The sequence below is a fragment of the Malus domestica genome, chromosome 14 (genome assembly GCF_042453785.1).
Source record: "Malus domestica chromosome 14, GDT2T_hap1".
NCBI classification, from domain to species: domain Eukaryota; kingdom Viridiplantae; phylum Streptophyta; class Magnoliopsida; order Rosales; family Rosaceae; genus Malus; species Malus domestica.
The window spans coordinates 22325066-22452500 of record NC_091674.1 but is presented as its reverse complement, the minus strand read 5'-3'; the positions used below and the strand labels follow the sequence as shown (position 1 = coordinate 22452500).

The 127435-nt window shown below is 39.3% G+C and overlaps 9 protein-coding genes, 2 long non-coding RNA genes, 1 other non-coding gene and 1 pseudogene across 21 annotated transcripts; 7 read left to right on the top strand and 6 right to left on the bottom strand.

The window, feature by feature from the left end:
• The first annotated feature begins 2289 nt into the window (after positions 1-2289).
• LOC103454842 (protein DMR6-LIKE OXYGENASE 2-like) lies at positions 2290-4395 on the top strand. The gene is made up of 4 exons (XM_008394437.4): positions 2290-2550; positions 2785-3032; positions 3437-3758; positions 4071-4395. Exons 1-4 carry the CDS (start codon positions 2326-2328, stop codon positions 4314-4316), a joined length of 1041 nt encoding a protein of 346 aa, XP_008392659.2. The 5' UTR covers positions 2290-2325; the 3' UTR covers positions 4317-4395.
• A 13768-nt stretch (positions 4396-18163) lies between these two features.
• On the bottom strand, positions 18164-34433 carry LOC114820922 (metal tolerance protein 1-like; annotated as a pseudogene).
• LOC139191384 (uncharacterized) lies at positions 28724-31570 on the bottom strand. Its single transcript, XR_011575425.1, has 2 exons — positions 29357-31570; positions 28724-29183 (listed from the first exon to the last, which is right to left on the bottom strand). It is a non-coding gene; the product is annotated as an uncharacterized lncRNA (long non-coding RNA).
• Positions 34434-38006: 3573 nt separating the features above from the next.
• On the top strand, positions 38007-39683 carry LOC114821158 (protein DMR6-LIKE OXYGENASE 2-like). The gene is made up of 3 exons (XM_070812331.1): positions 38007-38237; positions 38642-38963; positions 39414-39683. Exons 1-3 carry the CDS (start codon positions 38029-38031, stop codon positions 39657-39659), a joined length of 777 nt encoding a protein of 258 aa, XP_070668432.1. The 5' UTR covers positions 38007-38028; the 3' UTR covers positions 39660-39683.
• A 10145-nt stretch (positions 39684-49828) lies between these two features.
• On the top strand, positions 49829-49900 carry TRNAD-GUC (transfer RNA aspartic acid (anticodon GUC)). Its single transcript has one exon. It is a non-coding gene; the product is annotated as a tRNA-Asp (tRNA).
• Positions 49901-67689: 17789 nt separating this feature from the next.
• Positions 67690-69955, top strand: LOC103454924 (protein DMR6-LIKE OXYGENASE 2-like). Its single transcript, XM_029093217.2, has 4 exons — positions 67690-67943; positions 68210-68457; positions 68784-69105; positions 69536-69955. Exons 1-4 carry the CDS (start codon positions 67719-67721, stop codon positions 69749-69751), a joined length of 1011 nt encoding a protein of 336 aa, XP_028949050.1. The 5' UTR covers positions 67690-67718; the 3' UTR covers positions 69752-69955.
• Positions 69956-70629: 674 nt separating this feature from the next.
• LOC103431087 (caffeic acid 3-O-methyltransferase-like) lies at positions 70630-76418 on the top strand. Its single transcript, XM_070811801.1, has 4 exons — positions 70630-70877; positions 75485-75792; positions 75889-75953; positions 76170-76418. The coding sequence occupies exons 1-4, from the start codon at positions 70630-70632 to the stop codon at positions 76416-76418; spliced, it is 870 nt and encodes a 289-aa protein (XP_070667902.1).
• Positions 76419-76522: 104 nt separating this feature from the next.
• On the bottom strand, positions 76523-79403 carry LOC103431074 (metal tolerance protein 1-like). The gene is made up of 2 exons (XM_008369223.4): positions 79181-79403; positions 76523-78019 (listed from the first exon to the last, which is right to left on the bottom strand). The coding sequence occupies exon 2, from the start codon at positions 78017-78019 to the stop codon at positions 76682-76684; it is 1338 nt and encodes a 445-aa protein (XP_008367445.1). The 5' UTR covers positions 79181-79403; the 3' UTR covers positions 76523-76681.
• Positions 79404-80473: 1070 nt separating this feature from the next.
• On the top strand, positions 80474-81283 carry LOC139191418 (uncharacterized). The gene is made up of 2 exons (XR_011575468.1): positions 80474-80666; positions 80759-81283. It is a non-coding gene; the product is annotated as an uncharacterized lncRNA (long non-coding RNA).
• A 518-nt stretch (positions 81284-81801) lies between these two features.
• LOC108172921 (large ribosomal subunit protein uL11c-like) lies at positions 81802-83834 on the bottom strand. The gene is made up of 4 exons (XM_017331138.3): positions 83430-83834; positions 83183-83355; positions 83026-83089; positions 81802-82183 (listed from the first exon to the last, which is right to left on the bottom strand). The coding sequence occupies exons 1-4, from the start codon at positions 83665-83667 to the stop codon at positions 81972-81974; spliced, it is 687 nt and encodes a 228-aa protein (XP_017186627.1). The 5' UTR covers positions 83668-83834; the 3' UTR covers positions 81802-81971.
• A 3094-nt stretch (positions 83835-86928) lies between these two features.
• On the bottom strand, positions 86929-91211 carry LOC103430155 (uncharacterized). Of its 10 annotated transcripts, none has more exons than XM_070812171.1 (11): positions 90751-91152; positions 90386-90480; positions 89950-90046; positions 89823-89864; positions 89616-89723; positions 88839-89117; positions 88353-88591; positions 88003-88221; positions 87790-87888; positions 87622-87702; positions 86929-87520 (listed from the first exon to the last, which is right to left on the bottom strand). In XM_070812171.1, the coding sequence occupies exons 6-11, from the start codon at positions 89110-89112 to the stop codon at positions 87044-87046; spliced, it is 1389 nt and encodes a 462-aa protein (XP_070668272.1). In that variant the 5' UTR covers positions 89113-89117; positions 89616-89723; positions 89823-89864; positions 89950-90046; positions 90386-90480; positions 90751-91152; the 3' UTR covers positions 86929-87043. The 10 variants fall into 10 exon arrangements, with proteins under 10 accessions (XP_070668272.1, XP_070668271.1, XP_070668268.1 ...); XM_070812170.1 differs by having other exon boundaries at positions 88839-89112; XM_070812167.1 differs by lacking the exon at positions 89950-90046 and having other exon boundaries at positions 88839-89112; positions 90751-91211.
• A 19197-nt stretch (positions 91212-110408) lies between these two features.
• On the top strand, positions 110409-110855 carry LOC103454922 (brassinosteroid-responsive RING protein 1-like). The gene has a single exon (XM_008394517.4). The coding sequence runs from the start codon at positions 110409-110411 to the stop codon at positions 110853-110855; it is 447 nt and encodes a 148-aa protein (XP_008392739.3).
• A 965-nt stretch (positions 110856-111820) lies between these two features.
• LOC103454839 (histone H4) lies at positions 111821-112431 on the bottom strand. Its single transcript, XM_008394433.4, has one exon. It carries the CDS (start codon positions 112264-112266, stop codon positions 111955-111957), a length of 312 nt encoding a protein of 103 aa, XP_008392655.1. The 5' UTR covers positions 112267-112431; the 3' UTR covers positions 111821-111954.
• Positions 112432-127435: the final 15004 nt, after the last annotated feature.

Genomic DNA, 127435 nt, shown 5'->3' with positions numbered 1-127435 from the left:
ATGTCACTTTGATTGCATCATTGAATATTTCATATTAGCTGTCGACACAGCTGATCAGCTTCTTATGGTAATTTACTTCTGACTAAGACTAAGTGAGGGGCAGCCCAATTATTTTCTTGCCTAGTTGCCCAGCTCGTTTTCCATTGTCTATCTCCTCGTGGTGCACTATAACTCACCGGGGGTGTTGCCAGCACATTGACATGCACATCAGTCAAGACTACTCATTTTTCTGATATTTATTCTTCCGTCAATTCTATACACCCGCCCATTATTATCGATTTATGAATATTCATTCAACTACAATGTGATTGATCTCTGGATTCATTATATAAGGAAACGTGTAATTAATGATTATATTGATATTTTTCATCGAAAAATCAATATACGTTTTAAATTCAAATTTCTCTACTCACAAAATATAACAATAATTTAATTAAATTATTAACTTGTTACAGTTTTCATGTCACAATGCATACTACAATTGGGGTGAAAGAAAAATTGAGAAGACGAGAAAAACGCATCTCTCTAGCTATGCACACTTCGGCTTTATTCAAAATTTTCTTAAGCTTTTGAAATAAAAAAACAAAACTATGTTAAATTAAATTAAATATTTTCAGCCGTAAGTTTTCTCATTTCAGAACAAAACTCCCCAATATGACATCTGATTAAATCTTATATATAAAACCAACAACTCCTTTTGGGGTCATGGGTTTCACAAAAAAAAAAAAAAAAGTGGATAGAAATGCTCCCCAAAGAAAAAAATATTCAAAAGCAATCCAAAATAATGTAGGAGTATTTTCGTCATATAAACAATGTTTTTTAATAATTAATTCTTTTTGTATATTTTTTTTCTCATAATTAGTACCTCACAATAGACTTGTAATAATGTGATTTAATAAGTTGTTTATTAAATATTATTTTCTCTATTTTTAAATACGTTCAAAACATCTTAAGATGCGCATAGTGCTGGTTATAAAAAAGGTCTTTCGCACGCGCATAATAATGTGATTCAATTAATTGTCATATGATTTTTTTTTCTAACAAATGATATTATCTACATTAAGGATAAGAGGGTGGGCTTAGCCTCACAATGAGCTAGCAATAATGTGATTCAATCAGTTGTTTATTAAATATAATTTTTTCTATTTTTAAACACGTTCAAAACATCTTAAGAGGCGCGTCGTGCAAGTTATAAAAAATGTCTTTTGCACGCGCATAATAATGTGATTCGATTAGTTGTCAAATGATTTTTATTTTTGAACAAACGATATTATCTACACTAAGGGGAAGGGGGTGGGCTTAGTCTCACAATGAGTTACCAATAATGTGATTCAATCAGTTGTTTATTAAACATCTTAAGAGCCGCGTATTGCCGGTGATAAAAAAGGTCTGTCACACACGCACAATAATGTGATTCAATCAGTTGTATTATTTTCTCTATTTTTAAACACTTAAGAGGCACATAGTGGCAGTTATAAAAATGGTATTTCGCACGCGCATAATAACGTGATTCAATTAGTTGTCAAATGACCTTTTTTTTTTGAACAAACGATGTTTTCTACACTAAGGGGAGGGGGATGTGTTTAGCCTCACAATGAGTTAACAATAATGTAATTTAATGAATTATTTATTAAATATTATTTTCTCTATTCTTAATGTAAATTCAATAAAATGTAGATGAAAATTGAAAGATCGATTTTATTATGTGGATTCAACTGCTTTGATTGGTTTATGAGAGATTTCTTGTAGTATAGTCGAATATTATTCGTTTACTTCAAATATTTGACTTTCTTTTTGTCAAAAAAAAAAAAATTATTGAAACAATTCATGCATATAAATACATTTAAAATGTGTAAGTCGTGCGTAGCACACCTTGATTCAAAAAATGCCTTCTATACAAGCGTGAGCGTGTCCATAAAGGCTAGTATTCCTTGAAACTAACAAATTGCATTAGAGAATGACATAGCAGAAGGACGTCATTTGCTTCCTTCAGACAAATCTGTCTGCAGTCCATAGTGAGGAGAGATTTTTAGTGTGACCGGCACACGAGGTGGTACATCACGGTTCACTATATAAATAGTGAGATATGTAAGTTAAAAAGTTAATAACTTAAAAAATAAAATTTCTCATCACTTACATAAAAACACGTAATGTACCACTCGTATTAATTTCTCAGTGAGAATGTGGGGGGCATGCCGATCTGACAACTAGAACAGCCAAACCCCCAACTCATATTCTATAAATAGGGATAGGGATCCAAAGTCCCATTCACCAAACCTACAAATTTCATTAGTTTTGCAACTTTTCTCTTCAGTCGTAAGCAAAATGGCCACCACAACAAACCTACTGCTTACAGACCTCATGTCTGGTGTGAACCATATCCCTTCAAACTACATCAGACCCATCTCCGATCGTCCAAATTTCACTGATTTTCAGGTATCAGATGCCTCCTCCATTCCTCTCATTGATCTCAAGGACCTCCATGGCCCAACGCACTCGGATATTATCAAACAGATTGGTCTAGCATGCCAGACTGATGGTTTCTTTGAGGTAACAATTAACACACACACACACACACATATATATATATATGTATAAACTTGGCAAATGATTAGCACATCTCTTTTCTCCATTTGCATACCCTATTGATTAGTGCCTTTGTTTCTCCTTATATACATATTATCCCATTACTTTATACTTAATTATACTTAATTACATGTGTAGTATGAATATGAGTACTACTATATATTACTACTAAATTATGCACCAACCTTTTTATATTAGGTGAAAAATCATGGAGTTCCAGAGATAATGATAAAAGACATGTTGAATATAGCAAGAGAGTTTTTCCAATTACCAGAGAGCGAGAGGTTGAAGATGTACTCAGATGACCCTTCTAAGACAACCAGGCTCTCCACCAGTTTTAACGTCAGGACTGAAAAACTGTCCAATTGGAGGGACTTCCTTAGGCTCCATTGCTACCCTCTTCAAGACTATGTCCAAGAATGGCCTAACAATCCCCCATTGTTCAGGTAAATAACGATGCCTTCTTTTTCATCATCTTATGCTAGTACTTAATATTCAAACCAACTAGCGTTTTCTAACCAGACTTATTATATTGTTAAGATGTGAATCTGAGCACACATACACAGTCTAACAAGAGAATATTGTCCAATTAAATTTATTAATTTAGTTAAATAAGGGCACATTTTTGTCATCATCTCAACTAACGTTCTTTAGTCAGGCTTACGTTGCTAAACAAATGCTCATCTTGTTGAACTTTGAATATGAACTATATATAAATCTTGTCAAATATCAAACTGACCAATGATCTAAGTTCCAGTCTAACAGGAGAGCATCGTCATAGACAAGTTCATTTGTTTCTAATTAATTACATCTAAGTCACACAACTGAATGAGCTGTACTTTGTTCACAGGGAGCAAGTGGGTGAGTACTGCACAAATGTGAGAGGATTGGTGCTGAGATTGCTTGAGGCCATATCAGAGAGTTTGGGCTTGGAAAAGAACTGTATTGTTAAGGCATTGGGGAAGCAAGGGCAGCATATGGCTTTGAATTACTATCCACCTTGTCCTCAACCAGAGCTGACTTATGGATTGCCTGGACATACTGATGCCAACCTAATCACCGTCCTTCTCCAAGATGAAGTGCCTGGATTGCAGGTCCTTAGAAATGGCAAGTGGGTTGCTGTCAACCCTATTCCCAACACTTTCATTGTCAATATTGGGGATATGATGCAGGTAAACTCTATATCCTGCATTTATTATGTTTCGGTGTATGTTATCAAACAAAAGATCATCTGGGGAATACAAATTCTAGGAGCATATTGGAAAATACCCCCACGGCGTGAAATCTTGACTTCTTTGTCTTTTTTCTCACCTGATTAGTTACATGAGACGTGAAATAATAGATGATGACATCACTCTCGAGATAATTAAGCTCATTTCTCCCTAGCAAGGGGGACTTGTCCAAGTAGAGGGACAAAGTTTTGTAACACAGGAGTAAAATTTGTAATTGATTTTTAACCTTTTTACCATTTTATTTGGTATCAGGTAATTAGCAACAATCGGTACAAGAGTGTACTCCATAGAGCTGTGGTAAATTGTAACTCAGAGAGAATATCGATCCCAACTTTCTATTGTCCATCACCAGATGCAGTAATTGGGCCTGCCAAGGAGCTCATCAACTATGACCACCCAGCCATGTACAGAAACTTCACATATGCCGAGTACTATGAGAAATTCTGGAATAAAGGACTTGCAACTGAGTGCTGCTTAGACTTGTTTAAACCCATTTGAACATGTGCGTGCAATTTCATGTCACTAGCTTTGGACAAGTACACAAATGACCTCAAAAAATGGTCTACTTTAGTTTGAGTGTTTCAGTAGTATGTCTATTTATCTGAAATAGATATTGAAACTATTTTTATTTTTCATTTCATTTTTAAGTTTAAGAATAAATACGAAAATAAAAGGTATGTAATTTACATTAGAATCAATAAAGTATCACAATGATGTCGATATTGTTGATGTCCATTTGAATTTGCTACAATAATAAAGTTATTTGAGAATTGTACAATACTTGGCTTAATTAATGTCATGGTGTCGGATTCTCTCTCATCTTTTTCCATCCCTTCTCTTCCATACTCTCATAAATTGTTTTTATCTTCTTCTAGTTATTAAAAAATTAACACAACACATAGTCTAACCATAATCGTTCAAATATGATGGGAGGGAAGGGAAACTAAGAGGGGAGAGAATCCTACTTCCAATGCCATAACTTTAGGAGCTCCTTACTCCATCCACTAACACATTGCCTTGTGTTATGATTTCGTCTCCTTGAAGAAAACCAACTTTAAATATAAAATGGTGCAATCAAATGAGTGTTTATCATTAATAGCCAAAATTTGTCTTAATTTAAAAAATGTCAGTTTTTATATAAACTTTCAAATATAACAAAATGTTCACTTGAATAGACACAAACACCCTTTTAATTTAAACCAATCACCCCCAAAATTGAAACCCTTTCGATGTTCTGCAACCTTCATGGAGAGGAAAATTGTAGAGCCGCATCCTAAATGCCGAGCAAACTTCCAAATTCAAAAGTCACTTTTGCAATTTATGAAACTACCATGGATACAATTTTATCAAGCGATGCTTCGTCCACATTTCTTGAATTGCCTTCCACCTCTCTCTCTCTCTCTCTCTTTCTCTCTCTCTCTCTCTCTCTCTCTCTCTCTCTCAAAATTCTTACCTTTTTCTTCGGTTGTATTTTTTATACTAATAATATATGCAATTTTGATTAGTCTCATGCACAATTTCTTCATCTAGCAACCAAACAAATTCAGAATCGTGATGAATTTGAAAACCCTTTTCACCTCTCATGCCTATTTAACATTTCACAACAATATAAACAAGCATTCCAAACAAAAAAAAAAATCACAACAATATACACAAGCATTCGAAACAAAAAATAAGAACTCCAAAACAAGGAAAAAAACTGCTGAAAATGTCCACCATTAATAGAGAAAAGGAAGTTGACTCCCAATATGCTATGCAATTGGCAAACGTATCAGCATTGCCTATGGTGCTTAAAGCAGCCACAGGGCTTGGTGTGCTTGACATTATCCACAGAGCTGGCGCCGGAGCCCTTTTTTTGCCTTCCCAAATAGCGTCTCAGCTTTTAACTCTCCACAATCTGGATGCCACGTCGGTTCTTGATGGCATGCTTCGCCTTCTTTCCGCTTACTCTGTTCTCACTTGCTCGACAATCCAAGCTAATGGGAAGGTTATTAGGGTTTATGGGTTGGCACCTGTCTCCAAGTACTTTATTAAGAACTAGGATGGTGTGTCTCTGGCACTATTGCTCAATTTTTGCCATGACAAGGTCATCTTAGATAGCTGGTACTATTACAACCTTTTACAAAACCTTGTTAATTTAATCATTTTTGTTTTAACTTACAGTCTGACACGTGTGCAAAAACTTTTCATGTTGTGTTATAAACGAGTAATTTATCTATACGCATCAAACAATGATTTATTTGCAAGTAAAGAATCGAACAAAGTTCATTTCTTTTGCATCAGTGCAGTCATCTTCATATGTCATCGTTTATGCAGGTACCATTTGAAAGATGCAGTTTTGGAAGGAGGACTCCCATTTAGCAAGGCCTATGGTATGAATGTGGTGGATTACATTGGTAGGGATGACAGACTTGGTGGTGTGTTCAAGGACTCAATGAAAGTGTTTAACCTCATTTTTAAGAAGGAGATTCTGGAGATTTATACGGGTTTTGAAGGTCTACGTACACTGGTAGATGTGGGTGGTGGCGACGGTACTATTCTTAACAGGATAATCCCCAAGCACCCTGCCATCAAGGGCATCAACTATGATTTGCCTTTGGTTGTCAAAAAGTCTCCCTTCTATCCTGGTATGATATAAATTTTTTGCTTACCATTGGTCAATTTCATGTAGCTTTTTGTAGTTTGCTTTGCTTTGCTAACTTACAGAGGAGTTTTGCTACATGTATAGAGCACATTGCAGGAGATATGTTTATAAGGATTCCGTAAGGTGATGCCATTTTCATGAAGGTAAGGCTTCTAAGAATTATTCAACTGCTTATTTACAAAGCATGTTCAAAAGCAAACATCGACTTTGGCTGAATTAAAAATTTCAATAAAAGTGTGGGCACTCTAGCTTGTTTACCCCTACACTTAAGCTTCGTGTTCAAATTGATCGAACCCAATATCATTTGACTAGTTACACTTTCGACAACTTTCAACTAATGTAAATGATTTTATTAACAATGGATACTACACAGTTGGGATGGCGATTGATGCTTGATGATATTGAAGAATTGCTATAAGGCCTTGCTAGACAACGGAAAAGTTATAGTGGTGGATATGGTGATACAAGAAGCCCCTAAAACAAGTCTTTCTGCTAAAAGTTTGTCTCTGTTTGATGTGTATCGAATGAATACCAATGTGTCGGGAAATGAGAGAATAGAGAGAGAATTACAAAGTTTGGCAAAAGCAGCAAGATTTTCAGAAATTCGGGTAGCTTGTATAAGTTTTACCTTTTCTGTCGTGAAACTGTTAAAGAATATGTAGTTTCCAATTGGATATGTTTTGTTACTATAATCTTTTGAGTTTCAAAGACATTATATTGAACTTTCGTTCATTCACGAGATAAGTAGATTTAACAAGAAAGGAACATATAAGAGCAAAACAATCGTGTTAGGGCTAGATCTGTCCCTCGCATAATTCCCCTGGCTCTTGCCTGTCGGGCAAGGTTTGTTGCTTGGTGTATTGCAATATGAGTTTGTTATTAGTTTGAATGGTGCCTTTGTGGGGCATTTCTTAGGCCTTGAGGTTTACAATCAAAACTAATATGGGTCTGAGCATGCCACCGTTATCTTTGTATAACAAATTGTTCTTTTTTGGTTATTAAATGGGTTAATTACTTGCGCCACAAGTTATTTAGACTTTGTACAAAGTTCTTTTTCTTGCCTTGTAAATAAGGACTTTTACTCATAATATCATATGTCCAATTAAAGAGAGTTTAGGGCCCTTCAAATTATTTCTTTGGTTACGGTTAACACTAAAGAAGCAAGATTAATTAGTTTAGGAAGATTAATCATAGATGAAATTTTGAACAAAAACCAGTCGAAAATGATATAGGATACAATGAAAGATGCATAAAACAACATATCTACTTTATGTAAGTACAAACAAAAGAGACTCGGGCAAGATTATGACCCTGTCAGGCAAGATTTGTCTTCTTGCAACCACTTATCTTTGTGTTTTACAGGGGTTGTAATCTTTGGAGAATGAAATATAAATCGGGTTTACTAGAACACAGGGGAAAGGTAGCAGAGCTTCTAAAACTTGACAAAAGATGGCTTTCTATGGTGGACTTGCGACTAAAAGGGTAAAGTTTGAACAAACTAAAGCTTTTTCGTTTCGTGCTTGTTGGAGTGCAAAGTTGGATGTCTTTTGATTGATTAGTTGAGTGTCCTTCTTCCTTATGTCTTTCATTGCTTTTATAGACTCTCTAGCCTGACTGTCTAAGCCTCCCATTTTTGGTGATGGCCTCCAGAACATGGTGAGTCATCGTTTATTTACCTATCCATGCCCTTGAAAAGTGCTTTTTGCTATCGAATTCAACAATGGCTCCTAAATCATACCCTACATGTTGGAGAAAGAATTGTCATTCTTTCTTGTCAGCTCAATGACCTTCATGGTCCTCGGGTTAGACTTCCAGAGTTCTTGTTGTTGTGGAAAGCAACATGCTCGTTGCCAACTGGTTCACTCCCAATCCTTACACTGCTGAGGTAGAAATCTCTGCTTCAAAGTGGTCTCGGGGTTTCCCCTTAATGAAGGATGAAGCCTAGTCCAAGTGGGTGGATGAATAAGAGCCTATATGGAAGAAGAAATGGATGGCAAATGACATCTATGAGCTTATCATGATGTCCAAGACTACTATGCCCAACAAGCATGAGCTTCTCTCAACAGCTCTCATTTTCTGGAACACAGGGACCAATACTTTTGATTTCAGAGTGGGTCCCATGTATTCCACCATCATAGATATGGCTTAGGTCTTTGGTTTCAGGTCATTGGGCAGGTGTGTAGACATTACACACGATTGGTCATCACCCTTACATCCTTCTGCTAAAGGCTTAGAAGCTTCTCAGTCTATCACCAGCTTAGAGTATAACTCTACCACCTTTAAGAGTTATGAGACCTCTTTCGTGAGCTTCATCCCTTTTCCCAAGAATATGTTCAACCCGTATTCCCCCACTGCTGACCTAGCTGAGAAGCACATGTACTTTATCTTATATTGGTTGAACAAACATGTGTTCCCCAACAAATTCAAATAAGTGAAGTTGGAATAGATCCCTTTGGTGGAGGCGCTGCATTCCTTCGACAATGTCGCCACCGGTCCCTTTGTTTTGGTACATCTCTATCATCTGCTTTATGAGATGACAAGGCACTAGCCCTTCGAGACGAACGTCAATAAAGTTATCTGGATGGTGCAGCTCTGGCTTCAATGGTATTTCCCAGAATTACGAGATTCCAACTTGGAGTTTCTACAAAGTTCCATGTAGCATATGACCTATCACAAATGGATAAGTCATCAATGACATGTGGCACAAATCAAGCAAAGGAAGAATAAAACTTCCCTAAAACTCGGCAAAAAGGGGAAGAAATCCTTTAAAATCGGCAAGGGGCCCAAATTGCTCCCAAAACCGGAAAGAAAGTTAAAACATCTTCACAAAACAAGCAAGAATTGAAGATTGCTCACAAAATAGGCAAGAAAACCCTATAATTAGGCCAAGCAAGGGAAAGTGGCTGAAATTAAGACACAAAACATGCCTAAATTCTCCCATGGACAAATTTAGACACAAATCAGAGCCAAATCCATCCAAAGGCATGGCTTTGGAAGTCTATAAATACAAGGTCCCAAGACAAGCATAAGGTTGACAATTTCTACATTAAAGGGTTGAAATTTTCAGAAAGGGAGAATTTCTGCCAAATCTTTGAAGACTAATATGCTGCTAAAGCTCTCTTCGAAGAACGCACAACCAAAGGCGAAGCTTTTTTTTGACCAAAGCCGAAACATTCCCTTGAAGAATCAACAAGTACTTGCGCCGATTCCTTCAAGACTTTGTTGCAAGCTCAAAACTTGTAACAAACGTTCGATTCAAAATCAATTCGCCAAGACCCTTGAATTAATGAAATCTCACATCTACACTACCTTTGTCGCAGCTTTAAGGTGAAGACCATCCAAGCGTTGTTTCAAGCTCAAAACTTGAAGCAATCGTTCAATCATTCGTCCGAGATCAAGTCATCGCGACCCTTAGATCAACAACCTACGCCATTTACATCAAATTTAAAGACTGAATAAGAGGAAAGTTGTAAACAGAGATTGTAACCCTATAAAGTCATCAATACAAATCTACTTTGTACACGTGTTCTTGTTTCATTCGATACATAATTTTCATGTTTACAGATTTGGCACGCCTGGTGGGACATCTCCGCCTCTCATCTCTGTCTTCAAATCCACAAGAAGCACAAATGGCAAGAACATCCTTGCCGCAACCAATGCGAAGAACAAGAACATCCTTACCACAAGTGGTGGCATTTTAGGCTTTAAAACCCAAAGCAAGGCAAGTGCTCTCTCTGCCGTGCCTTCCACCCCTACACCAAACCTGTCGAATGAGCAAAAACACCTGAGGCACCAATGTGTGATCACCTTGGCCTTGCTAAGGGCGCCAAAGGAAGAAAGCCTGAGGAGGTACTCCGAGTCATTGACTTTTGATGCCGACTCAAGCAGCACCTCGTATCCCATAGCTATGCAAGTTATGACTACTGGTGTGACTTCCATCGAGGAGCAGCTAGCTCAAATGAATGAAGCAATTGCAATGCTAACAAGGATCGTGGAGGAAAATAACTTGTTAATTGCCGCGTTCGTCAACCGATTGGAGGCGTAGCACGACAAAAAAGCTAACTGCGAACTAAAGGTTGATATACAAAAGAAGGAAACCAACGAGGATGAAAAGCTTCTGATGGAAAAAAGTTGAGGAGAAGTGGACCAAGCAACAACGTTCATGGGATCTCTCTCTATCCAGCAACTACAGAAGATGGTCACCAGCACGATCAAGGCGCAGTACGAAGGAAGCTCACACGACTCCGTGTTGTAATCAAAGTCATACTCCAAGAAGATTGACGCTTTGAGGATGCCAAGGGGTTATCAGCTGCTAAAATTCATGCAATTTGATGGAAAGGGCAATCCTAAACAACATATTGCCCATTACATCGAAACTTGCAGTAATGCTAGAAGGTAATGCCTTTGACTAGTACACCGACCTCAAGCCCAAGTCTATCAACAGTTAGGACCAGCTTGAAAGGGAATTCCTCAACTGCTTTTACAGCAGCCACCTCACAGTAAGCATGCTGGAGTTGACAAGTAAGAAGCAGCGGAAGGATGAACTTGTGATCGACTACATCAATAGATGGTGTTCATTAAGTTTGGATTGGAAAGATCAATTTTCTGAAACCTTCGCCATTGAGATGTGTGTTCAAGGCATGTACTTGGGGTTATATTACATCATCCAAGGCATAAAACCGAGAACGTTTGAGGAGTTGGCAACTTGATCCCACGATAGGGAGCTGAGTATCGCCAATCATGGGGAAAATGAGCCAATCATCAACTTCAAGAAGAACAGGGTGTTTGCTCCGAAGATGGACAAGACTGAGAAGAAGCCCGCCAAGGAAGCTTTTACCGTCAACACTACCCCTATCAAGACCTCATATGCACTCATCAAGATCTCATCCAAGACCAAAATGAAAGAGATGAAGAGAGGTGAGCCTTATCGTACCCAAGACAGGTACAAAAACACCTTGAGGGAACTGGAGCAGAAGACGTACCTTTTTCCTGACTCTGACATGGCTGGAATGGTAGGTGACTTACTGGAAAAGAAGGTGATCGAGCTACCCAAATGCAAGCCCCCCGAAGAGACGAATTGTGTTAACGATCTTAGGTACTGCAAATACTATCGTATCGTTAGTCATCCTGTTGGTAAGTGCTTCATTCTCAAGGAGCTCATCATGAAGCCAGCATAACACGGGCGAATTGAACTCGACCAGGGAGACACGACCGCAACACACACTAATACGATCAGGTTTGGATCTTTCAATCCCGTGCCTCTCCAAGTGACACATGACCACTCATGTCCATGCTCAAGCTACACAACACCTTCTACACAACTATCGTTAGGGGTAAGCGACCAAGATGCACCTACCGACAATGAAGAATGATGAACCTTGGTGACCTACAAAAAGACAAGGAAGCCAAAACCATAAGCCACACGACCAAATGTGGGACAAGGGAGAAATCATCGTCCCCGCAAAAATAGGAAGCCCAAAAGGAGCTTAAGAGCTGCCAAGCCAACATACGTTAGGGAACCTATGGAGCAAGAGCCACGTTCCTATCTCCTTGCACGAGTACTTTCTAAAGGATTTCTTCCAACAGTACACTACCATTGCCTGTCACATGGTTGAAATAGAGAGAGAAGAGCCCTCAAAAGGCAAAGTTATCATCGTCGAGGAAGAGAAGACCCTTACGCCCAAAGAAAGTCTGTTGGCACACTTCGATTTCCCAAAGAGATGCGAAAAGCACTAGCAGCGGTCTTGGCGAGTCTCGATGACCATGAAGTGCAAGAAAGCAAGGTTGAAAACTTGAAGCTTCAGCCATATGAATATGCCATATGATGCGTTGCCCATAACGCAATCAACTTTACTGACGAAGACTTGCTACTAGGGTCAAAGCTCACAACCATTATCTCTTCATATCTGGGTACGTGAGAGAGAACAAAATCAACCGCATGCTTGTGGATGGTGGGTCAGCCAAAAGAATCATGGCAAAGTCAACAATGACCACAATCGACATCAAGGTGGATGAACTATCATGAAGCTGCCTCTTAATCCAAGCTTTTAACCAAGGAGGATAAAAAGCAATAGGCATGATCCGAGTCCAGATGACCATTGGTGAACTCAAATCAAGCAATTTATTCCACGTGATCGATACAAGAACTTCCTACAGCTTGCTCTTAGGAAGACCTTGGATCCATAAAAATGGAGTAGTGCCTTCCACCCTTCACCAATGCCTAAAGTTCTACCGAGAAGGAGTGAATGTGATACAAGGCGACACCAAGCCATTCACCAAAGCCGAATCACATTTCGCGGATGCCAAGTTCTCTATAAATGAAGACATGGTACCCGAAGCTCTTCCAAAGGAGATCAAATCCACAGGCAAAGTCGCACACAAAAAGCAGAAGTGGCAAACCGTGCCCAATAAATAAGAAAGGTAAGTCGTGCCATCTTCAAGCAAAGACGACGATGAGCCTACTAAGCCCACAATAACCAAATAGAGTGTGACGCCCTTAAAAGGACCAAACACACCCGTCTTCCAAAACATCTCAATGTCGAGAAGAAGAATGGGCAATCCCTATTCGAAACTGGAACAAGCAAAACCGACACATAGTTGCACAAGGACAATGAAAAGCTGCTCAAGACAAATGCAGTTTTACCTCTAACACAGCTAAGCAACATTAAAGTTTCAAAACCACTGTAAGGTTTCGTAAAGCCCCTGCCAAAGAGGGCGGAACCAAGCTCTCTTCCAACCAAGATGACCGAAGAAGGTTTCGACCATGACACTTACAAACTCATGTTAAATGCTACGTACGATTTTGCCTCTTCTTCAAATCTTGGAAAAAGGAATGCAAACATCAACAATAAAGAATGTGACCTCACCAAGACTCAAAAGAAGTTGAAAGAGCATGGTTATGGAGTTGATAATAATAAAGCTGGACTTGGCTTTACACCAAATACACTCGCGAAGATTTCAAGTAAAGTGAAAAACGTTAGTACTCAACATATCAACGTGAGTGTTTAACAAAATCAAGAGCAGCCTAAACCCACCCCTGAATGTCAGTCTTTGATCGCACTTGAATCATTCACTGCTACACCACCACAGCTCGAGGATGGGGGCAAGCCATGGTTGATGATCTCAAGGAGCTCAACTTAGGCACAAAAGAAGAGCTGAAGTCTATCTTCGTAAGTGCGCTGCTAAGAGCGGACGAGATTGAAAAGTATTACCAATTGCTAATAGAGTACAAAGACGTCTTTGCTTGGACCTACAAAGAAATACCCAGCCTTGACCTTACCATTGTCGTGCATTGTCTTGTAGTCAAGCCTGGAATGCGATCGATAAAGCAAACTCAAAGACGCTATCGATCTGAGCTCATCCCACAAATTGAGGCCGAGATTGACAAACTTATCAAAGCGGGCTTCATTCAAGAGATGCAATACCCTAAATGGACATCCAACATCGTCATTGTCCTTAAGAAATCTGGACAAATACATGTTTATGTAGACTTCCTTGACCTCAATGATGTTTGCTCGAAGGATGACTTTCCCTTGCCAATCATCGAAATCATGGTGGATGCGACTGCTAGCCACGAGGTGCTATCATTCATGGATGGCTCATCTGGATATAACTAAATTTGTATGGCTCTCGAATACGAGGAACTAACAGCCTTCCGCACTCCAAAAGGTATTTACTGTTACAAGGTAATGCCCTTTGGTCAGAAGAACGCTAGAGTTACATATCAACGCGCAATGTAGAAAATCTTTAATGACATGCTACATAAAAACATAGAATGTTACGTAGATGACATAGTTGTCAAGACCAAGAAGAGATCCGATCACTTGAAGGATTTACAAATGGTGTTCGATAAACTACGGCACTACAACCTCAAGATGAACCCGTTAAAGTGTGCATTTGGTGACACCTTTAGGAAGTTCCTTAGCTTCATTGTCAAGCACCGTGGCATTGAAGTGGACCAATCGATGATTAAGGGCATTCAAAGTATACCCGAGCCAAAAAATCTGCACGAGCTGAAAAGTTTACAAGGACGGCTAGCCTTCATTAGGCGTTTCATCTTTAACCTTGCTGGATGCTGTCAACCTTTCAGTCGACTCATGAAGAAGGATGCTCCATTCATATGGGATGACGCCTGTCGCAATGCCTTCAAAAGCATCAAAAGGTACTTGGCAAGCCCACCTATGTTAGGAGTTCTCATGCCTGGAAAGTTGCTCATCCTATACATTGCCACACAAAAGGGTTCCATTGGAGCTATTTTGCAACTCGAAAGTCATATCTCCTCATTAAGGATGGATATACAAGAAGGCTTGATTGAAGAGGAAAATGCAAAGCTATAACTTTAAGAGTTGGAAGCACTCGACGAAAGGAAGCTCGAAGCTTAACAACACTTAGAATGCTACCAAGCACAGATATTCAAGGCATTCAACAAGAAGATCCGCACAAGGTCTTTCTAAACTGGAGATCTTGTCTTTGCATTATGAAGGCGCAGCATCACAACTCACAAAACAAAAAGCAAGTTCACATCAAAGTGGGATGGACCTTACGTAATACAAGAGGTCTACACCAACGACACTTACTTAATCGGCCCCATCAATGGTTGACTCTTAAAACGTTATTACCCCTAAAACAAGAAAGCAATGCTCCTCACCTGTATGAGCCTAAATTGCACACGGCAACAATGCTTTTTGTTCGCATGAGCTTAAAAGGCGACAGCTAATGCAGCCTGTATGAGCCTAAACTGCAGATGGCATAAAGCACATCGCCTGCATGAGCCTAAATTGCACATGGCAACAATGCTCCTTATTCGCACGAGCTTAAAAGGCGACACCCAACGCGCCTGGCCTGCAAGACCATAAACTGTGTACGGCAAAACAAAACAAAAAGCAATTTCAAAATCACCATCAAAACTGTCAAAACCACCACAAAAACAATCCATTACTCATTTGAACTACGTCATGATTTGATCCCTCCTCAACCAAGGGTACGTAGGCAACTTGAAACTTTAAAACTTCAAGTACAGTCACAACATCAACAAAAACACAAATACTTCGAAGAATAAAGAGCAAATTCAAGAATGTGAATACTTTATTTCTTTAAAGGAAGAATTGGCTACAAAGCCGTATTACAAAATGAGCAAAAACAAAGAATGGAAGACATTACTTGAAAGCTATGTCTTTAAAACTAAGACGATGATCTTCAAGCAAGCCTTCCAAAGTCTTCAAAGTCTCTACGTCAGTAGAAGACAAGGTGGGCAACTCCATGGTCATGCTTTTCTCTTTGTTTAAGAGTGAAATCTTCTCTTGTTCCTGAGAAAGTGTAGCTTCTTAGTTCGACAGAACACCTTGAAGTTGTGATGCTTCCACTTCAAACTGCTCTTATTGTCCCAGCAACGCTTTTAAACATGCTTGGACAGAAGCTAAAGAAGTCTTTATGGCTTGATAACCTTCTGAAGCGGCTTGCTGTGAAGACTGAACTTGGGCAATTGATAAGTCTATTGCCACAAGTTGCTAAGCTCGAACCTCTGGATTCAACTTCTTCGAGGATATGGCATGCAAAGAAGAATGCTCAATTGAGGTAGCCATAAGCTCGGCAATCTTGGCTCTCAAGAGTGAGGAATCAACGTTAAGGTTATCGATCGCAGAAACAAGCTTCGATAAGTCTTCTTTTAGCAATGGAAGGTCCTCCAATGGGCATTTTGAAATCCTCTTCTCAATATCCATGGCCGCGTGAAGGTTGATGTGATGGATAAGATGCTTAGTGCCACTAAGGTTTGGTTCTTTCATAGAGATCTCAGAGCTAGCTGGCAAAGGTGTTGGACGCATGACGGGCACTTGTATACCTTCACCTATACACGGCAAAATTGGGTAACTTGGCAGATTTGGAACAAGCTTTGCGCCGGGCGGATCCCCAATCTCCTCGTTTGTAGGTAGATTGTCTCCAAATGGCATCTCCGTAACGGAATGAACGCCCACGTTCGCTAAGTCAAAAGAACAAGAGGGCCCAGCCTAAAGAAGACAAAGAAAGGTGTTAGAAACAAAAGCTAAACCAATGAAAGCATAAGAAATCATAAGAAAAAAGGAAATACATACATTTTTCTCAAATGACACACAACCATCAAACTGAGGATGTTACCACAAAACAAGTTCATCTTCGTGCAAATCAACTTCGTCACCAGCCTTTTCAGAAGCATCAAAATGTTGAGAAGACAAGCATAGGCGTTGATAAGCTAAAATTGCAGGTCCATCTTGCAAATGAGGTGTACTCGCACAATCAAAAGGTGTCAGCTGCGTAAGAACTGTAGAACAACCCTCTCTTAGCACATCATTGTGTGAATAAGAAGAATTGGCATCGCTTGCCGTCCCTAAGTCTTCACGATGTACCTTTGACCATCAGTCTACGTAGGCACGGGTCATTGGATTACTCTTGAACTCGTCCTTGGCTGACAGGGTGATAGAGCCATTTGTACATCCACATGTACAAGACTCCAATGCATATACATAGCTTTCAAGGATTCCGACTATGCGTTTTCCTTCAGCTTGCCTGGCACATGTTGGACCAAACCAAACTGCCTGCTGAAATGGTGAGGACTATATGACTGAACAATACATTGATCTCCTTATCGCAAAGAAATGTACCCCGAGCGAAAACTTATGACATAAGACAAGTCTGAAAAACGAAAATGTGAATCATCTATAAGGCCTCGTTGCATTGAGCCAACTCTCGCCAGATGGTCCATCCTCAAACCTTCACAGCCTCAAATAATGTATACGCCTGCAAATCATCAAGGTTCTTTGCAGAAAGCACATCATAGTACTTTGTCATCAAAGGCACCAGCTGAACTGAATTTCATGAAGATTGCCTCAACTTGTCTAATTTCGATGAAGAAAAATGAGTGCCAAAGTACTCACCCAACCAACCGTACACATAGTGGTAGGGAAGTACTGCAACACGATCTTCAGTGCTTGCAGAGTTCGAAACAACACTCAAGCCATCATAAATATTAGCTAAGACCTGAATAGCTAGGTTGAAAGATTCACATGTAGCCATCTTGCTAGCCACTTTGAAGACTCCGGTGTGGATAAAGTTAACGTCGTCTTTGGGGAAAACAAACTTACAAAGCCAACAAGCTAAGAAAACGGCTAGCTACGATTTTTCCACATGCTTTGATGCTATGCGAAGATCCTCAAACGCTTTTAATTCAGCAAGGGTATAGCACTTGGCTGAACCAATGGCACCTGACGGGTCTGAGTCTCCCTTTGGCTTAGTGGTCTTGTTGCGGCCACTTTTCTTCAAAGGCTTCGTGTACTTCATGGCATCCCAACACCAAAATAAGAAGAAATCTTCACGCCTGACTTACCTTGAGCCTCTTGGGAAAGTTTGTGATACGCCCAAAACAAGTAGCGACAACTCGCAGGCAATCATCGGCTGTTGCGATGAGAAAATTCCTCCATGTTAGGAACCACCTCATTGTAAAACTTACCTTGGATTGACAGCCTCTTATCTTGTGGAGATCCCAAAGTGAAATTGGCATCTTCCCTTGTGACGTGTGAAGTCTGTTGGTCACTGAACACCAATGCTCAAAGAATGCATGAAGGACAGAATGATGGTGTTCATAACTAAACAAAGATGTATACATAGCGTGATAAAGGCCTACATTAGTAAGCAAATCTTTGGATCGGCTCAAGACATCTTCAAGCCATTCTTAGTAAAATTCAGCAAAGACGACTTTTCCAGTAGTCGACAAGATGCCATTCCAAGTCACATCTCTGTTAATGATGCGATTGCCAATAAGCTCAAACGAAGCCAATGAATCTTCATAAACATGGTGCGAAGGGTTCAAGATAAGAATTCTCGACATACACGCCTTATTAATATTCAAACGACCAAAATCTTTCACCTCCCAAGATACTTCAGAAGACCATGACTTGATATACATCAAGTTGTCTTTTGCAAGAAGAACAAACGCCTTAGGGTCAGTCAATGGTGCACAAATCTTCAACGTCATTTCCTTATCTTGCGAGTTGCCTTCCTTCACAAGAATAGTGATGGTATTGCTCTTAAAGCACTTGAAAAATACCATGGCTGCAACGAAAATAAAAAAAACAAACAAACAAGGCAACATAAGCATAAGAGTGGGGCAACAAGAAAAAGAAAAGAAAAGAAGATTGCTTCACTAAAGCAAAAGACATGCGAGATAAACCTCGTAAGCGTTGAAGATTGATGACGACAAAGTCACAACAACGAGAATAAATCAACGACAAAAAGCTTGAACGACATGACAAAGAAGGCAGCTAGAAGACGAAGCTTCAAAGCACACTATAGTAGCAAAGAAAACCAAAATGCTACCCAATTGCACTACGCAACCCCGCAGTGATTACGAAAACAATTTCTTGCACTGCACGACAACGTCACTACTGAGGGAAAACTTTGACCAAAAGGCACTACACAGTAAAACCCTGCTACAGTCTTTTGCACAGCACCACATGGTAAAAAGTGATGCCTTGCAACAAGCTCCAAAGACCAAAACTCACGGTAGCAGCAAAAAAAAAAATCCCACAGCAGGAAGCATATAGGCAGTGCATGGCAAGACTTGTTATGCCAAAAACTCACTCCTAATTGTCCTATAAATAAGGGTCAATTGCTTCCTAATGCTATAGGAAGAAATACATACCAAATAGTAAAAGGAAAATCAAAAGAAGGAAACACATTCCTACCAAAAGAAGGAAACAAATTCCAAGCAAAAAAGGCAATTGTGAAAATCGGCAAACAAGGGGAAACATCTTGTTTTTCCTACAACAAAAATAAAATAAATCAGCAAAGGAAAAGAAAAGGAACAAAAAAAAAATAGAAAGGGCTTCAAAATTTCTAAAACAACAAAGGAAAGCCCATTTCCTTGCCAAAATACAAAAAGGAATCCCTCCAAAGCAAGGGCAAGCCTTCAAGTTTCCCAAATCAAGAGGGAATAACATCCCCTTGGCTGGAAAGAAAAAAGAAAAAAGAAAAAAGAAAAAAAAAAGGAAAGGAAAAATGCAAATCCTACTTGCCCAAGGATAAGCATTAAATCTTTCCAAAACCTTAAAGGAAATCACTAAAGCTTTCCAACACTTTGAAGGAAATCACCCTCATTACCAAAATTGAAGGAGATTCCTACAACCACAAGGAAAAAAAATTCAAACTACACCAAATGTATTTTGTCAAAATTATGGAAAATCAATACATACAATAAGTATGTGCCGATTTATCTATTTCTAAAAATTTCTTTCAAGATCACGCCCCTACGGCCCTTGAAGAAAAAAAAAATTAATTTCTTTCAAGTTTAAGGCTCTATGGCCCTTGAAGAAAAATTTCATTTTCACTAAAGATCATGCCTTTACTGCCCTTGAAGACAATTTGCATTTAATTCAAGATCAAGCATCTACGGCTCTTGAAGAAAATTTCCATTTCATTCAAGATTAAGCCTCTGCGGCCCTTGAAGAAATGTTTTGTCCAAGAAATACACCTCAACAACTCTTGACGGAATTCATCACTTCAATTCAAGATTAAGCCTCTACGGCCCTTGAAGAAATGTTTCATCCAAGAAATACGCCTTAACGGCTTTTGACGAAATTCATCAAGACCAAGCCTCAACGGCCCTTGAAGAAATGTTTCGTTCAAGAAATACAATTCAACGGCTCTTGACGAAATTCATCACTTCAATTCAAGACCAAGCCTCAACGGCCCTTGAAGAAATGTTTCATTCAAGAAATACGCCTCTACGGCCCTTGAAGAAGCAAACTAGTTCAAGATCAAGTCTCGACAATCCTTGAGTTAGAACATTCACATTGCAAGACTTCAAAATACGTTTCCTACATGTGACAAGCACATGCCAACAATGCACCTTGAAGTGGGGGCATTTGTAGACATGTAAATTTCATTGCATGCAAAAGATCCATCATAAAGCTCCACATAGCATAGACCCACCATCAATGACATGTGGCATAAATTAAGCAAAGGAAGAATAAAACTTCCCCAAAATCGGCAAAAGGGGGAAGAAATTCTTTAAAATTGGCAAAGGGCCCAAATTGCTCCTAAAACTAGAAAGAAAGTTAAAGCATCTTCACAAAACAAGCAAGAATTGAAGATTGCTCGCAAAATAGGCAAGAAAGCCTTATAATTCAGCCAAGCAAGGGAAAGTGGTTGAAAAAAAGACAAAAAACATGCCTAAATTCTCCATTGGACGAATCAAGACATAAATAGAAGCCGAATCCATCCAAAGGCATGGCTTTGGTAGTCTATAAATACAAGGTCCTAAGACAAGCACAAGGTCGACAATTTCTACATTGAAGGGCTGAAATTCTCAAAAAGGGAGAACATCTACCAACTCTTTGAAGACTAATATGTTGCCAAAGCTCTCTTCAAAGAACACATAACCAAAGCCGAGCTTTATTTTGACCAAAGCCGAAGCTTTCTTTCAACCAAAGCTGAAGCATTCCCATGAATAATCAACAAGCACTTGCGATGATTCCTTCAAGACTTGGTTGCATGCTCAAAACTTGTAATAAATGTTCGATTCAAGATTAAGTCGCCAAGACCCTTGAATCAACAAAATCTCACATCTACACTACCTTTGCCACAACTTTGAGGTAAAGATCATCCAAGCATTTTTTCAAGCTCAAAACTTGAAGCAATCATTCAATCGTTCATTCAAGATCAAGTCATCACGACCCTTGGATCAACAACCTACTCCATCTACATCAAATTTTACAATTGAATAAAAGGAAAGTTGAAAACAGAGATTGTAACCCTACAAATTCATCAATACAAATCTAATTTGTACACGCGTTCTCGTTTCATTTGATATAGAATTTTCATGTTTACAATGATCGAGCGGGCTATCAACGCGGGCTGGAGGTCTACCCCCCCATCCAACTTTTATGGTAGGCAACTGGGGTTTAGACAGGCAATCCCAGTCCCTTTCTTCGATTCAGTCCAGTATGGAACTTCCTATCACCTCCATTCTCCTTCAGAGGCTACGTTTTGAGCAAGCAAGCGTAGCTTGAAGGTAATGACCAAGATTGCTCATAAGCATGCGGCTCTTAATTTTGAGTGCACATCTCTGTTCAGCACTTGATGGGAAGCCAAGTGGTCTGGGAAATATGATGAAGATATAAGAGAAGCCCTGAAGATATGTAAGTTTCATTGCATACAAATGATGCATCACAAAGCTCCACATGGCATATGATTCATCACAAATGGACAAGTCATCAATGACACGTGGCATAAATCAAGCAAAGGAAGGAGAAAACTTCCCCAAAAACTAGGAAAACAAGGGAGAATCCCTTTTAAATTCGGCAAAGGATCAAAATACTCTCAAAACCGGAAAAAAAGTTAAGGCATCTTCATAAAACAAGCAATAATTGAAGATTGCTCACAAAATAGGCAACAAGGCCTCATAATTTCATCCAAGGGAGTAAAGTGGCTGAGACTAAGACAAAAAAACATCCCTAAATTCTCCCATGAATGAATTAGGACATAAATTAAAGCCAAATCCATCCAAAGGCAAGCCTTGAGAAGCTTATAAATCTAAGGTCCTCCCACAAGCATAAGGCTTTCTCCTCTTTCATCCAGAGTAACTTTTTCTTTCCCCTTCTCAACCTAATTAAGATTTATCATGTTGATTGAGGCTTCAGAGAATGAATCTATGTTAATCATCATGTTGGCTTAGGGTTTTTCCAACAACAATTCCCTTTAACTATAAGGTCTTAGATCCAATCTCTGAATTGCACACAATTATCAATGGAGTGGTTGAAGGTGTAGTGGACCTTGCAATACTTTTTCCCTCTGAATTTTTCAGATTTAGGCATTTCTTAGTGATGTCGGGCAAGATTACTCGAGCCCTTACTAGTTCTTCATAGATGTCTGCAGCCTTAGTTAAGTCAATGGAATATGATTGATACTTTGGAGGTTTCATGGGTACAAACCCTCCATCATTTGTCACAATCTTCTGGTCTTTGATAGGTTGAACCAATCTTTTCACCATCAAAGGTTTGAAATGAGTGGTTATCTCTGCCACATATAGCTTTATCTCTTCTCCCAAGTAACATTTCTCCTACCTCTAGGTCTTCAAACTCCAATTGATGTATTGTTGCTTTATTTTTATAAAAATGAGGTACTTTAGCTAAATGCTCCACCTGCTGTTCTTCTATCAGTAGCTTCTCAAACTTAGTGGCCGCAATCACCAGCTTCCGAAGCTCGTTAAACTGCACATCATAGAACTTCTTCCTCAAAGGTAGTCTCATAGCCTTCTGGGCAATGGCTATGTGTTGAGCATGGTTGATTGGAAACTGGCATCTCATCCTAGTCTCCCTAAACCTAATCATAAAATCCTCTATAGATTCATGTTCATATTACTTCACTTCTACCAGATCATTAATGGTCATCTTAGGTTCCACCCTATAGAACTGCTCATGAAAGGCCATCTCCATTTGCCCCCAGTTAGCAATGGAATTAAGGGGTAACAGAGAGTACCATTGGGAAACCAAGCCCACCAGTGAGTTCTCAAACAATCTCAGTTTGTAGGTGGGGTTGTCCTCGAATGCCACACAATCATTCAAAAATTTGAAAATATGATCTTTAGATGATACATTACAGTCTTCCCCGCTGCAAGTTGGGAACATGAGCATTTTGAAATTGAGAGGGAAAGGATTATGCTTATTAACATACTCAAGATAAGGCTTTTGATATGTTATCCTAAACATCAGTTAGGCTTGAGGTTGAGCATTATATACCACCATCATTCTCAATTCTGCCAACTTATTCCTGAGTTGTTAATTGGCCATATTATTGTATGGAGGATAAGAAGTCCCCCACTTCAGGCCATGATCAATGCCTAAGAAAGCTTATCTTTATACGTCGACTGCCTCCATCTAGCTTCTCCTCATTCCTTATTAACCAATGGTTTTGGCTTGTAAGGAAGAGGCTTGCCCCTAGTTGTGAATAAGCCATTTCCACTTATTTCTCCCGCTAAGTTAGATGCACCAATCTTTATTCATTCCTACCAGATTTGCCTTCTAACATTTGGTGGTGGCGGCAGAGAATCGGGCAAGCCTGCCTTTTGAAACTCTTCTTTATGGTCTTCTTGCCAACTGGTTTCAGCCTTTTCCTTCCTTTTCCCTTTGTTCTTCTTTTCTTCAAGGGAAACTGAGGAATTACTAGTTCCTTTTCTGGGCATGTCTCCACGACTCTTTCACTGGCCTAACCATCTTTCGGTGTGGAGTATTCTAATTCCAACTTTCTTTGTAGTGTTCCTATTAAGGAACACAACTTGTTAACCTCTCCTCTGGTTTTCAAAGAAATATTCTCCATACTTCTCAATACTTACATCATGGTGGCTTGCAAATCTTCATTAGTGACATTTCCACCCATCTTCTCAGAAGATTTCGGGCTTTCTAAGATCCTGGGGTTGTGGGGTGAAGGAAAGTCCTTTGGGTGATATGTCATGCCTGTTACTGTTGGACAAAGAGGTTGCCCAAATTCCACCTTCCACCTGAACGTTCGATCCTTCCTTCATCTTGGCATATAATATTACAAAATAGGTCCCACCGGGTGTGCCAAAATTATGTTCGGGCTAGATTTGTCCCTCGCACAACTCCCCTGGATCTTGCCTGTCGAGCAAGGTTTGCCGCTTGGTGTACTACAATATGAGTTTGTTATTAGTTTGAATGGTGCCTTTGTGGGGCCATTGTTAGGCCTTAAGGCTCACAATCAAAACTAATATGGGTCTAAGTGTGCCACCGTTATATTTGTATAACAGATTGTTCTTGTTTGGTTATTAAATAGGTTGATTACTTGGGCCACAAGTTATTTAGACTTCTTTTTCTTGCCTTGTAAACAAGAACTTTTACTCATAATATCATATGTCCAATTAAAGAGAGTTCATGGCCCTTCAAATTATTTCTTTGGTTACGGTTAACACTAAAGAAGCAAGGCTAATTAGTCTAGCAAGATTAATCATAGATGAAACTTTGAATGAAAAGCAGTTGAAAATGATATAGGATACAATGAAAGCTGCATAAAATAACGTATCTACTTTATGTAAGTACAAACAAAAGAAACTCGGGCAAGATTATGACCTTGTCAAGCAAGGTTCGTCTTATTGCAACCACTTTTCTTTGTGTTTTACAGGGGTTGTAATCTTTGGAGAATGAAATATAAATCGGGTTTAATAAAGGGATTCGATACTACAACACAAGGAAAAGGTAGTAGAGCTTCTAAAACTTGACAAAAGATAGCTTTCTATGGTGGATTTGTGACTAAAAGGGTAAAGTTTGAACAAACTAAAGCTTTATGGTTTCTTACTTGTTGGAGTGCAAAGTTGGATGTCTTTTGATTGATTGGTTGAGTGTCCTTCTTCCTTGTGTCCTTCGTTGCTTTTATAAACTCTCTAGCCTGACTGTCCAAGCCTCCATTTTTTGGTGATGGCCTCCAGAATATGGTGAGTCACCATTTGTTTACCTATCCATGCCCTTGAAAAGTACTTTTTACTAGGGGTGAGTTGTCCTCTATATGTCACCTCTCACATAGGCTTGTTGCCTATTTCTTGGTAAAAATGATTTTCAATTCTTACTGGGCTGCCAACTATCCTAGCCCAATCCTCTTCTACTTTTTTGTGTTCTTGGGCCTCCAATCGCACTATGCCCAACATTAAATATCCACTCAAACAAATCGGATGATATATTACAATCTTTCAAGTCTTAAAAACTTTGAACTGGCCTAATTATAACAGTCGGGCATTGACATATTGTCTCTCTCCATCTCTAATGACGTTTCATGTCTCTATTGACGTTCTATTTGAATCTTACATGACTAATATTATATTCTCTCTTGGTTTAGTCTACAACCTTTTCCAGCACCATATCAGCATTAGCATCCGGCTTAACGATAACGTGACAAGCCATTAACACCTTCCCAATAGTTATCGCCCAAGCTCGTGAATGGCAACTACCTCGTCCATCTTGCAGAGACCTTTCTCAATCTTTGTGGTATCAATCTCTCTGGGAGTGCTCTCCATCAAAACCTCTAAAATGTTCCTCAACATCCGGATTGTTGTTGCCAACGCAATTATTGAAAATACAAGTGTACATATCAGATCAACAATCTTCCACTCAGGCTTGTACTAGATAAGCCCTCCGCCAATCATCACTCCAATACTCTGAATGGAATCGCCAAGTACATGAAGATAAGCCCCCTGCACATTGATGTTTCGTTGCTTCTTCTTCTTACCTTCTGGTTTCTTATCACCTTCAGAGCTATGATTGAACAAAGGTTCTGTGATGTTAACTACCTCGGTATGATGGTGCTTGTCGTCATCATTCGAGTGCACCTCTTGGTGATGAGAGTTCTTAACAGAAGCATTAGAATTGCAGAAAATAAAGAGAAAGGAAGAACTCAAGAGAAGAATTAAAAGAAGATAGAGGAATTGTATTGATTAAAAGAATTCTCAGTACACAAGATAGACCGAGAACTACCTTTTTATACATCTTATATCCTAACTAACTTCCTACTCTTGTAAGCCACATATAACCATCCTAACTAACTCTCAACTGCATTATTGATGACATGGCACATTACATGGCAGATTATGTGGCATTTCTAAGTCAATATAGGTCAACATCCCCCCCGCAATCTCAACTAAGGTAACCGAGTTTGAGATTGAAACAATGTTGAGTGAAAATTGGACTATGGAGGCCCTTTGTTAGAATATCAGCTATCTGTTCAGCAGTATAGAGATATTCAACGTTGAGATCACCTTGATGCACCCTCTCCCGGACAAAATGGTAATCCGTATCAAGATGTTTTATCCGGGAATGATAGACAAGATTTGCACTAAGGGCAATTGCTGACATATTATCACAATAGATTGTAGGTTAAACAGGTAGAACAATTCCCAAATCTTTTAAAATGAGCCGAATCCACGCGACATTAGCTGCAGTATGAGCTAGGGCCTTGTATTCTGCTTCTGTAGAGCTTCTAGAAATGGATGGTTGCTTCTTTGATTGCCAAGAGATCGGATTGCCTCCAAGATAAACTACATATCCTGTCACGGACCTTCTTGTATTTAAACCAGCAGCCCAATCAGCATTTGAAAATGCTGTTAAATTCATGACAGAATCAACTGAATATGTAATTCGACAGTCTATAGTACCTTAAAGATACCTAATGATCCGTTTGACAGAGATTAGATGGACATCTGTTGGAGCAGTCATGAATTGACAAACTGAATTCATAGCATAAGCTATGTCGGGACGTGTGAAGGTAAGATACTACAGTGAGCCAACCAAGCTTCGATACAATGTAGAGTCCGGTAATGGTGTGCCTTCATTCAAGAGCATCTGACTATGTGGTTTGCATGGAGTATTGGCAGGTTTGCACGACTCCATTCCAGCTTTGTTAATCAAATCTTTAACATACTTTGATTGATTCACAAAGATATCCCCATTCTCTTTGTACTGAATTTGGAGACCCAAGAAATATGTAAGTCTGCCCATATCCTTCAAGTCAAACACACCGGCCAAATCTACAATAACTTGTTGGACTTTAGTAACATTTGATCCTGTTAGAATAATGTCATCCACGTATAGTAATAGAATGATCACATCCTTATCATCATTTTTCATAAAAATACTAGTGTTAGATGCAGAAGCAACAAACCCCAAGGCTGGTAAATAGCTTGTGAACTTTGAATTCCAAGCTCGAGGAGCTTGTTTCAACCCATACAACGATTTGACCAATTTACAAACATAATTGGGGTTGGTTTGATCAACAAACCCCTGAGGCTATTTCATGTACACCTCTTGTTGTAACTCACCATGTAGAAATGCATTTTTGATGTCTAACTGTCTCAATTCCCATTTGTGTATTGCTGCTAAGGACAAAATCATCCGCATAGTAGTGTGTCTTACTACTGGACTAAAAGTTTCTGAATAGTCCAGACCTTGTTCTTGTGAGAATCCCTGAGCCACAAGTCTTGCTTTATATCGAGCTACACTCCCATCAGAGTTTTTCTTAATCTTGTAAACCCACTTGCTTCCAATAACCATTCTGTTTTGTGGAGGAGGAACCAATTCCCATGTACCTTGAGCTTTTAGTGCATTGAACTCTTCTTGCATGGCATTTTGCCATTGAGGAATTGGAGAAGCTTTTCAGAATGTAGAGGGCTCATCCATATCTTTAATTACAGCAACAAAGGAGAAACCACCATTAAAGTCACTCTCATCAGCGATCTGTAATGTTTGTAACTCTGGAGATGAAGCAATGAATCCTGTGTATGATCTCCGTGAAATTGTACCTGACTTCAATCTTGTGACCATAGAATGAACCGCTTGGTCAGTAGAATGAACCAAAGGAGAAGAGATGGGTGGTAGTACCTCTAATTGTGACGGACTATGGACAGGCAATAGTGACATTGTACTTTGATTTGAAGGTGATAGAGTAGAGTGAGAAGAGCTGTGACTATGATGACCGAGATCCTGCGAGTCTTGAGTAGATGAACTTAGATTCTGCAAACTGTCTCGTGATCAGTCTTCAACAATTACAGGATTTACATATGAATCTTCATGAATCAGAGAAGCTGTATGATCTGCCCTTGTACCAAAAGAGGACAATTGAACAATGATTGGAGGCAGTTGTGGACCTTGTGAATTGTTTGACTTAACCGAAGACAACTGTTTTGGACTCTTGAAAGGGAACGTATTCTCATCATCAATGACATGTCTGGACAACACAAGCTTATTACTAGATATATCATAACATACCACTCCCTTGTATCCAGCAGCAAAACCAAGAAAAACACACTGTTTAGATCTAGGTTGCAGTTTGTTCTGATTGTATGGCCTTAGAAATGGATAAACTACAGAACCAAATATTTTCAAAGTATGCAGCATTGGTTCTTGATGAAACAGTAACTGATATGGAGACTTTATTCCCAAAATCTTACATGGCATTCTGTTTATAAGAAATGCAGCATGATTGCAAGCATAATTCCAAAACTGTAATGGGATCCCAGCTTCACTAAGACGTGTAATTGCAATCTTTACTAGGTGTCTATGCTTCCTCTCAGTAAGACCATTTTGTTGAGGGGTATATGGACATGAAATAGAATGTACAATCCCTTTAGCTGCCAAAAATGACTGAAACTTATGACTCTTATATTCAGAACCACCATCTGTTTGTAAACACTTGATTGTAGTATGAAACTGATTTGTAACAAATGCAGAGAAATTGATGAAGATTTGGAAAATATCTGATTTATTGATAAGTGGGAAGATCCATACAAATCTACTAAACTCATCAATAAAACTCACATAGTACCTAAAGCCTTCTAAAGACTTAGTTGGAGCAGGTCCCCATATATCCGAGTGTATCTTTTCAAAAATAGAACTAACCCTAGTGTCTTTTACAGAGAAAGGTTGCCTACACATTTTTCCAGAAAAACAGGAAGAACAAACTGAAGGTGATGAATCCTCACTAGGTGATTGTCCTGCATTTTGAAGCATAATAGCAAGGACTTCTTCAGATGGGTGTCCAAGTCTCTTATGCCAAATTGAACTCTTCACAGCCTTCCCAAGCAACGCCACAGCTTTATTGAAAACAGTACCCATTCTTCTTGAAAATACACTCACAGGAATCTCATATAGCTCTTCTCTACTCTTGCCTTGGTACAATCTCCGTCCTGTTGCCTTGTCCTGTATAACAAACACATTCTCATCACATGTGAACCAACAACTATTATCTTTACAAAATTTCTTGACAGACAAAAGATTAATAGTAATTGTCGGAACATGTAATATATTTTTTAGAGACAACGAATGGTATGGAGTTGTAAGGAATGCAGAACCAATGTGTTTAATAATCAAACCTTCCCCATTACCAATGGTGATTTTCTCATCACCATTGTATTGTACCGGTTGATTCAAATTTGCAAGATTAGGTGTCATATGGTGTGATGCCCCTGTGTCCAACACCCACGTATCAGCAGCATTAAATCCTTGAGCATTCTGACCAAATTCTGTTGCAGACATATGAGATGGAGCTTGAGCAGAAAATGCAATGAGAGAAGGGGGTGGAGGTGCACCTTGATATGCATAATTGTTTCTGTGCCTACACTCAAGAGCATTATGCCCTTTCTTCCCACAAATTTGACATGTAGTAATCTGAAATCCATTTGAATAAGAACCTGTATCACTTCTATTCAGACAATTTGGAGCAGTATGCCCCCTTCGAGAGCATATTTGACATTCAACCACAACACCATATCTGAAATTAGTATTAGCATTCCAAGAATTTCCATTCCAAGAGTTCTGTGAACCATTATAATTGTTTCCTCCTCTCTGTCGATATCCCTAATAAGGCCTTGAGTTATTGAATGAACCATATCCCCCATAACTATTCGTGTTATAATTCTGTGAAGAACTATAACCATTTCTGTTATTGTAAGACCTGTTATTTCCTTAATACGCTTGACCATCAACAGCCTTGGAACCAGTACTTGAACTCTCTCCTTGTGAATAACTATCAGTTTGACTCCCATTCTTAGACTGACTCCCTTGAACATACATCGCAGCCATGCCACTTGTCAATATGTTGATTCTTGCTTCTATAGTCAACTCAGCACCAATCAATTGTGCCCTGAAATCTTTCAAAGGAATCGAAGTTTCCCTTGCTAGAATCACTGTCTTAACTACATCAAACTCAGATGGCAAACCAGACAGTGCAGCAATCACCAAATCATTATCTGTCACTCTCTCTCCTGCAGCAATAAGCTGATCTCGAATCGCCTTCAATTTGAGCAGATATTTGTCGATAGAATCACCACCCTTTTAAATCGTATGAAATTTAGTCTTAAGTTGATTTATCCTAGCTCGAGACACGGAAGCATATCTGTCTTGTAAGTTTGTCCAAGCTTCATGAGAAGTTTTACACCCAATCACATATTCCATTGCATCATCAGAAAAAGTGGCAATTATCAAACTCAATAGCGCCATATCTTTTTGAACCCAAGATTTATACACCTCAGTAATTTCTTTAGTTACTCCAGCTTCAGTATCAATCACAAATTTTGGTGGACAAGAAGACTCACCAGTAAAGAAATCCAAGAACTCATACCCTCTTAAAACTGACCGAAACTGATAATCCCACTTCACAAAGTTATCATCGTGCAACTTAACAGTTAACAATCCCAGTAAATTCTCAATTCTTACGGACTTATCAGACATGTTGATGACTGAACATTTTCAAGAAAGTCTACAACACACTATAAAGCAACAACCTCAATAAAGCCACAACTTCAACTTAATATGCTTGACAAATTTACCAACCTTCTGGTTTCAATCTTCTGCAAATTTCAACTTTAATGACAACTCTATACCAAAACAGTCTTGACATAAATCTTTTTCTCAACATACAATTTGCAAACTTAAATATTATCAAACACACTTGGCATCGGCCTTAACAATTTTACTTCAGCAAACTCATAAACTTCAACAATTGACAATACTCTGAACAATTCTTGGCATCGGCCTTAATCATGTACAAAAAGAACCCAGATACAAACAACCAAGCAAACACCCAAAATCGCCATAATTCTTCACTGATGCAAAAACACAAACACTTGGTGTGCAGAAGATAAGAGAGAAAAGTAGCCAACCTGATACTTTGCGTAACAACCCAAGACTCGAAGAAAAATCCAATCAACAAGCCTGTACGAACAGCAACAACCCACCAAAAACTTCAACGAACTCATCAGCGGAAAACGTAGCACCAAATACCGTCATGGCTTTTGATACCATCTTAACAGAAGAATTAGAATTGCAGAAAATAAAGAGAAAGGAAGAACTCAAGAGAAGAATTAAAAGAAGATAGAGGAATTGTATTGATTAAAAGAATTCTCAGTACACAAGATAGACCGAGAACTACCTTTTTATACATCTTATATCCTAACTAACTTCCTTCTCTTGTAAGCCACATACAACCATCCTAACTAACTCTCAACTGCATTATTGATGACATGGCACATTACATGGCAGATTATGTGGCATTTCTAAGTCAATATAGGTCAACAAGAGTGATGTGTTGTAAGAATAATCCCATGGTTATGGGTCTCGTCATGACCCTCATAACTATGATTGTGATCACCATGTCCATGACCATGCCCACCATGGCCATGTCCATGTCCGTGATCGTGCCTATGATCATGACCCAATAAGAGTACCATGGCTATATTAACCAGTAAACCAAACGCAGAAATAAGAAACATGAGGAAGCCCATAACTTCACCAGTGTCATTGATAAGTCTTGCAATGGCTTCATAAACAAGGATCCAGCAAGCAGCCAAATCATCTGAATGGAAACAAGAGCACCTAGTATTTCAATCTGGAAGAAGCCGTAAGACTGACGATGAGTTCCCTCCCATCCTGATGGCCAGAGCGAGAACAAAGAAATTGCAAATGCGACAACATCTGACAATAAATGAGCCGTATCGGTGAGAATTGCTTGGCTGTGAGCTTTGATACCCCCAACAACCTCTACACTCATGAAAATGACACAGAGGACAACTGCTATCAAAAGCTTCCGCATGGATGCTGACGGTTCCTGTTCATCTTTGGAACTGGTTTTAGCATCTGAAAATACGCATGGTCCATCCTCACAAACTTGGTCCCAACAATGGTGGAATCAAGAGATATTGAGCTTACGGACACGAGAGCAAGGAGTAGAGAGAGAGAGGGAGAGAGAGAGAAAGAGAGAGAGAGAGAGAGAGAGAGCTGAATTACTTTTCATTCATTGATTGTATTATAATTACATCTCTGAGAGAGAGGGAGAGAGCTGAATTACTTTTCATTCATTGATTGTATTATAATTACATCTCTAAGACCTACTCCAACCTTTGGAGTAAAACTCAAAGTTTAGATTTAAGTAAATTGTATCAATGGTCCCTTAACTTTAACTCAATTGAAGCAATGATCCCCCAACTAAAAATTCATTACCATTGGTCCCTCAACTCGTCAAAACGTGCAAATATGATCCTTCAACTAAAAATTCATTATCATTGATCCCTCAACTTTAATCCAACTAGAGCAATGATCTCTCAACTTTAACTCAATTGGAGCAATGGTCCCTCAACTTTAATCATATTATAGTAATGGTCCCTCAACTTTAATCATATTGTAGCAATGGTCCCTCAACTTTAATCATATTGTAGCAATGGTCATTTAAACATAACTTATTTGACAAAATTCTGACGAAATTGATGAAAATGACCATAGCTACAGCTTTTCATGAGTTCAGAGACCCCAATTGTAGCAATGGTTCTTCCAACATAACTTATTTTCATAAAATTCTAACGAAGTTGACGAAAAAGACTATAGCTACATATTTTGATGAGTTAAGGGATCAATAGTAATGGATTTTTAGTTGAGGGATCATTGCTCCAATTTGATTAAAGTTGAGGGACTATTGCTACAATGTACTCTTTAGGTTTTAAACTCACCCCAACTTACTCCAAACCTTAGGACAAATATGAGTTTTAACCAAAAACTCATTTCTTAGACAAATTTAGGCCAGGATTTCCCTAGGTTAGTGGGGTTGGGCCACCATATATGTGTATTTTTTTAACTTTATATTTATAAATTCATTGAATCCAACAACTAAGATTTAGTATGATCAAAACCAAAGGTAAAAGAAGAAAAAAAAAACCTAACAATCAAAATTTAAACCCAACGGCTAGAGTAATTAAAAAAAATCTTTTATATATTTCACAATGTTCCATGAGTTTCATGGTGTCGATTTAGTGATTTTTTAATATTTATCGGAATCTAAACATTTTTAGGTTAAAATGTTCGTAAAATTAAATTAGGATAGTCTACATACTGTTTTTTTTTAAAGTTACTTTAAGAAAAAAATCATCGTAAATTCATTCTTTAATAATCTTGAACTAAAAATTTAACCCATAAGGTTCTGGGTTAAGACCTAAATATTCTGGATTAAAAATTTTAGGTTTTAATTCAAGGGTTGAAGATGGTATCTATAGGTTATACCTTCCTATTCACACTTGTAACTTGCAGTCAACAAACAATACTATGACACATGTCTCAATCCTAGACCAATCTAACCATACAATAAGCACATATACAATCTATCAATCTCCACCTACTTCAATAATATGCGAAAGACCAAAATTTTGAGCATCCATCTGAAAGGCCACAAGAAATTGTAAGAGATGAAGCCTTAGTAAATTCTGGTAAATCTTTTTGTCAGATATGACCATATGAATTATATAGTAATTAATAAAAGCTGGAAAACAGTAACAGCTGAAAAAAGACAACATAGAGCTAACTCAAAAAATACAAGGCTGCAAACAACAACGATGTAGAGAACACAAGCACCTCCTGAAAATCAACAGAAGCAAATGAAATATGTGCTCCCTTATGTCACATCCCTAACTAGTTTATTTGAATGACAGACACTGAACAGAACACTCCATACATACACAACGAATGTAATGTACTCTGCCCAATCCGATATATACCACACCATCCTCCAGATATCCAAAACCAACCTACTTAGGTTACATTTGTCTATCCAAAACAGCGTCTGTGGTGTAATCTCAACATTGTTCATAGTAACAGAGTCAAGTTAATTAACGTGTGTGTTAACGCTCAAAACTGGTGAGACTAACAAATGTTGAATGGATCAAGTGTTTGTCCTGGATGGATTTGGGCTTTGCAAACAAATGATAATAGACAAAGGATTAATGTGGTTCATCCTTCAAAACTTGGCTACGTTTACTAGTTTTTTGTATAAAATGAAAACAAGGTTACAAGTAGTGCTTGGCTAGAATAGTATGATTGTCTCTCAATTCGTCTGACCTTTTCTAAGAAGTACTCGTTGTACTTACATAAGCCTTCCTCTAAACCTTCAGCGTCTTGGTTTGAATCCATCACTTTCTTTGCATTTAATGCGCCAAATCCAAAAAGTAGACCTACTAGTTGTCCCTACGTAATTTGGCCACAAGTGGCAACAAGGGGCCACTAGAATAGGTTCACTTGTGTCCTTTTTTGAGCTGATGCGACCGAGTGCTTTGTTCGACCTTGGTGTTGGTGGAACTCGTAACCGAGCACTCTACCTATCAGCCTTTATGTTTTTTCGTAGGCCTTTGTTCCCTTGCCTAGCCACCACATGGCTTGGAGTTGACATCTGAATAGGCCTGCCCTTTTTGTGGGACCTCGTGCCTTAAAGCTGTTAGTGGCCAACTTGCCCTCTAGTGCTCAGAAGGCCTTTTATGAGGAAGCACTCAGCTTGATTGCTGGTAGGACACTCGGAAAGAACTTTGCATTAATAGTGTGAAACTCAATGGCCACACATGCTCCACATCACCTAATTCTTATGTCCTCGTGTTTGGCTTGAAAATTCGTCACACATAAGGGAGCATGTGAGAATGTGAAGGTAAATGAATTTCACATTGGTGAAGGGATAAATCTTACAAGAGTTTATAAAATGTTAGGTATTCCACATATTGCCAATTAATTTAATAGTAAAACCTCAACCTTTCTTCATCCGTAACAATCAATACCCACAGGGGGCCTCCCTTGTTCCCTCTATAAAATGCATACTTCATCCCACAGAAGAAGAAAAATGGCACAAATTTATGAGGTTTTTGGTTCATGTGTGTGTTGGTGATAGTGCTATGGAGTTGGAGGAGAGTGAGGTAGGACAAAGAAACCGCAGAGAGAGATTTACACTTGTGATGAACATGTCACCAAGGTTATAAAAGACCCTAAGCGGTAGTCGGACGGCAGGTTGGGGCCTAGTGCCTAGGCAGCTGGGTAGGGCTTAGGCTGGTGTCTAGACGGACTAGGCGGATTTAAGTAATTGCATTATATTTCGTGTAAATAAGTGTCTATTTATACTTTAAATATATATAATTTCATTATAAACTGCAAAATAGAATGACATATATATTATGAAGTATTGGAACCTAATGAAAAAATGGGGAACAAGCATATAATGTGTGTTCATTAAAATATTCAATAAGTTTCTTACAATTTATTGAGAAAAATAAAATGCAAAAAGAAAGTTATCTATTTTCTATCTAAGTGAGTCACAACTTAGACGGGTGTCTAAGCGGGTCTGGACGGACTAGGCGGGTGCCTAAATGGTCTAGGTGGGTGCCTTAGCAGGTCTAGTCACCATTTCTTAATTTTCAAGCGCATAGGCATTAATCGGAACGGTGACTAGTCGCCTAACGCCTAGGTGGGACCTAAGCGTCGTTAGGTGAGAATTTTTAGAACAGTGCATATCACAAGTTTGGGTGACCGGTTGACCTTTTTTTTATTATTAAATCGTTGAACACTGGTAGCCTCTGATTTTTTTTCAGTCTCTTTTCTTTGTCTTTGTTTTTATTCTGGATCGGATGCAGACTAGGGTTACCTCATGGAGATCGTAGGGAATGACGATATTGTGATGTCACTTTGATTACATCATTGAAAATAAAATCTGTGACTTTATTTCAGCTGATCAGCTTCTAATTTGCTTCTGAGTAAGACTAAGTGTGGGGCAGCCCAATTATTTTCTTGCCTAGTTGCCTTACTCGTTTTCCATTTTCTATCTCCTCGTGGTGCACTAGATAAGTCACCGGGGGTGTTGCCAACACATTGACATGCGAATCAGCCAAAACTACTCATTTTTCTGATTTTTATTCTTCGTTTCTCTTCTGTCAATTCTGTACACCCAGCGGATATTATTGATGTATGGATATTCATTCAACTACAATTTGATTGAATTCTAGATTCATTATATTATAAAACGTGTAACTAAGGATTCTATTGATATTGTTCTTTGAAAAAAATCAGTAAACGTTTTAAATTCAAATTTCTCTACTCACAAAAACAATAATTATGTAATTAAATTATTATAACTTGTCATAGTTTTACATGTCACAATGCATACTACAATTCGTGTGAAAGAAAAATTGAGAGCAGGAGAAAGACACATCTCTCTCGCTATAATCAATCCGGCTTTATTTAACTTTTTCTTAATCTTTTGAAAAAAAAAACAAAAACAAAACTATTATGAATTAAATTAAATATTTTCCGCCATAAGCACTGTTTTAAAAATTTATGCCTAGCGCCGCCTAGATCTCGCCTAGGTGATAGGCGGCTAGCCACCGTCCCGATTAATGTCTAGGCGTTTGAAAATTAAGAAATGACCCCTAGACCTGCTGAGGCGCCCGCCTAGACCGCCTAAGCACCCGTCTAGGTTGTAACTCATTTAGCCAGAAAATAAATAGCTCTCATTTTACATTTTTAATATCAATACTAAAATGAACAAGCATTATTTATTTGTGTCCCCATGTTTTCATTTTGTTCAAATACTTCATAATATATATTAACTCGTTTGGATGTGTTTTTAAAATGACTAAAAGCGCTTTTGATGAACATGTTTTTAGAATTAATTCTTAGTAAAAATGCAAATAAATCTTAAAAAAACACCTAAAGTGCTTCCTGAAAGAAACACATAATTGGTACTTCTAACAGAAAGCACTTTAAGTGGTTTTAGAATCCAAAAACATTTTTTTCTAAAAGCACACTTTTAGTCATTTTAAAAGTACACCCAAACGAGCGTCATTCTATTTTGTAGTTTATGATGAAATTATATATATTTTAAGTATAAGCATACACTTATTTACACAAAATATAATAGATTTACTTAAATTAGCATAGTCCGCCTAGGCGCCCGTCCAAACCCTGCTAGCCGCCTAAGCACTAGGCCTCAACCCGTCGCCCAACTAGCGTCTAACGCCTTTTATAACCTTGGCCGGAAGTTATCTCATTTCAAAACAAAACTCCCCAATATGACATAGCAGAAGGACGTTATTTGCTTACCTCAGACAAATCTGTCAGCAGTTCATAGTGAGAAGGTGGTGGGCATGCCGATCTGACAACTAGAACAGCCAAACCCAACTCATATTCTATAAATAGGGATAGGGATCCAATTCCAAAGCTCCATTCACCAAACCTACAAATTTCATTAGTTTTCCAACTTTTCTCTTCAGTCGTAAACAAAATGGCCCCCACAACAAACCTACTGCTAACAGACCTCATGTCTGGTGTGAACCATATCCCTTCAAACTACATCCGACCCATCTCCGACCGTCCAAATCTCACTGCTTTTCAGGTATCAGATGCCTCCTCCATTCCTCTCATTGATCTCAAGGACCTCCATGGCCCAACGAACTCTGATATTATCAAACAGATTGGTCTAGCATGCCAGACTGATGGTTTCTTTCAGGTAACAATTAAAACACGCACGTATGTATATACTAGGGCAAATGATTTCAACACAGCCCTTTACTCCATCTGCATACCCTGTTGATTAGTGCCTTTGTTTCTTCTTACACACACACACACACACACACACACACACACACATCCCATTACTCTATACTTAATTACACGTTATTACGACTAAATGATGCACCAACCTTTTTATATCAGGTGAAAAATCATGGTGTTCTAGAGAAAATGATAAAAAAACATGTTGCATATAGCAAGAGAGTTTTTCCAATTATCAGAGAGCGAGAGGTTGAAGATGTACTCAGATGACCCTTCTAAGACAACCAGACTCTCCACCAGTTTCAACGTCAGGACTGAAAAACTATCCAACTGGAGGGACTTCCTTAGGCTCCATTGCTACCCTCTTCAAGACCATGTCCAAGAATGGCCTAACAATCCCCCATTGTTCAGGTAAATAGGGATGCCTTCTTTTTCATCATCTTATGCTAGTACTTAAATATTCAAACCAACTAATGTTTTCTAACCAGACTTATTATATTGTTAAGATGTGAATCTGAGCACACATACACAATCTAACAAGAGAATATTGTCCAATTGAATTTATTAGTTTAGTTAAATAAGGGCACTTTTTGTCATCATCTCAAGTAACGTTCTTTAGTCAGGCTTACATTGCTAAACAAATGCTCATCTTGTCGAACTTTGAATATGAACTATATATACATCTTGTCAAATATCAAACTGACCAATAATCTAAGTTCCAGTCTAACAGGAGAGCATCGTCGTAGATGAGTTCATTTGTTTCTAATTAATTACATTTAAGTCACACAACCGCATGAGCTGTACTTTGTTCACAGGGAGCAAGTGGGTGAGTACTGCACAAATGTGAGAGGATTGGTGCTGAGATTGCTTGAGGCCATATCAGAGAGTTTGGGCTTGGAAAAGAACTGTATTGTTAAGGCACTGGGGAGGCAAGGGCAGCATATGGCTTTGAATTACTATCCACCTTGTCCTCAGCCAGAGCTAACTTATGGATTGCCTGGACATACTGATGCCAACCTAATCACTGTCCTTCTCCAAGATGAACTGCCTGGATTGCAGGTCCTTAGAAATGGCAAGTGGGTTGCTGTCAACCCTATTCCCAACACTTTCATTGTCAATATTGGTGATATGATGCAGGTAAACTCTATATCCTACATTTATTACGTTTCGGTGTATGTTATCAAACAAAATTTCGTCATTAGATATTGGTCAATAGATCTTGCATGAAAGATCTTATGACTAATAACTATTACTACTATGCTTCAGTGTATTATATCTTAATTAATTTTTGGTTATTGGATTGTTTACCAAGGATCTAATGGCCAAAAGATCATCTGGGGTATACAAATTCCAAGAGCATATTGGAAAATGCCCCCATGGCGTGAAATCTTGATTTCTTTGTCTTTTTTCTCACCTGTTTAGTTACATGAGGCATGAAATAATAGATGATGGCATTACTCCTGAGATAGTTAAGCTCATTTCTCCCTAGCAAGGGGGACTTGTCCAAGTAGAGGGACAAAGTTTTGTAACACAGGAGTAAAATTTGTAATTGATTTTTAACCTTTTTACCATTTTATTTGGTATCAGGTAATTAGCAACAATCGGTACAAGAGTGTACTCCATAGAGCTGTGATAAACTGTAACTCGGAGAGAATATCGATCCCAACTTTCTATTGTCCATCACCAGATGCAGTAATTGGGCCTGCCAAGGAGCTCGTCAACTATGACCACCCAGCCATGTACAGGAACTTCACATATGCCGAGTACTATGAGAAATTCTGGAATAAAGGACTTGCAACTGAATGCTGCTTAGACTTGTTTAAACCCATTTGAACTTGTGCGGGCAATTTCATGTCACTAGCTAAGCACAAGTACACAAATGACCTCAAAAAATGGTCTACTTTAGTTTGAGTGTTTCAGTAGTATGTCTATTTATCTGAAATAGATATTGACACTATTTTTATTTTTATTTCATTTTTAAGTTTATGAATAAATACGAAAATAAAAAGTATGTAATTTACATTAGAATCAATAAAGTATCACTATGATGTGGATATTGTTGATGTCCATTTGAATTTGCTATAGTAATAAATTTATTTGAGAATTGTACAGTACTTTGCTTAATTAATGTCATAGAGTATGATTCTCTCTCCTCCTAGTTTCATCGCATTTTCTCCCCTCCTCTCATAGATCGCCTTTTGTCTTCTTCTGGCTATTAAAAAGTTAGAGTAAAAGACTGTTTACTAGCCTCATGTTTCGTGATTTTCAACATTTAGTACATCAAGTTTTTTTCGTCTTAGAGTCATACCTAAAGTGTAAATTTTGGGACAGTCTCATACATCCGTTAGTCAAATTGTTAAGTCTCCCGTTAACTGTGACATGGCGCCCATGTAGACACTGACTGGGCGCCACGTGTCATCCATGTGGAAATTAAAAATAAATTATTTATAAAATAAATAAATAATTATATATATATATATATTAAAATAAAAAATAAAAAAAATAAAAAAACCTTCATCTTCCCCAGATTCGGAGGAAGAAGAAGAAGAAGAAGAAGGAGAAGGAAGAAGGAGAAGAAGGAGAAGAAGGAGGAAGGAAGAAGGAGGAAGAAAAAAAAAAAGTTGCAGTCGGAGGAAGAAGAAGAAGAAGAAGGAAGAAGGAGGAAGAAGAAAAAAAATAATAAAAAATCTTCCCCAGATTCGGAGGAAGAAGAAGAAGAAGAAGAAAAAGGAAGGAGGAGGAAGGAAGGAGGAGAAGAAGGAGGAAGAAAAAAAAATCTTCCCCAGATTTGGAGGAAGAAGAAGAAGAAGAAGAAAGAAAGAGGAAGAAGAAAAAATAAGAAAAAAAAAAAAAAAACCGAATCTGCAACCCTGATTCGGAGGAAGAAGAAGAAGAAGAGGAAGAAAGAAGGAGGAAGGAGAAGGAAGGAGGAAGAAGAAAAAAAAAATCTTCCCCAGATTCGGAAGAAGAAGGAAGAAGGAAGAAGAATGAAGAAGAAGGAAGAAGGAGGAAGAAAAAAAAAAGTTGCAGTCGTAGGAAGAATGAGGAAAAGGAGGAAAAAGAAAAAAGAAACAAGAAAAAAAAAACCGAATCTGGGTAAGAAGAAGAAGAAGAAGAAAAGGAAAGAAGAAGGAGGAAGGAGAAGGAAGTAGGAGGAAGAAGGAAAAAAAAAATCTTCCCCAAATTCAGAAGAAGAAGAAGAAGAAGAAGAAGAAGAAGAAGAAGAAGAAGAAGAAGAAGAAGAAGAAGAAGAAGAAGAAGAAGAAGAAGAAGACGAAGAAGAAGAAGAAGAAGAAGAAGAAGGAAGGAGAAGGAAGAAGGAGAAGGAGGAAGAAAAAAAAAGTTACAGTCGGAAGAAGAAGATGAAGAAGAAGAAGAAGAAAGAAAAAAAAGAAAAAAAAACGTGGATGACACTTGGCGTCTAGTCAGTGTCCATATAGGGGCCACGTCACAGTTAACGGGAGACTTAACAATTTGATTAACGGATGTATGAGACTGTCCCAAAATTTACACTTTAGGTACAACTCTGAGACGAAAAAAACTTGATGTATTAAATGTTGAATACCACGAAACATAAGGGTAGTAAACAGTCTTTTACCCAAAAAATGAATACAAAACATTGACGTGACTTAACTGTAATCGTTCAAATAGGAGAAGAAGGAAGGGAAACTAAGAGGGAGAGAATCCTACTCCCAATGCCATAACTTGAGGAGCTCCTTACTCTGTCCACTAACGCATTGCCATATGTTATGATTTCGTCTCCTAGAAGAAGACCACCTTTAAATATAAAATGGTGCAATCAAGCAAGTTTTTATCATTAATAGCCAAAATTTCTCTTAATTTCAAAAATGTTAGTTTTTATATAAACTTTCAAATATAACAAAATGTTCACTTGAATAGACATAAACGCCCTTATTGTTAGCCAGGAACTTGTTCAGAAATGCTGTAATAGGAGTTTGTCGCTAGGTATTTGACCAAATAAGATCGTCTAGTTCCTATAGAACCTATCACTAAAATACCCCTAGAGAGGGATAGGGCTAAGCGGAGCGAAAAAGGTTTTCCATGAGATGGGAAATGAAAACTATTAGCCCCACAAGAGGTTTGTGAATAAGTGATTGTCTGATAATGAGCAAGGAATATCTGTCTTTCTGCTAAACAAGATGTATTGAACTCATAATTCATTAGATACTTTTTATGAATGTCAACTAAGTATCGTAAGCAAATTGCTCCCAGTTGTTCAATCATTTGATAACCAGAATCATTTAACCTAATTTTTGACAGCTCATCCTGGAATTTACGAAACGAAATGGTATTTTTGTAATTTCACTAAGTTTTGGGTTTTTATTTAAAAATTATTTTTGGATCTTAATTGGTGAGCCCAAGGTGCCCACCCCCTGATTTGTGTCCCTGGTTCTCCTATTCCTCGTGAACTCATCCACTCTTTCTCTCCCTCACTTTCCCTTAGCTCTCACTCTCTTTTATGTGCTTCCTCTCTCGGATTCCCTCTTCCCCGAGGACCAGTACACACCCATATACACCACACCTCAACAAAGCACCCCAACACATTCACCACCACCACCATCATCTAAACCTTCCCTCTCCCTCGTCCCTGTGAAGCATCAAGACACCCACAACACCCACTTTGGTATCTAAATCATAAGCTTAGGAATTGTTTGGTCGGCAACCGAAGCTCGGGAGGCTCCAGCCTTCTTCCCCGGTGAAGAACAAAAAACTCATGGCCTTTGGGCCTAAACCCCCGAGCCCAACCCTTGTGTAACCCAAAGAACCGGCCTTGAGGCCGAGTGAAACTTGGGCCTTAGGCCTCGCTACCTCTAAAACCTAACCCAAAATCCAATTGAACTCAAGCCCTTGGGCCAAGGAAACCGGCCCAGCCTCTTGGTCCAGCCTTTCAACCCAAACCCACTAGGCCAGATCCGGTTGAAATATTCCCGTGTTGACTTTTTTGAAATTTACCCAGGACCCTTCTTAGGGTAATTCGACGTCCTAAATCTATTTTTGATGACCATTTTCCCAAATTCAATCTTTTGAATAAAGTTTTATTAATTGGACCCCTTATGTGCTTAGGTGCATTTATTGTGGTGATTCCCTCTTCGCTAATTTGCATGGCTTTTCGACGATGAATTATCTGTGAGTGGACCCCTTCTAAAATACATGTTTTAATAGTAGAAATGTATACATGAAAAGCATGATTTAATGATTATGTTTTGTGAAACGTTTTATGAGATATTACGCCTACTGAGAATATTTTGAATTACCATATTTTATTAAACTCATGTTCTTTTTAGTATAGATGATGGATGACTTTATACTGCTTATGAACATGTTTTTGCACACTTCTTTATAGTATAGATGATGAATGACTTTATACTATGAAGATGTTTTTTAGATATATATACCTATGTTTGTAAAGTCTATGTTCAATGGTTTTGTGCTTATCTAGTGGTCACTATACCACCATGGGCGAGGATTATGGTTGTTGGCTGCGGGTCAGGGGAAATAATCTCTGGCTTCGGGCCAAAAGACATGGAGCTGGCAATGGGTCAGGAGAAATAATCTCTAGCTACAAGCGTAGAGACATAAAAGCTAGCATTGGGCCAGGAGATATTATCATTGGATACCACTATTTATCACACTATATACGAGATATGATTTATGAAAGATTTTATGGCATATTAGGGTTTCGGAAACCTATTACAAATTACGCTATTGATGTTTTCATTAAACTTTGGGGGTTAGTATGTTGATAACTATTTTAGTATTATATATATTAACTTGGTCCAATCATGTTTGTTTTGCACCCCCTCAAGACTTAGAATCGAGGCGTATAATCCTGGCGTTAAGGCACTTCCGCATCGGCATCCTCGAGTCTTCTTAGTGTAGGACTCATTCCCTTGCTCATTCAATTTTATATTATTTCCTTTCTAGAGTCAATAAATTAGTTGTATGCTCTGAACACGTTCCTCATTTGCATATTAATTATATTTAATTTATAAGTCTTATTTAATATTTGTTCTCATGCATCCTAATATGGCTTCGTCACCTTCGAGTGTCGGCCAGCACGTACCTACCCTAGTGTTTGAGGAATATCAGGGTCGGGCGTGTCACAATTACCCCCAAAATCAAACCCTTTTGATGTTCTGGAACCTTCATTAAGGAGAAAATTGTAGAGACGTATCCCAAATGCCGAGCAGACTTCCAAATTCAAAAGTCACTTTAGCGATTTATGAAACTACCATGGATACAATTTTATCAAGCGATGCTTTGCCCACATTTCTTGAATTGCCTTCCACTTCTCTATTTCTCTCTTTCTCTCTCTCTCTCTCTCTCTCTCTCTCAAAATTCTTACTTTTTTCTTCAGTTGTAATTTTTTATACTTATAATATATGCAACTTTGATTAGTCTCATGCACAATTACTTCCTCTAGCAACCAAACAAATTTAGAGTCATAATGAATTTGAAAACACTTTTCACCTCTCATGCCTATTTAACATTCACAACAATATAAACAAGCATTCCAAACAAAAAAAATCAGAACAACAAAACAAGGGAAAAACAGTTGAAAATGTCCACCATTAATGGAGAAGAGGAAGCTGACTCCCAATATGCTATGCAATTGGCAAACATATCAATATTGCCTATGGTGCTTAAAGCAGCCATAGAGCTTGGTGTGCTTGACATTATCCACAGAGATGGCGCCGGAGTCCTGCTTTCGCCTTCCCAAATAACGTCTCAGCTTTGATCTCTACACAATTTGGATGCCCCTTCAATTCTTGATCACATGCTTCGCCTTTTTTCCGCTTACTTTGTTCTCACTTGCTCGACAATCCAAGCTAATGGGAATGTTATTAGGATTTGTGGGTTTGCACCTGTCTCCAAGTACTTTATTAAGAACCAGGGTGGGGTGTCTTTGGCACCATTGCTCAATTTATGCCATGACAAGGTTATCCTAGATAACTGGTTCTACTACAACCTTTTACAAAACCTTGTTAATTCAATCATTTTGGTTTTAACTTACAGTCTAACACGTGTGCAAAAACTTTTCATGTTCTGTTATAAACGAGTAATTTATGTATACGCATCAAACTATGATTGATTTGCAAGTAAAGAACTAAACAAAGTTCATTTCTTTTTCATCAGTGCAGTCATCTTTATATGTCACAATTTCTACAGGTACCATTTGAAATATGCAGTTTTGGAATGAGGACTCCCATTTATCAAGGCCTATGGTATGAATGTGGTGGATTACATTGATAGGGATGAAAGACTTGGTAATGTGTTCAAGGACTCAATGAAAGAGTTTAACCTCATTTTTAAGAAGGAGATTATGGAGATTTATACGAGTCTCGAAGGTTTACGTGCACTGGTAGATGTGGGTGGTGGCGATGGTACTATTCCTAACTATGATTTGCCTTCGGTTGTTGAAAAGTCTCCCTCCCATCCCGGTATGATATAAATTTTTTGCTTACCATTGGACAATTTCATGTAGCTTTTTGTAGTTCATTTTGCTTTGCTAACTTACAGAAGAGTTTTGCTACAGGTATAGAGCACATTGCAGGAGATATGTTTGTAAGGATTCCGAAAGGCGATGCCATTTTCATGAAGGTGAGGGTTTTAAGAATTATTTAACTACTGATTTACAAAGCATGTTCAAAAGCAAACATCTACTTTGGCTGAATCAAAAATTTCAGTAAAAGTGTGGGCAATCTAGCTTGTTTACCCCTACACTTAAGCTTCGTGTTCAAATCGATCTAACCCAATATCCTTCGACTAGTTACACTTTCGACAGCTTTCAACTAATGCAAATGATTTTATTAACAATGTATACTACACAGTTGGGATGACGATCTATGCTTGATGATACTGAAGAATTGCTATGAGGCCTTGCCAGACAATGGAAAAGTGATAGTGGTGGATATGGTGATACAATAAGGCCCTGAAACAAGTCTTTCTACTAAAAGTTTGTTTCTGTTTGATGTGTACCTAAGGAATACCAATGTGTTGGGAAAAGAGAGAATAAAGAGAGAATTACAAAGTTTGGCAAAAGCAGCAAGATTTTCAGACATTCGAGTTGCTTGTTCCACTTTTACCTTTTCCGTCGTGGAACTGTTAAAAATATGTAGTTTCTAGTTGGGTATGTTATGTCACTATAATCTTTTGAGCTTCAAAGAAATTATAATAAACTTTCATTCATTCACTAGATAGGTAGATTAAACAAGAAATGAACATATAAGAGCAAAACAATCGTGTTCGAGCTAGATATGTCCCTCACACAACTCCCCTAGGTCTTGTCTGTTGGACAAGGTTTGCTTCTTGGTGTATTGCAATATGAGTTTGTTATTAGTTTTTATGGTGCCTTTGTGGGGCCTTTGTTAGGCCTTGAGGCTTACAATCAAAACTAATATGTGTCCGAGCGTGCCAACGTTATCTTTGTATATCAAATTGTTGTTTTTTTTTGTTATTAAATGGGTTGATTACTTGGGCCACAAGTTATTTAGACTTCTTAGTTCAATTGGATTGTTTACGGATGGGTTAAGTCTGTATAAAGTTCTTTTTCTTGCCTTATAAACAAGGAGTTTTACTCATAATATCATATGCTCAATTGAAAGGAGTTCATGGCCTTCAAATTATTTCTTTGATTACGGTTAACACTAAAGAAACAAGATTAATTAGTTTAGGAAGATTAATCATAGATGAAACTTTGAACGAAAAGTAGTAAAAAAATGATATAGGATACAATGAAATATGCATAAAACAACAAATCTACTTTATGTAAGTACAAACAAAAAAGATTCGAGCAAGATTATGACCTTGTCAGGCAAGGTTCGTCTTTTTGCAACCAATTCTCCTTGTGTTTTACAGGGGTTGTAATCTTTGGAGAATGAAAGATAAATTGGGTTTAGTAAAGGTATTCAATACTACAACATAGGGGAAAGGTAGCAGAGCTTCTAAAACTTGACAAAAGATGGCTTTTTATTGTGGACTTGCGACTAAAAGGGTAAAGTTTGAACAAACTAAAGTTTTCTGGTTTCTTGTTTGTTGGAGTGTAAAGTTGAATGTCTTTTGATTGATTGGTTAAGTGTCATTCTTCCTTGTGTCCTTCATTGCTTTTATAGACTCTGTAGCCTGACTATCTAAGCCTTCCCCTTTTGGTGATGGCCTCCAAAACATGGTGAGTCATCATTTATTTACCTATCCATGCCCTTGAAAAGTAATTTTTCCTGGGGGTGAGCTGCCCTCATAATGCCACCTCTCACATAGGCTTGTTTCTTGTTGCCTATTTATTGGCAAAAAATGATTTTCAATTCTTCCTGGGCTGCCAACTGTCCTAGCCCAATCCTCCTTCTACTTTTTGCACTCTTAGACCTCCAATATCACTAAGCCCAACATTAAATATTGATGCGAAAAATTACTTGACACACAAATTAAACCCTCTTTTTGACAATTGTAGTATAGATGTAAGTAGGGTATCGTTCTAGGCCGGGGATTAGGAGGGATTGCTAATCTATTCTAAATTAATTTAAAAATATTAAATAAGACTCAAGGACACAAAACTAGGCGAAAAACTCTAATAACTCGAAACACACTTAAAATGACTCAAAATAATGAAAACAATTAAATTAAACACTAGGAACTGAAATGGACGGAAATTAAATTAAAAGACTAACAATAAAGAAAACTAACTAAATAATATAATTTAATAATGGATGGGTGTTTGGTTTTGATGAAAAGTAAATTAAACTTAATTAAATTACAGAATTGACAAAAACATAAAATTAAGGTAAAATGATAAATGACGGACTAGCTAGAGGGTTCTTCTCCACACATGTTATACTTGCATACAAAATGATTTCCAGTTGCTTTTCGATAAGCTATGAATACTCAACGCCCCAAATTAACCATGAATTGCACTAATTAACCCTCAGTTTTTCCACAAGTTATTGGGTTGGATGATTGCATACGACAACCCAAAACATTCCCTACAAGTTCCCTACATGAGTTGCATAATAGAGATACAAGCAAGAATCATTAAGTTCTATGAAAAACATAAGCATTGACGAGACACTCGTTACTATGAAAAGCATGATACTCTTGCCAAGAATTTACTTAACGTGATTGTGACTAGCAACCTTTACTACTTGTGAAAATAAGTTCATAACGATTAGGTGAAATTCACTTATATTCTAGCATCAAATTCATGCATGTGAATTAAGCGTGCACTCTCAACCAACATACACAAATCAGTTTTTATACGAACGGATAAGTAAATTGAAATCACAACTTATGAAATCACAACCGAAGGTAATCAATTCATATTACAAATATAAATCATGGCTTTGAATTAACCTCTAGCCAACATAAATTTAATTACACATTATTAAAACAGAAATAAAAGAGAAGTTTGGAAAAATTAAACCGAAAGAGGATCTGCTGCGTTCGTGCCCATGCTTGCCCTCTCCCTCGCTGACTTGCTTTCTGTTTATCACCTGGACTGCACTGCCTCACTTCTCTCACTACCGCTGCCCAATGGCAGCCCTTGTGTTCTCTGTCCGTGCTCACAGCTGCCAAATGGCAGCTGTTCCTCTTCAGCCTTATTTCCTCGCCTCTCACTCCCGCGTCTTTTCTGCGCCTCCTGCGCTCTCTGCGAGCTGCCCAAAGGGCAGCCACTCTCTCCACCTCCAAGACCCCCCCCTTCTATCCCCCCTGTTCGTAGCTGTCTCTCTATCTCTCTTACATGCTTTTCAGCTGCCAAAGCCGCGCCTCTCTCCACATTATTCTTTTCTTCGTGCTCCACTCATTCTTTTGTGAAAACCGAGAAGGCGAGCTGCCTTGCGGACTCAGACTGGCGAGCAGCGTGAGCCTCGGGGAGGAGAAAAACAGAAGCAGCAAGCTGCCTTCTCTTTCGGTTAAATCTTTCCAAACTTATATTTTATTTCTGTTTTTAATAATGTGTAACTAAATTTATTTTGGCTAGAGGTTAATTCAAAGCCATGTATATATTTGTAATATGAATTGATTACCTTCAGTTGTGATTTCTGAGTTGTGATTTAATTTGTTTAACTGCTTGATTGATAACTTATTTTTGCATGTCGATTAAGGATGCATACTTAATTTACATGCATGAATTTGATGCTAGAATATAAGTGAATTTCACCTAATCGTTATGAACTTATATTCACAAGTAGTGAAGGTTGTTATCCACAATCGTGTTAAGTGAATTCTTGGCAAGAGTATCATGCTTTTCATAGTTACGAATGCCTCGTCAATGCTTATAGTTTTCACAAAGTTTAATGATCTTTGATTGTATCTCTATTGTGCTTTTCACGTAGGGGACTTTTGAAGAATGTTTTGAATTGTTGTATGCGTTTTTCCGTCCAATTCAATAACTTAAGGAAAACTTGAAGATTAAAAAAGTGTTGTTCACGGTTAATCTGGAGTATTGAGATTCACAACTTATTGAAAGAACAACTGAAAATTAATTTAGGTTGCATATGTGTCATGTGTGGAGAAGAACCCTCTAGCTAGTCCGTCATTTATCATTTTACCTTAATTTTATGTTTTTATCAATTCTGTAATTTAATTAAGTTTAATTTACTTTTCATCAAAACCAAACACCCATCCATTATTAAATTATATTATTTCGTTAGTTTCATTGTTGTTAGTCTTTTAATTCAATTTCCGTCCATTTCAGTTCCTAGTGTCTAAATTTGATTGTTTTCATTATTTTGAGTCATTCTAAGTGTGTTTCGAGTTATTAGAGTTTTTAGCCTAGTTTTGTGTCCTTGAGTCTTGTTTAATATTTTTAAATTAATTTAGAATAGATTAGCAATCCCTCCTAATCCCCGGCCTAGAACGATACCCTACTTACATCTTTACTACAATTGTCAAAAAGAGGGTTTAATTTGTGTGTCAAGTAATTTTTCGCATCAAATTTTGGCGCCTTCCCCCAAATTACTTGACACACAAATTAAACCCTCTTTTTGACAGTTGTAGTATAGTGGTAAGTATTCCCGCCTGTCACGCGGGTGACCCGGGTTCGATCCCCGGCAACGGCGCCAAAATTTGATGTGAAAATTACTTGACACACAAATTAAACCCTCTTTTTGACAATTGTAGTATAGATGTAAGTAGGGTATCGTTCTAGGCCGGGGATTAGGAGGGATTGCTAATCTATTCTAAATTAATTTAAAAATATTAAACAAGACTCAATGATACAAAACTAGGCTAAAAACTCTAATAACTCGAAACACACTTAGGATGACTCAAAATAATGAAAATGATCTGATTAAACACTAAGAACTGAAATGGACGGAAATTGAATTAAAAGACTAACAATAATGAAAACTAATTAAATAATATAATTTAATAATGGATGGGTGTTTGGTTTTGATGAAAAGTAAATTAAACTTAATTAAATTACAGAATTGACAAAAACATAAAATTAAGGTAAAATGATAAATGACGGACTAGCTAGAGGGTTCTTCTCCACACATGTTATACTTGCATACAAAATGATTTCCAGTTGTTCTTTTAATAAATTGTGAATTTCAATACTCCAGATTAACCGTGAACAGCACTTTTTTAATCTTCAAGTTTTCCTTAAGTTATTGAATTGGACGGGAAAACGCATACAACAATTCAAAACATTCTTCAAAAGTCCCCTACGTGAAAAGCACAATAGAGATACAATCAAAGATCATTAAACTTTGTGAAAACTATAAGCATTGACGAGGCATTCATAACTATGAAAAGCATGATACTCTTGCCAAGAATTTACTTAACGTGATTGTGACTAGCAACCTTTACTACTTGTGAAAATAAGTTCATAACGATTAGGTGAAATTCACTTATATTCTAGCATCAAATTCATGCATGTGAATTAAGCGTGCACTCTCAACCAACATACACAAATCAGTTTTTATACGAACGGATAAGTAAATTGAAATCACAACTTATGAAATCACAACCGAAGGTAATCAATTCATATTACAAATATAAATCACGGCTTTGAATTAACCTCTAGCCAACATAAATTTAATTACACATTATTAAAACAGAAATAAAAGAGAAGTTTGGAAAAATTAAACCGAAAGAGGATCTGCTGCGTTCGTGCTCATGCTTGCCCTCTCCCTCGCTGACTTGCTTTCTGTTTATCACCTGGACTGCACTGCCTCACTTCTCTCACTACCGCTGCCCAATGGCAGCCCTCGTGTTCTCTGTCCGTGCTCATAGCTGCCAAATGGCAGCTGTTCCTCTTCAGCCTTATTTCCTCGCCTCTCACTCCCGCGTCTTTTATGCGCCTCCTGCGCTCTCTGCGAGCTGCCCAAAGGGCAGCCACTCTCTCCACCTCCAAGACCCCCCCCTTCTATCCCCCCCCTGTTCGTAGCTGTCTCTCTATCTCTCTTACATGCTTTTCAGCTGCCAAAGCCGCGCCTCTCTCCACATTATTCTTTTCTTCGTGCTCCACTCATTCTTTTGTTTTCTTTTGTTCCACCCAGGCAGCCAAGTGCTGCTTTTCCTCTTTTATTTTATTCTTCTTTTTGGCAGCCTTGCTGCTTCTTTTCTTTGTGCGTTACTCACCATTCCACCTGAAACATAAGTTTAATAAAAACCCCAGTGCAAACTCTGATTCCAACCTGACAAAATTTAGTGAGTAAATAACAAGTTTGTGCCATTTTTATTTTCTTTGCATAACAAATTCTATAAACACAAAAATAACGTAAATAGCTCAAAAATATAAGGAACTAACTAAGAAAAGACGAGTGAATTTGAAGTAAAAATATATATAAATATGATCCGATCAAATATCCATTCAAATAGTGCCCCCTTTAATCATTGTTAAGTCTACTAATCAAGATATTGATAATGATTAAAATCAATTGCATGCCGAAACTGGGTATTAGTGCCTATAAATTAGCCGTTTTAAATAAACCTTTGTACTAACCCACAATTTTCAACGTTAACTGCCTGTCCGTTAAATAACTTCAATTTCACTCTTTTTGGACATCTCCTTCAACAAACTTTATTCTCTGAATTCCCAACTTTCTTGAATTTTCAACCCTTTCTTGCCTTATTTTCTAACCATTGTTTCACTATTTTCTATCGAATTCAACAATGGCGCCTAAATTGCGCCCTGCATACAAGTCTGGAGAAGGGATTGTAACTCTTCTCTGTTGACTCAACGGCCTTCATCGTCCTCGGGCTGGTCTTAATCTGTCCATTTTCTTCTAGGAAGGGGGAGTGCATTCACTAGGGTCTGCCTGGACTTCTGAAGTTCATGTTGCTATGGATAACAACATGCCCGATGCCAACTGGTTCTCTTTCAATCCTTACATTGCTAAGGCAAGAATATCTCACTTCAAGAGGGGTTTCCCTTTAATGAAGGATGAAGGATGAAGCATGGTCTAAGTGGGTGGATAAATTATGGCCCATCTGGAAGAAGAAATGGATGGCAAATGACATCTATGAGCTTATCATGATGTCCAAGACTATTATCCCCATCAAGCATGAGTTTCTCTCAACAGCTCTCCTTTTCTAGAACACAGGGACCAATACTTTTGATTTCAGAGTGAGTCCAATGTCTTCCACCATCCTAGATATGGCTCAGGTTTTTGGTTTAAGGCCATCGGGCAAATCTGTAGACATTACACACGATTGGTTATCACCCTCACATTCTGCTGCTAAAGGCTTAGAGGCTTCTTGGTCTATCACCAGATTGGAGTATAACTCTACCACCTTTAAGAGTTATAGGACCTCTTTCGCATGCTTCATCTCTTTTGCCAAGAAAATGTTCAGCCCGCCTTCCCCCATTGCTGACCCTGCTTAGAAGCACATGTACTTTCTTTTATATTGGTTGAATAAACATGTGTTCCCCAACAAATCCAAATGAGTGAAGCTATAATAGATCCCTTTGGTAGAGGCGCTGCATTCCTTTGATAATGTCACCATTGGCCCCTTCATTCTGGCACATCTCTATCATCTGTTTTATGAGATGACAATGGATCATCCTTCGAGACCAACGTTAATAGAGCTACCTGGATGGTGTAGCTTTGGCTTCAATGGTACTTCCCAAAATTTTGGGCTTCCAACTTGGAGTTTCCAAAATGAGCAACTTCCGCCTACATTCTAGCAAAGGCTCCCACAATCAACCACTTGACTTTAGCTTGCCTCTATTTCTTCAAAATCTGTAGGACTAGGGTTGATCTTGAGTGGCCTCAGTGCTCAGGAGGTACCTTGGATTTTCGGACAACCTTTTCCAGCATTCATTTGGGGATGATGCTAAGCATAAGGATTTGGCATGGGGAGTAAGGACTGATCAAGTGGGCTATGAATGCGAGCTGGAGGTCTACCGCCCCAATTTATGTGGTACGCAACGGGGTTTAGACAGCCAATCCTAATCCTCTTCTTCGATTCAGTCCAGTGTGGAACATCATTTCGCCTTATTTCTCTCTCAGAGGCTACGTTTTAGGCAAGCAAGCGCAACTTGAAGGTAATGACCAAGATAGCTCATAAGCATGCGGCCCTTAATTTTGAGTGCACATCTCGGTACACCACTTGGTGGAAGGCAAGTCGTTTAGGAAATATGATGGAGATGTTAGAGAAGCCCATAATATGATACTCAGGCAAGTTTTCTTCAAGTCCCTTCCCAAAAAAGAAGAGTTTGAAAGTTTGAAGGATGTCATCAATCAAAAAAACCAACTTTTTCTGATAGGTAACCTACATTGTTGCCTCTTTCCTTTACTTCATATTTTCATAGTTTGTGATTGCCAACTTTTTCCTTGATCTTGCAAACCAAGGTAACTCTGATGAATGGATGTCGAGCCAGAAAAAGATGTCGTTGAATCTTTGGTTCTTAAGAGGCTGCTGTATAGGCAGCTAGGCAAGAAGCAGGCTCTAGCCATGTTCCTGAGGATGCTGGGAACATCTCTGAAATGTTCAGTGAATTAGAGACAGAAGTTGGGCCCAAAGTAGAGACCAGGGCTTCTCGTTGAGCAAGATCTTCTGTTGTAGAATCTTCTGATTTTGGGCCCGAGGAGAGGCCCTAAGCTAGACCTGATCACCCTGCTCTAAGAGCCACTCTAACCAAAAAAAAAAAAAAAACAAGTCTCAAACCTCTCAAGCCTCTAAATTTCTTTCTGCCCTCTCAATTGAAGCAGGCAGGAAAAAAACAGAAGTCTGCTAGTAAGTGATTCAAACTTGATTTATTTAATTTCATCTCCTTCAGCTTTTAACTGATCATGTTCTTTCTTGTGATTAGGACCTACTATTAGCAAGAATCTTGATTTTACCCCCAAAGAGAGGAAGACAGGTGTGGAGAGGCAGCTACCGCAACACTTCCTTATCCCAAAGCACAAGGCCCTTTTCAGGTACAAACATGCTCACAACCTTGTCTTTTCTTAATTCGAGTCAACATCGTTCCATTAATTTGTCTTCTCTGTGTTATAACAGGCCTCTGGTGAGGGCTCGGGCAGGTCTTCTCAGCCTGTTGTGAGTAGAGTGGGTCCTCCTCAACCTTTTGGAGCTACTGAAGTTTCAGAAATTCGATTATCTCGACCTAAAAAGGTTGCTGCTGCTGAATCCTCTCCTTCTGTTCCTGCTAAAGTTGTCATTGCTGCTGCTTCTGGTGATGATGGCGTGTTGCCTCCTCCTCTAGCTTCTTTTCCAGCCATGACCTTTTTGCCCGAACTAGTTAGAGAGTTCAGGCAAATTAGGACGAAGCAGTGATCCCCAAGGCGCCCTTCTGAGCCTCAACATCTTCAAGATTAGTGCAGGATCTTTAAAGAATGGATGCAGAAAGACTTTTTTGCCTCCTCTAGCCTTAAGGCTCTTCAAGATGCTAAGAGAGCTCTCACTCAATAATACCAAGCCCAGTAGATGACTAAGATGCAATATAAGTCTTTCATTTCCTTCTTTGAAAATCTAAGGGCTTTGAAAGATCAGCATCTTAAGGCCAAGTGGCAAGCCAATAGTGTGAAGTGCTACAAAGATAAGCACACTTGGACCTCTACTACTCTACAACAACAGGTGGAAGATGGCTCAACCATGGATGATTGGATAATGGTGGTAGCTGCCGAGATCCAGAAACTGGATAAACAATTTCCTGCTATGAAGGCTGAGCATATGACCCTCTCGAGCAAGCTATACAAGAAAATCGAGGATGGGAAAAAAGTAAACCATGAAGTGGAGGAGTCTGAAGCCCAACTAGCCAACAGTAATACAGCTTTAGAATAGCCAGGTCTCATTTTAACCATCATGCAGACTTATCATTCTAGGATAGCTACCTTGGCTAAAGATTTAAACTTTTTAATTTAGGGCTTCTATACTTTCCTAATTATTGAATGAAAAGATCTCTCACTGCTTCACTATTTTACTTACTTATTTACACTTTTCTAATAGAAACAACTGCTTTAGACATACAAAAGGGCCATCACCCTTTCTCTAAGTATTATACTTCATTAATATAACAGTCTCTAACATCCCAAAGAGTTGAGTGGTACTTCTTTAGAAATTTAGCATTGATTGGATGTTTCTGTAAGTCTTCCTCTAAATCTACCAAGTAATATACCCATCTGTCTAATTCTTTGGTAATTGTAAAAGGGTTTTCCTAATTGGGACTCCATTTCCTAAAACTTCTAACTTGAGCTCCTAAGGGCAAAACTACTTTCCATACCAATTATCCTTCTTTAAAAGTTTTCAGTGTCACTCTCTTATTGTAAGCTCGGCAACAACCTTTTTCCTTTCTTGGATCTTGTTTAGAGCTTCAATTCAGGAAACATCCAAATCCTCAATTCCTTGACACATGGCTTAAATAAATTCATCACTATGTAGACCAAATTGTTTCTGAAGCCTCACTTAACTCACATTAATCTTCATAGGGAGTACTGCATCTTGCCCGAATGTTAATGCATAAAGAGTAATCCCAGTTCTTGCTTTTTTGAGGTTCTATAAGCCGAAAGAACATCTCCCAACTTCTCATGCCACCTTTTTGGGCTATATGCCACCATTCTTTTATTGATGTTCAACAATATCTTGTTGCTAGCTTCTGCTTGAACATTAGATTGGAGATAATAAGGGCTAGAATGGATCATCTTCATATTGAACTTAGTTGCAAACTCCTATACTTCTTTTGAAATAAATGATGGCCATTTTCCTGTAACAATCGTTTTAAGCACCCCATATCTATGTAGGAATTTGGTCTCAATGAACTTGTTCATAACAAATGAATTAATGGTTCTTACAGCTGAAGCTTCAACCCATTTGGTAAAGTAATCAGTTGCCATAATTAGGAAGGTGTGTCATTTGCTGGAAGTTGGATATATTTGCCCGATAAAGTCCATGGCCCATCCATTGAAAAGCCATCGTTTTATTACTAGATTTAAGGGTACTGATGGTATGTGTTGGAGAGGTTCATGCTTTTGACATTCCTTACATCCTTTAACATATGCTTTACAATCTTTCTCCATGTTGGGCCAAAAGAAACCATATATTCTCAGTAACCATCTCATCTTTATTCTTGTTTGGTGTGCTCCACAAATGCCTTCATGTACCTCAGCCATCACCCTCATTGATTCTTCCAAGCCCAAGCATTTCAACAAAAGCCCATCTAGAGTCTTTGTCAGCAAAGTTTTATCCAACATAACAAACTTAGTTTCCTGTCGTCTAATCTTCTTACTAGTGGGAAGAGAAGGGTCATTCAAGTACTAGATGATAGATGTTCTCCAGTCCTCTATCTCGAGCTCTTTAGTCATTACATACAAGCTAAATCCTCTCTCAAAGATAAAAGGGAGACTTCTCCTTTATATCTCTACCTTCATCTTAGGCTCTCTTTCTTGAACCTATGCTCTAGAAGCCCTTTATGCCATTTTATTGGCAATCAAATTTGCTTCTCTGGGAATATGGCTAATTGTTGCTTCATTACCCCCAATATTCTAATAATTAAGTAGCTACAGGTAATACCCTACCATTGTGACATGTCTACACTTGTACTTTCCATTTAATTGATTAATCACCAACTTAGAATCACCATATAATTCTATTTCAGCCGCTTCCAACTCTATTAGAATTTCTAAGCCAATGATCAGTGCTTCATACTCTACCATGTTGTCGATCGTATCCTTTTAATCCAGAAGAAATAAGTAGCAATGCTGGATTCCCTTTACATCAATGATGACAATTCTAGCTCCTATAGCATGTTGTGTGTAGGATCCATTAAAATATAATCTCCAGGGAGTGATCCATAAGCTAGTTATTATTTTTACTTCTTGCTATATACATTCCTTCTTGCCCGAATGAGCCTTACTAGGTGGGATCCAGAGGCTAGCCACTTCCAGAGTTCCAGGTATATTGATGAGTTCCTCCTTGGATTTTTAGTGCTTAGTCTACAATTGCTTGTCCCTTTATTGCCCTCTAAGGTACATACTGAACTCTGATAGTATTAGGATCCATTTCCCAATTCTTCCAGTTAGCATTGGCTTAGACAGCTTGTACTTGATCACATCAATTTTGGCAATTATATGGACATGGTAAGGCAACATGTAGTGCCTTAATTTGTTGGCAATAAAGTACAAGGCTAAGCATAATTTTTCAATTGGGGTATATCTTGTTTCTACCTCCATAAGGAACCCACTAAGTTAGTATATCGCGTGTTTTTTTCCCCTTTCATTATTTTGAGCATATAAAATCCCTCTTGATTTCTCGGATGCTGAAATGTAGAGCTTCAAAGACTTCCACCTCTGGGGAGGCATGAGCACTGGAGGTGAGGCTAGACTAGTCTTCACTTTGTCAAATGCCTCTTGGTGTTGAGGGCCCCACTCAAACTTGTCTTGATTCTTTAATCTTAACAAATTAGTCAAAGGTTAGATCTTGCTCGCAAGATTAGCAATGAATCTCCTCAAAAAGTTAGTCTTCCCTAGCAATCTCTGCAATTGCACTTTGATAGTGGGGGTAGGTGATTTTATTATAGCCCTAGCCTTGTTCTTGTCCACTTCCACACCTCTTTGATGGACCAAGAACCCCAGAAAGTTGTCCTATCTAACCCCAAAGGCACACTTTCTAGAATTCATCTTCAACTTGTGGGTTCTCATTCTCAGTAAGGCTTGTCTGAGGTCTTCCAGGTGCTGGTCTTCAATTCTAGACTTCACCACAATGTCATCTATGTATACCTCCATGCTATGCCCGATCAAATCATGAAAAATAGCATTCATCACCCTTTGATAAGTAGCACCAGTATTTTTCAGCTTAAAAGGCATGACAACGTATTCATAAGCTCCTATATGTCATAGGCATCTGAATGTTGTCTTATGTATATCTTCTTTAGCCATTTTTATCTAATTATATCCAGCATTTCCATCCATAAAAGATACTACTTTGTGTTTTACAATTGCATCAATGGATAGATCAGCCATAGGGATAGGGTATCCATCCTTGGAAGTTGCTTCGTTTGTATTTCTATAATCGACACAACATCAAATGGCATTAGTTACAGCTTTCAGTACAGGTATAAAGTTGGCCAACCACTCTATATATTTTACAGGCCTAATAAAGCCTGCATTTACTAGCTTCTCAATTTCTTCCTTGACTTTTTCTTCTATTTCTTTTTACATCCTCCTTAGTGCTTGCTTTATAGGTCTATACCCCTCTTTAATAAGCATTATATGCTCTACTAAGCTGGAGTCTAATCCTGGCTTTTTTATGTAATGCCATGCAAAACAGTCTTTTTATTTGTGTAAAAGATTAACTATCTTTGCCCGATCTACTGTTTCTAGCAGGCCACTAAGTTGCATTGGCCTTGGATCCTCTCAAGTTCCCAAATTAATGGTTTCTAATAGGTCTTGAACTTCGGGTGCTAGTTTATCAGGCTCTGGAGATAAAAATTCTACTAACTTTGCAACCTCGGGCTCATCCTCTAACCAATCTAAGTCATATATACATTATGTCATGTGGATGGCTGCCTTCATTTCTTCTTTCAAAATTTCTCTTCCTTAATCATCTTTGGTGCTTGAAGTTCCCTCTCCCCACTCTGCCATTTCTTTGGCTGAGCTTTCCTTGATCTCTCTTTATGCTCTTCCATTATCCAATAGTCTCTTGATTAAGAACCTGACCACTATCACCTGGTCCTTTATCTTTTAGTCTGTCATCAATGGTGTTAGCAAGAATGGACAATATGAGGCCTGTCACATTCCTCCTGAGTGAGAGAAAATCCTTGTTCTAAGGGCTTTTGGACCGTCACCTTGATAGGGCAGCCATTCTGATCAGCACCTAGACATTGTAGGATCCCAACATTGGGATTGTAAAAATTAGCTTCAGCAACATTAGCTATGAGGAGAAATGGTCGTGACTCCGCCTCTACCATCTCCCAAAATCCTTGTCTTATAATAGTGGGTTTATGATAGACAGCAACTTATTGGTGCAAGGTAGATGGTATAAAAAAACTCTAGTGTATCCAATCCCTTTCCAGCAACGCCTCATAAGTAGAGTTGTTGTCTACTAAAATAAATGCCAACATAATCTTCTTAGATCCCAAGTCTACTCTTAAGGGTAGTATCCCATGTGTTTTGGTGATGACCCTAGAAAAACTAGACACCGTGATATCAGTGAGAAACCCTTTATCTGTTTAAGTGGTAGTACATTAACTACTACCCCCTATCTATCAACACCCTTTTTAATAGAAACCCTTTTCCAAATGAGTTGTCACGTGTATGGGCTTTAAATGGTTTGCTAAGGCCAGACTTGGTTTTTTGAACACCATCTTATCAAAATAAACTCTCTTGGGCTGTTTTTGTGTAGGGTCGGGCAAGTCTATTAAGCTTGACCCCTCCTTACTAACCTTTTCAATGTTTACAAGAGCCATTCTCTTGCCAAATAATCATCCTCCATTACTGCTGGTTGATTTGGTTCTACACAAAACATAAAGGACAGTACATAGGTCATGTTGACATAAAAGTTGCTAGTTCCAAGTGTTCATTCCTTCTTCTTTCTAATCTGGCACAGAAACTAATCTATCCAAGCTTAGGCATCTTTGCTTAACATCAACTCGAGCATTTCTTTTTCTTCTATTGTGTTGAAACTATGAAGATGTCTAGAGTTCCAAAGGAATATCCTCCTGTGGTAGTGAAGGCACCCCTCTTTTAGGATAAATGGTTTTAAAACAAATAGGCTTTGGATTCCAACCTGGTGTAAGTACCATCACCATGTTCTCTTACATTCTTCTTAATACCCTGTATTTCCCTAGATAAGTAGCTTCAGGAACATGATCCCTGAAGGAAATATTTGTGAAAACAAGTTCATTTGAGCAACATCTATGCATGCTATTAACAATTAAGAGGCAGAATCATGCTTGTATGCACTCAAAAATAAAACTTAACCCATGAAATTCAAAGCCTAGTAATTATGGTGAACCAAGACTAAACTCAAGAACAAAGTGAGTTAAGAAATCTTATACCTTTGTTGATTCCTCTTTGCATAAGCAAAGGTTAATCACCTAAGGAGAGGGCCTTCATTCCTTGCTTCTTAGCTCCATGGATTTCTTGGAGGATGATGGTTGAAATGACTCTCCAAGTTCGCAAAATAGAGAACCTCTAATTTTTCCACACCAAGGAGAGCATTGATGAGGAGATGAGTGACCTAGGAAGATTTAGATGCTAGTAAAACCTTCCTAGGGTGGCCGACCTCTTAGAGAGAAAATGGAGCTTGTGTTCTCATCTTTTCTCCAAAAGAAACCCTAATGAAGAAAAGGCTATAAAGTCATATTTATACCTACCTTCATTGGAGTGGCAAACTTGTAATAAGTCCAAAACCCACTCCATTATTATCATGGATGGCCATTAAGGGTATATTGGGCTTTCAAGCCCTTTGTGTTTTCAAGTTGTCATACAATTTGAGTTAATGGGCTAGACATTCAAATCCCATTGGGCCTTGCAGCCCAAAACTAACCCGAGGTCTTTAACGAACATATTCGTTTGATTAATTAACATATTAATTAATCCTAGCCATAAATAATTAAACCATTTAATTATTCTTACTCATCTCCGTTGTTTCTTCAATCTCTACCTTACTCAGTGTACGTTCCATTAGGTTCCTTTTAGCGAGGCAGTGGGCGATTAGAACTCTTCCAATCGATTATGAATTAAAACTTACTTTCAATTCCCCCTTTAATGATTATACACGTTTAGGGCTTCCACAAATCATGAGTGACACCTAGTAGTATGTCATGGTTACCCAAGCTAATCAAAAGAGGTGGAAAACCTATTCAGTTTAGGATTACAATGCAATATGGTCATTCTCTAATACAATACTCTTGACCACATTGTTTGGTTTGATAGTTTATTCATGTCTACTATCTAATGTGATTCTTTTACTTATATGATTACCTTGAATGTGATTTGGAACAACTTTCTAAATCTCATTCATACTCTGGTCAAAGATTCTTAATCATATCATAGAGTATTCTCCCTCAAACGGTTTGAAGGTTAGAGATCTCTTGTTGCGCATTCACTTGCCTCCATGGCTAAGTGGTTTAACCCCAACCATGTCGTGGACACCCTCTGACGAAGTGACTTTGATATTGTCAAATATCAAGAACCTAATTATTAGCCTCCACCTTCAGCCTTGCTATTAGCCTTCTTTACTTCTCTCCTACTTCTCCAACTAGGTCGTCTCTCTCTTCCTTGGGTAAACTCCTCGACCTTAACATTCTCAGAAGCTTCTGAAATAACAGGAATTTTTAGTGAGTTCATATAAGCCTTATGTTGCCTCTGAACCCTTTTTATCATGGATGCCCCCATTTCTTTGATAGGTCTTTCGTCTTTGCCCACTATGTACCATTTTTCGGCCCATTCGGATTGAATTCACCTTTGTAACTGGTGGTATCGGGCTTATGGTTCTTTCTGGCCTTCCTTGTCTCATGATGTCGTGGTTGGTTGGCTGGAGAGTCTTATCATCCACCCAGCGTGGTAACCTCACATCATTATCTTCCACTTCTTCAGAGGCTTCAAAGTTTCTAAACCCTTCAGATAGACTCTTAGGCTCTAAATCTCCTCCCAACCTCCGGAACACACTTTTAGTAGTCTCCTTATTTGTTTAAATAGCCTGGAGAATACTTCATAGGGCATCTTGTTCTTTTACCTCTTTCCTCCTAAAAATCAACAGGCGCAAATGAAATATGTGTTCCCTTATGTCACGTCCCTAACTAGTTTATTTGAATAACTGACGCTGAACATAACAATTCATACATACATAACGAATGTAATGTACTCTACCCAATATGATATATACTACACCATCCTCCAGATATCCAAAACCAGCTTACTTAAGGTACATTTGTCTTTCCAACAATTATAATCATAGGTTAGATAAGATTATAAACACCGTCTATGGTGTAATCTCAACTTTATTCATGGTAACAGAATTAGGTTAACCAATGTGTGTGTTAATGCTCAAAACTGGTGAGGTTAACAAATGTTAAATAGATCAAGTGTTTATCCTAGATGGATTTAGGCTTTGTAAACAAATAATAATAGACAAAGGATTTATGATGGATTTAGGCTTTGTAAACAAATAATAATAGACAAAGGATTTATGATGGATTTAGGCTTTGCAAACAAATGATAATAGACAAAGGATTTATGTGGTTCATTTTCAAAACTTGGCTATGTTTAGTAGTTTTTTATATAAAATGAAAACAAGGTTACAAGTAGCACTCGGCTAGGATAGTATGATTGTCTCTCAATTCATCTAATCCTTTCTAAGAAGTACTTGTCGTACTTATACAAGCCTTCCTCTAAACCTTCAGCCTCTTGGTTCAAATCCATCACTTTCTTTGCATTTAATGCACCAAATACTCAAACTAGACCTACTAGCTGTCCCTACGTTATTTGATCACATGTTGCAACAAGGGGCCACTAGAATAGGTTCATTTGTCTCCTTTTTGGGCTGACACGATCAAGCGTTTTACTCAGCCTTGGTGTTGGTGGAACTCGTAACCGAGCACTCTACCTGTCAGCATTTATGTTTTTTCGTAGGCCTTTATTCCTTTACCTAGCCACCATGTGGCTTGGAGTTGACGTCTGACTAGGTCTGCCCCTTTTGTGGGACCTCACGCCTTAAAGCTGTTAGTGGCCAACTTGCCCTCTAGTGCTCGAAGGCCCTTTATGAGGAAGCGCTCAACTTGATTGTTGACAAGACACTCGAAAAAAAACTCTGCATTAATAGTGTGAAACCCAATGGCCACACATGTTCCATGTCACCTAATTCTTGTTGTCCACGTGTTTGGCTTGAAAATTAGTCACACATAAGCAGGCAAGTGAGAATGTGAAAATAAATGAAATCCACATTGGTGGAAGATTAATCGTACAAGAGTTTATAAAATATTAGGTATTCCACATATTACCAATTAATTTTAAGGGAAATTTTATTTGATCTCATGTCACAGCCCGTCCCAAGGATTAATTATCGTGGTTGTGAAAAGACGAATTTACCCTTGAGCGTTGGATGTGTGTTGTGTTTTGGATTAAGAAATTGGGTCAATTGGTTCTATTCCTAACTAATTGGACCCAATTAGAACTAAAAGATTAAACAATTGTGATTGGTGTGCATGTTTGGACTACACACATCCATACCCTTTTTCTCTCTCTCATTCCCGTACCCTCTCTTTCTTATCTCTCGAACTCTCTCTGTTTCCCTCACATACGGACAAGCAACAAAGCTCACAATCATGCACAGATCGACGTTCTAAAGGTGAGATTCTTGTCCCTTGTAAGTCCCTGAGTACATCTATACCATTCTTAAGACTTGAAATCGAGAAAAACTTGAGAAAACCTAACCCCGATTTTGTGCACTATTCATGCACACATAAAACCTTGTGTTTTAGGGAATTATAAGGTCATATGAGGCTTAAGGAGGTTCTCACAAGTCTCGGGGTACTTCGTTGGAAGGAATTGGACGTCAAGGGGCTGAGATCGAGGCTACTCTAGGTAAGCTGATCTATCGAGCTTTTCCTAAGAAAATGTAGCAGTTTTTAGGCTTAAAACTATTATAACGTGATTGTAGATGTCCCTAGCTTCATTTTGGTACCAATTTTATGAAAAATGGTTAAGAAACGAGTGAGAATAGTGGATTTAAAGTTTTACCTAGTTTTCCGGCGACCTGCGACTCGCTGGAGAAGATAACGACATACTCAGTCAGTTTGGATGGAATATGCTGACACCGTCAGTCAAATGTAACGGAATCTGTTAGGTTTAACGAAATATTCCCTAATGGTGGTTAGGGAATCCGTTAGGTTTGGACCGCGCGTGGGGGCGCGTTTTGCCGTGCCCTTGCCGGCGCGTGGGAGGTCCAAAAATATTTCTAAAAATATGGGGATGATTCTGAGGTTGTGTAGATAACTGTGGTATATTCATATACCTATTTTGAGCAATGTATGAGAAGTTATTAGCTAGTATTGCCTATGTGCTTTAAAAATAACATTTTTATAGTTAATTCGCATATAGGTGAGGCTTATCCCAAGGACGAGCGTATCCACGGGCGACTCGGGGGCTACGACCCTTCGACATATCAGTGAGTGGGCTTTTGTTTTCAATATACATATATGTGGTGCTGTGGAGGCACAGGTAAGTTCAGGTAAATTATGTTTGGTTATGCGAATCATCGATGATGTGATATGTGATTAAATAATGTTGAGCTCATAAAACTGCACCTAGGGTGATTGTGATTTAGCCAAAGATGAGAAGTACAGGCTTGTTTATGTACGTCACCTCTCACACCATATGCTCATATTGGATCCAACTTAAGTACACAGTCTTGTCATACAGACCTTATTTATGGTTCCGACTCTTAGGTGACTAGCGATTTATCACCCGACTATTATGAGAGAGTAAAATTGAGCATAATTATATTACACCAAATCTTGTCGTACAGACCCTTCTTAGTGGTTCCGACTTATGTGCAGTATATTGCCATATAGGTCATTGTAGTGACTCCGGCTAGATTGACTTTTGAGCCATGAATTCAGCCGTACAGACCACCTCAGGGGTTCCGGCTAGCATATCATATTTCTACGAAATCATTCTTACCTAGATTGTTTACCTTGTTATATTTTGGCATGGCATACATATGAATATGATTATGTGAAGCATGAATTGAGTTGATATATTTCATATCTAATTATGTCTATACTTATATTTTGATTCTGGGAAAAATTATACATGTTTTACAGCGAGAGGTTAGTATATTGATGAATGAAATGATTTTGTAAAACATTTGTTTTTGCCCACTCACATTTTCTGTTTTGCGCCCCTCCAGGTTTTAAGTAAGCTTGATGTCGGTGGCTCGGGATTGTTGGCATTTCTGACCTATTTGAATAAGAGCAAGACATTCTTGGTACTGTGTAACTAGTACTTGTCCTACTGGACTGCACCTAGACTTTATGCTCTGATTAGGAGTGTTCACTGTTGTAACTAACTCTTATCACTTTCGTCTAGTAGTGCACTCTAGTAATTTGGTTTTTAATTATTCGTATATTCTTATCTTTATTGCTTCTGCACCGTGCACTTGGCTATGTCACTCTCACGTGATGGCTAGCATGCCTTGATCTCGGTCGGGGTGTGTCATCTCATGTAACTCTTTTTACACCCAACTTACTCTCTGCACCCATATTATTATTAACTAAACTATCAATATCTCTTTAAACCCAAATTTAATACCTTAACTACCCTCACAAACCCAATTTAATATGTAAATTTATCTGTAGACCCATTTAGAAAACAAAAACTCTAAATCATTGTTCTGCAATTCATTCAAAGTGTGCTTTATCTGAATTGGATCCCATTGTTCATCCCATTGCCGCTTCAGTCACTCCCATTGCCACAATAATTAAACTCTACTCCATAACTCAAAATCATTTTATAAAGGGGTGTGCTATCCACACACCCCTTTTTACTTCTCCCACACCCGCTGCTAATTTCTGTCATTTGATCTTCTTCAATTCATCCAATTCGATAACCGAAAATTAAAATGGTGTGAGAGAAATAAAAAGGGGTGTGTGGATATCACACCCCTTTATAAATACACGCACAGTAGTAATAATAATTATACAAAGACAAATTATATTGAACGATTACTGTCTAGTTTGTAATGTTTATTAAGCTACCCCCCTCATCTTTATGAAAATGTTAATTGTTATTTTTCATTCTTCTAGAAAGTCGGTAGAAGTGGGTTAAGGCCAACAAGAGCAATTTCTCTAGCCATTGAGATTTGTCCTCGGTTTTAACCTTGTTGACATTGTTCTGGTAGAAGAGAGAGTGATGATTTTAAGGTTGCGGGGAGTAGGAGAGGATGGTTTTATGCTTGTCCAAATTCTTAAATCCAAGTTCTTTATTCCTGATTCCCCAATTCGAAGGAGCCTTAGATTTTCAGTTGTCTTTAGAATCAACCATGGGTTTATTAAAAAAATTTAGTTTTATTATTAATTTCACCTTGTATTTGATAGTAATTATACAATAGGATAAAAAAAGATAATTCACATTTAAAATTTAAGTTTGGTGTAAAGAGAAGTTATATGGGTTCAAATAAAATTTCCTTTAATTTAATAGTAAAACCTCAACCTTTCTTCATCCATAACGATCAATACCCACCGGGGGCTCCCTTGTTCCACTCTATAAAATGCATACTTCATCCCAAAGAAGAAGAAAAATGGCACAAATTTATCAGGTTTGTGGTTCTTGCATGCGTTGGTGATAGTGCTATGGAGTTGGAGGAGAGTGAGGGAGGACAAAGAAACCGCAGAGAGAGATTTACACTTGTGATGAACATGTCACAAGTTTGGGTGACCGGTTGACCTTTTTTTTTTTTTTTAATATTAAATCGTTGGAACACTGGTAGCCTCTGATTTTTTCAGTCTCTTTTCTTTGTCCTTGTTTTTATTTTGGCTCGGATGCAGACGAGGGTTACATCATGGAGATCGTAGGGAATGACGATATTGTGATGCTACTTTGATTACATCATTGAAAATAAAATATTTGACTTTATTTCATATTACCTGCCGACAGAGCTGATAAACTTCTAATTTGCTTCCGACTAAGACTAAGTGTGGGGCAGCCCAATTATTTTCTTGCCTAGTTGCCTAACTCGTTTACCATTTTCCATCTCCCCGTGGTGCATTGGATAACTCACCGGTGGTGTTGCCAACACATCGACATGCGTATCAGCCAAACTACTCATTTTTCTGATTTTTGTTCTTCGTTTCTCCTGTCAATTCTGTACACCTGCCCAATATTATTGATGTATGGATATTCATTCAGCTAAAAATTTGAATGAATTCTAGGTTCATTATATAAGAAAACGTGTAACTAATAATTATATTGATATTTTTCTTTGAAAAAATAAATAGACGTTTTAAATTCAAATTTCTCTACTTTCAAAATACAAAAATTATGTAATTAAATTATTAACTTGTTACAGTTTTAAATATCACAATGCATACTACAATTCTTGTGAAAGAAAAATTGAGAGGAGGAGAAAGTATATTTCTCTAGCTATGCATACTCCGGCTTTATTTAACTTTTTCTTAAGCTTTTGAAATAATAAAACAAAACTATGTTAAATTAAATTAAATATTTTCAGCCGTAAGTTATCTCATTTCAAAAAAAACTTCCCAATATGACATCTGATTAAATATTCCTTTAAACTAACAAATTGCATTAGAGAATGACATAGCAGAAGGACGTCATTTGCTTACCTCAGACAAATCTGTCTGCACTCCATAGTGAGAAGGTGGTGGGCATGCCGATCTGACAACTAGAACGGCCAAACCCAACTCATATTCTATAAATAGGGACAGGGATCCAAACTACATCGGACCCATCTCCAGTCGTAAGCAAAATGGCCACCACAACAAACCTACTGCTAACAGACCTCATGTTTGGTGTGAACCAAGTCCCTTCAAACTACATCAGACCCATCTCCGACCGTCCAAATCTCACTGATTTTCAGGTATCAGATGCCTCCTCCATTCCTCTCATTGATCTCAAGGACCTCCATGGCCCAACGCACTCTGATATTATCGAACAGATTGGTCTTGCATGCCAGACTGATGGTTTCTTTCAGGTAACAATTAAAACACACACACATATATATATACATTTATTTTGGGAAATGATGTCGACACACCTCTTTTCTCCCTCTGCATACCTTATTGACAAGTGCCTTCGTTAATATATATATATATATATATATATATATATATATATATATATATATATATCCCATTTCTTTATTAATTACATGTACTTTATACTTAATTACATGTTTAGTATGAATATAGGTACTACTACATATTATGACTAAATTTTGCACCAACCTTTTTATATCAGGTGAAAAACCATGGAGTTCCAGAGATAATGATCAAAAACATGTTGAATATAGCAAGAGAGTTTTTCCAATTACCAGAGAGCGAGAGGTTGAAGATGTACTCAGATGACCCTTCTAAAACAACTAGGCTCTCCACCAGTTTCAACGTCAGGACTGAAAAACTTTCCAACTGGAGGGACTTCCTTAGGCTCCATTGCTACCCTCTTCAAGACTATGTCCAAGAATGGCCTAACAATCCCCCATTGTTCAGGTAAATAAGGATGCCTTCTTTTTCATCATCTTATGCTAGTACTTAAATATTCAAACCAACGTTTTCTAACTAGACTATTATATTGTTAAGATGTGAATATGAGCACACATACACAGTCTAACAAGAAAATATTATCCAATTGAATTTATCAGTTTAGTTAAATAAGGGCACCTTTTTGTCATCATCTCAACTACGTTTTTTTATCACGCTTATGTTGCTAAACAAATGCTCATCTTGTCAAACTTTGGATATAGTCGTAGACGAGTCATTTGTTTCTAATTAATTACATCTAAGTCACAACTGAATGAGCTGCACTTTGTTCACAGGGAGCAAGTGGGTGAGTACTGCACAAATGTGAGAGGATTGGTGCTGAGATTGCTTGAGGCCATATCAGAGAGTTTGGGCTTGGAAAAGAACTGTATTGTTAAGGCATTGGGGAAGCAAGGGCAGCATATGGCTTTGAATTACTATCCACCTTGTCCACAGCCGGAGTTGACTTATGGATTGCCTGGACATACTGATGCCAACCTAATCACTGTCCTTCTCCAAGATGAAGTGCCTGGATTGCAGGTCCTTAGAAATGGCAAGTGGGTTGCTGTCAACCCTATTCCCAACACTTTCATTGTCAACATTGGTGATATGATGCAGGTAAATACTATATCCTAAATTTATTATGTTTTGGTGTATCTGATCAAACAAAATCTCTTCATTAGATATTGGTTAATGAATCATGAATAAAGGATCTTATGAATAAAAACTAATACTACTATGCTTCATTGTATTCTATCTTAATTGATTTTTGGTTATTGGATTGTTGACCAAGGATTCAATGGCCAAAAGATCATCTGGGGTATACAAATTCTAAAGCATACTAGAAAATCCTCTTTGTGAAATCTTGATTTCTTTGTCTTTTTTCTCACCTGATTAGAAATAATAGATTATGGCATCACTCCGGAGATAGTTAAGCTCATTTATCACTAGCAAGGGGGACTTGTCCAAGTAGAGTGACAAGGCTTTTGTGATACGAGTAAAATTTGGAATTGATTTTGAACTTTTGTACCATTTTATTTGGTATCAGGTAATTATGGCTGTGGTAAACTGTAACTCAGAGAGAATCTCGATCCCAACTTTCTACTGTCCATCACCAGATGCAGTAATTGGGCCTGCCAAGGAGCTCATCAACTATGACCACCCAGCCATGTACAGGAACTTCACATATGCCGAGTACTATGAGAAATTCTGGAATAAAGGACTTGCAACTGAGTGCTGCTTAGACTTGTTTAAACTCACTTGAACATGTGCGTGCAATTTCATGTAACTAGCTTTGGACAAGTACACAAATGACCTCAAAAAATGGTCCACTTTAGTTTGAGTGTTGAGATGTCTTATATTTTCAGTAGTATGTCTATTTATTTGAAATAGACATTGAAACTATTTTGATTTTTTATTTCATTTGTAAGTTTAAGAATAAATACAAAAATAAAAAGTATGTAATTTACATTAGAATCAATAAAGTGTCACTATGATGTGGATATTGTTGATGTCTATTTGAATTTGCTGCAGTAATAAAGTTATTTGAGAATTTTACAGTACTTGGCTTAATGTCATGAAATAGAATTTTCTCTCCTCTTATTTCCATCATATTCCCTCTCCCTCCTCTCACATATTGTTTTTTGTCTTCTTCTGGCTATTAAAAAACTAACACAAAACATTGACGTGACTTAATCATAGCCGTTCAAAGAGGAGAGAAGAGAAGGGAAACTAGGAGAGGAGAGAATCCTACTCCTAATGCCATAACTTGAGGAGTTCCTTACTCCATCCACTCATGCATTGCCATATGTTATGATTTCGTCTTCTAGAACAAGACCAACTTTAAATATAAAATGGTGCAGTCAAGCCCCCAAAACAGAAGTTACACGAAAACAGATTAGTCTCATGCACAATTTCTTCATCTAGCAACCAAACAAATTCGGAATCGTGATGAATTTGAAAACCCTTTTCACCTCTCATGCCTATATAACATTTCACAACAACATAAACGAGCATTCCAAAAAAAAAAAAAAACAAAACTCCAAGACAAGGAAAAAACAGCTAAAAATGTCCACAATTAATGGAGAAGAGGAAGCTGACTCCCAATATGCTTCGCAGTTGGCAAACGTATCAGTATTGCCTATGGTGCTTAAAGCAGCCATAGAGCTTGGTGTACTTGACATTATCCACAGAGCTGGCGCCGGAGCCCTGCTTTCGCCTTCCCAAATAGCGTCTCAGCTTCGATCTCTCCACAATCCGAATGCCTCTTCAGTTCTTGATCGCATGCTTTGCCTTCTTTCTGCTTACTCTATTCTCACTTGCTCAACAATCCAAGCTAATGGGAAGGTTATTAGGGTTTATGGGTTGGCACCTGTCTCCAAATACTTTATTCACGAGAAAGGATAAGATTAGGAATGAGGATATCCGAGGTAAAGTAGGAGTAGCCGAAATTGTAGGAAAATTGAGAGAAAATCGGTTACGGTGGTTTGGACATGTGCAAAGAAGGCCTACTGACACTCAGGTTAGAAGATGCGACTAGGGGACATAGGTTCAGGGCCGAAGGGGTAGAGGAAGACCTAGGAAAACTTTGGAAGAGACTCTAAGAAAAGACTTAGAGTATTTGGATCTAACGGAGGACATGACACAGGACCGAGCACAATGGCGTTCTAAGATTCATATAGCCGACCTCACTCAGTGAAGAAGGCTTTGGTGTATTTAACACAATACGTTGAAATGAAGCAAAGCTTATTTATTGATATCTCCGATAAGTTACAAATATGTACATATACATGAGTCAAAATAAACAAACAAGAGGGAGCCTTCACAAAGGTTGCTTAAGAGAAGTCTCAGCAGTCTGTAGAGCCCCAGAAAGAGAAGGCACCGGAGGGGGATCATTCGGAGCCTTAGTACTGGACAGAACCCTAGAAGGAGGAGGCATCGGAGGTTGATCATTTGGAGCTTCATTACGCGGTACAGCCCCAGAAGATGAAGGCAATAAATGCCTTTGGAACAAACCCACAAACCGTTGATGATCAAGTAAAACCTAACCATCAGATTCCTTCATCTAGTCAAGCTTCCTCTTCATGTTTGTAGCATAGTCATGTACGAGCCGGTGCAACTGTTTATTCTCATGCTTGAGCCCTCTAATATCCTGTTTGAGACTCATCACTTCAGCCGCTAATGATTCAACTTGGCGGGTTCGAGCAAATAGGCGTTGGGCCATATTAGACACAGAACTTGCACACTGAACACTTAGAGCCAGAGAATCCTTAACAGCTAACTCATCAGACCGTTTGGAAAGTAGTCTGTTATCTTTAGGAGTGAGAAGGTTCCTGGCCACCACCGCCGCAGTCATATCATTCTTCATCACGGAATCCCCAACGGTAAGAGGAACAGTAGGGGATAAGAAGGATGGGCGCCATATGTTGTCTAGAGAAGGCGTGGCTACCTCTTCAATAAGGTTCAAGTCAAAACGACGGTCGGATGGGCCAGACATTTTCAAAGGTGTTGAAGGGAGAAAAGGTCGGACAAATCAAGATCTTAAAAGTGCAAGAAGGGAGCTTTTACTGGTGAAGATTCAAGTGTGCTTTGGAACTTAATGCTAGCCTCTATAAAAATCTGCACTCGATGGAGCTTCAGAAATCGAAGAAGCGCCTGCCCAGAAATCGAAGAGGCGTTTGCTTTCTCAAAAGCTGGGCTGCTCAGAGACCACGAGGGCCAATCTCATAAATCGAAGAGGCGTTTGCTTTCTCAAAAGCTAGGCTGCTTAAAGACCACGAAGGCCGATCTTAAAAATCGAAGAGGCGCTTGCTTTCTTAAAAGCTAGGCTGCTTAGAGACCACGAGGGCCGATATCAGAAATCGAAGAGGCACCTGCTTTTCTCAGCCTTGTCATCACCTGTCATATGCACACTCAGCTTTGCTGAAATTACGGGCATTCTGTTGAAGATTTCTGGTGAAGTAGAAAGCACGTGAATCTTACTATTCAATCATCCACTTTCCACATGCACCATCAGCTCATGGGTACCACAGATAACTTTGCCAAAGATCTCTGACAAAGTTTAGACACGTGAAGCTTGCAGCTTCCACTACATCACTATGACCAAGAAGGGTAAAAGAATAGCAAAGAAACAGCACTAACAAAGTTTAAACACATAAATTTTGAAGGTCTAGCTACCATATTATTACCCACAAGGGTAAAGGAACAGCACCACTGCTGGATAATTGGAAAGTCCCTATGTGTCAACCTCTGTGCTCCGTGGCAAGGTAGACTAGCAAACATGCCCAACCTTTACTCACATTCGAGAAAACACTCCCAACAAGATTGCTTGCTCCAAAATCGAAGAGGCACCGTCCTCCGAATCTCGAGAGCCAGACTCCCAACATGATTACTTTCTCAAAAATCGAAGAGACACCGCTCTCTGAATCTCGAGAGTCAGACTCCCAGCAAGATTGCTCTCTCAAAAATCGAAGAGGCACCGTTCTCCGAATCTCGAGAGCCAGATCCCCGATAAGATTGCTTGTTCGAAAACCGAAGAGGCACCGCTTTCTCAACTTCAAGAGCCAGATCTCCTTGGATAAAGCTTGTCTGTAATCTTCACATGCAACATCAACTTTTCAGATACCACAGACCACTTTTTCAAAGTGCTCTGACACACGTGAAGCTGGCAGCTCCCACTACCGTGCTATGACCAAGCAGGGTAAAGGAATAGCATTACTACTTGTTGTTAGGGAAACTCCTATATATGTCGACCTCCATCCTCAACGGACAGGCAGATCTGCAAAAATGCTCAACCCTTCCTCATATCTGAGAGGGCACTCCCAACGAAGCCTCTCGAAATACTCAGCTTTCTTTCCCCCCGATAATCCCTCTGCAAACAAGCTACACCAGAGCAAGAATATCTCATATCATCAGGGTTAAAAGCAAGAGTATCCCATATCATGCTTTTTCCCTGTCTTTTCCTTTGGCCTTGTTCTTAACTGCAAGACAAGGAGAAAGAGAGCAATTAGTCAGCACTTGGAATCAAGCTTCTAGTCAGGAACTGACTGCCTGGAACCCCTTACCTGATTACTTACCTGGCATTGCCCTCGAGTACTCATCTTCAACATCTTATGCTTCCCGAGAAGATACCACATCTGCCTGAGGAACGATAGGGAAAGTGAGAAGGATACAAGGAAGCATGTGGAGACAAGCATAACAGAACATGTGTCGATACATCCACTACTTTGTCAACAGTAAAAGTATCTCATATCAGTAGGGTCGAACGTATTCTAGATTTGATGGACTTGTTTTGACCCTCAAATTCTTCAGTCGGCTTTATACTCTGGAGGAAACCAGAAAATCCTCCAACCCAGTTCAAGAATAAGCCTGTGGAAAGTTACTTCTTCAAAAGCAAAAGTATCTCATATCATCTATTCTCATTTTCTTCTTTTTATCCTCCATGCTGCCTGCAAGATAGGGAGAATGAGAACAATCAGCTGGAACTCGAAATCAAACTTCTGATCTGGGACTGATTGCTTGGAGCTCTGATTGCTTACCTTGTCTGTCGCATCTTTCAGCAGATCCCCTAGCTCGACGACTTAGGGGACTCCTACTACATGGTTTGTATCGCGCTTGACCAAGCCTGAAACTACAAGTAGCAAGTGAAATTGATACATTACCTTGTGCATCTCCACCAGTTAAAGATATCACCCCTGGATGGAGGAAGAGTACTTCCAGAGAAGATGCCACATCTATCTATGAGACAGATAAGGCAAGTGAAGACGAGAGCTTGAACCTATGTCATTTGTACTAAATCATTCACTTGTACTCACTAAAGGAGAGCTTGAACCTAAGTACTTGTGTAAACCCTTCACAATTAATGAGAACTCCTCTACTCCGTAGACGTAGCCAATCTGGGTGAACCACGTACATCTTGTGTTTGCTTTCCTGTCTCTATCCATTTACATATTTATCCACACTAATGACCAGAACAATCTAGCGAAGATCACAAACTTAATACTTTCTGTTATACCAAAGTCCTCACTGATTTTGTGCATCAACAATCATTAAGTCCTTACCTTTTTGCGTTGGTAATGGATAAGCTAACAGGACATATTCAAGATGATATTCCTTGGTATATGCTTTTCGCAAACGATATAGTGTTGATAGATGAAACTCAGGAGGGGTAAATGCGAAGCTTAACCTTTGGAGAGAAGTGTTGGAATCTAAAGGTCTTCGCCTAAGCCGATCAAAGACAAAATATATGGAGTGCAAGTTCAGTGCAAATGGAGGCCAAAATGAGTTAGGGGTGAGGATCGGAGATCAGGAAATACCAAAGAGCGACCGTTTTTGCTACTTAGGATCTATCTTGCAAAAGAACGGAGAATTAGATGGAGATCTCAACCATAGAATACAAGCTGGATGGATGAAGTGGAAGAGTGCATCCGGCGTGTTGTGTGACCGTCGTAGGCCACTAAAGCTTAAGGGAAAATTTTATAGGACGGCAATAAGGTCGGCGATGCTGTATGGCACAGAATGTTGGGCGGTGAAGCATCAACACGTACACAAAATGAGTTTGGACATGTGCAAAGAAGGCCTACTGACGCTCCGGTTCGAAGATGTGACTACGGGATAGAGGTTCAGGGCCGAAGGGGTAGAGGAAGACCTAGGAAAACTTTGGAAGAGACCCTAAGAAAAGACTTAGAGTACTTGGATCTAACGGAGGACATGACACAAAACCGAGCGCAATGGCGTTCTAGGATTCATATAGCCGACCCCACTTAGTGGGAAAAGGCTTTGTTGTTGTTGTTGTTGTTGTTGTTGTTGTTGTTGTTGTTGTTGTTGTTGTTGTTTTAACTTACAGTATGACACATGTGCAAAAACTTTTCATGTTGTAATATAAACAATTTATTTATGTATACGCGTCAAACTATTATTGATTTGCAAGTAAAGAACCGAACAAAGTTCATTTCTTTTGCATCAGTGCGGCCACCTTCATATGTCACCATTCCTGCAGGTACCAGTTAGATGCAGTTTTGGAAGGAGGACTCCCATTTAGCCAGGCCTATGGAATGAATGTGGTGGATTACATTGGTAGGGATGACAGACTTGGTGGACTGTTTACGGACTCAATGAAAGAGTTTAACCTCATTTTTAAGAAGGAGATTCTGGAGATTTATACGGGTTTCGAAGGTCTACACACACTGGTAGATGTGGGTGGTGGCGACGGTACTATTCTTAACATGATAATTTCCAAGCACCCTGCCATCAAGGGCATCAACTATGATTTGCCTTCAGTTGTCGAAAAGTCTCCCTCCCATCCCGGTATGATATAAATTTTTCGCTTACCTTTGGACAACTTCGTGTAGCTCTTCGTAGTTCGCTTTGCTTTGCTAACTTACTGAAAGAGTTTTGCTTCAGGTATAGAGCACATTGCAGGAGATATGTTTGTGAGGATTCCGAAAGGCGATGCCATTTTCATGAAGGTGAGGTTTCTGAGAATTATTCAACTGCTTATTTACAAAGCAAGTTCAAAAGCAAACATTTACTTCCGCTGAACCAAAATGTTCAATATAACTGTGGGCGCTCTAGCTTGTTTACCCCTACACTTAAGTTTCGTATTCAAACCGACCTAACCCAATATCATTCGACTAGTTACACTATCAACAGCTTTCAACCAATGCAAATGATTTTATTAACAGTGGATACTACACGGTTGGGATGATGATCGATGCTTGATGATACTGAAGAATTGCTATGAGGCCTTGCCAGACAACGGAAAAGTGATAGTGGTGGATATGGTGATACAAGAAGCCCCGGGAACAAGTTTTTCTGCTAAAAGTTTGTTTCTGTTTGATGTGTACCTAATGAATACCAATGTGATGGGAAAGGAGAGAACAGAGAGAGAATTACAAAGTATGGCAAAAGCAGCAGGATTTTCAGACATTTGAGTTGCTTGTTCCGCTTTTACCTTTTCTGTCGTGGAACTGTTAAAGAACATGTAGTTTCCAGTTGGATATGTTTGGTTACTGTAATCTTTTGAGTTTCAAAGACATTATACTAAACTTTCATTCATTGACGAGATAAGTAGATTTAACAAGGAACATATAAGAGCAAAACAATGGGATGATAGATTATAATCTGTCTAGTCTTAAAAACTCTGAACTGACCTAATTACAACAGTCGGGCATTGACACATCGTCTCTCTCCATCTCTACTGACGTTCTATCTGAATCGTTACATGACTGATATTATATTCTCTCTTGATGTAGTCTACAACCTTTTCCAGCACCATATCGGCATTAGCATCCGGCTTAACGATAACATGACAAGCCATTAACACCTTCCCAACAGTTATCGCCCATATGTGCAGCTCGTGAATGGCAACTACCTCATCCATCTCGCAGAGACCTTTCTCAATCTTTGTGGCATCAATCTCCCTGGGAGTGCTCTCCATCAAAACCTCCAAAATGTTCCTCAACATCCGAATTGTTGTCGACAGCACGATTATTGAAAATACAAGAGTACATATCAGATCAATAATCTTCCACTCTGGCTTGTACCAGATAAGCCCTCCACCAATCATCACTCCAATACTCTGAATGGAATCGCCAAGTACATGAAGATAAGCCCCCTGCACATTGATGTTTCGTTGCTTCTTCTTTTTACCTTCTGGTTTCTTTTCACCTTCAGAGCTATGATTGAGCAGAGGTTCTGTGCTGTTAATTACATCGGTATGATGGTGCTTGTCGTCATGATTCGAGTGCACCTCATGATGATGAGAGTGATGTGTTGTCACAGTAATCCCATGGTTATGGGTCTCATCATGATCCTCATGACTATGATTATGATCACCATCTCCATGACCATGATTATGATCACCATCTCCATGACCATGACCATGCCCACCATGGCCATGTCCATGTCCGTGCCCACCATGGCCATGTCCATGTCCGTGCCCACCATGGCCATGTCCATGTCCATGTCCATGATCGTGCCCATGATCATGACCCAATAAGAGTGCCATGGCGATATTAACCAGTAAACCAAACGCAGAAACAAGAAACATGAGAAAGCCCTCAACTTCACCAGTGCCATGGATAAGTCTTGCAATGGCTTCATAAACAAGGATCCCAGCAAGCAGCCAAATCATCTGAATGGAAACAAGAGCACCTAGTATTTCAATCCGGAAGAAGCCATACGACTGACGAGGAGTTGCCTCCCATCCTGATGCCCAAAGTGAGAACAAAGAAATTGCAAATGCGGCAACATCTGACAACAAATGAGCCGCATCAGTGAGAATCGCAAGACTGTTGGCTTTGATACCCCCAACAACCTCCACACTCATGAAAACGACACAGAGGACAACTGCTATCAGAAGCTTCCGCATGGATGCTGACCGTTCCTGTGCATCTTTGTAACTAGTTTTAGCATCTGAAAATCCGCATGGTGCATCCCCACAAATCTTGGTCCCACACAAGCTCGTATCTGTAGCTGGCACATCTCCACCTACTTCAACTACATGCGAATGCCCAGAATTTTGAGCTTCCATCTGAAAGGCAATAAGAAATTGTAAGAGATGATGAAGCCTCAGTAAATTCTGGCAGATCTTTTTGTCAGATATAACCCTACGAATCATATAGTAAATAATAAAAACAAGGTTGAAAACAATAACAACGTGAAAAGGACAACATAGAGCTAACTCAACGAATACAAGGCAGCAAACAAAAACGATACAGAGAATAGAAGCACCTCAACAAGCATCCTATTGGCTGTCCTGAAAATCAACAGGAGCAAAAGAAATATGTGTTCTCTTATGTCACCTCCCTAACTAGTTTATTTGAATAACAGACGCTCAACAGAACACTCCATACATACACAACGAATGTAATGTACTCTGCCCAATCCGATATTTACCCAACAATCATAATCACAGGTTCGATAAGATTATAAACAGCGTCTACGATTACTGGACTTCAAATCCGAAAATCTGCTCAGACGCCAAACCTACAAGAAGTGTACAAACAAAACTGTGCAACCCAAATCAAAGCCACAAACAATCGAAGGGAGAAAGTAGTGGAAATTTTGGCTAGTGCTCCTTCATATACGTCAAGCGCCGTGTCCCTTTCGACAAGAACATATGGTGTGAAGCATAAATAATACACATCACTGCAACATTAATGCTTATACAATAACTAGTACCTACTAAGTTGAAGAAAAACACAGTATACAGCTACCGCCACATCACGAAAATTCAATTGAGATACATTATACATAAGAATGAAACCAAAAATTTCACGAGGGATACATGAATACAATAAATAGGGGTATGATTGAGCAATCCTCTGGCAAGCAATCAAGAGAAAATGCATACCTTAATCAGAGAACATAAAAATTATATAAATTATGAAACTTTACCTTTCAAAAACCCAACTGGCAACCAATAAATCTTTACACTGATGGGCAATGAGTGCATTAATACAACCACGAGACCCACAAGCAATATCACCAACAAAGTGCAGAAAAACAGAGCAAAATCCAAAACATGTAATCAAAACCAACAGACCCAAATGAGATAATATTAAAAACTCAACATCTCCCTCGATTTTGAGAATCTGCGTAATTGAAAAGGCGTCGAATTTATGAATTCCCCCACATAAAAATCGAAACTTGAACACTTGAATAATGAATCCAGAGAGAGAGAGAGAGATACCTCTTGAAAGCAGTATTGCTCAGAAGGGGGAAGTGGAAGTAGATAAATAGAGACGGATCTTTAGTGTTGTATATTATTGGGAGGAAAGCTTGATGCTTGGAACTTTATACATATATATCCCATATATATATATAGATAGTGGGCTTAGAATCCCAACTTTGGGTGTGGAGAAGGTTCCTGTCCTTTTGGTGACGATTTGCATTCCTTCTTTGTTTTTCATTCAATGACAATTAAGGACTGATTTTATTTATTATTTTGCCTTTAAAAGGCCTTCTGCCCTTTGGGCCGCCAACACGTGGATTGGTTTTTTTGGGTATTTTAATCCTTTCAAGACTTTAATGACGTTCTTGTCATAAAAAATATTAAAAAAAGTCTAATAACCTTTGGTATTTTTGTTTTGATTGAAACATTTGGTATTTTATCAAGTGTTAACTTGTGTAAGAGGTTTATGTTCGATTTTCGTCAAAAGTAAATTTAAACCTTATTATTATTAGCTTATTGTGAGGCTTAATCTATTTCTTCACCCTTTAATGTACATAATATAGTTTATTCAAAAAAAAAAAATTAAAAAAAAACTTGTGTATTGATAGTTTTGAGTTCGATTTATTCTTTTATTGCTTGTAGAAAACAAGTAAAATAAATTGACCTTACTTTAACATGACTTAAATCTAATCCCAAAACAAAGCAAAAACCTAAACAAGAAGGAAATCCAAACAAAGATGGTAAAATCCTTTGTGATACGATTTTGAATTGGATAACAAGTTATGACTCGTTTTGAAGTGTTTTTAAAATGATTGAAAGCACGTTTACTGAAATTGATTTTTTGTTTTCAATAGCACTTTAAGTGCTTTTTGGAAGAAGCATCAGATATATATTTCTTGGATGAAGCACTTAAAGAGTTTTTTTTTTTCAAAATCCACTTGAATTCATACTAAGGATTGAGTTAAAAAACATTTTCACCAAAAGTGTTTTCAGTCATTCTAAAAGCACATTCAAACATTTTAGTCAACTTGAGAATACGATTTAGACCAAATTCTCATTTATTAAATTTTTTGAACTAACAATATTATGTATCCATGCACAAACACACATTAGGAGAAAGAAAAAAAACATCTAATTGATGACAAACATACTATCAATATTCTAACCTTTAAACTAATCACTGAAATATGGGAATTTTCTACTCTCATCCACAAGTTGTCTTTTACTAATTCCGAAGAACACTAAATGCACAGCAGTGAATTAAAAATACAAATTGCATAAACCAACTAATTCCAATAGAAATATAAATAATAAAATAAGGAGAGCAAATATAAATAAAAGAAATTGAGTTCTCTCCTTTGTGAGTGTTTCTTTCTCTCTGCTGTGAGAGTACATATGTGAGATCTTCTTCCAGGCTCTTCGGTGGCACCGACCCTAGCTTCGGCTGGGGTCGGGTGATGTGTCCTCTTTTTCCTTTTATCCTTTTTTTCTTCCTGCATCTACTGTTGGTTCTCCCTAATTTTCTATTCGGCCTTTTTAATTCCTCCTACTTTGTGTGTTCTCTTCTTCCTGATTCTTCCTTGCTTTGTTTTTCAGCTAGGTCTTCTGTCGAGATCGTGTGTAAAGTTCCTGCGCTTGCACCAGCTCGAGTGTGTTCCACACCACCATGTTCTCCTTTGTGTCTGTTGCTTGGGGCAGTGTTGCTCGGGACTTGTTCTGAGCTTCCAACTGGTGATTGGCCTCTCTCGCTTGGATGTCGATTACCTATAACTTATGGTTGTGCGCAGAAGACGTCAGTGAAGAAGATGATCAGCGGTGGTCGGGGAATCGGATGGCTAACAGTTCCTTGGATTGTCGATGGAGAAGGCAGTGATGCTTCTCGGATGTTCTTTGATTTTGGGCTTATTTTCTGTTTCTGTTGTTTCTTTCTGTTTAGGCCCTTTTTGGCTATGTATAGGTGTTGTTGGGCCTTTGTCTGTTTGTAAGTTTGTGTTTTGTTTGGAATAAAATCTTTCCCTTGACCAAAAAAAAAAAAAAAAAGCAAATTGCCACACGTGTACAGTTGTGGCAAGAGACTAGTCATGATTATCCATAATTATAATTTTGGTTGTTTGAACATAAGGGTAGAGTTGTCTTTTTACTGCAATTTTAGTCAACAAAAAAAACAAACATAAGAGTAGAGTGGACGACACCTAAATTCCAATATGCCTTATCCAAAAAGAAGATAAAAAATTCAGTCTATTTGTCATATTCCAGATTCCAAATCCAAATAATGAAGCTGAGTAATACCAAAACTGAAGCAATTATGGATTAGGGTTTAGCCTGGTGACTATGTGGATTGTTTTGGTCTTAGGTTCTTCTCACTGTGTCGTGAACTTAAATCTTATCTTTCCCTTTAGTGTAGATTATTGTAGAATATCGCTTGTGTATTTTTCTAAAAATAAAAAGGTCTAGTAACACTTCTCTTCTCAATATTAAAAGACGTTTCAAATTTGATTCCCCAATGCCGAGATAGTTTCCATCAAGTTCGACTCCCTCATTCCCAGTTGATAACAATTGATTGAAGTAAAGCTTTCGCTTTATCTTCCAACAACCGCTACGATGGAGCCTTAGGGAAATAAAGTATAAAGGTTGTAAGAGAAGAGAAAACAGAGCACTATAAAAAACATGGATGAAGAATTTTACAACCAACAACAAAAATCGGAGGTGATAGTTTGTACATACTGATTTCCATCCGTCTTCTGGAAACTTACAAAGTGTGATTCAAGAAACAAAGCCTAATCGAGGAAACAAAATGCTGAGAGCAGAATTACAGCAGAGCTTCCTTCTTTTTGGGTTCTAGAACAGGAGGGTCGACATCGATCCCCATATTAGCTGCAGTCCCTGCTATGATTCGCATTGCTGATTCTATTGTCGAGCAGTTCAAGTCCGGCAGCTTTTCTTGCGCAATTGTACGCAACTGATCGATGGTGACCTTTCCCACTTTCTCCATCTTTGGGTCTTTTGAACCTTTCTCCGCTCCTGCAGGGTGCATACCATTCAGCACAGATGAACAACTATTGCAAGAAAAGATTTTTATGTGATTGGTCCGATCATGATCATATACGTGATGGCATACAATAACAAAGCCGAAATATTTCAACATGTCCAGATTAGTGATATTTCTAAAACAGCGGCCAAGACTTGAGTTATAGCAGATATGACAGATATAATCAATGAAAATTCTAGTATGCTCCGGTGAAGTCCTTGTAATCAAAACCAATTATTGTACAGATCAAAGAGAATAACAATCGAAGCCACAATATTGTGCATGAAAGTAAGCTTGCCACTTATACTTGGATTTGTCCTAGCATTCCAGCTATAGGTTTGAAACTTAATCGAACGAGATAGAATGCCAAACTAATTGTCATATGAAAGTTCAATGGCCAATTCATAACGGCTGACTCCACATTCCTTACATTAATCAAAATTTCCTCATTTTCTTCATGTAATGCAAAATGCTCCCAGTTTTTAACACAGAAACATATATACATGAACTATAGACACCAATACTATTTGGCAAAAGATAGGGTCCGCCGGCCATGAAGACGTCAATACCCATTTAAAGATTTCAATCTACTACATCTTCCACTCATTTTTCTTGTTTGTTGATAAGATATAACATTCTCAACAAATTGTGAACACGCAAAGCTTATCACAAGTACATCTGCATTTATCCACTGGTTGAGCAGCAGCATTTAGAAAATAAACACGGCGACATATCTTCCGATACAACGAAATGCCAATGTGTGAGCAAAATTCAAAGAACCCCACATCAAACAGATAGAGGGCACAATGATATAACAGAAAACAAACAATCATACCTGCAGCCTTAAGAAGCAAAACCGAAGCCGGTGGGGTCTTCAGAACGAAAGTAAAACTCTTATCCTGGCATCAAAAAATCTGATAACAAAGTCACAATCTTGCAAAAATTAAGCAAAGAGTTGGAAAAATTATACCAAATTCGCAACGAAGACTAACATCGTAGACGGTGATTTCAACTGGAATGACATAGCCGGGCTTGTCCGCCGTCCTGGCATTGTAATCCTTACAAAAAGCCATGATATTTACACCCTTCGAACCCAGCGCCGGGCCGACCGGCGGAGCCGGAGTCGCCTTCCCGGCCTCCAACGCCAGCTTTATCATTCCAATCACTGCAAAACCGAAAACCCATCAACGAAATGAACTCAAATTCGTTTGACGAAGCAAAACAGTGAATTTGGAATACCCTTTTTGGCTTTTCCGCCGGGCTTGGCTTTCGGTGGAGCCATGGCTGTGACGCTGAGGCGCCTCCGCGTGTTGAATTGGAGGGAGCTGGTGGGGTTGGAGGAGAACATGCTGCTTATGCTTATCGGCGAGCCCCAAAGGGAGGAAGAGAGCTGAGTCCTCACATTGTCGCGGCTGTTGGTATTCTGCGAGGAGAGAGAGGAGAGGACGTGGTGGGAGGTAGACACGGAGGACGCCATGGGAGATGTTTGAGTTCACTGAGCAGTGTCTCAGCAGGAAGGCAGAGTTTTTTGGATAAAAGCCAGTGGAGTCCTATCTTCGAATAGACAACCGGAATCTCTATAACCCTGTGGAAACGACGTCGTAATAGCAGAGTGGTTGTTCGCTGGTTTTAGCGGGTAGCAGCGAGCGGTTAAATACGTTTTGGGCTAGGATTTACGTGGGCCTAATTAGCCCATAGGAGGTGAACAAATTAAGTCAACGACGAGTGTATGCAGTGTAGATTGGAGAGAGAAACACGAATCCAATGCATTGTTTGGTGATCCACAAGATTAATTTAGTTGGGTTATTTGGGTCCCTAGGTTTAGATATTGGGGTCGAATTAGTTGGGTTTAATTGTCCCAACTTCTTGAAAGGATTAGTTATACCTATCCAACAAAAATGCACATGATATGAAATTACAGTCGAATTGATTCTGTCCAATATCTATCAATTTTGAGTACCAAACATAACATTGAATTGCACTGATCCAAATCTAATGCTTATTAGCATGCACAACATGTAAGCTTGGTAGTTTTTAGGGCCAATAGATAGATAAGAAGACAATTTCTCCTTTCTAATCCTACCATTTTTTAGGATGATAGAAATGAATAAGTTTTCTTATTGACTAATCTATATCCTCCCTCCAAGTTTATCACAATTTGTTTATTTTTTCCTTCAACATACGTTAAAAATAATATCCGACTATCTTTTGTGTTCCAATACAATTCTTCGTACCAAACGAGGCCTCTATTTGGTCAAGTCCCATTCCTTAGAAAGTTGGGCAATTGTCCATTTTAATTAATCAAGTTCCATTCGCCAAATATGGCATAATAATGTAACCAGAGTGTCCATGAATTTCTCCCAAAAGGGACAGAGAATTAAGGTAGTAAAATATCCTGTGAACACATTTGTTTACGCGAATAGCTCAGTAGCTAACTGCGTTCTTAATACTTGGGAGATGCAATAATAGAGACTGCACATGGTTTAGTTGGATGCAATATGGAATCGCTTTCACCAAATTATGTCCCTTTTTTAAGCTAATCAAACCAACAAGTAAATTGTTTCTTAAAAGTGAAACTAAAGAATCGCTCACTTTTGGCACGCAAAATACAACACTTGGTGCCGGTGTTTTAGCTTTACACCGTTCAGCACGAGCAACCGATATCAGAACTCTTGACAACACAAGTTACAAGTGCAGCAATTACAAACCATCATCCTTAGATACATCATAAGCTTGAGAGAAACTCTCCATTTTTCAATTAAATAATATGATAACATGTTCGAAATACAACTCTAAAAGTTGTGTAAGTGGTTCCACAAAACCCAAATTAAAGAAGGAGATGAAATACGAGAGTACAACATACCTAAAAATAATTAGAAACTAGTATATGCCCACACACAAAGTGTGTGAAGTGTTTTATTTTTATTTTTAAAATTGAAGGAGAGAGGAATAGAGTGCGAGTTAACGTGGGAGTGAGAAGAGAGTGAGAGAGGTTTTTTTTTTTTTTTTTTTAAATTAGAGATGTTAGAATCATATGTAGGTGATGTTTAAACAAAAAACAGTAAAATTTTGTTTTATCAAAGGCTTTTTATATTAGAACCCCACAAAATGTTGAATACACCCCACATTAAAATTTAATATTAATGACTTATTGACTTTACTATGCAATGACAATTTTGACCTTATTAGGTTTAAAAAATAATAAAAAATTTATAAATACACCCCAAATCACTTTTGACGTATTATTTATCTACTTCAACTATCAAAAACCCCTCCCACCCTCCATTGTTGAATAAAACCCTAAGCAATGAAACTACAAACATGTTGATTGAGAAAAATTATTTTTGACGAATGGAACACAAAATCAGTGTTTCGAAAGCTTTAAAATCATTATTATTGTTATTGAAAAACGTTCAAATGAACCTAAACATTTTTTCAAATCATTCAATTTGAAATCATTCGGCAAACTAACGTTCATATAGTTTGAAATCATTCGGCAAAATTAAAAATGAGTGTTATAAGATTTGAGAAATATGGGGTATATAAAAAATGTGGGATGTGTATAGAAAATGTAAGGTGTATATTAAGAATGTGGGGTGTGAGGGTATTATGGGGAAGGAGGTGGGGTGTATTAAAATAATTTCTAATTGAAAAAGTAAATGTGGGGTGTATTAAGTATGTGAGGTTTATTCAACAATTTGTGGAATGCTAATATAATAAGCTTTATCAAAATACGTTACTGCCGTTAGACTTTTTGTTGTGATAGAAGATTAAATAGTATTTTCATTCTCTTTTAATTGACAAAGAAAATTTTATAAATATGTAGTTTAGATATATTTTGACCCATTAAACAATCAACTTTCATATTCGTATCGGGGTTCCTTTCCGTGCTATCAAAAGATTTAAAACTAGTGAAAGATGGGCAGCACAATTGACACGCGACAAGTTAAGATTCCACAAAACAATCATGTAGGTTTGCACAGATGATTCTAATCCAATACTTGGTATATGGAGACAAGAAAAAATGACCTAATCTTCTTAAATTTGACCGGCCAACAATATTATGCAAGCTCCAAGGAATCTTATTTTTTATTTTAATAAACTTGTCCTTGAATCTATTATCTATATAGCCATCCATCTATGAGGTGTTTTCTGCAACACAACTCCTTCAGATACATTCAAATTCAGTCCCTCTCACTCCCTCTACATCCATGCACTAGTAAAAAAAACACTTTGCGTGACGTAGGTCCTTCGTCGCGCAAAGTCATAAAAACGTCACGCAAGTTTTTGCACGACGAACCTTCGTCACGCACCACACGTCGCGCCAAGCCTGTGAAAGCAGGGTTTGCGTGACGAAGAAGTTGCATGCGTCGCGCAAAGCCACTTTGCGTGACGCACTTACCTACGTCGCGCAAAGTAGCTTTGCGTGACGTAGATATACGTCACGCAAAGCTACTTTGCGTGACGACTAAGAAGTTGCCTGCGTCGCTCAAAGCTACTTTGCGCGACGTATATGCGTCACGCAAAGATATTTGCGCGACGTAGGAAACTTCTTCGTCGTCACGCAAACTTTTTTTTGGACAAAAAAATTGCATGACGTAGGATTGTGCGTCACGCAAAGGCACTTTGCGTGACCTATGCAACTTCTTCGTCACGCAAACTTTTTTTTTTTGGGGACAAAAAAAGTTTTGATATAATTTTTAATAAATACTGTAATTCAATTCTAAAAAATAAATAATAAACCAATAAAAAGTATTTAATTATAAACTACATAAAAATATACATACAACATGTCCGAACAAAAAAAGAAAAAACTACAATAAGTAGTCTTCTAGGTTTGATACATCAAACTACTAGGTATCAGTTGGATGAAATGGCTGGGAAGTCGAAGGTGGAACAAGATCAGGTGATGGCATCTGGATTTGAAGACCGGATATCGCTAAGGCCTGTAGAATCATATTCATCTTGTCGTCATGGGTCCTAACCTGAGCCTTCATCTGCTCGTTCTCGGCCCTCAACTGCTCGTTCTGAACCTTCATCTGCTCATTCTGGGCTACAAGCTGACCTTTTAAGGTTGTCACTTCCTCCTTCAGAGCATTGACCTCTCCTGTGGTCGATCTGGAAGAGGAGGCACCCGTTTCACGAACACGCGCCTTCCCCATGCCCCGAACAACTTTGCCATGACGACGACCGAACTTCTGATTCAGGACCTCAGTCATGATCTCAAAACCTGCATCATCGGATACAGTGACGTCCTCAATCGGGGTATCCGGGGGAAGTTGCGATGTTGCTTCTTGGAGAACAACATCACGCTTTTCCACCATAGAAGCCTGTAATAATAAAGAAAAAACATATAATGTTTAATAACAAAATATAAATATTATTTGAACGATTCATAAATATAAGAATAATAACAATTACATATACTTACATAAAGCTGCTCACTGGTCTCATCGCCAGGTTGAACGTAAACGTCATTGAACACGTCGATCTCTGGGAACTTAGAACCCTCCTGAAGAAAAAAAAAACATTAAGAAAATTTTATTAATCAATAATAAAAAATAAATTGTATAAAATTTCAAAAGTAATATACTTTTACCTCACGTCGTGCCTCAAGCCTATACGAAAAGGGTTTCGAACCGGAATGGTGGAGAAGTGTCTTTGACTCCCGAGCAATCTTGCCAGCAATAGATTTCTTCTGTGAAACACATAATATAGATGTTAGTGTGACGATTTAAAAGCAATTATTTTAAAATGCTTAAAAAAATAACTAAAACATTAATGAATTATTATTAAAATATTATGTACATACCACAAATTTTGGGTCCGTAAAATGGTTGCAAAGCCACTCCCAATCCTCTCGCCGGTCCGCCAACTCGGATGGGCAACCCTGTAGGCGAGCAGTCTCCACATCACCCCATATCTTAAAATGCGCATGAAGATCGCTCTTCCAATTTTTGTACCGGTTTGCAAAGGTCTCATCTAAGTAGGTGATGACCTCGGGGGATATGTCCTTAAAATCAAAATTGACCTACAAATATGAAAAACAACAAAATAATAGTAAGAAATTTAATAATATTAAGATAGTACACTTTGGCTTATAATATTTGTAAACATAATTGGAAAAAAAAATGACAAAAGGCTAAAAATTAATATACTAACCGACAACTTGTCTCGCACCAGTATCTTCGTCTCCTCGGGAATTTCTGCCCAAGATTTCCATTGCATAGGACAACAATTTTTAATAACATAACCACAGCTAGTAACGACGATACTATGTTGCTGTGAGGTAGCCGCTCCACGATGTCGCGAGTCATATGCAATCTTGATCAAGGAGGCGGACAGACGTACCATTTGTGCCGCCTTCAGCATTCGATTAGGCCCCCTGGTGTTTTTTTTAGCTGCCCAAAAAAACTATGGTGAAAACCCTAAGCTTAAATTTCTACAAAAAATTCTGCAAAACCTCCCCTAACAATATATCATTTCCCAAAACCTTAAAAAAGTAAAATAACAGTAATTCACAACCCGTAACAGATTTTCACAATCCAGCAGATTTTCACAATCCAGCAGATTTTCACAATCATAAAAATAATAATTTTAAAATGAAAAAAAAATACAACATAATGAGAATTAGAAAAAAAAAACTACCTGGAGGGGAGCCCCCATCCTCGACTCTGGATGACGAGGAACTGTGAATAGAAGACTCTGAATCACGGCGGCGCCGGTGAGGCCGCCGTGCATTGAGAAACTGAACGGACACTGATGACGTCGATGATAATGGCACCTGGGATGTCGTAGCAGTAGCCTCAATGAAAGGTGTAGGCTCCCCAATCAATGGAGCACTCACGGCCGGAGCAGTAGATGGTGATAATGCGGGAGGCGCATTGGTCACACTCCTACGACGAGTGATCAACCGCGACATCTACACTTTTTGAACCATAAAAATATAACATTAGAAACTAATCCTTTCTTGCATTTGAAACTAGAAGAAAAAGGCAAGAAAACTGAACAAATAAACCATGTGTGAAAAAATTGCAAGACTGCTCACTACATGTGCTCTAGTCATCCCGGAGATGACAGCAGGAGACACAATGATTTTAACAAACATATAACGCAACCTTCCACCTGATTCCAGGCAGAAGAATAACAAAATTATGTTAACAACCAACTAGGCAGTAATCACCGAAAACATATCCAAATACACTAGTACTCTCTATTCATTCTTCCATTTAACAGCATGCCATTTCAGCAGTTTAAACAAAACTTGACATATGCCCGATCAGCAATTTAGCACTTGACATATGCCCGATCAGCAATTTAGCACTTGTCAAGCAATTGTGGTAAGTTTAATCCCAACTAGTTTTCCTTGTAACTTCGCCGCAAAAATGAATTACGTTTTTATATAAGTGAAAAATAAAAACAAACCTGAAAGGTTTCCCTGATTAATGAATACTCCAAGCCATGCTCTCTTTCAACAGCGCATGATATTCTTCTTCTTAAGCCATCTACGCGGATGAGGTACAAATCTAGGTACTAAAGAAAAGAAGCTCAATGAACAAAGATATTAAAAAATATTGTCACATGTTTAGATACAAAGACAGAAAGACAAATCAATTATAAGAACATATGTACCTCATCAAGGGTTAAAGTGCATAGCAGAGACTTCTCAAAGACCTGAGGACGAGCAACAATTTAAAAGGTACTCTACACATTTTTCAAGAAATCATAATGGAATTGTATTTCTATTGGTTCATTTTACGTTTATTCATTTTTGGTTTGGTAAAGGCATCCACTGGAGTTGTATTGAAAATTGAGTCTTCACTGGAGAATATTCTGGCTGAGACTGGAGACCAAGTCTAATGAGAAGCAAAGCCCACTAGTAAGTTACCTATTGGCTCTACAGTTTGATGTACTAGTTCCTTAACACACGAAACATATCAAGAGTTAAATTTTTGGCATTTCTGTAAATTCAAAGCTGAATAGTGCCCATTCATCCCTCACTGTAAACCAAAACCCTCGCCCTCCTTTTCTTACATATATCATATTAAGGGAAATTTTGAAAAGAAAAGGCAATTACATAACAGCAACGTCAGGAATACCATATTAAAACCATTCAAAGAAGGAAACCCCACAAGTAGGTGAGGCTGCTGAGAAACTGCTGTTTACAATTAGGTGAGGGACAGTGATAGGCTCACCCTCAAGCTAATTTATACGGAGCAGCAAAGAACGTCAAGCCGGAACCGTCTGCAGGAACCGTCAAGCCTTGGAGATTTTGACAAGCAGGAACCGTCTGCACACAGAGGGAGAAAAACACCACACAAGAACGTCAAGCCTTCGAATGTTGGAGACTCAATTGCTATTTCAACCAAACCAACATTTGCATAAATTAATCAGTAAAACCCATCTCATAAAATCAGAGATATTGAGAGTTATTGGAGACTAAACAAAACCCATCTCATAATCATAAATTAATCAGTCAAGCCTTCGAATGTTGAAGCCTTCGAGATTTGCATCAGCTAAATTCAGTAACCAGACCAACATTTGCATCAGAAACCCTTACCTTGAATTTGAGACTTGATTCACGTCGGCTTCGAGATTCGTGTGGCTGCGGTACTGGGTTCAAGATTTGGGGATCAAGGCGAAAATGAGAGATAGAGGAGATGAGGACTACGGGAAGAGTAGATGAGGATTATGGAAAGGGGAGATAGAGTGACGGGGAAGATAGAGCGAGAGGGCGAGAGGGAAAGATAGAGCGAGAGGGAGATACGGGAAAGGGGAAAGGGGAAAGATGAAGCATTTGCGGATCCACAATTAAGAAATTTTCTTTTGCTGCAACTAATTGGGATGAAGGATTATGCGGGGAAAGATGAAGATAATGCGAAAGGGGAAGAGTAGATGAGGGAAAGATATAGCGAGAGGGAGATACGGGAAAGGGGAAAGATGAAGGATTATGCGAAAGGGTAGGGGAGATACGGGAAAGAAAGAGCGAAAGGGAAGAAATAGGTCAACGGGTTCAGCGCCAAAAATTTTCATTATTCACCTATTTTTCATTATTCACCGCCAAAATTATCAAGTTTGCGTGACGTAGGTATACAATTTGACGTCGCGCAAAGTGGTTTTGCGCGACGATTACATTAAAGCGTCACGCAAGTTATTTTTATTTTTAAAAAATTATTAAAAATTTTACTGAAAATGTGATTTTACTCCATTCAAGTTCAATTCTTTTTTTTACTTAAACCCCACAATAATATATTTTTCTAACAAAAATCCATAATAATTTTTTAACATATATATCATTCAATCTCTTAAGTGTTATAACTACAAAATAAATAAATTAAAATCTACATAGTAAATATATATACCACTGAACTTGAAAGGAAACGCACTGTACGAAAATATTTTGAACGATCCAACCGTCAAACTTGTTTGTATATGATTCGAGATCGCGTATGCCAAAAATGGCAACAAACGAACATGCAAATATCAAGTAACGGGGACAAAATATTTCGACGGTTATAAACGAAAAATCACGATTTAACGGTACATTTAACTCCGATTTTGATGATTTTTTACAGATACATTCCTTGACCCTTTATGAATACAATGAACATATTCGATCGTCAATTTAAAGTATTTACACAAGTGGATACCACAAAATATTAAGTTATACTTAATGAAAATATAATTAAACTTTAAGTGTTAGTAAACCAATTGTTTTGATAGGAAACGCATTGTACGAAATTAATTTCAACGATCCAACCGTCAAACATGTTTTTATATGCTTCAAGATCTCATATGCCAAGAATGGCAAAAAATGAACATGCAGAGATCAAGCAACAAGACAAAATATTTCGACGGTTATAAACGAAAAATCACGATTTAGCGGTACATTTAACTCCGATTTTGATGAATTTTTACAGATACACTCCTTGACCCTTTATGAATACAATGAACATATTCGATCGTCAATTTAAAGTATTTACACAAGCGGATACCACAAAATATGAAGTTATACTTAATGAAAATATAATTAAACTCTAAGTGTAGTAAATCAATTGTTTTGATGGGAAACGCATTGTACGAAATTAATTTCAACGATCCAACCGTCAAACATGTTTTTATATGCTTCAAGATCTCATACGCCAAGAATGGCAAAAAACGAACATGCAGAGATCAAGTAACATGACAAAATATTTCGACGGTTATAAACGAAAAATCACGATTTAGCGGTACATTTAACTCCGATTTTGATGAATTTTTACAGATACACTCCTTGATCCTTTATGAATACAATGAACATATTCGATCGTCAATTTAAAGTATTTACACAAGCGGATACCACAAAATATTAAGTTATACTTAATGAAAATATAATTAAACTCTATGTGTTAGTAAATCAATTGTTTTGATGGGAAACGCATTGTACGAAATTAATTTCAACGATCCAACCGTCAAACATGTTTTTATATGCTTCAAGATCTCATACGCCAAGAATGGCAAAAAACGAACATGCAGAGATCAAGCAACAAGACAAAATATTTCGACGGTTATAAACGAAAAATCACGATTTAACGGTACTTTTAACTCCGATTTTGATGATTTTTTACAGATACACTCCTTGACCCTATATGAATACAATGAACATATTCGATCGTCAATTTAAAGTGTTTACAGAAGCGGATACCACAAAATATTAAGTTATACTTAATGAAAATATAATTAAACTCTATGTGTTAGTAAATTAATTATTTTGATGGGAAACGCATTGTACGAAATTAATTTCAACGATCCAACCGTCAAACATGTTTTTATATGCTTCAAGATCTCATACGCCAAGAATGGCAAAAAACGAACATGCAGAGATCAAGCAACAAGACAAAATATTTCGACGGTTATAAACGAAAAATCACGATTTAACGGTACTTTTAACTCCGATTTTGATGATTTTTTACAGATACACTCCTTGACCCTATATGAATACAATGAACATATTCGATCGTCAATTTAAAGTGTTTACAGAAGCGGATACCACAAAATATTAAGTTATACTTAATGAAAATATAATTAAACTCTATGTGTTAGTAAATTAATTATTTTGATGGGAAACGCATTGTACGAAATTAATTTCAACGATCAAACCGTCAAACATGTTTTTATATGCTTCAAGATCTCATACGCCAAGAATGGCAAAAAATGAACATGCAGAGATCAAGCAACAAGACAAAATATTTCGACGGTTATAAACGAAAAATCACGATTTAGCGGTACATTTAACTCCGATTTTGATGAATTTTTACAGATACACTCCTTGACCCTTTATGAATACAATGAACATATTCGATCGTCAATTTAAAGTATTTACACAAGCGGATACCACAAAATATGAAGTTATACTTAATGAAAATATAATTAAACTCTAAGTGTAGTAAATCAATTGTTTTGATGGGAAACGCATTGTACGAAATTAATTTCAACGATCCAACCGTCAAACATGTTTTTATATGCTTCAAGATCTCATACGCCAAGAATGGCAAAAAACGAACATGCAGAGATCAAGTAACATGACAAAATATTTCGACGGTTATAAACGAAAAATCACGATTTAGCGGTACATTTAACTCCGATTTTGATGAATTTTTACAGATACACTCCTTGACCCTTTATGAATACAATGAACATATTCGATCGTCAATTTAAAGTATTTACACAAGCGGATACCACAAAATATGAAGTTATACTTAATGAAAATATAATTAAACTCTAAGTGTTAGTAAATCAATTGTTTTGATGGGAAACGCATTGTACGAAATTAATTTCAACGATCAAACTGTCAAACATGTTTTTATATGCTTCAAGATCTCATACGCCAAGAATGGAGAATGTTTTGAAGAGAGATGGGGGAGGGAGGTAACTGATTAAATGAAGTAAGAAAAGGTCGTTGACTTTGCGCGACGCCACCTACGTCACGCAAAACAGCTTTGCGTGACGTAGGTCAACCTCCGTCACGCTAAGCTGGTTTGCTTGACGTAGGTGGCCTTGCGTCGCGCAAAGTCAATGAAAAAAACGGTAAAGCAATCTATATTTGGCGCCAAAATCTTGCGGGACGCACAAAACGTCGCACAAACGGCCTTTGCGTGACGGCAAGTTGCGCGACGTCGGTCTTGGTCGCGCAAAACAAGTTTGCGCGACGTAGGTTCAGTTAAGTCGCGCAAAACACTTTTGAGTGACGTCGGTCTTCGTCGCGCAAACTTCCGTCGCGCAAAGTCCGTTTGCGCGACGCTTTGTGTTTGACGTCACGCAAACATACTTTGCGCGACGAATTTGGCTGCGTCGCGCAAGTTTTCGTCGCGCAAAGTGTTTTTTCTACTAGTGATGGCGTTCTGTGTTGGTATTAAGATGCAGAAATGGTCATGCAAAACCTTAACGACAGTGTTAGTCCTTGTACACTGCATCAAGATCTTGGTGATAGTGGCACTTAGCCATCTGGGAATTCTCCAACCTTTCCAACTGATGACTGAACCAACTACTGACTCCATGGAAAATCATCCCACCAATTCAATACTTGTGTTCGACCGTTTGTACCCGTCGATACCCCCGGTGCCTCTCCATATACTAACAGCATGTATCAAGAGGCTTCCAGTGGTAGAGTTTGGTCAAGTTTTTGAAAAAATCACAAAGCATGAAACTCAGGAGACAGTTTGCAGCATATGCTTGGAGTGCATAGAGAGAAGCCATGAGGTGAGGGAACAGTGCAACTGTGACCATGTGTTTCACAGGGAGTGCCTAGATAGTTGGGTCAATCAAGGGGAAGTGACCTGCCCTTTGTGCAGAGCTCTGTTGTTTCCAGCCAAGAGAGAAACGACGAGCTGCGGTGGAGAAAATTCAGGGACGATGGAGAGGGATGGTTACCTTAATAGGTTAGAATTCATCGTGAGATGAGTAGTTTATAATGAACTCTTACCCGCAAGCCTCAGACTATGTAGAAGTAATTTTTCTTGGTATATATATTTCTTACAAAATTACTAGCCTTTTCTTTCCGTAGGTAACATAAGTAAGAATTCATTCACTGTCGGAGCGTATTGTATGTAGAGCTTGATGGATTCCCATGTTTTCATAGAGTTATGAGGGAGTTTAGTTGATTTCCATAAATCCATGTGGATTTTAATTGAATTTTGAATAGGTTTGTGAGACTTTTATTATTAATTTAATACAATTTTGTGAATTATCATGGAATTTTTAATAATCAATTTATTAATAAACATTGTTATTTTGAAAATTTTCATTATTTGAAATGGTGGTTTAACCATGAAAAAGTGGTCGTTTGAGGTGGTAGCAATAATAGATGATGGTGGAAGTGTCACGTGGTGATTGTTGGCATGCGGTGATAGTACATGTGGTGTCTTTGGTGGCGGTGATCACAATAGGGGTGGTGAGATTGTTGTGGTAGAGGAGTGGTAATGTGGCCATGGTGATGGCTAAGGCAAAAGGTGGTAGAGATCGAGGTGGTAGTAGTGGTGTTGGTGGTGATCATGCTCATGACAATGACGGCGGAATAGGGTAGCTGGTATGGTCATTACATTCATATGGTGGATGATGGAGTTTATGATTAGAAATGAAAAAAAAAATTAAATTCATCGAAATCTGGAAAAAAAAAATGAATTTGCAATGACAAAAAATTTACTACAAAACACTCAAAGCCTGTCAAAATGCCATGTGATCAGGATTGAAACTTTATTTGGTTGGTTTAAAGGTTAGGGTACGATTGGGATTAAGTCCAATCTAGTTTCAATAGCTAATTGACTGCATTCTTAATACTTGGGAGATGCAATAATAGAGATTGCACATGGTTTAGTTGGAAGCAATGGAATCGCTGTCACCACATTATGTCACTTTTTTAGCAATCAACCAACAATTAATTTGTTTCTTAAAAGTGAAACTAAAGGGTGCCACTGACATTAGTACGCAAAATACAACACTTACAAGTTCCTGTGGTGGGTGACAAGGTTAGGAAATCAATTATTGGCTCTTCAATTGAAATGTAAGATGTGGAATGTAACTACCATTTTTCTTCCCTTTCTCCTACTCTCTCATGAGTATTGAAATGTAAGATGTGGAATTCTCATTTTTCAAAGGTGGGTGTCCATGAATTCTTGGTTGCCATATGTGTGCTATAACAATCCGTCCCCAATTATTACGATTTTTATCATTTTAAAAAATGAATTTACAAAAATGCCCTTCTAGGTAAATACGTTGACTTATGTTGACCACTTTGTTGTGTCATGTAAGGTTATTTTCTTGGTGTAATCTTGTAGTACTCGTTGCTACAGACATGTGGGCGCAAACGAAACGTGATTTGGAATTATAACAAATGAGATATTAACGTTTAAAGTCGGAGACATTTTAGTAGATTGATTATTTTCTAGAAAGCTCCAGATTTTGGAGCAAAATCTGGAAAGCCACATGTGTGGCCCAGATTAAAGGAAAGAAAGATGGACGGTGGAGATGGAAGATAAAGGAGAGAAATATAGGAGAAGTGAAGCCTAATCGGGAGAGGAGAGAGAACAGAGTGACCAATGGGAGGGGAGAGAAAGGAGAGAATGGAAAAGGGAGAGGAACCGGACCCCTCTCTTTGAACCGGTTTATCCTTGCGACCCAACCTAATTCTTATGCACAATTTTGGTGAAATTTCATCGATTTTTCCAACAATTTGCAACCACCCACCACTTGGGAACAAGTCCCCAACCTCCCATCTCCCATATTCACCCAAAATTTGAAGTTATTGGTCTCGATTTCACGAGAAACGCACCGGCGGGTGCGATGGTTCCACGACGACGATCCGTCAATCCAGAAGCTAACTCCATCAACCACCATCACCTATAGACTCCCCTCAACTTCAGGAACAAAGCCCATGCATTGGTTGAGGCGTCAGAGCTTGTTTGGAGTCGAATCAAGAACCACCCATTTCTAGGGTTCTAACGGGTTTTAGTAAAATTAGGGCTTTTCCCAACCAAATTGGCCTTAGTCACAAACGAGTTGGCAGGAAGTGATCACATTCTCGATAGCTCGAGCAGCTTTCGAGCAATAGAAAACTTGAGTTAGGATCGTGGCACATGATCTCGGCGTCAAGACACTTTTGCATATGTATTCTCAAGTTTTCTCAGCATAGGTATTGTTTCCATGTTGGTATTTTTTTATAGTAAATCTTTCCTATTAATTCAAATTAGTGTATGCTCTAAACACGTTCATGTCTTGACATATTTCTTTCTAATTGCATATCTTTTACTTATATGCATGTTTAAAATGGCTTCGTCACCCTCGGATGTCAGCCAGCACGTGCCTACCCTGATATTTGGGCATATCGGGGTTGGGACGTGTCATGTGCTCCAGTATCATGACTCCGGTGTAAGTAGGTGTGTGCTCAATGCTCATTTTTGAAGTTTTTGGTGGAATTGTGCATATATGAGTGTGTCTTCTCTGAATTTATGTTATTCTTGAGTTCCTATGGTAAACTACTAAGTTGTTTCTGGTGCGGAACAACATGGCGCACCCAAATCCTCCCATAGATGAAGAATATATGGATTATATTTCCATTAATTTTGAAGACATCCTTGACCTGGAGGAAATGAATGTTGACTCTGTACATTTAGTGGGCCTCCTTATTGTCAATCAAGAACCCTCCCAAATCATTGTCAATATCAAGGTCTCCCGAGCCAAGGATAACGTCTACTCAATAAGTTGGGGACGAAAAAAATGGCTAAAAGAATCCTTGAAAGAAACCCTTGGTTCATCAACGGGGCTCATTTCACTGTTAAATTGTGGCCCATGTACCAATCCCTTGAGGAAATCGAAGCAACTCAGATTATTTTTTGGATTCAAGTTCATGGTATACCCAGAAACTTGTGCACTATCAAGAATGTTAGGGTGCTTGGTTTGAAGCTTGGGTCGGTGCTCAAGATCGAAGACCTTGTTATCATTGTGTTTCATGGCTTCTTCCAGGTTCAAGTAAATCTAGATGCTACAAAACCTCTTTCTTACCAATTTAACTATGCTATGCCTTGTCAAAGGTGATCGAACCTCCTAAAATATGAAGATCTTAAAGATTTCTACTTTAATTATGGTCGGTTGGGTCACATTCATGGGTGCTAATGGAATGCTCCGACGAGAAGAGATGGTGAAAACAGATATAACCCAAATCTATGGACGATTGTCATTTCTAATAAGTCTACTTGCCTCTTTCTCTACCGGGAATTTCAGGCTTTGGTGACCAGAACGAATACTCAATGGCGGTGAAAATGAGGTTGATCTCGTTCGATGAGGTGGCACAAAAACCTACAATAGGCAAACGTGCAAATGATAGAAAGACCAGACATTCTCTGGGATGTCAAACGTACATGGCACTTCTCACCCTGTCCAATTAGGTATTGAAGCGACAATCACTGCGGGTGTAACGAGCCAAGGTAGTGCTGACAATGCTGATGTATCTGCTGGTACCTCTAGGAAAGCAATTATCCTTGAATGGGGTAATCTAGACCATCTGAAGAGCTTTGGAACCCATTATCGTAATGGGACTCTTACACTTACTATAATGAGCTTTCATTAGATAAGAACTGGTTTGATCCGCGAAATGTCCCTTCTTGGGCCTCTAACAATGCCCATAGTCTACTCAATAGCCCAATTGTAAATAGCCCAAACCTTAGTGGATATGATTGGGCCTAATGGGATGTTAAAAATTCTTGAACTTCATTATGATGATTCTCTACCTGGCTCATCCGGCTTGACTGCCGCACCCAAGTCTAGTGTACCTGAGATTTTGCCACCTCATCATGAGGATAGCTCTTCACGTGACATGATTGGGAGCTCTAAAAGAAATGAGCGTGTTGATTCCCATCTCCTAACAGTGGAGAAGAAACAGAAACCCCACACCTTTGTTGAAAATTTATCCCAGAATGCAATTACTAATGGGATAAGCAAAAAGGGGAAATGAGTTAAAGGTCCAAAACAAGTGGGAACTAGGAAACCTATCCAAAAGAGTGTGGATTTTAATCTTCAAGATGTTATTGTTAGTCCAGTTCCCTCGAAGAAACTCGAAGAGGTCGAGGCTAAAGGGATGTTGGGAAGGAAAAGTGCAACTTTTCTCAAACAGAAGCAATTGGTGAAGGCTGGTGAGTATCTGCCTCACTAAACCCAATGTTAGTCTTCAGCTGAAACGTTTGTGGCAACCGACGGACGTTCCAAGACCTAAAAAGTTTTCTTCAGGAAGAGGATGAATTTGGTCTTCCTATGCGAAATGAGAATGACTGCAGTTCAAATGGGAAGAATAAAGAGACGTTTGGGTGTGGAAGGAGTTTTATGTGTCCTTCGTGAAGGTAGATCCAGTGGTCTATGGAGATATGGGATGATAGTATCTATGCCCTCGTCTTCAAGTAGCCATATTGATGCTTTGAGAACCAAACTATATGTCGCATTATAGGTTTTATGGCCATCATACTCAGTCATTGAGGTACCAATCGTGGTAATTGCTACGTGGGCTCAGTGATGATGTGGATGGGCCGTGGATGTATTGTGGGGATTTTAACGAAATCCTAAATACTAACGAGAAGTCGAGGGATCGTGTCCGACCTAAGGCACATATTGATGAATTTAGAAGCGTTATTGAATATGCGAAGTTAATGAAATTTGATTTCTTAGGTTATGAGTTCACTTAGAGTAATAAGAATAAGGGCTCGAAAAATGAGGTATCTACAAGATCATCTCCAAGGTTCTTACACTGCGTATGAAAAAGATTTTTCCCATTGTCATTTATGAATACCAAAGTTCCTTTATTCCTAATAGAATGATTATGGATAATGTCCTTGCTACTTTTGAAACTATCCATTGTCTGAAAAGAAAAGGAAAACGAGATAAAAAGAAATTGGCACTGAAACTTGACATGGCCAAGGCGTATGACTATGTTGAGTGGGCATATTTGGAGAGAAAATTTATAACAATGGAATTCTCGATCAAATTTGTAAATTTGGTTATGATGTGTGTTACCTCAGTATCGTACTCTTTCCTTCTTAAAGGTAGACCACGTAGGGAGGTTGCCCCTTCCCGATGCATGAAACAAGGGGATCCCATCTCTCCATATTTGTTTTTAATTGCCTCTGAGTGTTTCTCATCCTTGCTACAGAGGGGAGAAGATATCTCCCTAATCCATGGCATTTCCACTGCAGTAGGGGCCTCATCAATTAATCATCTCTTTTTCATGGTTGACAGCCTCCTTTTCTGTGATGTCATTCCATTGGAAGTTGGTGAACTAAAGAGAATTTTCTAGGTTTATGAAGGCACTTCAGGACAATGAATCAACTTTGACAAGTCAGTGGTTTGTTTTAGTCTCTCCACTGGTAATAATGCAAAACAGGTTGTCCACCATATGCTTATTGTTCCTATTGTCCCTTGTGGAAACAAATCTGGAAGGTGAAATTATGCCTAAGGTTCTTCATCTTGTTTGGTAGGTCGTTAATGAGTGTATTCCTTCGCACCAGAATCTCCAACGACGTCGAATTGTTGACGATGTGACTTGCCCCCTTTGCCTCGTGGCTTTGAAAACTACTCTTCATGCATCCTGTGATTATAGCTTTTACAAGAAATTCTGGGAGACGTTAGGTTTCCCCAGGTCGGTATAGTGTTCTGGTACAAATGTAACTATTGATTTGTTGATAGATGTTTCTCCTCTCCCCTGTTTTTTTTTTTTTTCTCTATTTACATCTGGAATTTGGTGGCTCTGGTTTGCCAAAACCCAACTCTTGTTTGAATCCCAACGTGTTGATTTTAAGGTGTTAATCCAGCGTGTGAAAGACTCGTGGAATTTTGAGATGTTTCTCTCTCTCGTTATATAAGCATTCCTTTACAAGTTCAGAGTTCTATATGGCTCCCACCGCCAGAGGGTTGGTTTAAGCTAAACGTGGATGGTGCAGTGAACTTGATTGATGGTAGGAGGAGTGTATGTGCAATTATTTGTGATTATCGTCGTGGTCTCAAGGGGGCTGTCTATATGTATAGTCCTAGTTTTGTGTTTATTTTGGCTGTGAGATTGTTCGCATTAAAACCAGGGCTCGAGCTTGCCATTGATGCGGGATGGTTTCCCCTTATTGTTGAATCAGATTCACAAATTGTCATCTAACTTATTACCCAAGATGAACCATGCTTGGCTCCTGAAAAGTGCTTTGTGGATGTGATTTGACAACTATCTCAAAATCGATGTTTGATCACTCGGGCCATCCCCAGACATGCGAATTGAGCCGCACATCAGATTACGCAACAAGGTCTCCATGAACAAGGTTTCATTTTTTGGAATGATGTAGGCCTACCATGGCTCACTGATATTTTAATCTCGGAATTTGTAACTACGTAAATGTTTTGGTGGAGTCTTTGTTGGCTTGCTCGATCTCTTTTCCTTCACTGGAATTTTTTCCAAGTGGTTTTTTCCAGGAAAGGTTTTCCAGAGACCCTTGATAGGATTTTTACCACCTGCGCAAAAAAAAGTTAAAAACACCTAACATACTTGAAAGAGAAACAATGTTATTGTAGTATAATTGGCTCAAGCAAGGTCGTTCTGCACAGGGACTAATTCTCAACTAATTAATTAAAACAAATTTTTGAAAAAGGTGATTTAATGACCTAAATTAAGAAAAACGAATTTAATTAAAAAGATTACTTAAAAACTGCAACTTTAAAGAAGGAGAAAGAAACAATTTTTAGAATTCAAAGTGAGAAAGTACAAAAGTTCCGCCATCACCCTAACAATCTTATGTAGTTCTTCTAATTACTTATGAATTACACATGCATATTTTGAAGGTTAGGTTTTCCTAGAGTATATCCTACTTGGAACCTCCAACATAGAATGTATATCTAACATGCAACCTGTGTGTGGTGTCCAAATCGAATGTGAACATGCAAGACTCATTAAATTTTGTGAAAACCCTTTGAACAACCATATAACCCTTAAGATGTGTCGTCCATCCTAAGAAGTTACACATATTAACCACAAGAAGCCTTAGTCAATTTTAGGGACAACCCTCCACCAAAATTGCATCAAAATACTTTTCTAAATATCCTAATGGTCGTGAATCACTAAGACAATTAGATAGTTTTAACCGGTGATTAACAACTCAAAACCTACATGCATAAATTCATAAGCAAATTAAAAAGAGACTACATATTCTTGCTAAGGATCATGGTCTCACCCTAGCAAAAAGAATTAGTTACGCATATTCATAATAAAAATCACAAAGTCTTTATTGAAATTGAAAAAGAATGAAAACACCTTGAAGTATAAGTGTTGAAATGTCTAAGCTTTGCCCCAAATCTTCTCTCCAAAAATTGCACAAAAAGAAAACCTTGGCCGGCCAAAAAAACTTATTTATACTACTCTAATTAAATCATCCTAGTCAAAGGTCTTAGAATAAGACTATGAAACTAAATAAATTGAAATAAATTAGGAAACATAATCCTAAATTAACTTGGAAATTCACCCAAAATCCTTCACATCCACGTTTTGGATCCATATCAGCTCCAAAACTAGCCCAAATAGCTAAATTTAAAGCTTGAGCTATTCTGAACACTTTACTAGAAGGCCACAAACCCATATGAGATCATCTTGGGCTTCAAAACCTACATTTAAGCCACAAAATGTCACTTTCCAACAACACATACTGCTCCTTTATTTAATCGCCAGAAAATAACCGCTTGGTAGAAATATCTGAAATTTTGAAACAAACACGGCAAGAGACACATGAACGTCCTCCAATTTGAATCGCTCCAAAATTCGTTCGTCCATTTGATCATGTTTTGCTCTAGAGGAAGTCGAATGTCCTATGTTGAAAATATAGAGCAAAGTATCAACATTCTATCAAAATAATTACCAAAATATACAAAGAATGAGGTAAAATATAACCCTCACTTTGAGCTTGCCTTTGGACTATTGTATGTTCTGGCACTTCCTGCCCTTGGTTATATAATATTACCCTTTCAAAAAAAAAAAACATAGTTCCGGTGTTTTAGCTTTACACCTTTCAAGATTCAATATTAAACCTCTTTTTTCTTTCAATGTAAGAGAGTTATTATGTACTCTCCTGTAAAAGTAAGATAAAGAAAAAGAGGAGTGCATTTTGATTTTTTTTATCATTTATTATTACGATTTAATGAAATTTCTCTTCATTTAAATGAGAATTTTAAATTTGATTTTCGTCGAAAACGAGTTTAAAGAGAGAACAATTTCCATACGCTATTCGTTTAATAACAACAAAGAAACGGGTGCAAGTTTGGTTAGTCTTTGAATGGGAAAAGCCTAAACCCTTTGCATGGCTCACTATGCATGTATGGTCTGAAAAGGCTTAACTGTTTATAGTTTAGCTGCTTTATCCATTTTTGATAAATGAAAAATGATCATCCTATAATAAGCAATAAGATGGTATGAAAAGGATTGGTTGGGAGTCGTCGACATTTGAGATTCATTTTGAAACTATGATCATAATCACCGACATAACATTCCAATTCAATAGAATAATATTCATGCATTAGTTTTTCTCCTCATGACATTATTTATTTGAAAAATCATGTGATCTTGAATCGTTTCATATAAGTTAGTCTCTTTTGGACTAATGACCACAGGACTTTCTTTTCAGTTGATGCCGTCATTTGTGCTTCCCTCCTGTAATTACTCAACAACTGCAGATGAACCTCATTAGACAATTTCATGGGGAATTAACCTAAAGAAAAGGATGTAGGGGATCTGAACGAAAGGAAAGTATACTTGTTCAACCAAGTCAGCTCTCTCTCTCTCTCTCTCTCTCTCTCTCTCTCTCTCTCTCTCTCTCTCTCTCTCTCTTAAAAGAAACTCAACTAGTTTTAAGAAAAGCGTTCCCTGAGGGTGCGTTTGGTACGTGGGACGGGACGGGACGGAACGGGACGAGGCGTTCCGTCCCGCGTTTGGTGCGCCAAAAATGGGTGGAACGGGCTGTTCCACGGGACAAATTTTGGGTGTTTTTGCGTCCCACCTCCACCCCCTGGAACGGGTTTGTTCCACGTCTGTGGAACACAATGTTTTACCATTTTAAGACAAATATACCCCATGTCTTTTTCAAAAATTACACCTTCGTTCCGTCCCGTCCCGTTCCGTTCCGTCCCGTCCCGTCTCGTCCCGTTCCGTCCCGTCTGCGTACCAAACACACCCTGAAAGGGAAGATTGGAGAAAAATTCCTAGGAATAAAACATCGTCCAAGTTTCAAAACTAGTGAAAGATTGGCTGCACAATCAACACGCGTACGTCAAGTTAAAGATTCCAAAAAACAATAATGGAGGGTTTGCAGACATGATTGTAAATCCAATACTTGGTTTACGGCGACAAGAAAATGACCTAATCTTTCTATATTGACAGGCCAACAAAGTTATGATATTTAGACAGCATTGGAAGTGGTTACCATGTCAACTTGATACCTCTTTGCCTTTCTTAGATTTTTTTGCTATTTTTGTGAGATGTCTACGTACGTAAGCCTTTTACCCAACAGTTGCACAATTTCTTTATTTTTTGGGTTTTTCTACCATTTCAGCTATTTGGAAAGCTCGAAATAAGTTTATTTTTTAGGGTCACCTAATCTATTTTCATCATCTTTACATGTTTATCAATTCTAAGATCGTTCATGTGAGAAGTTTATTCCTAGTTATTCTCAAAGTTTTGACGCTCGTATTATTTCTTCTATGGGCATCCAACTCGCAAGGTACCAACTATTCTTCATGTGCTTTGGTCTTCTCTTTGGTTTCTTAGAATTAAATTTAATGCAGATGGTTTGTCTAAATGAAATCCTAATCCTATTGCTTGTGGGGGAGAGTTTTAGTATTGTCATGGTCAGTTTCTTGGTGGTTTTTGCCAAGGAATTGGTCATTGCAATTTTTTTTTGCAGAATAATCAATAGTTATTATTGGTATAGAGTTTGCATATCAATGGGGTTGACATTGTCTTTGGCTAGAAAGTGACTCTTCTAGTGTTATTTCTACCCTCCAATCGACTGATTTTGATCCTCATTGGCCTCTTCATACGCAATGGTCTATTTGTTGAAAACTTTTCTTGAAAACATTTCTTGAGAACTTTTCTTGAAAGCAATTTTCTTTAAGACTCAAAAACTTGTTTAGTATGCAATTTAAAAATTTTAAATCTTACAATTTAAACTAGACAAAGAAATTCACAAAGAGGGGGTCGAGGGAGAAAGAGGGGAGAGAAGGAAAGAAAGTAAGACGTGATTGGAGGAAAGAGAAAGAAGAGAGATGACCGGAGGAGATATAGAGGAAGATGAGTAACAGAAAGAACCGAGAGAATGAAGAGTGCGAATTTGAGGAGAGACGGAGAAAGTAAAAAAATAAAAAAGAGAAGGCAAAGAGAGAAAGAAGAAAAGAGAGAAGAGAGAGATTTGGAGTAAGAGGAGATGAGAGAGAGAAAAGAAATGAGTGTTTAAGTTAAAAACTTTAAAAACTAACTTTTTATGTTTTTAAAGAATAGATTATAGTTTTGAGTTAGTCTTAAGTTCAATTTTGAAAATAGTGCTACCAAACAAGTTTTTAAGATCCAAAACTTAAAAATTGTTTTTTAGTTTAAAAAGTTGGATTTAAGTAGAATACCAAACAGACCCTTAATAGGAAGCAAAATGTGAAACTTAAACAAAAATATTTCTAAATTTAAGATATTGTTTTAACCTAGTAATCTTCCGAATTTGAGTGTTTGACTCTGAAGTTGTTATATTTGAGTTGTCATGAGCCTAAATCTGCAAAGAATGGATTTTGCTGCTAAATTTGTGAAGCTAATTTTTTATTCAATAAAGCCATTTCAGTCTTTATTGAGTCATACTAGTATACGTGGCGCCAAGTATTAGACTCGGACACGTGTTAAGAAGCCAAGTCTAGTTATATATACAAATTCAAAAAATAATATTCAACTCTGGCTTCATCGTGTGAAGGAATAGAGAATTTATGTATATCCCCTACGACTAACAATTACGAACCAAGTCCAAGCACAAAGGTATGCAGTATTTAATCAGTATTTTTATATGTCATAATATAAACAGAGAAATTACATAGTATTATAGTTTAGTGATATTTTTTTTCATTAGATCTTAGATTCATTTCTCATTAAAGACGACTTTGAATCATATTATTATGGAGGCAGATTCTCTGCCCCCCCCACTTCCCTTCTGTTTTGTGTGGTTACGGTTAAGAAACGTCAACATTTTATATTATTTTTTTATAGTGATAATAAGACAAAAATGAATAGTAATATAAAATGTTGACGTGACTTAACCGTGACGACACAAACAGAAGGGCACGGAAAGTGGGAAGGCAGAGAATCTGTTTCCTATAATTATTGCTCGCTCATTATGAAACATGACTTACTTTCCAACTTCTTAATATAATTATATCGTTTGTTGAAAAAATATATATAATATAATATAAACAGAGAAAATAATATCTTTTTTGTTCGTCTAGTTATTTTATAACACGTAAAATACTGAATTGAAGGCAAGAAAATTTCGCGATCTCAGACGCTCATTAACTCGGGATGGCACAAAGTGATCTTCTCCCAATACATAAATAAACAATTTTGGGGAAAAGTCCCGCCTCCCTGTCGGCCTCTTCTTTCCACGTATGTCAGTTCACCTAAAGTAGACCCAACCAATCCGCTGCAACTTGTCCTCTTTCATTTGTTTAATTAAGCCAACCAATTACCCCATCGAAGTTCTATAAATTCCACATTCAGTTGCCTTGCAATGGATAAAACTGTAATGCAGTTATCCATCTTCTCTATTTTCTTCAACACCTTCAAGCCCTCTTCCACTTTTTCCCCCATGGAGTCCCTCTCTGTTGGTATTAAGATGCCCAAATGGCGCAAAACCCTAAAAACACTGCTAGTCCTAGTACATTGCTTCAAGATCTTGGTGGTAGTGGCACTTATCCATCTAGGGTTCCTGAAACCTCCGCAACAAATGACTCAGTCCATGGACGAGCAGAATCGCCAAAACCCTAATGGTCATATTCTCATGTTCGACCGTCTGTGCCGGTCGATGGTCCCGGTTCCGATCCACGTTTTAACAGCGTATATCAAGAGTCTTCCAGTAGTGGAGTTTGGTCGTGTTTTCGAAAAATACACAAAGCAAGAAGGTCAGGTGACAGAATGCAGTATATGCTTGGAGTGCATTGAGAGAAGTCATGAGGTGAGGGAACAGTGCAACTGTGATCATTTGTTTCACAGGGAGTGTTTAGATGGTTGGGTGAATCAAGGGCAGGTGACGTGCCCTTTGTGCAGAGCTGTGCTGTTTCCTGCCACTAGTGAAAAGACGAGCTGCGGCGGAGGTCATGCATGGACGGTAGACAGGGATGCTTACTTTGAACCTTTGATAGGTTAGAACTTAGAACTTAGAATTTCACTGTGGGATGAGTAAATTTTTGTTAACTCTTCCCCAGGGCCGGCCCAGGCCCAATGAGGGCAAGGCGACCAACCGGGTCCAAAAAAATTAGGAGCACCAAAATTATTAATGTGGTATATTTATATATGTTTTTATAAGGGTATAAATTTATAAAATTTGGTTTAACGACAAAGAAATTTAACTATAACTGGTGATTTTGTTGTTTGAAATTAATGAGGAGGTCTTGAATTCAAAACACTATGTGTGCTTATTTAAATTCTAACTTTTACAAATTTCTTTTCATAACAGTATAAATTTATAAAATTTGGCTAAATGATCAGAAGTTTAATTAGAAGCAATGATTTTTGTATTTAAAATTAACGAGAGATCCTAAGTTCGAAATGCAATGTGCATGTTTATTTTTTTATTTTTTTTTCAATTTTTATGAATTTTTGTTTGATTATTAATTTAGTTTTAATTACTAGTTAGTAATTATGTGGGTTGCTATTTTTAAACATTCGTTCCAATTCAAGTCTAATCTTCAACAAAGGGTAATGCATAGACTAAATTTTTAGACCAAATTTGCAAATCATAGGACGTGTCATCAAAATGTTTAATTTGGTGCTCATTCATTACTTATATATATCCGTAAAGACTCAAAAATATCATTATATTTTTAGTCCTATATTGACGAGGTTAGTAAATAAGAAAAAACACCTCACAATTTATACAAAAACACTTTAAAAGTTCAGATGGAAGACAAAACTCATAATCTATCTACTTGTAAGCCTGAAGTTTTTTTTGTTTCCTTCTCTCGATACAAAATAAATTAGTTTTTTCATGTTTTTAAATTACTGAGTTTGAAGTGCTTTTCAAAATATAATTTTATCGATGTCTTACATGTAAAAACAAATATTTTTTTATATGAAGTGAGGGCACATTTTTTGACATCGCTCCGGGCCTTAAAAATCTCTAAACCGGCCCTGCTCTTTCCCACAAGCCTCCCAGACTGTAAATTTCTTTTTCTTTTTTTTTTAAAAATAGTTTGTACAAAATTACTTGTTTTTGACTTTTTAGGTAACTCAACAAAATGAGTAGCCCGTTATATAGAGAACGACTTAAGTGAAATAAGCTTATTGTCATACAAAGTCTTCAGTAAATAAGATGAGAATATGTATTAGACTTTTTCTATGTCACCATGTATTAGTTGCACGAATTGTCATAATAAATATGATAAATCTCTCAATAAGGTATAAACAATTAAGTTTAAAGTGAACTTGAAGATGAAATTTGGAAGTGGATTTGCTTCGAACCTTAGTGTTTGGAATTTAGGGATCAATTCATCTGGATTGCACAAATTCAATCTAATGATCCGTATTAACTTATTTTTTTGGCCCATTACACAAAATCAACGACTTTGATTTCTTTTATATACCAATCAGGAGGCCAAGTGATTTGAGGTTCGGAGCATATCCAATTCCGAAATTCCAATGGCTTAGCTTTTGGGAGCCGCAGGGGGCGGAAATGATAATGAGTAGCCACTCTAATGAAATATCTGTTCAACAAGCCCCGGGCTTCTTTTTGGTCTAGTGGGAGAGGTTGAGTCGTCATGTCAGATTTGATGGCCTCCAGAAAAGCAGATGTTTATCGATCCTTGTGGTAGCTTCCATAGACGTTCTAGTTCTTCAAGATCACCTAGTTGGGTACATACAATCGTATTTCACCCATAATACACTCGTTTCACCCCGATAATACGTATTTTCACCTCTTGAAACTCTAAGGTGTTGTCTAATGGTGAGATAAAAATCAAACACACACAATGCAGTACGTAATTTTTAGTCTACACAATACAATTGGGTTAAAATACCCGACTACCGGTAATCCGGAGCATCCAAATCTTTTTCCAACAAGGGATGTTGCTTTCAACACTATTTACAGTAAGTAATCAAAAATAATATTTAGTAAACAATACATTGTTGCTATTGTCTGGACAAATGCCCATCGGCACATAACATCGCTTTATTTTATTGTGATGAAACAATTAAATTAAAACAACGACCAAAATTAAATATGAGTAATAAGAGACCGAAAAAAATGTATAATTATTATTTTCCAATTATGTTGTTGCAACTTGCACATTGTGAATTTGAAAGCCAAGTACAAATACTTTTAAGGGTGTGATATCTATACATTCTTTTTTACTTCTTTCACACCTTTTTAATTTTCGGTCGTCTGATCGGATGAATTAAATAAGATCAAACAATAGATATTAACAATGAGTATGAGAGAAGTAAAAAAAGGTGTGTGGATAGCACACCCCATACTTTTAAAATACAACTACTTCTTTTCCCTCCGGGCAGGGCAATACTCAGAGGCCAACCGTCCAATTTAAAAAGTTAACTAACAGTGACAGGTCGGCTAAATTGACACACGTCGGATTGGGGTTGCAGATATTGTTCTTATCCCAACGCCCGATGAGTCCGACCGACATCCAGTGCTGCTTATACTTTTCCCTCCTGGTCGCCGAATTCTAGCCACTCTAATCCAATCCAATCATATCCGGAAGGAAAGGAACCCCCAATACTTATATGTGTATCCATCTGCCTTCTCTCTGCAACACAAACACCTCCAATCCCTCCCCCTCTAATCCCCCATGGAATTTCCCTGCGTTATTAGCATGTCCAAATTGCGCAAAAGCCTTGAAAAACTGCTAATCTTTACACGCTGCTTAAAGATCGTACTGATAGTAGCACTTAGCCATCTGGGACTGCTTAAACCTGCAGTAGAGATGAATGAGCCAACTGCCGACTCCATGGAGCACCACCAGCATTCGAATCCGAACAATTCGATACTGGCGCTCGATCCTGAGTGCCCGTCGATAGTCTCGGTCCCGATCCACGTTCTAACGGAATACATCAAGAGGCGGCTTCCGGTGGTAGAGTTTGGTCAAGTTTTCGAAAAATACACAAAGCTTGGAGATCAAGAAACAGCTTGTAGTATATGCTTGGAGTGCATAGAGAGGAGCCATGAGGTGAGGGAGCAGTGCAACTGTGACCATGTGTTTCACAGGAAGTGTCTGGATGGTTGGGTCAATCAGGGGCAGGTGACCTGCCCTTTGTGCCGAGCAATGCTGTTTCCAAGCAAGAGCGAAACAGTAAGCTGCGGCCGAGGAAATTTAGGGTGGCCGGAAGGGGATGACGCCTACTTCGGTAGGTTAGAATTCATTGTGAGATGAGTAATTTTTCTTTGAACACTTTTACAAATTTACTGATAAGCCACATATGTAAGGGTCTGTTTGGTATTCTATTTGAATCCAACTTTTTAAACTTAAAAATAAATTTTAAGTTTTGGACTTTTAAAAGTTGTTTGATATGATTATTTTCAAAAACTGAACTTAAAGACTAACTCAAAATTATAGTTTATTTTCGAAAAACACAAAAAGTAAGTTTTTAGAGTTTTTTAACTTAAATTCATTTCTTTTCTCTCCCTCCTCCCCTCTTACTCCAAATCTCTCTCTCTTTTCTTCCTTCGCTCTCTGCCTTCTCTTTTTGTGTTTTTATTTTTTATTTTCTTTGTCTCTCCTCTAATCCGAACTCTTCATTCTCTCGATTCTTTCTGTCACTCATTTTCCTCTATATCTCCTCCGATTATCTCTCTTTTTTCTCTTTCCTCCAATTACGTCTTACTTTCTTTACTTCTCTCTCCTCTTTCTCCCGACCCCCTCTTTGTAAATTTCTTTGTCCAGTTTAAATTGTAAGATTTAAAATTTTTAAATCGCATATCAAACAAGTTTTTAAATCTTAAAAATAATTGTTTTCAAAAAAAATTCTCAAAAAATGTTTTGAAAAATGATAAAAAATTACCAATTCAATTACTTGATGTATACATATTTCTCATGAAACACTTGAGAAACTGGAATTAAACAACAAAATGTGCACATTTTATTAGCAATTTTTTTTTTCCCTTGACCATTTCTTACAAAATTACTAGTTTTTTTTTTTTTTGCTAAGTGGTAATTACCAATTTGATTAAATTCTTGAAGAGATTCAATTACATTCTTATAAGCCTCAAATCTGAATGAATTGGCAAATACTTTATTTCCAAAACCTCTCAGACATAACAACAAACACCTTGCCTGCAATAAAAAATGGGTTCGCTTCGCTCATAAAGTATAACAGAACAACAAATTGTGCACAATAATTCTTTGAATAATATATCTTCATTGATGGAATTGGAAGCAGAACAAGTCTAATTGGAATTACATATTCAATGGGAACTCAAAAATCAAAAAGCCCCAAATTTTGAACGAGGGATTTGATTCTACAAATCTTGATTTAACCTCCAAAACCGTAGAGGGTTCGACCCTGCCTCTTGAGAGCATAGACCACATCCATGGCAGTCACCGTCTTCCTCCTGGCATGCTCGGTGTAAGTCACAGCATCACGAATCACGTTCTCCAAGAAGATCTTGAGAACCCCTCTGGTTTCTTCATAGATGAGGCCGCTTATGCGCTTGACTCCTCCTCTGCGAGCGAGCCTTCGGATGGCAGGCTTGGTGATCCCCTGGATGTTGTCCCTCAATACCTTCCTGTGCCTCTTGGCTCCGCCCTTTCCCAGCCCCTTTCCTCCCTTTCCTCTCCCTGTCATTTTCCCGAAAATTTTAAATCTTCTGACCTCCCAAACAAATTTGTTGTGTAAATTGAAGTGAATGTGGTGAGTGAAAAATTGAGAGGGAAGGGGGATTTTATACTGGAGAGCGGAATCGAGCGGTCTTTTGAATTTTTGCGTTGCCGCCTCAGCTGAGATTTGTGCGCGGATTTTTTTCGTTTAGTTTCAATTCGCACTGTTGGATTGAAACTTATCGACGGCTGACCTGGTCGATCCGCGTGAATGAAATTTGCATTGATGTAACCGTTGATTATGTGTCATCGGACGGCTGAGAAAAGTTTTGAAAGAGAAGTTGGATCGTGCAAATACGGTTTTGCCGCTGCCGCAGTTTTTACCTTTATTTTGGATAAATTACATTTTGCATCCTGAAGTTTGAGATCAATCGTAATCTCATACAATATTTTTAAAATATTTCAATATCATGGATTTACTTTTATTTTTTTTCAATTTTACACATCCGTTAAAAAATTTGTTAAATTAACCGTTAAGTGATAACGTGACAAATATAAAATCTACATTTGTGCTGATATGGCTGCCAAACTTTGTACTAAGAAAATAAAAAATAATAAAACAAGGATTAGTTAATAAAAAAATAAAAACCCAGTTGTGATGCAAGTTGTGAGATCTTTGGTTGCGGTGGTGGTAATTGAAAGCGTAGTTAGCAGACGTATATGAGGTCTAGGAGGGTGAACTAAGCAGTACTGGGTTACTGGGGACGAAGAAAGCCAAAATCCTTCACTCCAAATCCTCTTTTTTATTTTTTAAAGTCTTTAATTATTAAAAATTTTGAGTTTTTTTTATTAATTAATCCTTTTTTTAATTATTTTTTATTTACTTGGTGCAAAGTGGCAGCCACATCAGCACCCTACATTTGCCGCCTCATCACTTAACGGTTAACTTAATAGATTTTTTAATCGATGTATGAAATTGAAAAAAAAATATAAGTAAATGTTTTAGATTGTAATGTTTTAAAGATATTGTATGAGGTTGCAATTGACCCCAAACTTGAGGATGCAAAATGTAATTTACCCTTTATCTTTTCATTTTAATAGGACGCCAGTTTACCTATGGGATTTTTGCTTCTAATTTTTTTTTTTTATAAGAAATAGATGAATTGAATCTTCCTTTATCCCTTAAGGCCCGTTTGTTACACCCTAAATGGGACTACAATCCCATGCTTGGTGCGGCAAAGAATTAAGTTAAATGAGACCAGCTTGGATTTGTTTGGACTCCACCGTTCAATAAGTGCTTTTAAAACATGTCCATTGCTATACCTAAATAGGAAGAGCCACCATATAATATCAATACGAAACAAATATAGGAGTAAAAAAAGTTTTCAATGTATCAGAAAATAAATCCTTAACATATAGAGACTCATCGACACTTGGTGTATATACCTATATATAGAGACATATGATAGAGCCCCTTGGGCAATTTGAGTGAAAAAACTGGCCCAAAAAAGTTAAGTGCTGTTGTGCAACAAAAATTCGGAAATGGATCCTCTCCAGATCCTTATGTGAGGATTTTAGGGATTTCTACATCTCAGTCGTTCATTGTATATTGTGCGATCAGTTTTCATAAAGTACTATTTATGTTTAATTTTAAATAGTAAAAATCAAATAATTTATGACCGCACGATACACAATAAACCGCTAAAATGTAAGAATTTCTCACATAATGGATTGGGAGAGGATCCATTTCCCAAAAATTCTACTTGCCATGAACGGGTGCTATTGGACTCACCAAACAGCCGCGTCAGTAGTTGGAGGCGTGGATCCTAATTTACAACTGGTTTTTTTTTTTTTTTTTTTTTCTCAACATTTTGAAATGAGTGGTCCACAATTTTGTCTTTCAAATTTTTTTTGTCGTTGAGGATCACGGTTAAGGATCAATGGTTAACTAATTCTTTATTCATTTCAAATTACAACACACACCAACTATATACATAATCAATTTGCAAGGACATTGCAATTTGGTTAGTTTCTTAAAACATAGTCAACAAGAGTTAATTAGTAACATTACAATGATATTGCTAGTTACTAATTGAAAGCATAAAAACTGATTTGCAAATTATTTAATTTTCTACTCTCCGTTTATTCAATAATCGTTTATTGAACATGAAGGGCACTTTTAAAACCATAACAAGCGTTTATTAGATATTAACACCACTAAACATACATTACATAGTTTGCATAAATAAATAAAAAGTGACAATGCATTTTGTTCAAATTTCATAGTTTGACTATCCAATCTAGTGATATTTATTCATAAATTTGGAAACTCAATCCAATCGGACATACGCTTGAACTTTTAATCCAAGCCAATGTCAATTTGCATTAATTCCGTCAGATATCAATTACTCTGGCCTGACGACTACATTGATGCCTGGTGGAGGCTCGATTTGGGCTTTATACGTTGAGCTGACAAGACCAACATTCTTTACGGTTCGAGTGAGTGTGATAGGATTTCTTAGGTTTGGAATGGTGATGGAAGGCAGGTTCACATCAAGAATTTGGAACAGGACATGATGTGGCATTTTCAACAAGTAGAGAAACAGTTGAGCTGTTGTAGCCAAACGCACAAAGGTAGCTTATGTAGTCATTCTTGTCCATATCGTATATGAGACCAGGGTAAGCTGCCTTGTTCGGGTTCACTAATCCTCCTCCATAGTCAAATGGATCCGCAAGCTTTAGCCCTGCCCCTTCAGCAAATATTGGCTCTCCAAAGGGATCAGTCTTCCATGCTGCAAAAGGAGAAAAAAAGTTTTGTTATTATTTGTGTGCTGACATAATCACGAAACCAATCAATTTCGCTACATTACAGACACTTGCTAATCACTTGTACTCTAACTATTAGGGTGCGTTTGTTGCACAGATTATCTCGGACTGAACTAGCTTCAGGGACTAAACTGGACTGACTTAGACTAAACTAAGCTGGACTAACTTAGTGAAGCATTTGGTGCAGTGTCAGACTAAGAAGCAGGATAATGAAAACACTATTGTCACCAGAAGATTGGGACTAAAAACATAACATAATCTGGTGAGCAATCGGCAGAAAATTGGGACTAAAAACGTAACAAAATCTGGTTCAAAGCACCACTACTGTGATTTTATCTAACGCTACCATAGCAGTAGCAGCTCTTGAAGCTCCATTGTCAAAACCCGAAGAGAGCCACAGCCAGAAGCACTCGGTGACCGAGCGAATTGACAAACCCTTACCTTAGAAAGCAAGCAGCCGCGACCACCGGTCTGCAAGCATCTCTGGTCCTCGATGACATAGCGAATTCAAAAATAAGCGAAGAATAAACATTGTATAACTGGAGTAGACATTCGGTAGGGGTTCAGATAAACTTGATACATATTAAAGACGTCTTAGTTGCATTCAAATTATTTACCCAATAGCAGAACAGTTTTACAAGTTCTCCTTCATCTAATATTGTTTGGGCCCAAAATAACAGTTTGGGCCGAGGGAGGAATCACTTTTGGCCCGGGAAGACGTACGGCGAGAGGGTCGTAGGACGTTCAGCTCATGGGCTTCCAAGCCTAGGTCGGTTAAATCAGAATGCAAGTCGAGTCCTAATACAATAGGGACCCTTGACGAGATCTGTAAAACTAGAAGGCGAATCCGGCTCAGTTAAGGACTAGATTCGAGTCCTAGTAGAGATAGGACTGATCGAGGTAATCCGGAGAGGGAAACCTAGTTCAAGTAGGATTGGAACTCGGGCTCGGTGTTCTGCTACTATAAATACAAGACATTCAGCAATGGAAAAAGCCCCTGCAAATCAACACAAAAATTGCCCTGCGCAAACTCTCACAACTTGAGATCTTTTTCTTTTCCTTTTTCGCTGACACATCTTCCGTTGGCATCAACAGCACTGTGGAAGCAACCGGTGATATCTTAAGTCGGCATAGATAGCTCTGTCACCGTAGAGTCGGTCGGTCTCGCAGTATCTTCCGTTGGCATCAACAGCACTGCGGCGAGAACGGTCGATTGCCTATCCAAGTCTCGGTCGAGAAGGGTTTTCGAATCCTTGTTGGTCGAGGTCATCTCATTAGCCTTCTCGGCGAGGTGAGGTGTTACAGTTATTACATTCGGCACATTGTAAGCCGAATTCGGTTCGTGAACTTTGTAAGAAATAGCAGCCTTGTCTTCAGGCTCGAGAACCCAAGAGGCCGAGACGCGTTCCTTTCTCGGCCGCAATCGCAAGACGCAGAAGTCAGTAGTGCGACCCAACGCAGCATCATCAAATTTACTCCTCGGCCGAGCCTCGGCCGACGAGTTGGCACGCCCCGCAATCACCGAAGGACGTAGTTAGCTCATTAATTACTCGGCCTGCGCGCCACGTAGGCTTTGTAGTTTCTAGGGTCAACATTTTGGCACGCCCAATGGGACCTAGTGCTAAACTACGAAGTTCATGCCAATTGAAACACGATCGGTAAAAAAGAAAACCACTATGGGAAAGTCGATAGCTGATTTGCCGAATCAAAGCACGGGACAAGGTGTGCCACAGGCGCAGAATCCCCATAGCGCCGTGACACCTGAGTCCACGAGTGCGACCCGCCGAGAGAGAGAAGTTAATCTCGGCAGTCAACTCCGCGGTCCAGAAATCCCTAACAGGAACACCTGTGTTCTCACTGAAGGGATAGTGGAAGAGTGTGACGAGGATGGTGGTGAAGGATCTGATCCACCAACAAGGTCGTTTCTTCGAAAGCGATTGGACGAGCAGTCTCGGTCAGTCGAGCAGACGTTTAGTCGAGGCATTGACAAGCTGCACGATGCGATACTCAGTTCCAATGATCGACAAACTAGGCTGCTTGAAATGCTGGTTAGTCAAGTTGGTGGTAGCAGGCCTTTCGAGCCTCGCCAACATTGTTTGCCAGGAAACAGCCAGGTACCGATTGTACCGGCCGAGCCTATTCCTGCCCCGCTCAAAATAATTAACTTGGAAAAGGGAGGAGGGTCGAATAGTAGGTCAGACGGGACCGACCAAAGGGTCGAAGCAGCATCTGTTGATATGACCGAAGTTCAGCGGATGATCGACTCGGCTATGAAGAAAGGGCCGAAGTTTCCCAAGTTTATTCATCCGTACCCAGTTTACGTGGAGACGTTTGGATACCCGAAGGGCTTCAAGATCCCAGATTTTAGTCTTTTTGCTGGTGAATCGTCCCTGTCTTCGTTGGAGCACGTGGCTCGTTTCACCGCGCAATGTGGAGATGTTAATAGTGATTTCCACAAGTTACGGCTGTTCAATTTTTCATTGACCGGCTCGGCATTTGCCTGGTACATCAATCTCCCGCCTAATTCCGTCCAAAACTGGGAGGAGTTGGTCGAGAAGTTTCACGAGCAGTTTTACCGGCCGGGGATGGAGATGTCAGTTTCTTCATTAGCACGGATGGCTCAAGCATCTGATGAGTCACCAATGGATTATCTTACTAGGTTTAAATCGGCTAGGAATTGGTGCCGAGTGCCCTTACCCGAAGTCGAATTTGTCAGGCTTGCTTTGAATGGTCTTGACGTCGAATACAAAAAGAAATTCTTGGGGGCAAATTTTCGGGATATGTACGAATTGGCCCAGCATGTCGAGCAGTACGATTATTTGCTCCGCGAGGAAAAGACTTCGAAAACTCCAACTCGGGGAACGATTTACAAGAACCCTACTGTCAATTATGCATCAACCGAGGATGAATGTGTTAGTGTGGATGCGGCTGAGATAGTAATAGATAAGCCATACATTTGCAAGGCATTGACTCAGGTTGATTCTAGAGAAGCCAAAAGTCGCTCGGCCACTGAAGGAACATCGAAACCGTCAAAGGTTTATACTTTTGATATTACTAAGGCTGACGCAATTTTTGACCAACTGTTATCAGCAAGAATCATTAAGCTTCGGCCCGGTCATAACATTCCTAAGGCCAAAGAGCTTAAAGGAAAGGTGTATTGCAAATACCACAATTCGAGTAAACACACGACAAACAATTGCGTCGTATTTCGTGATAACGTCCAAAGCTGGATTGATAATGGCAAACTGAAGTTCCCCGAGAAGAGGATGAGTGTTGATATTGATCCGTTCCCCACGGCAACAGTAAATATGGTCGACGCGTACCTACCCAAGGACAAAGGGAAAGGCAAGGCTGAAGTGGTTGAGACACAACGCCCGCGAAATCAGAATGTTCGGCCACGGTTCATGGCCGATTCGCGCTCAAATAAACCATCTGTGGCCTTAACAGGGCCCGCTATTGTCAAATCTATGACGGAGTGTAGCGCCGATGAAGATAGTGGGACGGCGTTTCTGTGCAGGAAATGTAAAGCGAAGGTCGACAGTGAACCAGAAGAGAAACCTTTTTCGCAACCCGTGGCCGTAACTCGGCAAAAGATAGCCAGTGAAGACCAACATCATGGGGTTTTTGGGAGGCTCGGTCCTAAAGTACGGATGGAAGAGACACCCCCGGTCAGGCGGCGCCTCGATTTTGATGCTTCATTTTATGACGATGATTATTATAAGCGTAATTCTAGCAGTTCAGGATCATCACGGAGTCAAAAGACTTTCAAGCCTCCTGAGCCTAGAGATCAACGTTGGTATACATACCATTCTTCGAAGGGTGTCTACACCGCGTTGTCCAAATCTCAGAAACGCCGGCATCAACGGATAGATTGCATGGCTCGCCGACAAGCAGCCCAAAAAACTTCGACCCCTAAGTGGCGGCCGAAGGATACAGTTGCCAATGATGAGGAGCGACCACCTCCAGCAATTATGACAGAGTTGGCTCAAGGGAAACGGTTGGTCGATCAAGACGTCGAGACCATGTTTGAAGAAGCTGATAAACGGATCAAACTTCTTATTCGACCAGGGGAAATGAAGGCACGCCTTGAACATTTTAGGCAAGAGGCCGAAAACAAAGTATCCCCGCTAGTTATACAGGAGCCTTTGGTCAAAATTAGACGGAATTTGCATCCCCCATTCCTTGGGGAGTCTTTGGAGTATATGCGAGAATTTCATAAGAGTCATTCGGCCAACGATCTGTATGGTTTGCCGAAGGCATGCCAGGACACCATTGATCTGATCCTGACTTGTCCAGATGCCGAGCGGATCATCCAGAAGACCTCAGACCCCGGATTGAAAGCAAGGTTCCAGCACATACGAGAAGCTCGTGTTTTTGGGTTTGAAGTCGACCCGTACATCGATATCAATGCAACCGACCTTCCTTTCTCGCTGGAGGACCTTCAGTATTTACGGTATCACTTTGAAGTATTTTCGGCGGTTTCTCTCTTCGGCCTTACGACCGATGAAATCGCACGTATTGCCCGTCTGGATGCTTATCTTGACACTAGGGATGCTCGTCTACACTACCAGGAGCAGGTTCAGGTTTTGACCCCAAGTTCATTGTCAATCTCGACCTTACCTGAGGCGGTCACGCAGAACCAACAAGTGGCCGAAGCGGCTCCGCCGAGTGACATTATTGAGGAAGGGACGGAAGAATCTCATTGTCCGACTTTGACGATAACTGAATACGTAGTCGCTGACCAACCGAACGAGGAAGGTCATGACCAGTTGGGTCCGTCAGTCTTGGATAATATGGAAATCAGTATGGTTCATGTGTTACCTGCTGATTTTCAATCAAGCACGGCTCAACCAAATTTCCTCGATGGAGATGTGGTTGCTGAGGAACCCGGCCATGTGGATTTTGTATCAGTTGCTGAAGGCGAGCCAACAACAAAAGATGATAGTCTAAAGGCTGCTTTGGCCGAATTGTTCCCTCGTTTATCATCTGCCAAGCTTCACCATTTAAAGCCATTGTATGTGACGGCACACATCGAGGGATATCCGGTTTCTAAAGTTTTTGTCGATTGTGGAGCTACTGTCAATATCATGCCCCTGAACATCATGAAGGCCTTACGCCGTTCAAATGACGAACTTATTCCGTCAGGGATCACAATGAGCAGTTTTGTCGGCGACAAGTCCCACACCAAAGGTATGCTTCCGTTAACTGTGAATATTGCCGGTCGCACCCATATGACCGCCTTTTTCGTGGTTAATTCCAAAACCGAGTATAATGCACTGCTCGGCCGAGATTGGATTCATCAAACCAGCTGTATTCCTTCCTCATTGTACCAAGTGCTTGTCTTTTGGGACGGCAAATCGGTCACTGTTCATCCGGCCGATAGCCAGCCCTTCGAAGCCAACATGATTCAAGCACGGTATTATGACGATCACGTCGGCTATATTACGTTGCAAGGCTTCAATGAAGAGGGACGGCCGACTCGGATTTCCGTTCAGAAAGCTATCGAGGTTGGCGCCAAGACTGTCCAGCAGGATTCGGCGAGACTCGGATTAGCTAACTTTCTCCCCGAAACCGATGTTTGACGCCGATCGGGAAGCACGTAGGGCCGCGGTTTCATCTACTATGGAACGACTGCTGGCCCATTGGTATACGATATCTAAACAACCAAATTCGGGCGTCAACCTCGTCGAGTTCCTTGCTGAGGGAGATAATAGGCCTGTATTATCTTTTGATAAAATTCGAGCCGCCCCGGCCGAGCTCGAATATCATCAGCCCCTTGTTAAGGACCCTTTGGAAGAGATTAATGTTGGGACGGCCGATGACCCACGACTTTTGTTTATTAGTGCGTTACTTCCTCAACAAGTGAAGGACGAGTTGCGGGCCTTGCTTACGGAATTCAAAGATTGTTTTGCTTGGAGTTATCATGAAATGCCCGGCTTAGATCGTGCTTTGGTCGAGCATGAATTACGTATTAAGCCCGGATTCAAGCCTTTCCGTCAGCCACCTCGTCGATTCTCGACCGAAGTACAACTCAGTGTTAAGGACGAACTAGTTCGGCTTTTGAAAGCCGGGTTCATTCGGACAGCTCGATATGTCGAATGGTTGGCGAATATTGTTCCTGTATTAAAGAAAAGTGGTGCACTGCGCATCTGCACCGATTTTCGCAATCTGAATCTGGCAACGCCCAAAGATGAGTATACAATGCCGATTTCAGATCTGTTAATCGATGCCGCGGCAAATCATGCGATCTTATCTTTTATGGATGGACATGCCGGATACAACCAAATATTTATTGCCGAAGCCGATGTGCACAAAACTGCTTTCCGGTGCCCGGGGGCACTCGGCACTTACGAATGGGTTGTCATGCCATTCGGCCTCAAGAATGCCGGCGCCACGTACCAACGGGCGATGAACACCATCTTCCATGATTTAATTGGCACCATCGTCGAAGTTTATATCGATGATGTTGTCGTTAAATCTAAACGCCGACAGACACATCTGGATGATCTCCGACAGGATTTCCTCCTTATGCGTCAGCACAACCTCAAGATGAATCCTGCCAAGTGTGCCTTCGGTGTATTGGCCGGGAATTTTCTTGGTTTCCTCGTACATCATCGTGGGATTGAAGTCGATGAGAACAAGGCACGCGCAATCATCACCGCCCCACCCCCAACAACGAAGAAACAATTACAGTCCTTACTCGGCCAGATCAATTTTTTACGCCGATTTATTGCTAATTCGGCAGGTAAAATGAAAGCCTTTTCCACACTTTTGAAGCTCAAGGACTCCGATAAGTTCATGTGGAATGAGGAGCACCAGGCGGCGTTCACGCAGATCAAGGTTTCCCTTACAAACCCACCTGTCCTAGTCCCTCATCAGCGCGGTAAGCCTCTCAAGCTGTACATTTCGGCGGCCGACGAGTCCATCGGCTGCCTCCTCGCGCAAGACAACGATGCCGGCCGGGAACAGGCTATCTTCTACCTCAGCCGTAATCTGAGTCCTCCGGAGATCAATTATTCCGCCGTTGAGAAGCTCTGTCTCGCCGTGTTCTTCGCTGCATCCAAGCTTCGGCATTACATGCTCCCGTCGGTCACCCAAGTCATTGCTCAGACCGACGTTATCCGGTACATGCTTACCCGGCCAATTGTGAAGGGCCGAATTGGGAAATGGACGATGGCGTTGTCCGAGTTTAGTTTGCAATACGTGCCGCAAAAAGCTGTGAAAGGACAGGCGTTGGCCGATTTCCTTGCCCAGCACCCTTCGCCTTACGATTTCGGGGGTGCTGATGTCGAGATTGGCATGGTGGTGACCCGCGACAACTATTGGACGATGTATTTCGATGGTTCCAGTACTTCGTCCTCGGCCGGCGCAGGCATCGTCATTCAGTCTCCTCACAACGATCGTTGGTATTTTTCGCTCAAATTGGATTTCGACTGCACCAATAATCAGGCCGAATACGAGGCTCTGGTCATTGGTCTAGGCCTCCTTCTTGACCTACATGCCACTCGTGTCCTCGTCCTCGGGGATTCTGAACTAGTGATTAACCAAATTAATGGGTCTTTTCGCTGCATGAGTTGTACTCTGGCGCCTTACCACATGGTCGCCAGCTATTTGGCCGAGTCCTTTGACGGTATTACATTCGAGCATGTTTCTCGGGTTCATAATACCGACGCAGACGAGTTGGCTCAAATCGCCTCCGGTGCACAACTCCTGGGGGGCAAGCTAGGCCGGGAGATACCAATATTACAACAATTATACCCGGCCTTGGTTGATCAGCAAATCCTCCGTCGAGACAATGTGATACGCACCAGGGTCATGTCCTTGCCTTCGTTGTTAGATCGGCAGGACCAGGACTCTATAGAAATTTGCGCGGCCGAGGCAGTACCAGATGATTGGAGAAAGCCCATTATGCAGTACCTTGACAATCCTAACGGAAAGCATAGTCGCAGGACACGGGCTCACGCCACGAACTATATCACGTACCAAAACGAGTTGTACCGAAAGGGCGAAGATGGTTTGTTATTGCTATGCCTCGGCCCCCAAGAGAGTGTTCGAGCGACCGCAGAAGTTCATGAAGGGGTATGCGGAGCTCACCAGTCTGGACGGAAAATGCGATGGCTACTCCGACGACACGGTTATTTTTGGCCGAGAATACTGAAAGATTGTATCGAGTTTGCACGAGGATGCGTGCAGTGCCAAATCCATGGGCCTATACAAAAGGTCCCGGCCGAATCGCTACATTCGGTCATTAAGCCGTGGCCGTTTAGAGGATGGGCCATGGACGTAATCGGCAAAATCACGCCGACTTCTGGAGCTGCTAAGCATGCATGGATAATAGTCGCAACTGATTACTTTACTAAGTGGGTCGAAGCAAAATCATATGCCGAATTAACGTCTAAAGAAGTTTGCGATTTCGTGGAGGAACACATTGTGACCCGGTTTGGTGTGCCAGAAACGATCATAACCGACAATGGAACAATCTTCACAGCCGAAAGGTTTAAGGAATACACGGCCAATTTGAAAATTCGGCTGGAACAGTCCACACCGTATTATCCACAGGCGAATGGGCAGGCCGAGGCAAGTAATAAAGTGTTGATTGGCATCCTCGAAAAAATAATAAAAGAGAGGCCTGGCATGTGGCATTTGAAGTTGAACGAGGCATTATGGGCATACCGAACGTCGTCCCGATCGGCGACTGCAACAACCCCGTACGCATTGACTTACGGACACGATGCGGTGCTACCAGTCGAGTTGAGCATAAATTCGTTGCGATTAATTGAACAAAGTAGTTTGTTTAGCGCCGAATATAATCAGTCCATGAGACAGGAACTAGAAGATTTGGAAGAGGCGCGACTTGACGCTTATAACTTACTGGTGGCACAGAAACAGATTGCCGAGCGAGCCTATAATCAAAAGGTACGACAGAAAACGTTCGGCGAGGGTGAATTGGTGTGGCAAACGGTGTTGCCCGTAGGAATAAAAGATCCTAGGTTCGGCAAGTGGTCGCCGAATTGGGAAGGGCCGTTCATTGTGCATAAGGTATACGGTAAAGGGGCGTATCATCTTAAAGACCGGACTGGAGTAGTTCACAAATTACCAATTAATGGGAAGTTCTTGAAGAAATACTATCCGGTCACATGGGAAATGCGTGAATAAAAAAAATTTTTTTGTAGAAAAAGTCATTCCATTAAAATTGACAGGTATTACAAAAATGAGTAGGTCTAATACATTCAAGGAGATGAGGGAAGAAGAGTGCTGAGCAGAGCTTTCAACTCCAACCACCGCACGTCGGCCATGATGACTTCGGCTTGCCGATTCTTTTTGTCCAGCCTCAGGCGCTCGACCCGTTTTTTGGCCGCCGCATACTCAATTAGGCGATCCTTCCCGCCTGACTCGAAGTCCCTCGCAAGCTCAGAAGCAATGACCGACCGGCATTTTGCTAGTTCGGCCATCTGACGGTCGAGCTCGGCTAACGCTTCTCCTTTTGCCCGTAGATCGTCAATCTTCGGACGGAGGGTGTCTTGAACAGCCGTGGCGGCTTGCAGGTCCTGTTCGGCCTTCAGAGCAGTCTGGAAGATGCCAAATGTCTCCCGAACGTGCTCCAATGCAGACGATGCCCGAACAATGGCATCTCCGCTTAGGCGACCGTCGGCCCCAAGGTCGTTCAGACACACGCCGAGCAGATCAAGACCGTTGCGCTCAAGTACTTGCGATGATGAGAGCGACAGGACTTCTCGCAACTGGGTTAGGGCGCTTGGATCGGCAGCCTCAGTTGGAGCGGCCGAAGGGCCGGACTCTGCAGTCGTGCTGGAGAGGAGAGCTTTGAATTCAACCTCCCATGAAGCCTGCACGAATAGACAAGGTTAAGCTTAAAGGAAGTCATGACAAGAATAGCAAGAAGGTGTCGTTTTTAACCTGCCGAGAGGAGACCTCGGCCATGTCCCCAGGGTCGTTGCTCGAACCTAAAGAACTCAATGGTCGAGCCCAGTGTCTCAGATTGCTTCTCACTTCACGCGGCCGATGGAGGTTATCTACGTTTGATGGCCACTGAGGCGGCCAGGAAATATAGATAACGCCCTTCGGCGCATAGAATTGACGGTGAAAAGAATGTACAGGCACCTGACATTTAGTTTTTCCTTGTTTAGAATTCTAAAGCAGAAAAGCAATCAGGAGGAAAATTGAAGGTACTTACAAAAGCCGGGGTAACCTCCTGTGGAGGAATGTGGAAGCCTTGGTCTTGAGGATGGACCGGCGATTCCGCCGTGGCCTCGGGTTCCTCGAGTAGCCGTTTGCCACGGTCGGCTGCCGATGGGCCGACTGGCGCAGCTGCTTCAGTGGAGGCAGGGACGTCCTGGTCCTGAGAAGGAACGAGAGGATCGGCCACCGGGGTCGGTTCTTCGACCGTGTGCTTGCCACGATTAGCCGAGGAGGGGCCGGTTTGAACCACCATCTCGGATACTGGAGGAGGTGGTTGACGGGTATGAGGACGACGCGCCAGCGGGACCTCGTCGCTCCCCTCACTCTCTTCCAACACGAAGACCGTGGGCTTTGGATTCTTGGGAGAGGCTCCCTCGGTCGTAGAAACCGCCTGTTGTGAGACAGGTGCCTTCTCGACAGAGGGAGGTACAACTGATTCGCCGGCCATAGAGGTAGGCCGCGCTGGGGCCGTCTCTATGGCCGAAGCCGGCTGTTTCTTGACCCCAGAATGGCCGGCGGCGGGAGAAGGGGAAGCACTGGGAGTCGTCGTGTGGCTGGAGATAACGTGGATCTCCCGTGCACCTTTCTTCGCCAGTTGTTTGACCCGCTTGGCAGGCGGGGAAGGCTCGATAGCCGGCCCGGCCTCTTGGCGAGGCCGTTTGATTAGCACGGCCCTACCAGCGGGTTTGTCCTTTTGGGCCACGACCGATTTTTTCCCGGCCATAGCAGCGGCAACTGCCTCCGTCTTTCTCAAAAGCCGATTACCTAAAAGGATAAAGACAAGTCAGTGAGGCAAATCAATATGCAAGGTTGATGGAAATGAGGAAAATGGAACAGGTACCTTGAGTATGAGGGGCCGAGGCCTTCTTAGGTCGGTCGCCGAAGAGTCTGCTCACCACATCTTCGACCGGCGCACTAAAGAACTCTTGGGTGTAATTTTCCCACCACTCACCGAAGGTGTCGGTGCAATGAGTTTCTGGGGTGGCTGGTCGAAGCCGGAATTTTTGGCAGTGCTCTTGGAATTCCCTCACGGCGGTTCTACACTCCTTCTCAGAGGAACGAGGTTCGCGTCCACGGCTTAGGACCGATCGGGAGGAGAGAAGGGGGATAGGGCAGCCCTGAAGGTAGCCGAGCTGTCGGGCAAGGAAGTTCGGGTGATATACTTCCCAACCTGACCGTTTCCCATCACAGCCAAGAGGGAGGTCGCGAGCAAGCACAAATGACCCCCAGGTCTGACGAAGATCGGCGTCCTCTTCCGCGCTCCATGGGGAGGTAGGCAGCCTGATGGAGGAAGGATAGTCTCGACGACGACATATTAGGAACTCGTCGTTGGAGAAGTCGTCGAGAGCAAAGAGGTACCGAAATACCTCTTCGGCTTGATGGGGAGGTGTCGGTCGAGAGGCCAGTTGAGGTCCAAGCGCCTCTGTTGGTGAGAATTCAGCTATGGCCGGCCGAAGGGAGGCGAAGTATACCTGCAACCAGAGCTGGAAGACCCAGAGAGGACCATTCTGGTGTGGATCCACCTTGTGGAGGGTCGCCTCGGCCAGGCAGCGGAAAAGTTGGGCGAGAATATTGGAACTCAGTGCCAAGACGTGACCACTAGCCAGGGCTTCGGCTACCGGCATGTTCTCGACCAAGCACTTGTTTGACTTGGTACAACAAACGTATTTGTTGTACCAGTAGAAGAGGAAGGCTTCGTGTTCTCCCTCTCGCAGGTCCTCTTCTCCTCGGCCGGCGAAGTGAAGATAGAGGGTGTTGTAATTGCAGAAGTTCTTGTGGAGCTTCTGAATATCTTCCTTCGACGGGATATGACCGTCACGGTTCAAGGTCTCGAAGGCCCGACGGTCGAAGAGCGTTTTCAGGTCGATATTCGACGGATGCCCAGAGAGAGTCGCGTCGACAGGGATCCCGGTCGCCGAAGTCCCCAGAATGGCAGTGATATCCAGGACGGTGGGACCAATGGGACCCAGAGGAAGGACCATTGTGTTGGTGGCCGAGCACCAGAAGCACAGAGCGGCTTGGAGAAGCTCCTTGTCGGGGACGATTTCCATAGACGAAAGGAGAATGGCGTCGTAGATGCCAAGGGCCTTCCATTGCTTGCCGAAGAGTCGGTCCATTCGAACAACCCAGGCTGCCCAGGATGTGGTCGTCGAGGGCCAGGAGCCTTGGGGTTT

Bases quoted from the DNA above. Each gene is read 5' to 3' on its own strand.
- LOC103454842 (XM_008394437.4), top strand. From the start codon at position 2,326: ATGGCCACCACAACAAACCTACTGCTTACAGACCTCATGTCTGGTGTG. The intron at 3,033-3,436 runs GTAAATAACGAT...CTTTGTTCACAG, and splicing joins AACAATCCCCCATTGTTCAG to GGAGCAAGTGGGTGAGTACT. The intron at 3,759-4,070 runs GTAAACTCTATA...ATTTGGTATCAG, and splicing joins ATATTGGGGATATGATGCAG to GTAATTAGCAACAATCGGTA.
- LOC114821158 (XM_070812331.1), top strand. From the start codon at position 38,029: ATGTTGCATATAGCAAGAGAGTTTTTCCAATTATCAGAGAGCGAGAGG. The intron at 38,238-38,641 runs GTAAATAGGGAT...CTTTGTTCACAG, and splicing joins AACAATCCCCCATTGTTCAG to GGAGCAAGTGGGTGAGTACT. The intron at 38,964-39,413 runs GTAAACTCTATA...ATTTGGTATCAG, and splicing joins ATATTGGTGATATGATGCAG to GTAATTAGCAACAATCGGTA.
- LOC103454924 (XM_029093217.2), top strand. From the start codon at position 67,719: ATGGCCACCACAACAAACCTACTGCTAACAGACCTCATGTTTGGTGTG. The intron at 68,458-68,783 runs GTAAATAAGGAT...CTTTGTTCACAG, and splicing joins AACAATCCCCCATTGTTCAG to GGAGCAAGTGGGTGAGTACT. The intron at 69,106-69,535 runs GTAAATACTATA...ATTTGGTATCAG, and splicing joins ACATTGGTGATATGATGCAG to GTAATTATGGCTGTGGTAAA.
- LOC103431087 (XM_070811801.1), top strand. From the start codon at position 70,630: ATGGTGCTTAAAGCAGCCATAGAGCTTGGTGTACTTGACATTATCCAC. The intron at 70,878-75,484 runs TCACGAGAAAGG...CCATTCCTGCAG, and splicing joins CCTGTCTCCAAATACTTTAT to GTACCAGTTAGATGCAGTTT. The intron at 75,954-76,169 runs GTGAGGTTTCTG...TTTTATTAACAG, and splicing joins GCGATGCCATTTTCATGAAG to TGGATACTACACGGTTGGGA.
- LOC103431074 (XM_008369223.4), bottom strand. From the start codon at position 78,019: ATGGAAGCTCAAAATTCTGGGCATTCGCATGTAGTTGAAGTAGGTGGA.
- LOC108172921 (XM_017331138.3), bottom strand. From the start codon at position 83,667: ATGGCGTCCTCCGTGTCTACCTCCCACCACGTCCTCTCCTCTCTCTCC. The intron at 83,356-83,429 runs GTATTCCAAATT...TCGGTTTTGCAG, and splicing joins CGGCGGAAAAGCCAAAAAGG to TGATTGGAATGATAAAGCTG. The intron at 82,184-83,025 runs GTATGATTGTTT...TGCACCCTGCAG, and splicing joins TTTGCTTCTTAAGGCTGCAG to GAGCGGAGAAAGGTTCAAAA.
- LOC103430155 (XM_070812166.1), bottom strand. The intron at 89,113-89,615 runs GTTTGTTTTTAT...CAAAAAGTGTAG, and splicing joins TAATCAGGGAAACCTTTCAG to ATGTCGCGGTTGATCACTCG. The intron at 88,592-88,838 runs GTAGTTTTTTTT...TTTTTTGGGCAG, and splicing joins GGATGGGGGCTCCCCTCCAG to CTAAAAAAAACACCAGGGGG.
- LOC103454922 (XM_008394517.4), top strand. From the start codon at position 110,409: ATGAATGAGCCAACTGCCGACTCCATGGAGCACCACCAGCATTCGAAT.
- LOC103454839 (XM_008394433.4), bottom strand. From the start codon at position 112,266: ATGACAGGGAGAGGAAAGGGAGGAAAGGGGCTGGGAAAGGGCGGAGCC.